The 144,179-nt window shown below is 35.2% G+C and overlaps 5 protein-coding genes across 9 annotated transcripts in view; 2 read left to right on the plus strand and 3 right to left on the minus strand.

Annotated features, from left to right (window-relative positions):
- Positions 1-22,764: 22,764 nt before the first annotated feature.
- On the plus strand, positions 22,765-28,394 carry Fam162b (family with sequence similarity 162 member B). The gene is made up of 4 exons (XM_026394097.1): positions 22,765-23,029; positions 23,185-23,293; positions 26,242-26,350; positions 28,240-28,394. Exons 1-4 carry the CDS (start codon positions 22,858-22,860, stop codon positions 28,336-28,338), a joined length of 489 nt encoding a protein of 162 aa, XP_026249882.1. The 5' UTR covers positions 22,765-22,857; the 3' UTR covers positions 28,339-28,394.
- A 2,424-nt stretch (positions 28,395-30,818) lies between these two features.
- Positions 30,819-70,087, minus strand: Kpna5 (karyopherin subunit alpha 5). Of its 2 annotated transcripts, XM_026394072.2 has the most exons (14): positions 69,924-70,087; positions 64,103-64,236; positions 62,835-62,936; positions 62,614-62,713; positions 58,199-58,293; positions 54,644-54,775; positions 52,458-52,546; positions 47,793-47,892; positions 44,223-44,386; positions 41,969-42,047; positions 39,961-40,086; positions 39,093-39,220; positions 35,786-35,964; positions 30,819-34,342 (listed from the first exon to the last, which is right to left on the minus strand). In XM_026394072.2, exons 1-14 carry the CDS (start codon positions 69,925-69,927, stop codon positions 34,155-34,157), a joined length of 1,620 nt encoding a protein of 539 aa, XP_026249857.1. In that variant the 5' UTR covers positions 69,928-70,087; the 3' UTR covers positions 30,819-34,154. The 2 variants fall into 2 exon arrangements, with proteins under 2 accessions (XP_026249857.1, XP_026249859.1); XM_026394074.1 differs by lacking the exons at positions 30,819-34,342; positions 35,786-35,964 and adding an exon at positions 37,515-37,855.
- A 4,131-nt stretch (positions 70,088-74,218) lies between these two features.
- Positions 74,219-95,177, plus strand: Zup1 (zinc finger containing ubiquitin peptidase 1). 3 transcript variants are annotated; one of them, XM_077801841.1, is made up of 11 exons: positions 74,219-74,508; positions 75,116-75,255; positions 76,400-76,974; positions 83,477-83,587; positions 86,473-86,594; positions 87,778-87,946; positions 90,204-90,392; positions 90,683-90,848; positions 92,228-92,379; positions 93,485-93,705; positions 94,992-95,177. In XM_077801841.1, the coding sequence occupies exons 2-11, from the start codon at positions 75,248-75,250 to the stop codon at positions 95,037-95,039; spliced, it is 1,761 nt and encodes a 586-aa protein (XP_077657967.1). In that variant the 5' UTR covers positions 74,219-74,508; positions 75,116-75,247; the 3' UTR covers positions 95,040-95,177. The 3 variants fall into 3 exon arrangements, with proteins under 3 accessions (XP_077657967.1, XP_077657968.1, XP_077657969.1); XM_077801842.1 differs by lacking the exon at positions 75,116-75,255 and having other exon boundaries at positions 74,219-74,512; XM_077801843.1 differs by lacking the exon at positions 75,116-75,255.
- A 2,930-nt stretch (positions 95,178-98,107) lies between these two features.
- Positions 98,108-110,902, minus strand: Rsph4a (radial spoke head component 4A). 2 transcript variants are annotated; one of them, XM_077801969.1, is made up of 6 exons: positions 110,195-110,902; positions 105,512-105,746; positions 101,833-102,570; positions 100,539-100,686; positions 99,744-99,861; positions 98,108-98,333 (listed from the first exon to the last, which is right to left on the minus strand). In XM_077801969.1, exons 1-6 carry the CDS (start codon positions 110,869-110,871, stop codon positions 98,108-98,110), a joined length of 2,142 nt encoding a protein of 713 aa, XP_077658095.1. In that variant the 5' UTR covers positions 110,872-110,902. The 2 variants fall into 2 exon arrangements, with proteins under 2 accessions (XP_077658095.1, XP_077658096.1); XM_077801970.1 differs by lacking the exon at positions 100,539-100,686 and having other exon boundaries at positions 98,245-98,333.
- A 26,822-nt stretch (positions 110,903-137,724) lies between these two features.
- LOC144256419 (amine sulfotransferase-like) overlaps positions 137,725-144,179 on the minus strand; it is a 17,175-nt gene continuing 10,720 nt past the window's right edge. The window contains exon 4 of the mRNA XM_077801481.1: positions 137,725-137,846. Coding sequence (XP_077657607.1) covers positions 137,725-137,846 — 122 coding nt within the window. The remainder of the gene's footprint in view (positions 137,847-144,179) is intronic.

Below are 144,179 nucleotides of genomic sequence, written 5' to 3' on the forward strand. Positions count from 1 at the left end.
CTCTCCCTGTCATCACTTCCCTCATCCAGGCCTTCATCTCCTGGTTTATGGACTGTTGCAACAGCCTCTGATTTTGACTCTGCTCTCAAATATTTTGCTCTAAATGTAAAGGAGCTCCTGGTAAGCTTTCCACTCATTCCCACTAACTCAATTGCTATAGTTTAAAAAAAAAAAAAACTCATGTTACCCAATTATTTTAACACCTGCAATAAGTCAAAAGTCCTTATCCTGATGTTCAGGCTCTTCAAGTTCGGCGTAATTCGTACTCATTTCAACCTGGTGGGGTATCATTCAGAAATTGCAAATTGCTGGTGGTTGTTCCCATATCTTGCTTTTTCATGCCTCAAAGCCCAGGCTCTTCTCTCTGTCTTCATGTTCTTGTCAGGGCCCTCCTGAAACTAGCTAAATCCACTGGACATAATTCAAGTACCTCCTCTGCTAGGCAGCTTTCCTTTCTGCCTTTGCCCATAGCACCCATTGCATTTATGTGCTTTTGTCTTAATTTATTCAGCTAACACCTATGGAGTGCCTATATGTACAAGGCATCATTCTATGTGCAAGGAACATGCAAAAGATAAAACACAGGCAGGTTTTCTGCTTTCCAGGAGTTTACATTCCAGGGTTCTCAACATCTTGTAGTAGTCAATTCTTTAGTTCCACCTCTCTCAACTGCTCCTCCTCTCTACTAACAGTACTAACCCCACCACTGACACCTCTTAGTGTGTCTTAGGACTTCACATCTCTGCTGTTGAGTTTCCATGCTAGCTGCCTACCTCAGCATTCTCACCCTAACACACAGAATACATCATCATGCATCAATCCTTCATGAAGTAGTCCCAATACTACCATTCTCCTATTCAGGAAAATTTGATAACCTCCCATTTCCTTCAAAATTAAGTTAAATTCTCCTACCTATCTAAGCAAGATCTTCCACTGTCTTACTCAATATTGACTTTTTTTTAACTCAAAAAAACTATGAGAGGAATTCTAAACTTATTCACATAAATATAGTGATAATATCTCATAAAAACTTTAGGAGGATGAAATATTCTGATCCACATGAAAATATAAGAAATGAGTATTATTTTTTGTGTGTGTGACTTCAGTGATTCATTGCTCTGTTGATATGAAAACAGTCTCCAATTGACAGGAGAGCAAAGCTGCAGGAGAGCTTCCAGATTCTTGAATATGGTCACACAAAACAAAAACCCCAGCGTTGTTGTGCCAATAGAATAACAAAAGAAACATTGTTTCATGAGGGTTGTGAGTTTTACTACAATTACATAGCCTTCCACCATTATTCCAGAGGCAAAAAATGCTGTTCACTGTAAGAAATTAAGTTCTAAATTCTTCAAAGCCACAACTACATCCTTGCCATTATGTAAAACAAGCAAGTAAGATAATAATTATTTTACTTTTCTTATTTCTTTTTAACTTTTGAACCTCTTTAATTCAATTGGGTATAAGATAATTTTTTGTTACTCTTTTTGGAATAAAAAGTTTCTTTTTTATTAAAAAGGCAGTTCATGAATATTCTTTTTAAAATAAGAAAAAATAAAGATAAGAAAAATTAACATAAAAAAGTATCCAATATTCCAAACAACCAGCAATCCTTCACTATGAAGTAATCAAATATTTACAGGTTGTTGTTATGAAGTTCAAAGCATTATTGAGACAGAAACTTTCCTATTAGTCAAGAAAAACTAATTGAGGGGGAAAAGCATTTAATTCAGTGTCAGATAAACTCATATGTTTATCCCCTTGCCCTGACCACAGAGACATACATTTAAAATATTTAATTGCTAAAATGGGGGCGGGGAGAGAATACATAATGCACCCACAGCTTTATATTGGCAGAATGAATTGAAAGCTGGTCAATTTAGGTTGTAAAGATCTCAGTAGGAAGGTTGAAGTGTAAGAATCTTCTGTGTGCCTGGGTTTTGTACAAGAACACCCTAAAATTGATATTCAGTAAATGATGAATGAGCAACTAACATTCTCGGGAATCTTCTTAAAACTTTGGTCAACATTATAACTCAATGACTTTTTTCCAAACTTCCCGAATGATATTAAAGTCTCCATATAAGACTTCCAGAAAGTGAGAGTGGAAAACAATCATTTGTACAAATTTAAAACTTGGATGAAAGAAGGGTGGACAATATGAAGAAAAAAGAGAAAAAGAGAGAAAGAAAATACTGAAAGTTTGCAATCCAATCTGCAATTAACCAGTGGGTCTATATTGGAACATTTCATCCATTATACATATACAGACAAACAGAGAATGTGGGAACCAAATTTTGGGAATTCCAGTATAAAATCAATGGAATCCAAGGGACAAAGTTCAGGTAACTGATTATCAAAGAAAAGGAAATGTTAGTGGTTGCTAAGAGCTAACCACTGGATTGCACTCCCCACCTCACTCCAACTGCTAACACCTGAAGTAGGGGAAAAATTTGCACTTTTCAACACTCTTTCCTTCCTTTATGCATACAATAAATAAATAAATACAAAATATACCCACTCTTATGGGCTCTAGGTCCTGCTCCTCTCTAGAGAAGTCTACTATTTATCTTTTGTCTCTTAAATAAAACTTATTTTCTATGCTTGCCTTGGTGTTTCTCAGGTGTTTACTCTTCAACATGGGCGAGGGGCAGGGGGCAGGTGATGAGGACCAGATACTGTTTTCCAAGATGGGAATCATCAGTATGGGAATAGCTCAGAAAATTTTGAATGGAACCACCATTTGACCCCGTTATCCCACTCAGTGGCATATATCCAAAGGACTTAAAATCAGCAACAACATCAATGTATATAGCAGCTCAATTCACAATAGGTAAGCTATGGAACAACATAGGTGCCCTTCAACAGATGAATGGATAAAGAAAATGTGGAAAATATACACAATGAAATATTACTCAGTCATATGAAGAATGAAATTATGGCATTTTCCAATAAATGGATGGAACTGAGACTATCATGCTGAATGAAATAAACCAATCCCAAAAAACCAAAGGCCAAATGTTTTCTCTGATATGCAGATGCTAACACACAATGAGGGGGGTGGGGGGGGATAGAAGTTGATTGGATTAGATAAAAGGGAAAGAAGGGAAGGGAGCGGGAGATGGGAATAGGAAAGCCAGTAGTATGAACTGGACATAACTTTCCTATGTTCGTATATGAATACAGGAACAATGAAATTCCACATCATATATAATCACAAGAATGCTAACCAGCATGAGTTGTACTCAATGTATGTATATTATGTCAAAATAAACTCTACAGTCATATATCTAAAAAGAACAACAACAACAACAAAATGAAGTGAGAGCAACTAGTAAGAGATCGCTCTGTTGGCAAACACCAAAGGAAAAGTGAAATGTTGATGTGTAGAACTTTCTACATTTACAACAATCGATTTCAAGAAAGATTTGAAATGAATTTTATAAAGAACATATTTAATAAAATTCTTAGAGTAAATATATACATATTGCAAAGTATGTATGGATATATATATATATATATATATATATATATATATATATATATATACATGTATATTATAAAGCAGGTTATTTTAAAAGGATAACATAGATTTCTCCTGGGAGGGAGAAGGGTGTCATAGCTGGTATCCTGGTATCCCAAGATGTGGTGGCATTCTACCTTAAAGTAAATATTTAAAAAGTCAAATATACAATGGAACAAGGCAGACAACAATTGAAATCTAGTCTAGGAATAGGAGTTGATCTTATACTAAACTTAGCTGAGGGCATCATAGAAGACAAGGAAAGTGGACACCATATCCCTCAATAGCAAAGCCTACACTGATGCAGAAAATCTTATTGTCTAAGAGACTGGTTTTCTGGTCCCAGTAACTCCATATATTGTAACCTTCCAAGTCTCCATCCCACTTGACAATCCTGTGAGGAATCTCCCCATTCCATGTGCCACTGAAAAGTCTTCAAACCAGAGTGGTGAGAAAGAGGCTCACCACTGGGCCCTGGTGCTTTGGGGATTTTTCTGCCCTTGGAGGCTAGCAGAAAAACTCCCCTTGATCTTGGTTGGTAAACTGTAGTGCCCTTGACTATCATCTTTCCTTCACATGAAAGGAATCTGTTGGAAGCAGGAGATAATGAAGTCAAAAAGAAAAGTGAGGCAGAGGCAAGTGATGAGTGGAGGGTAGAGTGGGATCAATCACTTAACCACTTATATGCAGCTGTGCCTGAAGATCTGCTTTCAGCTCCATCCCACCATTCCCAACCTTCCAAGATTTCTAGGATTTGAAACTAAAAAATCATGACAAAAATATTTATGCTCCACATGACTGGCTATATTTTTCCATTTAGAAAATGACAGGCATATACTAAATTATTTCAAATTTCCTTCCAAGTATAACATTCTATAGTTCTAGATTAATTGTGTCAGAGGCATAATCTCACCTATTTTGATATCCTGAAGTTCTGGCAATTAGTAAACTCTCAATAGTTATTTCTTGTATTATAATGACAAAAAAACTCTCTAAATCTATCCCTTTATAAATTGATCACAGAAGTGATCTCATCCCCTCCTCCCCTGTATCCCCCAGTAAAGCACACTGTTAGACACATATTCCCAGGTTTCCCATTCTTGGGAAGATAATTAAATAATGTTGATTAAGTTAACAAATATGATTATTCCTCAAGTGAGAAGGAATGCATGTTGTACTCTTGATCCAATACCATGGAAAATATGATAATCCAAAGGAGTTACTATTGATATAACCTAAGGCAGAGAGAAAAATTATTAATCATTCCACTCATAATGAACCTTAAGATTTTAATTTTTTTGCTTTCTGTTTGTGGAAAATAGGAAAAATAGAAGAACATGTTCTGATTCAGTAGCTAAAAGAAGCATAAGCTAAAGTTCGGAACTTAAGCTCATGCTTCCATTAATATTGGGATTTTCTTTTCTTCTGAGCATCCTTCTTCCAAAAAATGAACACGTGCATGCACACACACACACACATACACACACACACACACACACACACACACACACTCCCTTTGTCATTTGTCCCCTGAGGATGTGGGAAAAGATAAGTAAGTCACTCTAAGACACACAAGAGACCGTTCTTTCCTGTTCTTCTCTAAGACACAGTATGCCCTGTGTTAGGGTTAACCCTCACAGGACAGAGTTTGACTCACCCAGAAAGGGCTTTTTTCAAGATTTCAAATTGGCTTTTATAATGAAGCTCTAGGAGAAGTTGAGAAAACAGAAGTTGGAAGCTAGATACATAGCCAAAGGGTACAGAGGCAACAGGGGCAAGCAAAGTCTGTTATACTGTCAGTGGACCCCAGGGTGGAATGAATTGCTATATAAAGGCAGTGAATTCTCAGTATTTATATATAATTCTCAGCATGACATATGCTGTATATGCTTCCACAGGTCTACTATTTTCTGTTGATTAAAATTTTCTCTATAACCATATAAAAAAAACTATCATGGGAAAGTGAGAGAAAGAGTTGGTCACAGAACTATCTTCTCACAGTAAATGTCCTAAGAAATAGTGTAGAAATGCTGTTCACACCCATTATTACCTAAACTTCCTGGCTAGGCAAACATGAACTTCTTGTCCTTGGTATTATATTTGTGCATTATTTCCAACTTCTCAAAGAATCTTTTTTTGATGTTGCTACCAGAACTTAATAGTGTTTTGTTTTGTTTTGTTTTGTTAACATTAAAAATGCTCGCCCAGTCTACCGTGTGAGGTAATTATAACGATCAAGAGAGATATTGCACATTAAAGTACATTGAAAGCTATAAATCACAATTCAAAATATTATTACTCTCCCCAGCACTGTTAGTATTTGCTTTCACAACAATCTTGTGAGGTATATTAATAAGCATTACTAAGGAGGAAATTAAGGAATGATAACACAGACTGTCCTACTTAAAGTTGTACATCTATTTAGTGGCCAAGCTAAAATAAATTCAGCACTCCAGCTTGCCACTAGAACATGCCAGATCATATGTAATGAAATGAAAATCAGGAAAAGAAGAGATTTCAGGATTTTATATCAACACTTTTCTTCATATCCCTGACCTACATTGTTTAAACTTGTGATAGAGACAGAGACAGAGAGGGATTAAATTATCTTACAGACATCCAAGTCAAAAGATCAGATTAGAATTGTAAACCTGTTTCTCCAGTGAATCAATCAAAACAAAGATATGAAAAAAGAGAAAAGGGTAGATTCCAGAGAATGTTTACTCAACTGTAGAGAGACAGCTGCTCTGACCTTCCAAGTAAGTTAAATTTGCTATCTTGAAAATAGGAATTCTCATATATTAGAGGTGCAAGGATAAGTCAGAACAATGTTTTTGGAGGCAACTTTATCAATAGCTATTATGAAGGAACACATAATCTCTGACTCAGCAATTCCACTGCTAAGAATTTAGATCTCAGAAATAAATTCTCTATTTTTTAAACATATATATTTTTATTTGTTGGTGGACACAATACTTTATTTTATTTTTATGTGATACTGAGGATCAAACCCACTGAGGATCAAACCCACTGCCCCACGCATGCTACGTGAGAGCTCTACCATTTGAACCACAACCCAAGCCCCTAAATTCTCTATTATACAGATATATATTTATTTACAAGATATTCTTTGTAATATCCTCAAAATAATGAAAATGTTAAAACTTCAGACAATCAAATACCCATTAACAAATAAAATAAATTATGATAACACTTTTTTTTAATGAAAGAGTGTTCAACCATTTTAAAAAGTAAAGTAAGTTAATATGAATAGGTATTAAAAACCCTGAATTATGAGTAGAAAAAAAAACAGTTGCAGAATAGCATAATTTTTGTACATATAATATATATAAAGATTGGAAAGACATGTATCTAAGGGATAATATTGATTTTCCCCAAAGATCAAATGATTGAATAGACTTACTTTCTATATTTTAGTAGTATTTCAATTTTCATTACAAAAAGCATATTCTATTTCAGAATATAAATGTAAATAAAATGTAATTTCTCAGCCTGCCCATCTACTAACAGTGCACTCATGATGAAATCCATAAAATGGCATTTATATAATAAAAATAGAAAAATAAATGCTAAGGAATATTCTAAAATAATAATAATAAAGGTGACAGAATTCCCCTGTGGGACTGTTTGTTCAGATAAAATAACAATAATTAAATGATGCAGTATTGATGTAAAAATAACCATAAAGTATAATTTTTTAAAAAATCAAGCTCTTTTAAATACTTTATATAAATGTTTGATGAAATAATAATCAAATAATTTCAGGGAAATTAACACTTGTTGATCAATAGTGTAAGACATTACAGTGCAATATAGAGGAAATTGATTTTGATTTAAAACTTGTACACCAAATGAATGCTATGTCTACTTTTTGGACATAGAAATGTTAAGGGGGAAAAAAAGCAAAGTTACAAAAAATGAAGAAATGCAAATATTTCTAGAAATTATGTGAGGTATGAGGAAACATCAGATTATTCATTGTTTCTCTTTTGAACTATTTTGTTCAGTCAATTTTCCAGAGTAAAACTGTTGGTTCCCTTCCACTGTCCCCTTCCCCCAACATACATGGTTCTTGGCAGTTGTTGCGAATCACACTCAAAACATCTATATTGGAAAATATGAGTATTGATACACAGAATTAAACAAAATATCTAAACTCAACCTATCTAGAACATCCTGTAATTAATTAGAATAGATAAAGTTAGAAATATCCTAAGTGTCCACCTTAGTAATACAATAAATTAAAATTTACCTTTTTGACTTAATATTAAGATGCTATATAAAAAAGATGAACATGAAGATTATGCTGTAAAATGGGGATGGTTTATGAAAGAATAAATAAAACAAAAAATTTAAACATGAATAGACACTTCAATTAAATAAATCTCCAAAAAAAAAAAGCATAGAAAACATTTTGTTTGCAGATGTGGGAATAGATGAGAATTTTATGTTACCTTTAATGTTATTTACATATATTTAAATAACCTGGTGGTTCATATTAAAATGTAAATGATAAGAGTAAGACTCCCATCAACTTGTAGCTTGATTGCCACCAATTGGTAAGAAAACAGACTATAATATAAATATGGTAGATGTGAATTAGATGACCTAGAAACACAATTTACTTTTCTTTCTTTCCCTCTTTCTTTCATTCTTTCTAGATTATCATGATAATAGAGTGTATTTTGACATATTATACATATATAGAATAATTATAACTTGTTCCAGTTAGGATCTAATTTTTGCCATTGAATATGATGTGGAGTTACACTGGTCCTGTATTCATATATGAGCACAGGCAAGTTATGTCCAATTCATACTACTGTCTTTCCTATTCTCATCTCCCCTCCCTTCCTTTCATTCCCCTTTGTTGAATCCAATGAATTTCTAATCTTTCCCTCCCTTTTTGTGGGTTAGCATCCATATATCAGAGAGAACATTCTGCTTTTGGCTTTTGGGGACTGACTTATTTCACTTAGCATGATATTTTGTTCCATTCATTTACTGGCAAATGCCATAATTTCATTCTCTTTTTATGGCTGAGTAATATTCAATTGTGTATATTTACCACATTTTCTTTATCCATTCATCTATTGAAGGGCACTTAGGTTGTTCCATAGCTTACCTATTGTGAATTGAACTGCTATAAACATTGAAGTTGCTGCATCACTATAGTATGTTGATTTTAATGCCTTTGGGGAGAAATTGAGGAGCAGGATAACTGGGTGAAATGGTGAATCATAAAACTTAACACCAATCTGGGCACAGTGGTGCATGTCTATAACCCCAGTGACACAGGAGGCTGAGACAGGAGGATCTCGAGTTCAAAGCCAGCCTCAGCCAAAGCAAGGCACTAAGCGACTCAGTGAGACCCTGTCTCTAAATAAAATTCAAAACAGGGCTGGGGATGTGGCTGAGTGGTCGAGTTTCCCTGAATTCAATACCTAGTAACACCACCACCCCTCTAAAAAAACAACTTAACATCAAAAACAACCAAAAAACTCTACACATAACCCAATCAATAAGTCTGCTGAGAAACGGAACCAGCACTTCACAGAAGAAGAAATGTGAATGGTCAACAAATATATGAAAAAATGTTCAACATCTCTAGCAATTCAAGAAATGCAAATCAAAACTATACTGAGATTCCATCTTACTCCAGTCAGAATGTCAACTATCAAGAATACAAGTAACAATAAATGTTGGGAAGGATGTTGGGGAAAAGGTTCACTTACACATTGCTGGTGGGACTGCAAATTGGTGCAACCACTCTGTAAAGCAGTATGGAGATTCCTTAGAAAACTTGGACTGGAACCACCATTTGACCCAGTTAGCACAATCACTTTTTAATTTAAAAAATAAAAAGCAGCTTCAATTTCTGGAGCTGAAAACCATTATGCAAAACCACATACTCAAAACCATACATATTTTTAGTAGAAACACTACTTCTGAATGCCTACTAGATTGACTATTTCTGTGGTGGAAGGTGCCATTAAACTCATAACTCAATTCCAGGCACATCTCCAATGGCAAAACAGCTAAAGTAAGCTTCACTTTTCTTTCTTTCTTTTTCTAAGAATAGTCCTCGTTAAGATTTTTTAAATAACAACAACAACAACAACAAAAAGATAAAATACATGTTCAGGAGCTACAGAACACAGACTGGGAGTAATTTGAAGGCAGAGAGAAAACTCCTCACATTCCAATAAAATGCCCCTTGTCTGTAGTTTGTAAAGCAAGTTGAAGATACTACTGCCACCTGGTGGACAGTTTTATTCTTGCTTAATATTTATAGACGATACAACTGGAAGACCCTCATGAATTACTTCTAGAATAATTTCATAATAAACACTAAAAATGATGTTTAAGTTTACTGCAATATCTATAAATACAAATCATAAATCTAAAAATATATTTATTTGCTTTTAGATCTTTTGGATAGAAAACACAGGACAATAATATTTCTTTATTTTAAATTTTAATACATTTTGCTTCCTTAGGGAAAAGTAATTATAGAAATCATAATTTCTTCCAAATCTAATTATAATATAATCTTCATTAAGTATTTTTTTTTTAACTTTTTCACCATTTTATCATTCATTCAACATTTTACAATGCTTACAGTATTCATCCCCTGGTGGGCAGCACTATTCAATAGGTTGTGGGCCTGGGCCGAACTCAAAGGTGAAAGAAGGGGGAAGCTCACTTGTGCCACAGACACTTGACTTTTCCTAAGCTCTGTGGTTTTTGGCTGTTGCTTGCTGTTCCAATTGATATCAGACTCCAGATTCTTCAGATTTTTGAAGCCAGATTTAAAGTCAGGTAGTGTAGCTAGGTAAATTGGGCCTGATATTGAGACTAATAAAGAAAATGGAGTCCAATCAGAGCCAGGGAATCAGAACTACACCTGGGAGATTGAAGTGTTAATGTCCCCATGACCCACGCCCATCCTAAAAAAACAGAATGTAGCAGCTCCCAGCAAATAGGGAGGTACTAATCAAAACACCCTAGGCCCTTGTGCCCAGATCACTCCTCCCCTGACCCATAGGGCCACCTGTTTTCCATCTTTTGGCCTTCCCACCTGCATCCCCCATCACATGCAGGATAGAGGGAGACAAGCAAGATAAAGGACAGAAATGTAGGAGGACAAAAGAAGACCTTAGATATAAAAGGGATAAGATCTCCCGGTCCCACAGATTCCACCTTTCCGGTCCCCTTCTTCCTCTGCGGTCCTTTAATAAACCTTCTACTTTCCACTCTACACTTGCTTTGCATGCTTCTCTGGTGTTATACTTCAGCATTCAGTGAAGCAAGGACTCCTCACTGTTACCGACGGTATCACTTTGAGCACAAACTTGCACCAGTGGCTCTCCAAAGGGTCTTAAGCCCTGAAGGCTCAGACCAGGGTGCACTGTTGGTCCCTCTAGCTCTGGAGCTCCAACTCCTTGGACTGAGCAGCTACTGTCTGCCCTGGCTGTTTTGTTGTTGTTGTTATTGTTTTTGCGGAGGGGGTGATACCGGGAATTGAACTCAGGAGCACCCAATCACTGAGCCACATCTCCAGCCCTATTTTGTATTTTATTTAGAGACAGGTCTCACGGTGTTGCTTAGTGCCTCACTTTTGCTGAGGCTGGCTTTGAATTCGGGATCCTCCTTCCTCAGCCTCCTGAACCACTGGAATTACAGGTGTTCACACCGTGCCCAACTGCCCTGGCTCTTTCCCTGGCCTCTCCATCCATTGTAGGACCACTCAACATTTACTCATGTAAACCAATTTAATAAACACTCTTATAATCATATGTATCCTATTGTTTCTGTTCCTCTAGAGAAGCCTAACACAAATATTTTCTGTAATTTGTATCTTGCTCACTGATGATAACAAAAATATCGAGTATCACCTGTCATTCCTAGCTTAACTCTGTGCTAAACTAGTGGGGAATGGGAGAGGGTTTGACGCTAACAGAGCATTTGTGTTGTAAACATAAATGAAATAAAAATTTAAATTGTAAAGTTTTTAAAAATCTTTGTTGAAAATGTATGCATCTTGTAAATTTGATTTTCTGGGGCAAAGCCTTAATTGCCACATGCTGACCATAGCTATCTCTGGCTTTCATAGTTTCTAGAAAATCACATGAACTGCTAGGACTTCAGAGACAAATCACATCTAGTCTTTCAGAAGAGTTAGATGGAAAAGAGACTTACTTAATATCAAGTCAGAAATATGCTACAGAGGCTAGGCTAAGTCATTGAATCTGAGTATGGCTCTCCTTGTAAGTTTTGAACAGGAAAGCGGAAGATGCTGTGGGCACAGGGTAGATTCCATTTCCCCAAATGCAAACTCCACCCTTTCTGGGGTATTAAAAGATGAGAAAGACAGGAGTATGGGACATAAACAAATGGAAAAACAGAGGTGTTTGAAGTATATATTCTCAACTGATTTATAGCTGGGTTCTCAACGAACAAATAAATATACCTTAGAATTTTTCTCAGGCTAAAAAAGAGAAGGAAAAAAAACTAAACCAAGCATCCACTTCTTGTTATGTACTAAAGTTTAAAATTAAAAATTGGCAGTTGTTTCTTTAATATTTAAAGAACTTTCTGCCTTGTCCCCTGTTTTTCAAATTTCCTCTAAAGAGACATTTATCAGGACTGGGGTTGTAGCTCAGTGGTAGAGTGTTAACCTAGCATGTGTTAGGCACTGGGTTCAATCCTCAGCACCACACAAAAATAAATAAATAAAATAAAGGTATTTTGTCTAATTAAAACTAAAAAAATCAAAGAGAGAGAGAGAGAGAGAGAGAGAGAGAGAGAGAGAGAGAGAGACATCTATCTTTTCTGTCTCCAGTTCCCGTCCTTTGGATAAACACATTTTGTATCATCCAAACAGGAAATTTTTGAGAGCAAGAGTGCTCTCAAAACAATAAGTTATTATTATATCACCACTCTATTACAGTAGTATCACTATTATATAATAATATAACTATAAGGATAGTCAGCATATTAAGCCTTTGGGAATTCTAGGACTCTCACCTTCCTCCCCTTTTCTCTGGACCCACTTCAGGATAAAACAGCTAGGTTTTATCCTCTAACACTGCACCAAAAATATTCTTGCTAAGATATTGTTAAACCACAATGCAAAGAAAAGACCACCAACTCCAATTTTAAGCAAAATTAAAGCAAGCTTATACTGTGTACACAATGAGAGCTGGCCAGCAGCTGTCTCACCCAAAGCCAGGCCAGAGAACAGCCCAGCTCTCAAGGAAGAAAAGGTTTGTATAGAACAAAAGTTACAAAGGGGGGTGTCTTGGGAACTTACAGCTAGCAGGGTTCTGGAAAAGATAATACAAGGGAAGTTAGCAGATTTATGATCTATATAACTTGATATTTCAAGATAGGGAGTAAGTTCAGATCCCAACATCAGAATTTATGAGGTGCTGCTGAGGTCTCAGAGAGGTTTGTTATCTGGTCATGGACAGCCAGGATTTATGAGGTGCCACTAAGGTTCTAGGGAGGGTTGTGATCTGGTCAAGGAGAGCCAGGCATGGGTGAGCTCAGAGCACAGGCAGGAATTCCAAACAAGTTTAGAAATCTCAGTATTTTATAGTAAAAATGGAAATGAATTTTTCATGACTTTGTGAAGAGATGGCTCCCAATCTTAAGATGGAATTAGGCTAGGTTCACATTGTTAAATACAGTCATCAATATCTTGTCTTAATTTTATCTGACCTACAGCAGTATTGAATATAGTTGATCACCTTCCTGAAGATACTTTCTAAAGAAAGTTGACTAAAACATCACACTCCCTTTCCCTCTTCCCACAGTTGAAATAGGTATTTGTTTCCTCTCCTTTGCTGGTTCCTCCTCTAATCCTTGAGCTCAGGACTCAGTCTTTGGTCCTCTTCTTTATCTGTATTCACTCCTTTGGTGATCTCATAGAACCGTTGAATTTGATACCATTCGTGGATGAAAGTTCTCTCCCTCATCTCCTAAATTCCATGCTTTATATTCAAAACCTACTTCACATCTTGGATGTCCAATAGACATCTGTCATGGTTAATGCTTTTTATCAATATGGTGCTATGGACTAAATCATATAATGTCCACTCAAAGTTTATATGTTACATTCCTAATCCCCATTGTGACTGTATTTTGAGATATAGGTCTTTGAGAGATAATTAAGATCAAATGGTCAAATGAGCTGGCGTGGTGGTGCGCACCTGTATTCCCAGAGGATCCGGAGGCTGAGGCAGGAAGATCTCAAGTTCAAAGGCAGCTTCAGCAAAAGTGAGTCACTAAGCAACTCAGGGAGACCCTTTCTCTAAATAAAATATAAAATAGGGCTGGGGATGTGGCTCAGTGGTAGAGTGCTCCTGAGTTGAACCCCTGGTACCCGCCCTCCAAAAAAGATCAAATTAGATAATAAAGCTGGGTGCTAATCCTGTGGTGCTGGTTGCCTTATAAGAAGAGGAAAAGACACTAGAATTCTATCCACCATAAGAAGAAGCAGCAAGAAGACAGCCATCTGCAGAACTGGAAGAGAGTTTTCACAGGAGATGAATCAGCTGGCACTTTGGTCATGGTCTTCTCAGCCTCCAGAACTGTGAGATATCAATTTCTGAGATTTAAACCATGCAATTTTTGGTATTTTGCTATAGCAAAACACTATTAGCTAGGCTATGGTACCCAGATATTTGTCTAAATAGCAGTCTAGATGTTTTTGTGAAGGGATTTTTTAAAAGACAAGATTAACATTTGGATCAGTAGGTTTCAAGTGACGTGATTGTCCTCTGTAATGTGGATGGGCTTCATCTTATCCATTAAACACTGTAAGTGAAAAAACCAAGGTTCCTTGAGAAAAAGGGAGTCAGTCCTACCTGCAGACAGATTTTTCTCTGTGTGTGTCTCTCTTTTTCTCTCCTCAACTCTCTCTCTCTCTCTCTCTCTCTCTCTCTCTCTCTCTCTCTCTCTCTCTCACACACACACACACACACACACACACACACACACCTTTTCTTCTGGAGAACCCAGACAATATCTCAAACTCAAAATACCCCAAACTCAACTATAGTCTTGCAGCCAAAATCCTTTGCATTCTACAGTCTTGCCCAACTCACTTAATGACTTCTATATGAATATTTAAGATGTTGGAAAGGCCGGTAGAGAAGGATGTCTTAAGAGAAACATTTTTGGAAAAAACTACAGAAGCATTTTGAAATGTCTGTCATAGCCATTCTGGGATTTGGGTTGGCTGAGGGAGAAAAAAGATTCTTTTCATTTACCTGGAACCAAAGGAGAGAAGCTTTGAAAGATCTATGTAGAGAATTTGGCACTTTTCCTCAGGAGGTTGACCCCTGACCCAGCAATTTAAAGCCAAAAGACTGTGAACAAAACCAGCCAACCGGCAGCAGAGAATATAAGAAGCTTCAGGAAGGAAGCTCCGAACGCACAAAAAACCCTCAAGAAAGAGTTAGCATCTCGCAACTACCAAAGACAGAGAGGGCAACTCCAGAATACAAAGAAATCAGTCAAGTAAAACTTCTTGCCCTTTTTCTCTTCTCTGGCCCCATCTCTCTTCCTAATTTAAGAGAACCAGAGATGACCTACTGAAGGTGCAGAGGCCAGAGTGAATCAGAGGAGCATAAAGTGGGGAGATGACAGAAAAGAAACTGACCATATATCCACTCTCCCATGTCAAACTTCCACTTTGAAAGAGATTTATGTTCAGAAGAAGCCAAGTTTAGTTTTAAATAAAGCTCATAATATTTATTATTACATTGATCTAGACATTTAATTTCTAAAAGTGGCATTATTTTTAGCAATAAAATGACTAGTCATCTCCAAAAATGTTTCTGTACAAAAAGATTTTATACAAGGGGCAGAGAACAAATAGTCCACAGGTGGCTTTAAAGGAGAGCATAGGGGTCGAATGCAAGGAAAGTAGGAGAATGAACTTAATTTAATATTGGGTTCCATCAAGTTTCATTGTTTACCTAAAATGGATACAGTAAAGATTTACATTCATTTTGATTTGGAAATTCCACTCCTAGATAAATACCTCCAGACAAAATATTGCCCATATACCCAACAAAATATCTCAACAATGTTCAATGAAGCATAACATATAAGAATTAAAATGTGGATAACTATAGAATTGATCAACAATGGATAAAAAAATAAGACTATAGCAAAGGAAAAATGAATGAACTAGTGCAACAGATAGTAACAGAGGCATTTCAAGGACATAGTTGAGTAATGAAAATATCTGTTAGATCATGTACTATGTGATGTCACCTCAGGAGAAACTCCTCAGTTAGTGGGGAGGTTGTCGGGGTAGGGAACTGAATCTGCCCAGTCTTACTCCTTCTTCTATGCATCTTGCTGCCTTCAGTAAACACACTCTGTTTCCCACACCATCCATTTCACAGGCAGGCTGGCACAAGGTGGGACCAGGTGGTTTGGGACTTGATGAGTCTGTTTGTTTAACTTTAGTATTCACTATCAGGAAGCCCACTTGCCTACAGGTGGATGCGACATCCTCCAATCAAATTCATGAATAATATAGGTAAAACCATGTTCTCCTGTCAGCAGGCTTATTTTATTTCTCAATTGATTTAAAAATTGGCAAGAAATAGATATGTAATTTATTATATCTCTTCACATACCCAAATCCTACACAGTTGATAGTAGTTAGCCATAAACATGTTTTTAGGAATCTGCTACTGACTTTAACATTTTCCTTTTACATATTTTATTCTTGATTTAAAGTTTCATATTATTCTTCTTTGTGTACTTTTTTGTGCCGTTTATACATTGTAATAAATATTCATGTTGTGCTTAATTGTAGTCAATTACTATATGAGGCAGGATATTTTTCACTTATATGTAACTAAACATCAATACAATTATTATTTTAAATTTTTTTGTAGTTGTAGATGGGCATAATGGCTTTATTTTATTTGTTTATTTTTATGTGATGCTGAGGATTGAACCCAGTGCCTCACACATGCTAGGCAAGCACTCTACCATTGAGCTGTAGCCCCAGCCCTCAATGCAATTATAACATATATTAAAGGGACCTTACAATTCAATTTTTAAATGAAACACTTATACAAATAGCAACCTCTCCAAGCACTTCTTTAATGCTCTTTTAGAATAATCCAGCTTTTTATGAACCATCTTTGAGCATTATAGATGAGTACCAGAGGAAGCTAGGAAACACTTGAAATTCATAACATAACCTTCATAACAGAAGTAAAGAGACTATTACATAGACATGCATAAGTCTCCATCCCTATTTTTGGTGAGTGTGTATGTGTGTGTGAGAGATCTCAACAGAACCTTGTTATTAAACCTATACATCACATCCTGTTCTTTTTAGAGTTAGTATTTAATCAAAGTAACAATTAAGTATATGTTTAAGGAGACAGATGTTTTCTAGAGTTTTAAGATTTGAATTTTGGATAGCATAATATGGATAGTCCTTAAAGATCTAATTATGCTGTGCCTCTGTGTATAAATGCTTATTCAATGCTTTTCAAGTGAATGAAAGAGAAAATAAGTGAAAAAATGAAATAACTGATTTTTAACTTTGATAACATTCTATACCATAGGTTATCCAGTTTCAACCCTAAAAATCTTCCCTAGATTTTGATTTGTTAGCTCAACCTAGGCCTCTTATTTGAGAGCACCCATGATTAGATGATTTTTGCAAACAGTGCTCTGTCAATTATCTTTAATAAATTTTGTTATAAATCTTCATTGTTGTGATAATAAGTAATGATAAGGTTTCTGTTTTGTAGATAGTGGTGTAATGGTAACATGCAAAGACAAAAAAGAAACAAATAAAAAACTTTAGTCTCTGCCCTTTTAATCAGCTATGCCTAGACATTATTACACTTCATACTGGAAATTGGAACCATAAAATGCCAACTTGGTCATACAAGGTTGTTACTAAGAGCTTTGGGGCTTAAAATCAATCATCAGGGATAGAAACTGCTTCATCATAGTAATTAGATGATTGTATACAATCTGACATGTAAAGAGTGTCCATAACCATTAGCAGAATAAAATAGACTTTACTATTGCTGTGTGTATATACATGACTGCATGACCAATGTGATTCTGCAACCTATACACTCAGAAAAATGAGAAATTATACCCCATCTGATTCACATGTACGATATGTCAAGATCATTGTACTGTCATGTGTAACTAATTAAAACAAATTAAAAAATAAAAAAATTTATAAAAGAGTGTCCATAACCATCAAACCAGACTACAAACACAATCATTCGGCTAGAAGGTGAGGGTTCTTCACCTAATGAAGGTGAAGAACATGGTCATTGCAGATGGATGTATGACTTTTTGCTGTCTGGTGGCCTGTGTGCATAGGTTGTATTTCATAAATGTGCAATAATTTCACGTTTTCTATTTCTAGAACAAATAAAAACTACATATTACAGAAAATATAAAAGACTTGGAACAGTTTTTATCTGCAGAAGCAGATAATCCAATCTGTTTTCTTCGGAATGTACTTGTCAGACTGATATTTGGACCTCCTCCTCCTCCTCCTCCTCCTCCTCCTCCTCCTCCTCCTCCTCCTTCTCCTCCTCCTTCTCCTCCTCCTCCTCCTTCTCCTCCTCCTTCTCCTCCTCCTCCTTCTCCTCCTCCTTGAGAATCTTTTTTTTTTTTTAACTATTTTAGTTGTAGGCCACAATACCTTTATCTTATCTAGTTATTTATGTGGTGCTGAGGATCAAACCCAGGGAGTCACACATGTAGGCGAGCGCTCTACTGCTGAGCCACGACCCTAGCACTCTTTTGAGAATTTTTTTTTTTTTTTAGTTGTAGATGGACCCAATATCTTTATTTTATTTATTTATTTTTATGTGGTGCTGAGTACCAAACCCAGTGCCTTTCATATACAAGGCAAGTGCTCTACCACTGAGGCACAGCCCCAGTCCCTCTTTTGAGAATCTTAATGGAATGAGATTAAGCAGCAGCGGGTGTCATTCATGTATGCATTCCTTGGGGCTGTGGCTATGGCATTCCTTTATCCAATGTGTATCTGAGAACCTCCAGATGTGGTAGGCACTATGCTATATCACTATGCTAGTCATGGAGATAGCCTTCTGGTAGCAGACAGATAATACACAGTAAGGTACAAAGAATGGCAGCTCCCACACAGAAACAAGGTAATGCAATAGAGAACAACTCTGAGCTCTATGAAAGGGAGGTGGGGAGGGGAGCTACGTTTGTAAGGAAAGGCCTCTATGAAGTAGTGACAGCTGCACTGAGACCTAAAAATTGACAAGGAGGCAAACACATGAGGCAAAAGCAAAGGCCCTGAGATGCAAGTTAGTTAGTCCTGTTTGTGAAACTCTGGTGTGTTGGGCCTAGTGTGACTGGAACAGGTGGAAAATGGAGACAGTGGTCAGAACTGAACTTGGAGAGGTCATTTAGATGTTAATAAAGAGTTCTAATTTTGTCCTAAGTATGATATGGAACCACTGGAAGGTTTTACCTGGATAGATTTGGATTTTTCAAAAGATCATAATCAGGTTTTGATGTTATCAGCTTTGGTCAAATTAAGACCTTTGGCATCCTCAGGTGCTGCAATGGTAAGGTCTTCCCCAATTTGTAAGCTAATATATATTTAAGATGTAAGTATAAGGACCTTCAAGAAACTTCTGATATTTCCTTAAAGATTTTTTAAAAAAAGAATAATTCCATAATTTTTTTAAAAAGAATAATTTAAATTTCAGAATAATTCCAAAATTTTCCCTCTTTTTCTTTTCTTCTTTTTTTCTCTCTTCTTCCCTCCTCACCCATCTTTCTCTCTCCCTTATTCATTCATTCATTCATTCCTTCCCTCCTTTCTTTCTCCTTCTGTTGCTAGTACACACTTGGTGCCTAGTGGGTTATCAGGCCCAAACTTGACAAGGATGTCCAAAGCACTGGGGACCACTGTAAGCTGGCTCTGCAGATAAACTGTCTCTCTAGAACCTTCTCCAATGAAAGGACCAGTAGAAAATAGGAAAACAAGTTATTTAAGGTTCCTTCTAAATCCCCTGTTGGCAGTAGAACATTTGCTGATGAGGGAACATCATTCTAGCCAGACTGACAGCTCCTTAGGGGCAGCTGGGCCCCTCACTCTTTGCATTCCCTACCTTAGCCCAGCACAGATTACACCAGCTTTTTTTTTTTTTTCAAAATAGAATTCACTTTCATACTATGAATATGAAATGGGAAATTGTTCTGTGCTCTTCCTTGAAAACTGTGGGAAAAAAATACATGGCAGCTTAGGTGTTTAATATTAAAAAGTAACATGACAATGAAGACAACTATACCCACTGCACACAAAGGAGCCTCCTTACAATAAATGCTCCAGAGCATTGCAATTCTCTTATGACTGCCTTTGGTGTAGTATGGGATGCTCATGAATTCATAAATTAATTTTTAACATCAACTACAGACTAACAAATGACAATTAGATACAGTAAGTTAGATACTCAAATCAGAAGCAAAGAATACACCAGCTTTTGAATAATAATTTTAAAAGAAAAAAAAAGTAAAAACTATTCTCATCAAATCTATTCCTAGTTAGGAAAGTGTATCTTAAAAGTAACTACAGTAGCTGAAGGAATTGGAAATATAAACCATACCAAAAAGCAGGTCTTGAAGGAACAATACTAAAAATAGTATATTCAAACAAATTGCATGGAGATTTGGATTGAAAAAGAACACAGAACACTATGAGCAAACTGAAACTGCCTTGGATTAATCAGAAGCTCTTGGAGGGGCAGAGAATTTCCTTTGATTATCTGCTCCAACCTCACAGTCTGCAACATTGTCCAGAACATAAATACTTATTAAATGAATAAATGTGCTGTCCTGTTAGAAAAAGAAATAAAAGAATACAATTATCTTTTTCTTCTATTAGAAGTTGATTTGAGTTCTTTTTAACTTGTTCTAATTGTAGCACTAAAGAAAACATCTCTTATGCAGCTGTAAGTAATTTATTTTATGCAGAGCACTGCCAAAACATGATATTTTAATCCCATTAGGGATAGAGAACAGAATGCAAATAGTTCTCTTTCTCATGACTTGAGGCCTTGTTCACTAGCCCTGTAGGTCTCTGGTGCTAGAGATGCCTGGATGTATCCACATGACATCTGGCTGTCTCCACAGAAACAAATTTATTTTGCTAATTTAATACTTCTTGGTGAACTATTAATAACTAGTTGTTTCTCAGAGATAGTTTTCTCTAACTCTATGAATATTCCCAGTGATGTAAAGACAAGTAAAATATCAAAAAGAAAAAGACCCATATTTGAATAGTAAGTTAGCATAATGGTGGAACAATCAGATATCACTGATGGCAACATACTTTCTAAAACAGAAATTGATTCAGTTCTGTTCCATAAATATTTATTTAGAGACTGCTATGTGCTAAGCAACATAATAGTCACTGGAGATACAAAGTTGAAAGGGACATAGATTGTCAAGTACTTCAGTCTTTGCTTAAAGTGTGGATGGAGTCAGTTTGTGAAGATTGCATTTATCTCATCATTACTTAAATAATTATTAAATAGTTACTAAGTGTCAATTTTTCAGATATATTCTGAGAATATAATAAATAACACTTCCTTCAGGTCAGAGAATTAAAATGCCCTTGAGTTCTGGGACTATGTGAAGGAAAGAAACGAAATGTTTTTGTTTTGTACCAGAGATTGAACCCAGGGGTGCTTAACCACAGAGCCACATGCCCAGTCTCTTTTTTCTCTTTTATTTAGAGACAGGGTCTCACTGAATTACTTAGGGCCTTGCTAAATTGCTGAGGCTGTCTTTGAACTTGAGATCCTCCTGCCTCAGTCTTAGCCTCTGGGATTATAGGCATGTGCCACCATGCCCTGAGAAACTATGTATTTTGACGAGTTATTATGTGCCAGACACATTTAGAAGGGCATCCCTATCTATTCTTTCTAAATAGCATCCACTCCTACCCCTTATCACACCCTTGCTCACTTTTCCTCCCCCATCATGCTTCATTTTTCTTAATTCCCTAAGCCCCACCTGACATTATCATTGCTCTAGCCCCAGTTCTGAATAGTAGCAGGCACATAGTAGGTTTGGAGTAGTCATTGCATGAATGAATGACAGGTGGGAATTCTGATTTTACTAAATGAGACCAAGATTTATAACTTAAAGAATTTGTCCATGATTTTGTAACTCTTAAGCCACAAATATGAGATTTAAATTTAGGTGTGACAGCAATGTTGAAGTTTTTTCTACAGGCAGTCCTATAGATGCATATATCTTTACAGAGTTACTAATTAGTCTTTCTAGATAAACACTGATAGTGAAAGTCATTCAGCTCAGAGTTACAGAGAAGTTCTTACCCTCAAGAGCCTGATCTATTTAGGAAGAAAATTTCTGGAAATCCAGTGACAAGCACCAAGCAGCATCTAAGTGTGGAAAGAAACTCAGGGGCAATAAGTGGGAAGAAGGGAATGCTGAGGAAAGCTTTCTCTTGGCGGAGTCTGTTGTTTGAGGAATACAATAAATATTTCTTCAAAGTATAGGACTATCTACATCCCTCTCTCCAGACTTTGAGTCGGAGTCCCTCTTCCCATTTAGTGCTAAAGTAGAGTAATTCTCCCCACTTTGAGCAGAGGGGAGATAGTGGAAAGTAACAGAAGAAAGGCACGTTAGGGAGGGAGTTAGAAGGTTTATGGGCTTACCAAGAAGTGAAAACATAGAGAAAAACTGTTGTAGGAACTGAGATAGTTTTGCCCAAAAAAGAGAAAAAACGTGGAGGTCGGGGTGGGAAGTTCTAATTTCAAACAGCTTCCCTATGGGAAAAGTTTGGTGAGTGCCCCTACTCTTCCTTGGTAAATATTTCAACTTTCCTGCACTTGAAGAACTGACTTCTTTTCCTTGAGGACAGGGTTTAGATGGATTTAAGCTTTTTGCATAAACGGTGGAAGCAAAAACCAAAAACCTGAAACACAAATCTTGATACGAAGAGATATTTAATAAATGAACAGCACAAGCTGTCTCAGGAGGTTGTGAGCCTGCACACTTCAGAGTTTTCAAACCCAACCAGGCCACTCCCTGGGGAATCAGTTCCCCTGGCCCCCTGGTCCTGGGTCACCCGCGGGGCGGGGACAGCAAGCCAGAGGGAGCTCAAGTCGTCAGTCCCAGCTGCAGATCCCGGGTTCCCCAGGTCGGGGTGGGCTGGAGGGAGATCGCTCTGGTGAATCAGTGGGTGCGGGTGCGGCTGGCGGTACGGTACGGGAAAAGCACGCAGCATGCTCTCCGCTGTCGGGAGCCTTCTGCGCTTGGGCTCCGGGTGCGCGGTCCGCTGCGTCCCAGGGGCGTCTCCAGCAGCCTCTCGGCTGCGGGTAACCACTCTCCAGCTCTGTGGTCTCCCTCGCTACTTCAGTGGTGAGACTCGCAGCGATCCTGATGCCCAAAGTCATGGTGAGCCAGTGAAAAGGAGGGACTGTCCTGGGAAAAGGGGGACTAAGGGAGGCTGGGCGAGGGGCCCAGGGCTGAGGGTCGAGGCTTGATGGCGCTTATCCTCGGTGCCTTGGGGCCCTCATTACCTCTGTCCTTCTTTGTCGCTTTTGCTGCAGGGAAGGTTCACAGGGTCCTCGCCCAGCACAAGCCCACACAATTCGACAAGAAAATCCTGGTGTGGACCGGCCGTTTCAAATCGATAGAGGAGATCCCGCCTCGGGTTCCGTAAGTGTGGCGGGTGTCGCGGCCCAGGTTTCGGGAGGCCATACCCTGGGGCCAAGGAGCAGGGCCAGTTTTTCACACTCACACCCGCCACCTTAAGAAAATTACTACCCCCACCTCCGATGCATCAAATCCCTTGACTGGACAGTGGGCAGCTAAATTTATAGGGAGATTGCAGAAGTTGCAGATTTCGGAAAACCACTGGACACTTCTATTATGCCCACGTACCCAGAGCTCCCAGATCATTTAAGCCAAACACAAGGCACGGTTCTCGCCAGCACCCTGGTGACTTCGGGGGGCGCCAGAGAGCGAGAAGGGGCCCTGAGCTTGAGGAGTCGCCGCTAAATCAAGGAAAAAGTTCCCTGATCATAGCTTATGGGGTTGCTGGAGGGTCTCTGGGAAGAATCCTCATCCAGGCAGCCTCCTCCTCTGCGGAGGGAGACTGCCTGTGGTGAACGTGATTCTGCAGCCCTCTGGGTACCAGGTTTACTGGAGTTGCAACACATAGAAGTATCCTCATTGTCCTAAGCCCATCAAGACGGTGGCTAAATGATAAAACTCAAAACTAGCAACTTCCCAGCCAGGGTAATGTAACCTCTAAAAAATAAGTACATGTAACTTGCAAAAAACCATCATTACATCATTTCAGTTAATGCCACCACCACTCCACGCTACCCCCACCAAATTTACAGGACTTTTACAAGAGAAGGTTTTGTACAAAAGAGAAGGAAACTAAGAATAAAATCAATCTGCTAGTTTTAAAACTGATCATTAAAAAATAGGAAATCTGAAACGACAATGCTGAAAAGAATTAGAGGTATTCTATATATTGTATTTTACTCATTAGAATGCTCATTAGAATACATAGATGATGAAAACGGGGTCTGTGTCTTGTTCTTCACACATCGCTTTTAGTTTTGTTGCTCCTTAGTTTACCAGTTACTCAAAGCACCTCAAATAAATGGGGGAGAAAAAAAACATGTGGTGGAAAAATGTATTCTCAACAATGAATTCTGAAGCATTTTTATTCCTTTTTGGATTCAGAGTTTTTAAAATAGGAAATGAACATGAAATTGAAATAACATGGCTTTTGGAGCCTATTTCTGTATTTATTCAACAGTAGAGACATTTGCTGTTATTATAAAACAAATCTTGTTTTGCTTGGTATGAAGATTGTAAAAAAGCAGCCCACTGTAAATTAATGCTTATTAAGAGATCCTATGCTTAATTCAGTATTAACATAGCTAAATGTGGGAAGAGAACCATTTTACCAAAATAATTTAATTTCCTAAGGATTACAGTCAAAAGACATATTATGAACAGGAGCATTTAACAATGAACAAGGTGCCATGTTTGTAGTTGTAGATGTTTGTAGTTTTAGACAAATTTTTAGTCTTGCTATTTAGGAGGGATATTCCTGCTGTTAGTTCTGAAATATAAACAACTTTCCCCTTTTTATGCTCTTAATGGACATGTAATTAAGTGACCTATAATTTTTGTACCATACACTAATTCTATTTAATAACCATGCTATTTTTTAAGTTTTTGCTGTGTTAAACTAATTTGATAAAATAGTTCAAAGCCAGATGGATAGGTCAAAAAGATAAGATCTTTTAAGTTCCATCTGGAACAAAAGGTAGCAGGAAATAAAATCTAATAATGTCTCCATGGACACTAATTGAACCTGTTCACAACTAACATCTTAAAATTTATGTTATTCTGCCCAGAAATCTAAGGAAAATAAGCTTTATATTGCTTTCTGTAACCTTTCAATTAGTAGAAAAGTTAGTTTTTCATTTTTAAGAGGAATTGTAACTTGTCTTCCTGGAGAAATTTTAATGTAACTGCCCTGTATTTAAATTTGACATTAGGTAGAAAAGAATGTCATTGAACATATTCTCAAGAATCAAGTACTTTGATTATGCATATTTATAAACTGCCACTTCATATTATTGCAAATTTCAAAGTTTACAGTTAATTTCAATATAAAAGTTCTCTATCCATGATTCTTCTTGTAACATTACTTTGTAATTAGTGTTGCTAAAATCCTGGACAACTAGAATGTATCTATTAATAAGATAGCCCAGTACTTTAATGACTATATCAAACTTCAGAATAATAAAAAATGAAGGTGCCTTTGTTTTTTTCTTTAACAAATTATTATAATTTGGGTCACTTCTTTTAAACTTTCTGCAAAAGTCATGAAGGAAACATCCTTTTTCTAATAGTCATTCATAATATAATAGTGTCTTTGGGTAATAGGATAGGAGGGGCAGGAAGAGATTGGAGCTGGGTACTATGGTGGTGGTGCACACTTGTAATCCCAGTGACTAGGGAGGATGAGGCAGAAGGATCATAAATTCAAAGTAAGCCTAGGCAACTTAACAAGACCCTGTATGCACATAAAATATAAGAAGGGTTGGGGATGTAGCTTAGAGGTTAAGCATCCCTGGGTTCAATCCCCAGTACAGAGAGAGAGAGAGAGAGAGAGAGAGAAAGAGAGAGAGAGATTTTGATTGGAAGGCTAGTGAAAAAAGCAAAGTGTTGAAAGTGAGTTTTAAAGACTAACCCATTTAAATGAAAACCCAAGGCCTATTTAACATATAAGCTAAATTAATATGAATCATAGACATACACAGGCTGTAACCCTTATTCCTTTTGGTGAACAAAAACCACAGTTGGACCATAATCTCTTGTATTTATATTTTGAGCAATTAGAAACTAAATATACTAGACAGTGATCTCATAGTGGTTAATTATTCTAAGATATGAATAAATAACTGCTAATTTAAAATTGGTAATACTAATGGACTAGCATTTGAAAGATTTTCATGTCTGTTTTGCATTCAGGGATATTTTTTGAATATCCCTTTAACAAATAATTATTTATCATGACTATCAGAAAACTGTATTACTTTAACATAATTAACAAAATTCATATCTTGGTTTAGGCCTGAAATGATAGATGCTGCAAGAAACAAAGCCCGAGTGAAAGCTTGTTACATAATGATAGGACTCACAATTATTGCCTGCTTTGCAGTGATAGCATCAGCCAAAAGGGTGAGTGCCTGCTTAAAGACAGATCTGTTGTGCGCTGGGATGTGGCTCAGTGGTCGAATGTATGCTAGGCAAATGTGAGGCCCTGGTTCAACTCCTGCACTACAGAAAAAGAAAAAAGACTGAATTTTAAGGAATGTTATGACATATTTTCAATTCCAGGATTATGGCCATTCATTACTGTAAGACAAATTTGTCTTTTGAAATCTGGTGCCATCCACTTGTATCTATCATACTAGGAACATATTTATGCATAGAAATTTGGGCCAGTAATTTAACTATATGGCCAAGACAGGGGTGGGGACTTTTTTTCCACTTGTAAAATAAGCAGAAACAAAACCAGGACCGTTTATAACCTAGTTGAAAATCTGCACAAGAACTTTGTCGTGTGAAAATTATGCAGACTAGATAAATGGTTTCTTACATTATGAACTCAATTAGCTATTGCATAGAATTAAGAAAAGGAACTATACAAGTCGAAGTGATTGCCAAGGTCATCTAGATTGTGTCCTGTTTGTGAGTGCCTGCTTGCCAACTTCAATGTATGGTGTATGTTTGATACGGTTAGAGAGAAGTTAGGAACTGACAACTTTAGAATTTTGTTCTCTGCCTTCCCAAATCTTTCCATCTGCTGGTCACTTTTTACCATCAAGAGTAGTCCCCAAAATATTGGGAGATGTGTAACACTGCTGGGTCTCCCTTCTCCAGTCTTAACTTCTCTCTTTGCCAGTCTCCATGTAGGAGCTCTCTTTGGACTCTAACTTACCATCCTAGAATCCCTTTGCATTGTCACCTGAAACTGAACCCAGGGGACAGATGATGGCTCCACCAGTTATGCACACTGCATTTCAGTCATGCAGCCACACCACAAGGAATAGCTTTCCTGGATACCTAAATCTGTGTATACTTAGCCAATCTTACTATTACTATTCCCTATGTGTACTCTGGATACATTTAGCCAATCTGCCCAGTCCTATGGTTCCATCCTTTACCTTTCAAGTTCTCAAGTGAATCTGAGCCCACACTTCATATAGGAACTAGGGCCCATAAACATACTTTTATGTAACTATCCAGTCATTCCTACTAGCTTAGAAAAAAACATATTTCTTTCTTATCAAATGGGAAACTTTAAAAAACACTTTGGACTGAACACTAATACAAAGAAATGCAACTATCTCTTGTTTTCAACCTACTCTTCATAAATGACAGCCTGCTAAATTGATTTTCTAGTTTCCACAAATCTTTACATTGTTAGAACACTGAGACTTCTATAATGAAAAGACAAACACTGCTTTCATTTTTTACTCCCTTCACATAAATGCTTACTTTTCCTGCCTGTTCCTGGGATAGTGAAAGGAGTTTTAGTCATATCTTCCCTCTTCCTGATTTCTTCAGCTTTGTAGAAGTAGCTCAGCTCCATGCTCAGAATCCAAATCCTGGATTAAATTTCCAGCCCACAGTTGTCAAGGCCAATATTTTCCCCCAATGCCTGATTAAAACCATTTCCTTCCATTGTGGTTTCAGCCTCTCCCATTCCCCACCAATTCATCCTTTGAGTTACTTTCATTTCTGATACCTGAGGAATTCCCTTTACTGATTTGGAGGTTAATTATTTGAAAATGTCTTTGTTATATTTTATCCAACAAATCTGTCTGTGTGTAGTGAGAGGATGGGGAAAGATTTCTGACATCAGCTCTTCTGTCCACTACAAGTTTAGTAACTTGTTTTTTTTTTTTTTTCATACCAAAGAAACAGTGTTCCTGAATATTATTCGTGACAGACATTCTAGGTTATTTTCCTCTTTTTTCTTTTTACAAAGTCTCTTCTATATGTTTTACTAAAACACAAGGTACTCCAGAGAGTGACAATGCTTTGTTTTGGTTTTTGTGCAGGCTGCAGAACGGCATGAATCCTTAACAAGTTGGAACCTGGCAAAGAAAGCAAAGTGGCGTGAAGAAGCTGCATTGGCTGCACAGGATAAAGCTAAATGACATTCTGACAGAGCGTTCACTTGAATACCATCATTATTATCAGAAACAATAAAAGATAGGTCAAATAGAACATGTTAAAAATATGTCATGGGTTTTATTTTTGCAGCAAGAAACACAAAGTCTTTTTTATTCATATTTTAAAGTAAATTTTATTGAAAAAATAGTGCACAAAAAACTATATATAGTTTGATAAAAGTCTCAGAGAACACACTTGTATAATCACTGCCCAGGTCAAAAAGTAGAATATTAATAGTTCCTCTGAAGGCTCTGTGCTCTTTCTCAAGTTGTCACTCCCAAAGGTAACAACGATTTTCACCACCATACATTGGTTTTGCCTGTTTTTGAACTTTATATAGATGGAGTCACAAAGTATACACCTTTGTGGATTCTTAACATTATGTTGTGTTCATACACAAATAGTATATAGTTCATTCCTGTTATTTGCTTTATACTCTTCCACTATATGAATATGCCAGTTTACCTGGATACTTGGTCCAGTTTTTGGTTACCAGAGAATGTTAAAATGATCACTTTGTGTCATTAAAATTAGCTTTAAACTAAACCATTAAGGGCTCTCTAAAATCAAAATGTCAGTGATCTTTTAAACTTGTTTGAATAACACTAATTTAACTTTTTTTCTAATATTTTTATTAGTTATAGATGGACACAATGCCTTTATTTTGTTTATTTTTTATGTGGTGCTGAGAATCGAACCCAGTGCCTCACAAATGCTAGGCAAGTGTTCTACCACTAAGCCACAACCTCAGCCCATTAACTTTTTAAATTATATATATCATCCCTATACTTTCTTAATTTGGCATCTACATTTTAAAATCATGAATATAAATTTTTATCCTCACAAGGTACTTTTCTTAGAAAATATTTAGAATGAAGGTCTTAAATATCCTAAAGAAAAAAAAACTATAAAAAATTCAAAAGGGGGCTGGGGTTGTGGCTCAGTGGTAGAGTGCTCACCTGACACGTGTGAGGCCCTGGGTTCAATCCATAGCACCACAAAAAAATAAATAAAAATACAGGTATTGTGTCCAACTGCAACTAAAAAGTAAATATTTAAAAAAATCCAAAGGGAATAAAGATTGATAATTATAAAATTAAGGGCAGAAACTAATGAAATAAGTTAAAGTTTACAGAAGAACAATGTAACTAAATCTGGCAAATTATTTAGATACAAAAACCCCATAATAATATTAGAAATGAAATGATAAAAGGGATTAAAGCCCACTTTTCTTTTTAAAAAAGAACATTATGCATTACTATGCTATTATGTGTTTTGGGCCAAAATGGAGTAATAAGGACTAGATTTACCTCTAGCCTGAAAACAACTAAAACATGAGACAAAAATATGAAACCAAGAGCAGATATCAGATAGTGAGCAGTGAGTGAAATAAAGAAAAATTAGCTGAGTTCTTTTTACTTGCCATTTTACTTCTAAGAGGAGACTGCAGGACATGGAAGGGAGACCCAGGATGAGCTTTGGGCAGAGTTGGGAGGCCAGGACAAACAGAGTTCTCAGAATGCTATCCCTAAGGTGACAGAGCTACACAGACTAGTGGAGATATGCAGAGGGTCCTTGAGTGTTTGTTTAGTTGATCACATGTGACCACTACCTACCCAAGACCATCAAAATAACCATCTGAAAGGATATGGAGAAACAAATTACCTGTAATTCATGGAGTATCACAGTATTCAGAATGCAATGCTTCAAAAGTAAAATAAAGGCGGTCCTGTGTCTGCCTCACAAAGTTTAAAAGGAAACCTATAAAAAATCAAGTATTTCCTAAGTGACTTAACTGTATCCCATAAAAAAGTTCAAGAACAAAACAACTAGGCTGATTCTGTACCTTAGCTATTATGAACAGTACTGCAAAACATGGTTGTGTAGGTAATCTCTTTGGTATGACTTCATTTCTCTTGGATATGTAACTAGAAATGGGCTCAGTATCATTAGCCATCAGGGAAATGGAAATCAAAATCACAATGAGATACCATTTTACCCCAGTTATAATGGCTATTATCAAAAAGACAAAAAAAAATCACAAATGCTATTAGGGATGTGGAGAAGACAATACGGAAGTTTCTCAAAAAACTGAAAAAAAATTTACCACATGGCTCTTACTATTTTATTCTGACAATCTTTGCTCTTTAACTGAAATCTTTAAATCATTTAAAAAATCACTGTGATTATTGATGTAACTGAATTTAGATCTACCATCTTGATAATTTTTCTTGGTCTCCTTTTTCCTCTTCTTCCGCCTAATTTTGGATTAATCAAGAATGTTTTTTATTCCATTTTATCTTCTTTGATGGTTGTATAAAGCAGATGGAATATTAACCAATAATGGCATCTGGTTTTGTTCCCTATTAGGAATAAACAATCATGAGAACAAATAATTGAGACACATTTACATAAATGCAATTGTAAAATAGCATTTTATTATTTTTAATATAGTGTTGTAACATTTCATAATATTGCATACTGCTCATATGTTGGTTTATTTATTTAAGTAAGAATATCCTCCCCCTCAACTGACCCCCAATCAGAATTTAAAGATATATTATTCTTTTAGAATCCTATTATATTGGCTCCTAACATGTCCACATTTCATAAAACAATACTATTAATTAAAATAAATAAAAGTTAGCAAGAATTTGATTTCAGTTTCACAATTAAGCAACCAATAGATTGCCGAATTTAGAATACCAACAAAAAATCCAATAATGCTTTTTTATATTTACTTTTTTCTATAATGCTCCCTCTTAAGAAAAAAATACAAAGGCAAAGATAATAAATTCTTCTTTTACCCAGTAAATCAAGCTTTAACTGCAGACAGGTTTTACAGTTACTAAATTACATGTTTATTTCTGTGCCAGCAGGTTTTATTCCTTTTCCCCCACTTTCTTTCTTGTTCTGGTACTACCAATAATTGAACAAATGACATTGAAATTAAGGACACTAAAAGTTAGAATAACCTTTCAGAATAAAACTGGTCAGTGAGTCAAATACTTACAAAATAAGTAAGCATGATTGCATAGATTAACTAGTAGAAATTTAAATTCAGACAAAATAAAAGACCATATTTAATTCAAATTTAATAAAATGAACTCCTTCAAAAGTATCTTCTTGATATATGTGCTAATGTTGTATACATTCCCTTAAAACACATTTTTATTTCATTGAATTTCATTTGGCACAGTTTCTCTGGGATGTAAATGTAATGAATCTTACAAAAGCAAATTTAAATTTTTTTTTCACAAGGGAGAGTGAAAATTAATGGAAATACATTTTGGAGCATTTTAAATGATACACTTGAAAAGAGTGGTCCTATTTTTTTCACATTTTTTTGGTCTTTTTTCTTTTGGACTTAACCCAGGAGTACTTTACCACTGAGCTACATCTCCAGCCCTTTTTATGTTTTATTTTAAGACAGTCTGAGTGGTAATATTTTTAACAAATTTTAAAAACAAAACTCTTGTTCAGTTTTGATCTAATAAACTCACCACCAGGCCTAAATTTAGTTAAATGTCTTTGCATTCAAATATAAACAAATTACTAGCCAAGTAACATATCCAAGAAACTAAATATGTTTGTATTTAAATGGTTAACATATGTCATATTCTGTTCCTAGAGATATAACATTTGTTTTATTGGCAAAACATTTTAAATCTCCCTTGATAGGTCATTCAATGTGTGCCTGCATGTGCATACACACACACATATATTATTTTTCTTTCTATAAGGAAAAAAGTGTTTTTGGAAGATTTAGCTCAGAGATTTATTATATTGACTATGGGGTCCTCAAAAGCAGGCACAGCTGGTTAGTTTATAAATTATGCTGCATTATCAAGTTCAATTGAATAGAAAGAGCAGAATACCCTGTCACCTGATGCTTAGAACCATTGGCACCACAAAACAGTTTTTATCTAATAAATTCATTATCAATTTGGCAATATCTAATATAACTACCCTGTTTTTGAATACGCATAATGCAAAAGAAACTTTATATGCAACTACATAACATCCACCATAATAAAAATGGCACAGATACAACCTACTTAACAGTATAAAACAGGATTTGCAGATGAAGTTAGCATTATGGACACCATTTAAACCTGGATTTTTATAGCTGTAGGTTTTAAGTATCTTTGCCAAAAGCTTAGTTTCATGATATATAATTTACAAAGTATTATACTACTTAAAAGTACTCCTATATACACCTTCCTTTTGTAACATGCCTCTGATTTCCAGCAGAAACATTATAAATGCTCTCATAAATGAAATCTTTCTCTTTATAGAATAGACTATGAATCATATCAAAATTGCTTTAGTTCCCATCTTAAAAGAGTTGCAAATTACGTTTTAAATAATTTTTCCAGGTATATAATTGGAAATCTAAATAGACTGGATATAACAATAAATTAAAAGATAATTCAACAGTACCACAACTGCTTAGAAAATTCTTCCATGCACTGGACTGGGAGAGTAATAGACACACGCACATATATATATATATAATAAATATATATGTAATTTTTCTAGTGAAACCTTTCTTTTAAATTTGCAGAGTTTAAAGAGGTTTTTGCTGTTAATTTAGCAAACACACACAGTATAGTGACCAATCTGATACAAATGTAATCTAATACATAATTCATAATAAGCAGCAGTATGACTATTACCAAAACAAAAAAGTTCTAATATAGATTCCAACCATATTAAAGAATCCTTACCAATTTTCCTTAATATCATCACTTACTGCCCAAATATTAAATGCACTTAATATAATGTAATACGTAACAAGGTGATTTCTTCAGGATACTTTTGTCATTCAAGTACTTAAGTTCATCATCACAAAGAGAATAAAACTTTTCAATTACTGCTCTGAAAAGTCAGAGAAATAATACAGTATCATTTTAGGTATGCAGCACAACTTTAGATTCATTTTGGCATCACTGTCATGATGCTCTTTAAAAAGAACAGTGAAAACATAATAAAACACTATTTCAAAAATGGTAGCACATTTGGTTAAAATATAAAATATACTAGTATAATAGCATTTATATGTTAAAAACAAATATTTAAGTGTTCTGTAATCTTTTTAATGTACACAACATGAAGAACTGCTTCTCTCTCCACAATTGTGACATCTTAATTGATTATCAGTACAATATTTCTTCTGTTTTATAAATAAATTTTACAGGTTTTCTGTTGCAATTTATACTTGCGAAGTATAACCTACAGCACAGTGATTAATAACTTAAGGTAAGGTAATAAATATTTTCACATTCTAATTTAGCTTTTACATGATTTCATGCTTCTGAAGCTTTTTTGTTTTTATTTTTGCTTCAAGACAGAGGTAGATTTAGTAGATTGGATGTGTCAGACTTACTGCCAAAATGCAATTATCAATAGCTGTACTGCTATTGTGCAGTTTCCAAGAATACTTGAAAAAATTCAGAATCACTATGTAATACTTCATCAAAGTTCTCCTTTTCAAGCTTCAGTTAAATAATTGCATAATGTATTTAATTGTTCACAGATACAAAAATTCAAATAACAAAAACATATATAGTAATACCAAAACAAACAACAAAAAAATACTTACAACAAAAGACTACATCTGAATAGACATTTTTGTTTCATTTTTCTTTTTAAAAGTGTGTCAAATTCTTACTTTTCTGTTCTATGTAAAAAAGAAACAAACAAACAAACAAACAAGAAACATTCCTCCTGACACTGGCAACAAAGAGGAAATATCTGAAGCTACCCTTCTTGGACATTAATTTTTTTCTCCACCAAGTTAAAGTTGAAACCCTTCCATTGGTGCTTCCTGCTGCTGAAATACAAACTGTTGTTGGTTTTCATCCACCTGAGGTACAATGCTGGGGTCATCTTCTTCTACACCAAAATAATGTTCAATCAGATCAAAGGCCTTTTGGTAAATTTCTTGATTTTCGTGGCTTTGCAGAAACTCAATTTTATCCAGACCTATTATATAAAACACATATATAAAAACAAATCATTTTTAAAGTTTCAGTATATATTTATACAAAACAATAAACCAATAACACACATAACTCCACTGGCAACAGGGCTGCTATTTTTACTTAATTTTTGCACATAATGATAGCCAAAACTTATGCCTATTTTGCACACTCTTTCTAATATCATAATAATACTATTGTAATGGAATAGCCCAAACTCATAACTTAAGGTCAAAATAATGACTATAGTAAGGAAATATTCTTGTAAATCAGTGGTTACTATCTCGTATTGATGTAATGTCTTCACCAGCAACACTATGTAATTTGACATAAAGGCAACGTGACATCTCTAGCTTCATTTAAGAATCCTAAATAAAAACTTGAATCAGCATAAAATAAAGAGACTTAATAAAGGCAAGGGAATATTAATACAAATAATTTTTTAAAAAACAATTTGGATTCATATCTATTATAAAATAAATTCCAATGAGTTAAATATTTTAAGAATTCAATCAAAAAATTTTGGTCAACAAAAAATTAATTTTTAACAATCCTCCAAGAAGGGGCAATAATTTTGTAAACTTAAAAAAAATAGGAGATTAAGTTGAATCATTCATTAAATATAAATCAACACAGTCTGCTTTATTAAAATAAAAAAAAATAAAGACTGGGAGAAAGCCATTTCAAAATAAACAACTATAATATAAAATTAATTCAAAGTTTTACAGAAGAAGAGCCAAATTGGTAAACTGGACAAAGTGCTATAAAGATGCCATTTTGAAAAGAAAATACATATGGACAAGACAACTGATGAAATAGGCCAAGAAATACCAATGAAAACAACTTAGTGATACATTTTGCATCTGTTAAATCAACAAATATATAAAATAAGCATGAGATTAATGAATACATTCACAAAGAGCTAGTGACACTCTCAAGTAATAGGCTTTTGAAAAGCAAAATGAAAAGATATATCAAAGCTAAATCAAAATTTCTATGATTCCATAAATGTACTCCTGAAAATTTATCCCAAGAAACTAATTCAACAGAAGACACAAATTTATATGCAGAAAAATGCTTATATTGGCATAATCAGGAGCAAACTAACGGTCAACTGCAAGAGTATGACCGAAACTGCACACACTGTTCACTCGTATAATGTTATATGGCAATTATAATTGTAAAAATTATGGAGAAGTATAAACTTTCTCTAAAATATTAACAAGTAGAATACAAAACTACACACTGTAATTAAATTGATCTAAAGTATTTGTGCATAGGACAATGTAAAAAAGAGGTACACAGTGAAATAAGTTGTTAGGAAAATAGAATTATGGGTAACATTTTTTAAACATTTTTTAAAATATACTGGTCTTACAACAAAAAACATGTATGCAAGTAGAGGGGAAAATTGCCTATGACAGACAATTTTTAACTAATCGCTTACCGTATGCTTCTTCAATGAGAGCACAGTATGAATTAATGCCTACGCCATTCTGCTTAGATTCTTGTTCTCCAAGACGTAAAATATTTTCAAGTCCATTTAAAGCCACTTGAACTATTTTGGAGTCCATAACAGTCAAAAGGTCACAAAGTGGTTTAATGCAGCCTAAGGCTACCAAATACCTTCAGAATAATTTAAAAAAGAGAAATGGAGGGAAGATTCAAAAGATTTAAATAAACACTGTTTACTGTAATAACACAAAAATATTCTTCATAATGAAATGGTATATAAGCAATTAAGAAACATATTCCTGTGCAAACTCAAATATTACAAACATTTAAATTTTTATCTACAAACGAATCTAAAAACCTTTATTCTTCTAGTCTTTAATTTACTATAATTAGCAATAAATGGTATTGCAAATTACAAAGTATACACATGGGGAAACTGGCACTTACATCTCTTTTTGCATGGCATATGAGCACTAAGAATCATATGTTCAACCTGTTTTTCAAAAGGGCAAGTCTACATATACACATAGGGGTCATTTGGTGAGAGAGACAGATAGGGAGAGGGAGAAGGGTCATCTAAATTAAATTTTAGAAAAATCTTTTCTCACAAAAAGAATCCTAGCTAATCTTCTAAAACACAGTATATATACATAGTATTTATATGTATTCATACTATGTTTCAGAACTATAGAAGACCTCTAGGAATACAAGAAGTCATCGTATAAATAATATTTATAAATAATAGTCAAAAAATATTCCACTCACTTCCTAATGCTTTGATCTTTCCTTGTTGTTAGCTGTTTTTCCATTCTCCAGAATGAAGTAACTGATTTGTTTACTTGGCAAAAACTTCATATTAAGCACAGAAGTTAAAAACAGGCTCTGAAGCCAGACTTCATAAGTTCAAGTCCCAGTTCTATTCTTTATTAACTGTGTGACCTTTAGTTGTTGCTCTATACCTCTGTTTCTCCATCTTAAAATGGGGCTAATAATAGTACCAACCTTAGAAAGTTATGAGAACAGTATGGCATTTAATCAAAGTGCCTGTCTCTTTAAAAAAAAAAAAATGTGTATACCTTCACTGGAGCACTCACTTGCCATAATACTATATTGTAACTTATCAGAAATATTTGTTGAATGAATGATTATCTCACAGTTATGAGGTTAGAAGAGATAACATTATGGGGGGGGGCTGAGGTTGTGGCTCAGTGGTAGAGTGCTCACCTAGCATACATGAGGCACTGGGTTCAAACCTCAGCACTGCATAAAAATGAAATAAAGATATTGAGTCCACCTACAACTAAAAAATAAATATTAAAAAAATGAAGAAGAGAAAGCATTACATAAAAGCACCTAACATTTTGCTGGTAGAGTAACTAAATGACATAGTGCAACAATTGGCAATAGTACGGCACTCAACAAGTGCTAGTGGAACGAATGCATGCTGAACCTAATCTGAGATCCTGAATCTCTTCCCATACATGTAGAGTTAATGAAATGGTGAAATTGGTTAGAGAAATAATGATCTCATTGGGCACTTAAACCATACTAATAAATTTAAGGAATACTATCCAGAATGGATATAATAATGAAAATAAATTGGAAAAAATATATAACTGTTTGGAGATGAACAAACTTTCAGACCAAAGCAGCTAAAAATAACACTAACATTTAAAAAATACAAGATAGAACAATGAAATAATCTTTCTTTACTACTACTGAATACTAAAGCAATGAGGTGTAATGAAATATAAAAAGCAGAGACATGTTATCACTGTACATAGTATGAATCTGAGAGAACAAGACCATAGTATAATGAAAGCACTGAAAGACAAAGATCTCACAATAGGTAGTTTGAAAATCCTCTATTTCATAAAACAGCATCACAATTAACTCCTGTTTTATAAATTTAAAAAAACAAAGCAAACATTCACTAGAAAATATTCCCTAAATAGCCACTTATAAGAAATCTAAGACGTCTTGAATTTCATGAAGGAATCCTCAGAGTAAGCAGATTCTGCAGGAAGGTAGGCTTTTATTAAAGGAACAAAGTGGAGCTTTGCTACAGGAGATAAAAATTGAAAGTACATGATAAAAAGAGATTTAGGAATCAATATTGACAAAACTAATGATTAAATAACAATAGTAGTTTGTTGAGAAGCTGATAATTAGACACTGTGCTGATCACTTTAAATGCATAAATTTAACTTAAGGTACAGTTATTGAATTCATTTTAAAAAAATGAAACTAGATTAAAAAGGCTAAATGACTGTAAAGGTCACATAACTTTTACTGAAGGAGCAGAACTTGAAATCAGACTGACTTAAGAGCCCTTTGTACCAACCATTTTACTGTCAGTAAAATAAATAAAGATCTAGATTTTTAAAAGTGTGCATTTAAAAAAGATAACTGGTGGAGAAAAATAGCTCTACAGTGGTACATGACTGTAATCCCAGTGGCACAGAAAGCTGAGGCAGGAGGATGCCAAGTTCAAACCCAGTCTTAGCAACTTAGTGAGTGAGGCCCTAAGCAACTTAGTGAGTCCCTGTCTCAAAATAAAAAATTTAATATAGGGCTGTGGATGTGACTCAGTGCTTAAGCACCCCTGGATTGAATTCCTGATACCAATAAATAAATAAATAAATAAATAAATAAATAAATAAATAAATAAATAAATAATACTATCTTTTGGCAAGGCAAACAACTGATACAGAATAGAACATCACTAAATAAATGACTCTTTTAATTTTTATTTTACTCTAAATAAGTTGATAACTTAAATTTTTGTGATTTTATGTTTTTCTAATGCCCATGACACTGTATTTTGCAAATTAACGTAAACTGTTCCTGTTCAGATTCTTAATCTCCAGCCTGTCAAGAAATATGGTGTTAATTAAATTAAACAAACAAAACAACCATTGTGCCAGTAACATAGCAACTTAGAGGTTGAGACAGGAGGATCTCAGCAACTTAGGCAGTTTCAGCAACTTAGCAAGATCTGCCTCAGCAACTTAGCAAAACCCTGTTTCAAAATAAAAAATTTTTAAAAAAAGGACTGGAGATGTGACTCAGTGGTAAAAACAAAACAAAACAAAACAAAACACCCTTGGATTCAATCCCTAGTACAAAAAAACCCAAAAAACAAAAAAACAATGTGAATGAAAAGATACAGCAAATGCTGCCATTTCATGTTAACAAACTGACATACTAATAATGTTAGTTTCATCGACAAATAAAAAATGTGTTTTTCGAATTCTGACTTACACTTAAAAAGCAATTTTTAAATATCTGAATCATACCTTATTTGCTCTGGAGTGCCTCCTGATGTTGCATTAGTTATAGCCCAAGCTGCTTCTTTTCTGGTGCGAAACTCTGCTTTCTGAAGAATCTCAATCAAACCAGGAAAAATACTTGCATCTATAACAGCCTGGGAGGAGAAAAAATGATATAGTATAATTAGTGCAAAATACTTTTAAAATATTACCAAGTAGAGGAGTAAAGAAACTCAATGGTCAAAGTTTTGGAAATATTTTGTTTCTCATCTGTCAATAAACTTTCAGGTACTTTCTTCTTCTAGAAGGAAATAAGCTTTTAAAAGAATAGAGAAGCTTTCAGCAGAATATAAATGATAAAGCACTGGCATATGATTCATCAAAATGGATGAATCACTGACTTGAGCTTAATAGAATTCTAATAAACCACTAAAAGCTATAAGAGGAAGATGGATCACTGTCTAACTTATTTAAAACATTAAAAAAAAATCCCTGTTTTAGAAACTAACCACTGTGTGTCAGGCACAATATTAGATATTTTTATGTATACAAATGCACATTTCTCACTAGATAATGAAAAATAAATATTAACATTTTAGAGGAGGACATGTCAAATTCTTTAAACTGCTTTTCAGAAATCTTTTTTTTTTTTTTTAACCTTCTTTTAGTAACTCACTAAAATACATCACTGATGGGCTGGGGATATATCTCAGTTGGTAGAGTGCTTGCCTCACATGCACACAGCCCTAGGTTAAATCCCCAGCAACACACACTCACACACATACACACACACACACACACACACACACACTGTCATCACTGATAAAATGCTGACTTTTGTCAAACTGGTACCTTAGACCTTCTCGCTCTAATCTCAGATCTAGAAAGTATTTACCTGAATCTGAGCTCTGTTTCCAGCAGTGATGTTAGAAATAGTCCAGCAGGCTTCTTTTCTAATTGACTCCTTTGGGCTACTCAATAAGTGTAAGAGACAGGGTAATGCAGAACAATTCAAAATTACCTAAAACAAGTAAGAAATAGAAACAAAAAGTTTCTTAATAATTAACCCATACAAAAATCTAATGGATTACTTTTAAGTATAAAAATCATTCCAATAAACAAAATCAAAACAGTGAATTTCCTCTCAAAGTAAAACTTAGGTACTTGTTATCTTCTTCCTTCCTGCTGTTGCCACAACTTGTCTAAAGCCAGTGTAAGGAAGTGCCATGTTCTCAATCTACAAAAATGCAAATCAGAGGCTCATCCTTCAAGTTTATAAATTAAAGCAAGTTTACAAGTTAAAGCAAGTTAATTTGTAGCATTATCAATGAAAATGCTGTTTTCAAAATATAACCAAGTATAGGAGTCTTCATTCAAACTTAATGTTTTTTTAAAAAGTCACAATTTTGGGGAATATGTTCAGAGTTCAACTGAAATAACTGCTTAAAGATTTAGTGACTGAGGTCAGGATCCAACCTCTAGTTTTCAAAATGAAATTAGTGAAAAAAATATTTACCAGTCTGAAAGCATTTAATTTTATAATAAGAAATCTTAATGTATGGAATAAGCTATTTCATTAAAATTTTTACTGTTCCATTTTTCTTTTGTAAATAAGTATATTCTCTGTATTTCTTTATTCCATGGTAATATTATTTTCCTATATCAAAATCATTCCTAATGATTCACATTAAATTTACTTGAGGAAGAATGTACAAAACAGTGCACTGAAATTTTGGCTAAAAAATACAGTGTATGTTTAGATAGACATTTTCATTTAGAGAGTTACTTTAAATGAACTATCAACTGTTTAATAACTTTTGTAGTTATCTAAATAGACTTGAGAAGAGTAAAATTAAAAAATCCTGTAGGTTAGAAAAAAACCTACTGAAAGGTAGTAAAAGAGGGAGAATCTAATGTGTTAGAGAGTTTTTTTAAAAAAAAAAAACTCCACCCTAAATCTGGAGTCAACCTTGATCTCATACCTTATTTGACATTTCACAATTCTCAAAAAGATACACACGCATATATACAGTTATTCCTTACCATCCTTCCTGTGGTCTCATAATTTGTGTCTGTAATCTAGTATAAAACCCACTCCTATTTATAACCCCATTTCTAACCTATTTAAAATCAATCACCTGTTCACTAAAAGTTTCTATTCAAGTTAAGTTCAATGCCTCTTAAACATATCTCACAGAGGTCTCTATACCTCTATATCTAGGATTACATAGCTCTCTTCTAGTCTCATAAGTACTTCTTTAATTTTTAAGATCCAGCTTTAGTTCTAACGTTCTATGGAAACTAAACAGATTCTTAGCACTCTGATCTCTTTTTCAAACTTTTATAACATTTATTTGCTCATTCGTTTATGGGAGGGTACTGGGGATTGAACTTCGGGACACTCAACCACTGAGTCTCATCCCCAGCCCTATTTTGTATTTTATTTAAAGATAGGGTCTCACTGAGTTGCTTAATGCCTCACTGTGCTAAGGCTGGCTTTAAACCCATGATCCTCCTATCTCAGCCTCCCAAGTGACTGGGGTTACAGATGTGTGCCATCATGCCTGGTTATACCATCTATTATACGACAGTTAATAGCATATATTTACTACCTTAAATAATTTGTTTTAATATTTATTTTCTCCATATTTTTATTATAAATCCCCCAAAAGCAGAATCCACATCATATACTTCTTTGCATTGATACAGGTCTAAGATAATACTTTCCTAAATAGATATCTGAGTTAATTACATGTTATCAGGAATATGCACACTGTCATGGATGCTTGTATAATTATACTAATGCTAAAATTTTGATTAATATGTAATCAAGTGATATGAAACACAATAAACCTATAATCCATTACATTAACAATCTGTCATATTAATAAGTCTGAACTTACCTGTGTTTGAATATCATCACCAGTCACAACATTACCAACTGCTCTTAGTGCAGGTGATACAACTTTATAATCATTGTGCCTAAAAATAAAAATAGGAACTTACATACTAAGAATTTAAAATTTACAGAAAGTTGCAAAAAACAGCACAAAAACCTTCCATTTTTTTAATATACTACACACCACAAATCCCATTATATTTCACTAATTTTCCCAGTAATATATTTATAATGACATCTAGTGTGACCCAGTTGCCATGTGTCTTTGGTCTCTTTCAATCTGGAACAGTTCTTCAGCCTTCCCTTGATGTTCATGATTTTAACATTTTTGAAGATCATTAGCCATTTTTTATTTATCCAGTATTTCCTTGTGATTAAGTCTCAGGTTATATATTTTCAGCTAGATACCACTAATGCTATAATTTTTTCATTATATCCTATGGGGTGGCATATGGTATCTCTCTTGTCCCATTATAGTGGCACTGAATTCTGTAAACAGTATCTACCAGATTTTTCTACTTTACCATTATTGATCCCCCCTTTATAATTAGAATTTCATGAGGAAATACTTTAAGACTCTGTAAAAGTCCTATTTTTTTTTTTTTTGTACCAGGGATTGAACTCAGGGGCACTTGACCACTGAGCCACACCCGAGCCCTATTTTGTATTTTATTTAGAGACAGGGTCTCACTGAGTTGCTTAGCACTTCAGTTCTGCTGAGGCTGGCTTTGAACTTGCATCCACTTGCCTTAGCTCCCCAGCTGCTGGGATTACAGATGTGCGCTACTGTGCATGGCTAAAAATCTTATTCTTAAGATACTTTTACCACTAGTTTTAGCATCTCTTGATGCTTATTGTCTGAAGTAATGAGTAACTATCAGTATTTTTACAGATGGTGATTTTCTACTATTATCCAACTATATGCCTTATCTATATATTAATCTACTTATGTTAGTGTGGACTTGTGGATTTTCTATTTTATTCAATAAGTTATAATACATTACTACTATAATTTATCTTTGAAATTCATACTGTCTCAGTTTTGGACAGTGGGAGCCCCCTTCTAGTGGGATTCTGTATCTTTGAAATTTCTCCATTCTTTGAGCACTAATTACCTTCTGTGTTCACCTTATTTTTTTTTCTCAGTGCCATTTCTGGAACTAATCATTTCTCTAAGAATCCTGATTCCTTGGAATGGAGAGTGTTATTGAGAAACCAAGATCTGACCATTTACTGTGCTCAGTTTATAAGTATAGGAGTGTCATTCCTCCTAGGACCTTTGAGAGAATAGACACACACACACATAATCGTCTTTTTATGTTGAAAGCCATGAGCTTACATTGATAGTTCCAGTTCCAATCTACCACCATAAGGGTTATTCAGACTTTCCCCTGTTTAATTTTTATATCTCCATTCTCTGATAACAAGAAACCAGCTTCTTTGATATTAATTTTCCTATATATGGCCAATCTTCTGACCCAGATAGGCTGCTAACTCATGATGTGTTGGCTCCAAGCCCTGCTTTAGCCTGCTTGCCTTTTCAGTATGGTGAATGCCATTCTCAAACCTAGAACCTGATCTCTTATTAGACTTGCCTGTTCATTCCCCTCTGATGCTGTACTCATGTTGGGGCCTCAACCCCTTATTAGACCTCTATTCTTTGTGGTACCTGTGCCCTGTTTGAGCTTACTATGGCTTTTTTATAAAAGGAAGGAAGGAAGATGACATTTTTTTCAAGGAGGTAGGAGGATGAAGAAGCTATTTCTTTTAAAAGAAAAAGTTTTAACATCTTTGAATGGAAAAGCTGCTCTTTTTAAAGACTGCAATTATAAGAACCCAGCAAAGAGAAACATTATTTTAATACAAGTAAAATAATAAAGGATTTTCACTACGTGGCTTTTTATAACAATTAATTACTATAATGAATAATAAACAAGATTACTGGTTATTTGAAGAGCGGGAACTATGTTCTTAGTTCATTAATAATGTATCATGCACCACCACAGAAGTTAATAGCCATGAGCACTCATTCATAAAAAAATCAGATAAAACAAGAGAAATTCATTTGTGAAATATTTCAGGATATAAGACATGAGTTAAGGATCAATTTTTTAGGACTATTGGTACTTTGTAAAGTATATTGGTAGCTTTTAAATTCTTCCTGAAGACAGTGACTCTTAAGATGTTTACAAGGCCATTATTTCAATTGCTACTCTTAATATATAATCATACAATTCTAAAGCATAAATTATAGTTACATCAAAAGTTCCACCAATCTTCGACAGACTCCAGAATCTATGACTGCTTGAATTTTATCATTGGGTCCATCAGAGAGATAAGAAAGGGCCCAGCACACATCTGCTAACACATCTGGGTCACTGCTAAACAATAATCGTGACAGGACATTTAAGCAAGGTGAAACCTGGAAGGGAAGAAAGAATCAAATTTTAATTTTTTATTTATCTAAACCAAGTTTCTTTTAAATTTATTTTAAAACAAAAAACTAATCCTATAATAATACCAGAGAAATCAAAACATCCTATTGTTTTAAAATTATGATCAGATTTATGAACATGAAACTAATGGTTGCTATTAAACTTATATTCAATAAGAAGTGAAGTTTTTTTAAAAAATAATAAATATGTATTTGGTATCTCCTATCTGTGTAAAACTGAGAGAAGTCTAAACGCTTCAGTTCAGTGTTTGTTATAATGAACATGGAAGATGGTCTAACTTACATGAACTTTGCCTTATTCATTACAGGTGCTTTACTGGTAATAAATCTAATAATCATTTGAAATACAAAGGAGTAGAAAATATAAGTATATATGTGTGTGCTTATATATATGTATATAGACATAAGATCTTCAACTAAGAAAACTAAACTAAACAGACAATAACAGATTATTAATCCCTTTAGCACTAACACTACAATTAGTTGTACAGAGTAGCAAGCTACTTCATCTCTCTGAGATTCAGTTTACAAATCTGTGGGGAAAAGGGTTTAAAAGATTAAATAAATTCTATGGCCCTTCTTCCTCTTTGTCAGACAGATCTGGGGTCAAAACATGGCTTACTAGCTGAATGTCCACGGAAAAAATTACCTGACTTCTCTAAACCTCAAATTCTTTGTAAAACAAGTAAGTGGTACAATTAAATTTTTAAGAATGCATGTAGCATATGAGAACAATACCTTCCATTCAGTAACTGCTTGACTATCAGCTCTTTTTATTCTCTTGATAGGTACTGATTCTATATTCCTTAAGGTTGATTTTTTTTTTTTAAATTGGCAATCTAATGTATCTCTCAGTGTCTTTCCTAAGGACTATAGCAGTCTCCCCCACTCCTTACAGATAGGAGATAAATTCCAAGACTCTCAGTTGAAGCATAAAATCATGTAATAGTACCAAATCTAATATATTCTAAGCTTTTTTTTTCTGTAAAGACACAAATTTAATGTCTTTTTCTACTTAACTAAGCATTCACCAAGCACTGTGCCTGTAACTTTTGTTTTGTAGTTTAAGGCGCATCAGCAAAACTAGCACAAATTTCTTTTTCCTTCTTCATATTCTATGGACAGAAGATCTGTTCTTGTTATAGATCTTTGCAATGTCAAAACACATTTTTTTCCTCTTCCTTATTAAGGTAAACACTTTTCACCTCTTCACTAAAAGAAGCAATTTACAGCTTCTCTTTGGCATATCTGAAGTGCTAGAATTCAAACTGAATTCTGAAGCTATCATTAAGTAAAATAAGGGTTCCGGAATACAAGCACTACAATACCTCAAGCACACAGCATGGATATACTAGACAAAGAAAAGATTCACATCCAGAGAAGTATGATCCAAGATTTCAGGATGGTTCTCAAAAGACATACAATGTAAAACTCATGATTTTTTTTTTATTTCTGGAATAGCTACGAATGTGGCTCAATAGTTGAATGACCATGAGTTCAATCCCCACTACCCACCCTCCTGAAAAAAAAAAAAAAAAGAAAATGATGGGTGGGTAAGAAGACAAGCAAAATTTGTTGAGATGCTACTATAATAACCCAAGTGACAAACAGTAATACAGACTAGGTGGTATCAAGGGAGATGATGTATTTCCTTTTTTAATAAATTATTTTGAAAAACTTCAAGTGTACAGAAAATTGGTTTTAAAAAAAGTACAATTAATACCCACATGTTATTCACCTAGATCTAGCCATTATCAACTTTTTTTTTGAGAGAGAGAGAGAGAGAGAATTTTAATATTTATCTTTTTTTTTTTTTAGTTTTTCGGCGGACACAATATCTTTGTTTGTATGTGGTGCTGAGAATCGAACCCGGGCCACACGCATGCCAGGCGAGCGCACTACCGTTTGAGCCACATCCTCAACTCTCGCCATTATCAACTTTGCACTTTCTCCATATTCATACATGAGCACATGTGTTTTTTCTTGTTTTTTTACTGGATCATGTGAGAACCAATTGCAAACATTATCATGATACGTCACCTCTAAATACTTTAACATGTATCTCCTAAGAAAATGGTCATCCAACATTCTTATATTACAATATGATTATCACACCCAGGTTTTAACATTGTCACAATATCTAAGGTAGGAATCACAAATTTTTTAAGCTAAAAATTTATTGTGATCCATGAATTAATCAGGGATTAAACATTTCATTTATTGTTTCTTTAAGAGATATATTTTTTTAAAAATCTGGTTTATTAAAGTAGTTATATAGAACATAATTACACACTTTTTAGCTATACAATTTCAGTATGTCTTTTTGTAAACTAATATTAACAAATGTATATATCAGTATAACCAATATTCAGTAACAATTCAGAACTTATCATTCTGAAAAGTTCTCTTTTGTCTACTTGTAAAGTCAATTTCCTTTCCTCAGGTAATCACTAGTCTCATTCCACTCCGACCCTCAACATTTTTCCTGGGGATTGAACCCAGTGTATTCTACCACTGATCTGTATGTCCAGCATCTTTTTTTTAATTAATTAATTAATTAATTTATTTATTTACTTTTTAAATTTTTTTTAATTTTTTTTTAATTTTGAGATAGGGTCTCACTAAGTTGTTCAGGCAATTCTCCTGCCTTGGTCTTCTGAGCTGCCTTGATGATTGGTGCCACAATGCCTGGTTACCTATCTGATTTTCATTCATATAGATTCTGTTTCCAAAATACTAAATGTAATCATGCACAGTGCAGCATTTGTGCATGGCTTCCTTCATCTAGCTTAATGCTTTTGAGATTAATCTATGTTGTTGCATGTGTCAGTAGTTTGTTGCTTCTTATTGTTAAGTTGTATTCCATCACATGAATGCATTGTACTATCCATACACCAAATGATATAAACTTAGACCATTTCCAGTTTTTGGTGATCATAAATAAAACTGCATTAAGATTTGCATATAGGACTTTTTTTTAAAAGACATACTATTATGAGAATGCTACTCAATTAATACCAAAGTATTTGTGCTATTTTACATTCTCAATTTCATAACCAATAGTAGGAGAATAACTTTAATCTTTTTTGGAAGCTTCAGCTCCAAAAAGATTTCTAAATTCAACTCCAAGATACCTAAATATCTGGTTATAGTGGTTGCCTATGGGCAAATGAATTAAATGAATGGAAAGAAAAGAAGGGAAATTTCCCTTTTATGGTAAATCTTTTGAATTTTGTGAATGTGAAAATATTGTCTAGTCAATAATGAACATAAATACTAATAAAAATTAGTATTCTAACCTCAAAAAAATCTACCAATAGAAACTTAAAAGTTTATGGAGACAGATTTCTTAATTTGTGTATTTTTTTCATACCTTACTAAAGTTTGGAGGAGGGTTTTTGCCTCTACATAAATTTGAGAGAGCCCATACAGCATTTCTGGTTGTAGTAAGTCTGTTTGAGTTTGTTAATAACCTGTCAAAAAAAGGAAAAAAGGAACTGTCACTTTATCGTCATTTTTTTCACTTTAGCTATTTTCTATCATGATATACAAACTCTTTGCAATATATTTTAAGATATTCATTATATTTTCAAAAACAAAAATAAACAGCTCTATATTTTAAATCTTTTTTTATTTTATTTTATATGACAGTGGAATGCATTATAATTCTTATTACACATAGAGCATAATTTTTCATATCTCATCACATTCCACCATCATTTCTAATTCCATGCCCCCTCCCTTCCCATTCAATCCTTCTGCCCTATCTAGAGTTCCTCTATTCCTCCCATGCTCCCTCTCCCTATCCCACTATGAATCAGCCTCCTTATATCAAAGAAAACATTCGGCATTTGGATTTTTGGGGTTGGCTAACTTCACTTAGCATTATCTTCTCTAACTCCATCCATTTACCTGCAATGCCATGATTTTATTCTCTTTTATTACTGAGTAATATTCCATTGTGTATATATGCCACATTTTCTTTAACCATTCATCTACTGATGCCTATTGAAGGGCATCTAGGTTGGTTTCACAATTTAGCTATTGTGAATTGTGCTGCTATAGACATCGATGTGGCTGTGTCCACTTGGTACGCTGTTTTAAGTCCTTTGGGTACAGACCGAGGAGAGGGACAGCTGGGTCAAATGTGGTTCCATTCCCAATTTTCCAAGGAATCTCCATACTGCTTTCTAGATTGGCTACACCAATTTGCAGTCTCACCAGCAGTATATGAGTGTACCTTTTTCCCCACATCCTCACCAACACTTACTGTTGTTTGTCTTCATAAGAGCTGCCATTCTGACTAGAGGGAGATGATATCTTACATATTTTAAATCTTGACTCTAAGATCTGAACAAATTCTTAAGTCATAAATAACTCTGAAAATAGTAGGTGTTGTGGGAAACTTAATTACTTCTATATATTTTAAAGAGTACTAGATTACTTTTAACCATGAAAATATTACATTATACAAATTCAGGAAGCAGGGAATACAATGTAAAATTAAATGAAGATCATTTATTGATAAGGGGATTCTTTGTTTTGTTTTTAATAGATTACTCTTCTAAATATTTCTTATCTGATTTTCAATGACTAAAGAAACTGAGTGTTTAAAACAAGAATTTTTCCTCTCAGCCTCCCAATAAGTTAGTAACAGAGGCCAGGTGCAGTGGCGCACACTTGTAATCCCAGCAGCTCGGGAGGCAGAGGCAGGAGGATTGAAAGTTCAAAGCCAGCCTCGGCAACTTAGTGAGACCCTGTCTCTAAATAAAATATAAAAAAGGGTTGGGGATGTGGCTGTAGTTGAGCACCCCTGTACCAAAAAAAAAAAAAAAAAAGTCAACAACAGCTCTCCACAAAAACAGAATAAGTTCTTTTTAGTTATTTATATATCCTAGTTATTTATATTTAAATAGGAGATCCCACAAAGTAGTGGTCATTGAAACTTTAGGAAGGTGTAAACTCCAATGCCATGACAGATCCCACAACTTACAAGAAAAGCACACATACCAAAATTTGGATTGCTTTTCCATGAGTCTGTTAACCTCTTGAGGACCTCCACAAACCTGCTACAGAAATATAGAAACTCTAGGGCTAGGGGTATAGCTCAGTTGGTAGAGTGCTTGCCTTGCATGCATAAGACCCTGAGTTCAATCCCCAGCACCACAAAAAAAAAAAAAAAAAAAAAAAGGGAAGGAAAAAAAATATAGAATATAGATTGAAAAAAAAAATCCCCATTTTGGAGTGACATCAGTAAAAACAGTAAAGAAGGGAACTGGTCCTTCATGAGGAATATTGAAAGAGTTGCAAACATGGTCAAAATCAAATTGAACTCTGAAAGATAATCAAAAGAGTATAGTAACTAAAAGAACTTTTATTCAGGAAAGGGCTGAAATATGTTTCACAACAGGAAAGCTTTCTGACATTTTAATTTACCCTAGCTCAAACCCCCTTCAGTTTGACAGCAGAGTTTAACATGGCAGTCTGTTCCCACTGTGAGTTCCTGGTTCCAGAGGGAACAGAGCAGACTAGTTTCCTTGGACTTCTGTATCTGCACTTGGACCTGTGTGAGGATTCCCTGAAATGGGGAATCTTTTGTCTTTGTTTTGCCTACCTGGAAACTGCCAGGGTGGAAAAGCAGTTATGTAAAGAATGTTCCCTGAGGGGCTGGAGTCTTAGTGGTGGAGCCCTTGCCTTGTGAGTGTGGGGCACTGGGTTTGATTCTCAGCACCACATATAAATAAGTAATTAAAATAAAGGTCCATCAACAACTAAAAATTATATATATTAAAAAAAAAAAAAGTTTCCTGAGCCAGGCATGACGGAACAAGCCTGTAATCCTAGTGGCTTGGGTGGCTGAGGCAGTAGGATCACAAGTTCAAAGCCAGCTTCAGCAAAAAGTGAGGCGCTAAGCAACTCAGTGAGACCCTGTCTGTAAATAAAATACAAACTAGGGCTGGGGATGTGGCTCAGTGGTCGAGTACCCAAGTTCAATCCCCAGTACCCACCCTGCAAAGAAACTAGAAAAATTAGAGTCAATAAAATCCAAAATTACTGGGGCTGGGGGGTTGTGGCACAGTGGCAAAGCACTTGCCTCGAACATGTGAGGCACTGGGTTTGATCCTCAGCACCACATAAAAAACCAAATAAACAAAATAAAGATATTGTGTCCATGTATAACTAAAAAAAGGTTTTTTTTTTTTAAAAAAAAAAAAGGACCGACAAATCGATGTGTGGACCAATAAAGAGACTCAAATTACTACAATTAGAAATCAAAGTGAGGATATTACTATTGACCTTTCAGAAATAAAAAGAATTATCTGATTATCTGAGAATATTGTGAACAATCAAAGGCAACAAACTGGGTCATGAAAAAGAAATGAGAAAACGGTTAGAAACAATCAAATGACTCAAGAAAAAATAAAAAATATGAATAGGCCTAAAATAGATAAAGATATTAAATCACTAATTAAAACCTTCCCAATAAAGTTCAGCATTAGAATGGTTTCATTAGTGAATTCTACAAAGAATTAATTCCTTCTCATTCTTCCAAAACATATAACAATTCCTAATTAATTTTAGGAGGACACCATTACCCTGATACCAAAGCCAAAGACAGTACAATAAAAGCACAGACTTTTGAAATTTTTATAAATTTTTAGAATTTTTGAATTCTTTATAAATATACATCCAAAATTCCTCAACAAATTTCTAAGAAATTAAGCTCACTAGCATATTAAAAAGATGAAATACTATATTATCCCATGGGTTTTATCCTAGGAATGCAAGGATGGTTCAATTAATAAGTATCAATTAATACATAAACCCACATTAATAAAATGAAGGCAAACACTTGATCATTTCAAATGACATATTTAGAAGAACTCAGTTTTGTTAAAAAACAACATTAGGAATAGAAGGAAACTACATCAACATGATAAAGGACATTTATGAAAAACCCAGAGCTATTATACTTGATGATAATTAGTGAAAAGTTTTTATTCCAACACAAGAACCAAGACAGTGATAGGGGTTTTTGGAACGTCTTTGCAACATGGTACTAAAAGTTCTAGCCAGAGCAATTACAAAAGAAAAAGAAATTCAAATTGAAAAGCAATAAGTGAAATCTATTCTCAGATGATAAAACCTTATATGAAGAATTCTAAAATATTATACATGAAAAATTATTATTGCCAATAAATGAATTCAACCAAATTGCTAGGCATAAGATAGACACCAAAAATCAGTAGTATTTCTTTACATTACCAAGTGAAAAAAATTAACAATTTTATTTACAATAGCATCAAAACAAATAAAATTCAGATGTTCTTTGACTTATGATGGGGTAACATCCTGATAGATAACCATTAGTTGAAAATATTGTAAGGTGAAAATGCATATAATACACCTAACCTACTGTTAATAGTTCAAACCTTAAATCCTCCCCACATCGCCCACTGAAGTTTGTGTGCTAAAGGTTTGGCTTCTAGCGTGTGGTGCTATTGGGAGGTACTTGGACCTTTAGGAGATGGGGTCTAGTGGATGAAATTAGGTCAGTGGAGGGCATGCCCTTGAAGTGGATCTTGATCTTTTGTTTCCCAATAGCTATAAATTAAGCAGCTTTGCTCCAACATATGCTCCCTGCTATGATGTTCTGTCTTGCCACATGCTCAAAGTAATAGAGCCAAATAACTATGGACTGAAATCTCTGAAACCATGAGTCTAATAAATGTTTCCTCCTTGCAAGTTGATTTAAGAGAACCTAAGATATACAGAAATTATACAATTTGAAATTTTTTTTCTGGTTTTACATACTTTCAAGCCACTGTGGGCATCACTAAACAAAATTAGAAAACACTGCTGAAAAACTTAATTGTATATTGTAAAATATAGTAGAGGAGTCAGTAGAGTGCTTGCATTGTATGCACAAGGCCCTGGTTCAATCCAGCACCCATCCCCACACACACAGAAAGTAGAGGATATAGTTTTCTTAAAGTAGAATTAATTTAATTGGAAAAAGTTTAAACAAAGCACTTACTCTAAAAGAGGTGGAAGTATGTCACAATTCAAAACAAAATCTCTGCATTCCGCATTATCTCCTGCAATATTACCAAGTGCCCAAACAGCCTTAAAAAAAACAAGAAAAAATTATACTCTTAAGATAATACCTTAATTAAAATACACCCTTAAGAATGATAATTTAATACAGAATGAACAAAATCACAATTTTCTACAACATGTGAAAATGAAAAGTAATGTCAGAAAGAAATGAACATTTTAGAAATTCAGGTTTATAATTTTAAACAAATTAATTATAAGATAAAGGAATTTTAAAAGTTCTTGTATGGAAAGACAAAAGATATCTACTCAGGAAATTTTCCAATTATTTATACTAGAGGCTTGTTCCTATGAAAAGAAACCTTCTAACTAGTAGATCTGTAAAACAGGAAAAGAAAGAGACAATGCATAGGGCTGGGGATATAGCTCAGCTGGCAGAGTGCTTGCCTTGCATGCACAAAGCCTTGGGTTCAATCCCCAGCACCACAAAAGGAAAAAAAAAAAAAGAAAGAGACAATGCATAGAAAAATAAAATAGTAACTAACATGAGAATTAGATGAATCACTGAAAATAAACTTAAGATTAGTCAGATTTTATTATCACTGTAAAGATAAATGGCAGCAAATATCAAATTATTCACTCATTAAATTTTAGTTAGAAGAGAAATTATGCAAATACAAATTATTATTTTATTATATTCTCACTTTGAATTTTTCCTATAAACACAAAAGTACACACTATTTTTCAATTGGGAAAATTTTAATTTAACATTTTAAACATGAACTAAGACTTCTGACTTCTAGTTTAGATATACATATTTTTTAAATTTTTGAAAGAAAAACTCTAAAAAATAAACATAAACAGGGCTGGGGCTGAAGCTCAGTGGTAGAGTACTTGCCTAGCACATGCGAAGCACAGGGTTTGATCCTCAGCACCATATAAAAATAGATAAATAATTTTAAAGGTATTGCGTCCATTTACAACTAAAAAAAAATTGTTAAAAAACAAACAAACAAACAAACAAAAAGTCCTTTAAAGTAAAGGTATTTCTCATCCTAGGAAGTATAATATTCTTTCTTTTTTTTTTTTTAAAGAGAGAGAGAACTTTTTAATATTTATTTTTTAGTTTTCGATGGACACAACATCTTTATTTTTTTATTTTTATGTGGTGCTGAGGATCGAACCCAGCGCCCCGCGCATGTCTGGCGTATGCGCTACCATTTGAGCCACATCCCCAGCCCTATTATATTCTCTTGATGTAGATATTATTTTTAGAGACCAACTTTGAAATATGTAAAAAGACCCTTAGCAATTTTAGATCTGTTGATAGAGTAGTCATTTTCTCTAATAAAAAATTGAGAGGTATAAGAAAATTACATATAGTGATGTTCATCACAATAATTTTAATACTGGAAATAAATGTACAATCAAGTAACTGATAGCAAATTATAGAAAATATCTGAGTTTATACTGAGTAATCTGGAAAATTTTCTTGGAAGAATAACTAATGTTATAAGAAAAAACTCTCAATATTCATATTAAGTAGATTTTTTTTTTAAAAAAAGGTGATGAATGGAATGGAATGGTAGAGAGATCTATAGATCAACATGCATAAAAATGATGTGAAACAAAAATACCAAAATAATTTATTTTCTTTGGATGGTACAATTATATTTGATCAAATTTTCCCTCTTACAAGAAAATCTTGAAAATATAGTCATGAAATATATTAAAAATGGTTCTATTCAAAGTAATGTAATAATTAAAACTAGAAAAATATAATAACCACTCCCCCCACACACAAAATAATTAGTTAGACTGACCCAGCTTTAAAACCTACCAGCCATTCATGATTTCAAGTAAACTATTAACTTTTCTGGGTCTCAGTACATTGTTTTGTAAATAAAAAGAGTGCTTCCTATGCTAGCTGATATCACTCTTACTAAGAATCTAGGATTATGCCCCAGACAGTTCATTCTTTTACCCTTCTAATCTGATACTGAAAAGAAATTACTGTTTTTAACAAGTGCAATGTACAAATTAGTCACAAAAAATTACAAATCATAATTACAAATGGCATTTTCAAGATAAAATTAATACCTAACATACATAATAAGTTAGAAACTTAACTTACATAATACATAATAAGTTAGAAACTTAACTTACCTGTTCCTGAACATCTTCATGTTCTGAATTAAGAAGTTTGATAAAAATTGGAACAGCCCCAGTTTCAATCACTACCTTGGTATGCAGAAAAGTTCCAGATGCTATATTAGTTAGTGCCCATGCTGCTTCAAACTAAGGTAAGAGAGTAAAATAAATAAAACCATGAAAAAAATGTCAGAAAGGAGAAAAAAAGGAAGAAGAGAAAGAGTAAAAACATAACTGGACAAGTCTGAGAGAAAGACTGACATGATTAATAAGATCCATTTTGTGAAGTCAGATTTCATAGATGAAAACTCTTAATTAAGAAAAACAAAAGTATTCTTCAATCTGTAAAAACAAGAACTGAGAAGGGATAAATGGCAATTTACAAAACCAACAATATATAACACACTTTAGTTAATAAAATTGCTGATGTTTGAGAAGTATTCTGAAGAAAGTTCAAAAATAAATGAAACACTACTTTATAGAGCAACAAAATCATAAAAGGAACTTGTTTCCGTAGGTAGCAAGTAGCCCCAACCTCCTTATATAAAAAATAAGAAAATGGAATTTTAGGGATTTAGAGGTATTTGTTCAACATCAAGATTTCATTATTAGCAGAGACAGTACTAGGATTTCTGATGAACTTTTAAGCAGGAGAGTTTCAAAGAAGTTATTCACATCAATTCAATTAGAATTTGGATAAATTTATATTATGATAGAATTTAACAGCAGCTACTAAGAAAAATTGAAACCATGGCTCCCAAACAATAAAGCTGTAAATTAAGAAAGCAACATACAAATTCACAGGCAAACTAAGCAATGACTATAGCTTAAAACATTGAAGAGATAGCTTTCATATTACGGTAGATATCATCATTAACAGAAATTGCACACAAAACCATTACTGAAATACTGAAAAGTATAGTTATTGTTATGTGCAAGACTAAGAAAAAATTTATACTAAAAAGTAGTGGAGACCATAGTTGTGACAAATTGTAAATAATGAAATAAATAAAAGACAAAAGACAATTAAGGGGTTGGGGTTGTAGCTCAGTAGTAGAACACTTGCCTGGCACATATGAGGTACTGGGTTTGATCCTCAGCACCACATAAAAATAAATACATAAAATAAAAGTATTGTATCCATCTACTACTAAAAAACTACACATACATTTTAAGAAGACAAAAGATTACTCCACAAAATTCTCCATTCATAAACCTACTGAAGAACTGTGAAAAACTAGAATGCATATGTATGATTAAAGAAAGAAATAGGAACTTTCTAAAAAGGAAAAAAGAACTTCTATTCAGTTCAATTTCACTTTTACTATGTGGCAATAATGCTAACTCTTCTGATTTGTCAAAGAAATAAAAAGAAATCTGGATATTCATTTGAAATTTCCCAATTTTTAAAAAGTCTAATTCACATGTTTTAAAACATGTGTGCAGGCAAACAAAACATGTTTGCAGGTCATTCTGGATTATACACCCCACACAGGTTTTAGACAGACTAAAAGCCTGAACTAATATTCACATACATAGTATGGCGCTATCCCAAGGTTACATTATTGTATTTCATTAGGTATTAATTATAGTAACTAATAAATATCAAGTTCCCTAAGTCTTGAATACACTATGCTATTCTCTCAACCTAAAACTATTTTCCTACTCTCAGTTCACCAAACTCTCCTTTGCCTTCAAGACTATTTTGGGAAGTCTTCCTTGATTCACCCATACAGAATAAGTTGCCAAATTCACAGTGTTTGAGAACTATCATATCATATAATATTTTGGAACTATAATCTCAGATAATATTTGACTCAAACTAGTCATTTTTTTTTTTTTTGATACCAGGGACTAAACTCAGGGTACTTAACCATTGAACCACATCCCAGCATTTTCTATCTTTTATTTTGAGACAGGGTCTCCCTAAGATGCTTAGGGCCTTGCTAAGTTGTTGAAGCTGACTTTGAACGTCTCAGCCTCCCGACCTGTTGGGATTATAGGCGTGTACTACCACACCCAGCACAATCAATGATTTATTCATATCACTCATTTCATTTCACTCCCTTACAATTAAAGAGCTATATAATAAACTAGATATCAGAATACTCAGGTGTCTGGAATCTGGGCTTTTATATAAAGTCATTAGACTAGATCTCATGATTTCTGATAGAAAATAAATGAGAGTAAAAAATCAAACCAGAAAATAAAGTAGCCTTTTCCTCAAAGACCCTTATTATACACATTCTCAACAATTTTTCACATTCACATGTGCTATATATTCCTCTGCTTATGTGAAGGCTTTTCCCAAATTATTCAGGTAGGTAATTATTCAGGTAATTAAGTTGTAAATCCAACAACTGTCAAATAACATTTCCTCATTAGTGACAAAAACAGCTAGGTGCTGAGGCGCTCGGTCACAGAAATGTGGCAGAGCTTTCTCCCTCCTTCTTGGGTTCGAGGGTCAGTGTCTCGTGCATGGGTGTGTCTTACTACAGCCCCATGGGTGAAGCTATGCTCACCTGTTCCTTTGTAATATAACCCCTTGCCCTGTTTAGGATAGAATCTTCCATGGAAGTGCCTTGTGTGTGTCCCCTTCTCTTACTGTGCCCTTGGGTATGGCCTACCCAGGTGTCAGTCAACCTGCTGACACTATACATCATGAAGATAGACTCAGCCCCCTAAAACCTGACCCTTTGCCTCATTTGAATAGCTTCTCCTCAATAAAAGGGGTCAGTGCATGCTCTCGTTCTCCCTTTCTGCGGACCCTTAAGGTCAGAGGAGATGTCACAGTGACTCCAAACAAAAAGGTACTTGTGTCTCTTGTGTGGTTACTTTGCGCACCCAGTCAGCCCTGTTCAACTGGAGTAATCCCTGAGCCATTTGGTCTTAAGAACAGAAACCCGACAGTTAGGTAAAGGTTTAGTGAATTCCTCAAACTGATAGAATTCCACCCTGTACTCTTACTTAAGAATTTACTTAGCAATAAAGTCAGGGAGGATAAACTGTTTGGTTCTTTTAAAAATTAAAATATTTGCAAACTTTGGTAATTTTCCACTAGTAGCAAATTATATAGAAGACATCTTAAATCATACATGGTTGAAAAGTAATGCTCTTTGGGAAAAAACAAACTTTAGTCACATTTTTACTAGATTATACTAATTTATTCTTTGTTTCAAAAAAGGAACTAATTGATTAGTTAAAATGTTTAAAAGGAAAAAATTATAACTGTGGTTAACTAAGAAACAAAATTAACTTAACCATTGGGTTAACATTTTAGTTTGAGGTTTCCTAAAACAAAAAATATTTTTTGAAGGATAACAACCATAGAATTTTTATTAACATTAATTAAATCTTATATATTTTTAAAATATTGCTTAATAAAATAACAATTCCTAGAGGAAACAAGCATTATCATCATGCCCAGGGCAAGACAGATGAGAAGAATGTTTTCCTTTAATTGCCAAGTACTTTCTGAATGCTTATAATATAGTCAGTACTGAAGAATTTTAATATGGAAACTTCAAAGTCATTTCTACAAGAGATTAGGAAAGAAAACTTCAGACTCACTTGTAAGGTACAATTTTCATTTCTTTCAAGGAATTTCACAAATCTCTGTACAACTCCTGGTTTCTGTATAACTTGATCTATTGGTGGATTAGGTTCTAAATATCAAAAAAAAAAGAGAAATCAGTTAATATATAAACACAAGAAGGCACTTATCTGGTCCCTATTTCAATTATCAGGGCACATAAAATAACTTTAACTGGATATAACTGAGGACAAGTTTTCTCATAATTGCAATTTGATTGATTGATTGATTTAGGTGCTGGGGAGTCAGCCAGGCAGCAGTCCACCACTGGGCTATATCTCCAATCCCACTGCAATGTTTTTTGCAAAGCAAAAATTAATTGCAGTGATAGGAGATTTAAAAAATATTTTCTACACAGTTAAGTTGAAAGCTATTAAGGAACTCACCTTTACAACATGGAAATATTTTAATCCAATACTCAAAACACCAACTGAGGGATAAAAGGCCTACTAATTCTTTCCAATATTTCTCTCAATTTTAAGGACATCTTCTTTACTACCAACAATGATTTGCTTAACATATGAGATTCTGTTTTGTATTGATTTTTTACAGAAATGCTGTTGGACTATCTAATAATTTTTCAGGAAATGCAAAAGGTTTTTAGAATCATAAAATCTCTAGGAAATTCATGAAAAATTCAAAGAAAGATATTTCAGGTAGACAACAATTAAAAACAAAAAAATCTTGCTTCTACCTTCGATTTAGTAAAAATACCCTCTGTGGTTGTTCAGTAACTTCTCTGTTGGTGTTCCCTTGGATCCGTCTTACTTCTATTTACTCTCTTCCTAGAAAATCAGTCTATTCTGCTAATTCAATTGCTACTTATCATTATCATTTGTGAAAATTCACGAACCTCCTTAACTGAATTATTCTCTCCTATATTCCAGACCATACTTATAAGTGCCTTTAATGTGAGTTTTTGTTTTCACACCTTCTTTAACAGGTAGCATAACCCAAACCAAATTCATATCACTATGCTTACTTACTCTTGCCCCTTTCCCTTCATCCAACTTTATACTGTGTTATCTACCTACCTAATCACCCAGGAAAAAATTTTCATTTACTCTTCATACTACAGTTAATAAAGCTATAGAATAAGATTTTGTTCAGGTGTTCTAAATCAAAATCCAGGTTCTTCTAATTATTAATTTGAGACCCTTGCTTAAACTGTTTTTATACTTATATCAATAGGATAAAACAATAATATGTATTTTTAATCCTTTTACCCTCCACATTAAAAAAAATCAAAACTAAATTATACAGTTATAGTTTACACCTTCACCTTTCTTGTTTTTTTTTCTTTTTCCAAAAGAAAATTCTAATTTTACTATTCTTTTTTCCCTAAATTTATTAGAAAATTTGCTTTGCTTTTTTTGAGGGTACATGGGAAATGAGATTAGGAGAAAAAAAAGGAATTTTGTGTTTTAAGTTTTTGGTTTGTTTTTTGGTACTAGGGATTGAATTTAGGGGGGCTTTACCTCAGAGCTCCATCCCCAACCCTTTTTATGTTTTATTTTGAGATAGTCTATTAAATTGCTTAGGGCCTTACTAACTAGCTGAACCCTTTCTATGTTTTGAGACAAAGTCTCACTAAGTTGCTTAAGGCCTCATTAAGTTGCTGAAGCTGGCTTTAAACTTGCCATCCTTTTGCCTCCTGAGTTGCTGGGATTTTAGGTGCGAGTCACCAAGCAATAGAAAACAGGATTTTTTGATTAGAGAGTAGAGAGAGGTAGGTACCAGACAATCAGCTATCTCTCTCTCTACAGTTAAATATAGACATAGATATATAACATATACATGGATAAGAACCTAAAGATGGTCTCTTCCTGGAGAATTAAAACCAACACATTTATGGTTACTTCCATCTAAAATAAAACAATTTAAGTGCACTTGGATCAGCAGCTAATCTAACATATTATGAACTGTTACCAGTATTAAATGAATCAACAGAATAATGGTTTCTATACTTGTAAAGGTTAATGAACTCTATAGGACCTTTATTCATTATGGCAATATAAACATAAGCAAAATAGAGGACTTATCTGCTTCTGCAAATTTCTATAAAAATTAATTTGAAAAAAGGATGATTTGTGATTTACATCTACAAGACTGGTCATGCTAGGGGAAAAGGTGATTTTAGCAAAAGATCATTATTATGACTTAAATTAAAGGGGTACAAACTTGAGCTACGGGTAGGCTATGGATTAGCCAGAGACATAACTTAGATGTCTCTAAGATCAAAAGTAAGAATATTCATTATAATAAATAAATGCTTCCAAAAGAGGCAAAGTTTCCGCTTGTTTTTGCCTCTTTTTGTTCTAGTTATTCTGCTTTCCCATTTCTTCTACACTTGGTGGATCAAGTGAAACTGTATTAAATCTAATACTTTAATAGCCCTGACAGAAAATCAGTAAAAGAAAATATCTATAATTCCTGATGTATACCCAATCTGTGCAAGTAAAATCCCACTACCAAGAAGAAACAGTGATTCCCACTAAGGAAAAGATAATACAGATTAACAAAAACAGAACCCTTTGAGTAATTAGAGTGAATGAGGATAGAATCCTCTGACCAAGGTATTCTGAATCCAGACAACTTGCTCAATAACATCAGAAAGGTATTACACAGGCACACAAGGCTTGAAAGAATTTTTTACCAAAGCAAACATGTAGGGAGTGTAGAGAAAAAATCCTTCAAACCACGCCCTGCCTTAATGAATCAAAATATAGAATTCAGTAATGGTGAACTTGTAGCATAAAAATGCTGGTGGCTGACTATAAAAATAAGGTGGTGCCCAGCTGTAATCACAGTGACTCTGGAGGCCAAGACAAGGGAAGTGTAAATTCAAGGCCAGCCTGGGAAATTAGAAGACCTTCTCAAAACATAAAAGGGCTGAAGATGTGGGTCAGTGATACAGTGTCCCTGGATTCAATCCTTAGTACCAAAAACAAACAAAAAGTGGCAAAATATAAAACTATAAAAATTTCATTAATCTGTTATAATATAAGAGTATAAAAAGAAAGGAAGTCAATCTTGATTGTATAAGGATTTCTTAATATCGCTAAGCTAAAGCTTGGAAGAAGAATGGAAAACAAAACTTAAATGTAGAAAACACAAGTAAAAGCCATGGATTCTATGTAGACCTCACCATGAGATTTCTTTTCAATTCTGTCTCTATTAGGAAGATAAAATAGCTGATCCAAGGGCATTTTCAAAATCTTATCAACATATATGGAATTTATAGAACTAGAATTTCTAATTAGAATTACTAATTCTATAAATTCCATATATAAAACAAGAGATTAAGACATATCTTTATTTAATGATGAATTCTTATAAACAATATAAAATTGTACAAATAATATATAGGCTATTGTGAATTATGAAGGGTCAATAAATAAGGCAAAATATTCTATCAGAAAAAGACCATACAAAATGCTATTACATTAACATAACTTTTAAAAAAATAATTGTGTTGGTAAAAGTAAATTAAAAAGAATACATGTACAAACTGAAAACGAGAGTGCAAATTAATAAACTTTATTCCCTTTCATCCACTATTTCACTTTGTAAATATATGTTCAGAAAATTTTAGATCGTACAATGATTTTTATAGCAGTATTTATGATAACCAAAAACTTCGGGAAAATGTAAGGCCTGACTGATTAAATTACTACTTAACATTCACACTCTATAATGTCCTGTTACCATTTTAAAAAATCATGTCTGAAAAACACTTTTACAAGAATATACAACCTTATTTCTTGGTACCAAGACCTTTTTTCTTGTTTTAAAAAATATTTTATTAATTTTTGATGGACCTTTGTTTATATGTGGTGCAGAGAATAGAATCCAGTGCCTCACACATGCTAGGCAAGCATTCTACCATTGAGCCATGACCCCAGCCCCTACCAAGATAATTTTTATATTTGCTTTTATTTGGTGAGGGGGGGGGCGGCTACCAGGGATTGAACTCAGGGGCACTCAACCACTGAGCCACATCCCCAGCCTTATTTTGTATTTTATTTAGAGACAGGGTCTCACTGAGTAGCTAAGTGCCTCACTTTTGCTGAGGCTGGTTTTGAACTCAGGCTCCTCCTGCCTTAGCCTCCCGAGCTGCTGGGATTACAAGTGTGTGTCACTGAACCCAGCTTTATATTTGCTGTTTAAAATTCTTTCATATTTTGCAATTTTTCCACAATCAATGTTACTTTCATAATATTTTTTAAAAATAGATATTATTTTGAAAGATACTTTACAGAGAAATGAAGACCTACTATATATCCAGCAAAGGTATCTTAAAAAAAAAAAAAAAAAAAAAAAAAACCACTAAAACAAAATTCTATCACAAAATCCTATAATATCAAATAAGCATACTGAAAATAATTCTTGCCTTTAGAAAGCAGCTTTCTAAATTTCTGTGTTGCTGTTAGCTGTTGTTCAGCATTATTAGAAAAAATCATTTGAACCATATCTGTGGTAATAACTTCTTCCTAAAACACACAAAAGAAAATTTAATTTTTGCATGACTAGTATCTTTTGCAAACACTGTTTATGAAATATTGTTGAAGTATAATTAAAAATACATTTTTTTTTTTTTTTTGCAAAATATACCTCTGGAATGGGTACAGTAGAACTGATATCTGGATCCTGGATAGGACTTTCTAACATAGAGTCGTCATTTCTGGGCAAAGAGACATTTCTGCGTTTGAACAACTGCAATAAAGAGAAATCAATGTAAAAACAAATCCATTTCATAGGGAGATAACAGATGGCATATTAACTGAGTTAATATACCTATGTTTATTAATTCAGGAATAAAAATGAAGAGGGGGGAGAAAGGAAGAAAGAAACATGGTGAAGCCATGAACGTAGATTTATAGCTACATTTCTTAAATCAAAAATAAGAAAAAAATCTGGCTATAGTCTTTGTGGTTCCTAACTAGAACTGCTGTTCTTCAATCTGTTCACATTTCAACAGGATTTTTTTTAAGTGCCTACTATAAATATTAAGATGTGAAAGACACCACAGAGTGAGAAATCATAGATCATATTATTAATTGATTAACTGATTGTGATATTGGGGATAAAACACAAGGGAGCTCTATCACTAAGTTACATTCCCACTCTTTTTCTCTCTTCTTTTGAGACAGGGTCTTGCTAAGTTGTCCAGGCCATTTTCTAACTTGCATTCTCCAGTCTCAGCCTTCCAAATTGCCTGGATTACAGAGTATATCATCAACTGACATTTTTTTCTACTTTCTTCACCAATCTTTTAAAAAACTAGTTTTAATTTGTAAATATGAGGGCCAGATCCTCCTATTTATTTGTATGTATTTCTAAATCTAAGTAGATCTTGGAATGAAAAATGCTGAGAAGTGCTCTCTAAATGATTTTCTATTCTTTATGTCACATCTGCAAAATATAAACAAAGGAAACTTAAAGAGATCAGGTTGATGAAACTACAGGAGGAACAGAATGAATGAATAATATGGAAGATTACTATAATTAACTTAAAAGATGAAAACCACAAAGCAGTAAATAAACATAATTAACGTTTTCTAGGAAGCACATTTTAAATGAAAAATGGCAGTGATCTAAATGAGTCAAGAGTAAAAATAAAGTGGGGTAGAAATATGATAACATGAAAAGTTTATCCATAAAATGAAAAATCCTTTCTATAAGTGACTAAAAATTGCACAGGGATTTTAATTCATAAATTTGCAAATATTATTCCTGGAATCTAATTAATTAAAAAGTGGATTTACTTATAATCAATTTTTAAGTTTCCGCTTAAAGTTACCTAAAAATCAGCAATAATTAAACTTTTCAACCTCTGTAAAAATTTTCTCAAACAAAAATAAATATTTAAAAATACCGACCTGTTCTTCCCTTTTTTGTTTTCGAAGCTGTATTCCTTCTTCTTCTCTTCTTCTACGCATCTCTTGAGGATTTAGGGCTTTATTCTTATAACTTTTCATTCTATAATTATCTTTCCCTGGACTAGCCATGGAATCTTAAAGAAAGAAAGAAAAAAAAAAACAGACATGGATAACTCTCAAAACAACATAAAACAACATAAGATAATTCCTCTAGAGCAACTAAATTCAGGCTCACGGATTACACAGATCTCAAAGATCATTCTGAAACTCATGTCCAAAGAGCAAAATGAGCAAATATTTTAGGAATTACATGTTTGTCATAAGTTTGTTTTCTGTTACTTTACCAAAACACCTGAAGTCAGAGTAATTTATTTTAAGAGGTTTACTTAGTTCAAAATTATGGAGGCTGGGAAGGTACGGGAATATTCTTGGCTTGTGGATAGGGCAAGAAGTTAGACATGTGCAGAGGGGCAGGGAACAAAGATGTTGACTAGCTCATAAGATCCACATTTGTGAGAACTAATGCATTTCCAAAAAAAGACATTAATCCGTCTTAATGGGCCCAACTCTGAACACTGTTACATTGGCAAATTTCCAAATTGAGTTTTAACAGGGACAAATCATGTACAAATCATAACAGTATTAGACAAATAACAAATTTTAATCTAAATACAAAGTTATTACCCTTATTTCATTAAGATTCAACAACCTTCCTTACTCTCTTACCTCCCATGGTACTTTGACCTTTCTGAAGTAGGATGTATCTTACAATTGCTGTAAGTCAGGAAATAATAATGAACTATTTAGGTAATCAAAAAAGGAAAAAAAACCACTTCTAAATTATAGCTTCTGACAAAATCAAGAAATAGCCAGCACTAAATAGTCTTATTTTCAATGAAATACAGTAGCAGGATTCAATAAGCATACCTCAAATATTTACTGGGGTCTGGCTTCTTTCACTTACTTAAGGTACTGTCTTAAATTAAATACTAAGGCCATAAGCTTCATAACCTGAGTTATAACTACAATGTCAGTTCTCAGTCCTCCAGTAATAATTAGTTCTTTCTCAATATTTATACATTCTATCTTTAAAGTTTTGCTACAATTGTACTTCAAAATATATATACTTAAGTATATATAAAAATATAATATAAAATTTTATATCTGAAGTATATGTACTATTATGAAATGGGCTGGGGCTGTAGCATGCCTAGCATGCATGAGGCACTGGGTTTGATCCTCAGCATCACATAAAAATAAATAAATAAAATTAAGGTATTCTGTCCCTCTCCAACTACAAAACAAATTTTTAAAAAAATTTAAAAAAAGAAATTTCATGTTTGAAGTATATGTACTACTTGTACTTTTAAAAATGAATTGCATAAGTAAACATTACATTGATAGTTTGCTTTATCTTATATGAATACTAAAATAATGATACTGTATCCTATTCTGGATTTACATATGAAGAAAAATCAGTTTAAAGCAGTGTTCTCACTTAAGTTAAATATGAGAGATAGTTACTACCTAGTATGTTACTCTGATGAATTCAGAGGCTAACAACTAAGCCTAACCAGATGATATTATCAATCAGCTTATGAAGTAAACACAAAAGGAGAGGCTGGCTTCTATCTGGCATCCCAGATAGAGTAGACAGACTAATAAAGGGGAAGAGTTTATTGTATAATAAAATACAAAATACATATGCATTAAATCCCATAAGAACATCTTGAGGCACTCTGAATGGCTTCACTGTTATTCTATCTTGATGAGACAAATTCTCCAGGGAAGAGGATAGAAAGGAAAGAGAAGCAACAAGCATTTCAAACAGGACTATACACAAAAGCAATGTTTTCGGAAGAACCCTGGCATAGCCAGGTGCTGTGATGCTTGCCTATAATTCAGGAGGCTGAGACAGAAGGATTACAAGTTTGAGGCCAGCCTGGGCAACTTATCGAGATCCTGTTTCAAAATTTAAAATTAAATAAATACAAATAATAAAATATCCCCAGTACCAATTAATAATAATGATAATAAAAAGAAGCCTTGTACAGTCTCAGAACAGGAAGAAATCCAGTGTACCTGAACAAAAGGATGCAAGAGAAAAGGGACAAGAAACAAAGCTTTAAGGGTAAAACATATGTGGTTCTTGCAACCCAGTTTGGAAATTTAGATTTAATCCTAAAGAATAAAATCAAAGAGATTAAGAAAAAAGTTGTCTCAAATAGTACAGGGAGAGAAAAGAGAGATGCTGAAGACCTAAACTATATTAGTAAAATAAAAATATAGAAGATAAGTTAGATTCCAGAAATATTTCTGAAACAGATTCAGTCAGTAAGATTTAGAAGCCAAATTTAACAGATATGTAGTAAGGACTAAAAGGAATTGGAGTATGACTTCATAGTTTTTAAGCTTGAGCCATTTCAGTATTATGATAAAATAACCCAAAACAGGGAATAAACTTGAAGGATCAAGAGGATCAGAGGAGTGGTTATTTTGTCTGCCTGCTTGTTTCTGAGAGAATAATGATGAATTCAGTTATTTTAAGTTCATTTTTAAAATTACATTCAGTAAAGATCACTTTGGTTTGTAGTTCTTTAAATTGAACAAATGCATAGCCATAAAACCATCATAGTCAAGACACAAAAGAGTTCCTTTACCCCTAAAAAAATTGCCTCATGCCTTTCCTATTAACCCTCTCCCTAGCCCAGCTCCCATGCTTCATATTTGGGAACCACTGATTTGTTCTGAAGCTGTATACTTATACTTTTCCCTGAATTATACATAAATGGAATTGTATAGCATTCAGTCTTCTGAATCCACCTTCTATTTGCGTCATCCCTGCTATTGGCATTATTGTTAGTCCCTTCCTATTGCCAAGGAGCATTTCACTGTTGGGATATATCACATACCTATTTCGTTTTCAGCTGAAGGACATTTGATTTGTTTCCAGTTTTAGGAGGTTATAAATAAATCTGCTACAAAAATTCACATACAAGTGTTTCTGTAAACATAAGTTTTTTGATTCCTCTCAAGTAAATATTTAGGAGTAGAACTAAGGATAATATGGTAAGTGTGTATTTCACTTTATAAGAAACTGCCAAACTGCTTTTCAAAGCTACAATACCATATTGCCTTCTCATTGGCAATATATGAGAAAGAGTTCCAAATGTTCTGCATTCTGTCTCCACTTGGTATTGTTGTTAATTGTAGCCATTGTAATAATTATATACTGACTCTAGTACATAGGTCCTTACTGATCATCTAATATCATGGAGAGTTATAAAAAAATCATCAAAGGAGAACTCTTGAGGAAATTCACATTTTAGCAGAAAAACGGAGAAAACTTGAGGTCATCAGTAAAGTTTGACAAATTTCAGTAGTGATAGAGCTAGAGGTAGAATGGAATGGACTAAAGATTTGAGAATGTGGGCTGTGGGTATAGATCAGTGGTAGAGTGTGTGCGTTAGCATATCCAGTGCCCCGGGTTCAATTCATAGCACCCAAGAAAAGAAGCTAGTTTTTGTCTTTGAAGTTAACCCCTGTGTATTCTGGAAATTAAAATGCATTTATATTTGACCAAAATTCCTTTTTAAAATATTTAACAGATTTTAGCAATATTGCATGCACTTGTAAGTAATCATCATTAGAAACTATTCAATCTTAACTTTTTAAAAACGTTTAGTATTACTCTTATTATTTTATATATAAAGAAATCCTCTATCTCACTAAGAGCTTAAGCTCCAAAAGGAAAAAGAAAGATCAGAGTTTATTACAAAGCAAACTAGGCCTCAACATTAGTTGCTGAAATATAACCAATAAGTGGAAAATATTGTAATGAGAATATTCATGGCAATAAATCTCTCAAGATATTTAGCACCTATATGTATCACATTTTCTAGACAATCTCTAAGCTTTTTTGATCACACATCTTTACATATGTAAAATTTGTGTGTATTCATCCTCAATATTTATTTCTAAACATCTATTACTATGCTAATATGCTACCCCATCATAAAATTACAAAAAATTTTATTTTTTTAAAAAGGACATTTTTAGCTGGGAAACGCCTGCAATCCCAGTGGCTTGGGAGGCTGAGGCAGGAGGAGTTCAAAGCCAGCCCCAGCAACAGTGAGGCGCTAAGCAACTTGGTGAGACCCTGTCTCTAAATAAAATACAAAATAGGGCTGGGGATATGGCTCAGTGGTCGACTGCCCTAAATTTAATCTCCAGTACCGTCCCCCAAAAGGGAAATTTTTAAAAAGATGGTTCTAATGTTTTCTTTCCACATTTAATTGGATCATTTTGTGTCCCCAAACTGGTACTACCACACACATGCAATCTACATGCTACTTCTGAGACCGCTAACCTAGGCAACCAGACTAAAACATTTAACAGAAATGTTTCAATATAAATTTGTTATCCAAATAAAATATAGCCCCCAAATTCATATATCACTTTTCCCTTTTTCTTCTATAGTATGCTTCTTACTTAATGCCTGTGTTTTCCTGTCTTGCTTTAAAGGTGATGTGAAGGCCAAGGAAAATAATCTCTAAAGATGTCCCATTCAATGAAATTGTTTTGTTCACAGGAAAATACAATTTAAAAGCCTGATTCAAAAGCTGGGGGCATTTGAGGATGGGGTTGTGGCTCAGCAATAGAGCACTTGCCTGGCATGTGTGAAGCCCTGGATTGGAATCTCAGCAACACATATAAATAAATAAAATAAAGGTCCATCAACAACTTAAAACAATCATTCTTAAAAAAAAAAAAAAAGCTGGGGCATTATAAGTTACTTTAAATATATAAAAAAAAGCTGTACAATCACGTTAAATTTGCAAAACAAGAGAAATTTTTTTCACTCATAAGCTTAATTTTTTACCCAGTTCTTAGAAAAATCATGTTTAAGTTAAGCAAATAATTAGAATCTGAACTTAGTATTTTCTTTTTTTCTGATATCTGTCAGTTGAATTTTTCCTGCCAGTAAAGACTTCATTTCCACGTATCTGACCTTCTCACTAGAAAAATTACAAAACTGTACCAAGAGCTAAGCACCCACCTGACGCCCCTACAACCAAACAAGCAGTACTTAGTTCTGAAGACAGAGGCGTTCCTTGCTCACCAGGAAATCCTCTTTCCTATAAAACACGAGTCATTACTGAGTACCGAAATTGCGAGACGAAGTCAGAAGTCTTTTATCTTTCTTCGATGTCAAGAGTTAATGTCAGCTCCATATTTTTGAAGTACCACCGGCGTTTTATGCTTTCAAATCCTTACACGCATTATCGATTAAACACTATTAAATTTTTCATCTTGGAATGGAGACGTGTGGAATCCTGGACTGAGCGCTCTCAGGCCAGCAGGTAGAAGAAGGGCAGCTGGAGGAGGTAGAACTGCTTCACGTAGGTAACCCCAGGATCCTGTCTCTTGCACTGTGGCATTTCCATAAACTCCCAGCCACTAGTTACCGGGTGTGAGCAGCAACCTTTGGCAAGACTACGTTCGGAGAAGAACCACCCAGAAACGGTGAGCGATTGAGGTGTGAGGATCAGATCTGCTGCCTAAAGCTCCTTCCAAGGACCAGCCTGGCTGTCAGAAAGAATCTCTCACAGCGCCTTCTTATCTACAACGGAAAGTCGGGCTGCCACGCCCCCACGACTGCTGTCACCCTCTGGAAAATCTGAGAAACACCCTGTTAAGGCCAGGTCGAGAACCCTTCGCAAGGAAACGAGTCAATAAAAACAGTGGCCACAAGAACTAATGGAATTCAAAAGGACCAAGCCTGGATTTCCCCAAACTGGCCTGTGTCACTCCCACTTACCCATTAATGTGATATTCTCCGGTGCCCTGACTCCAGTGCGGGCGGAGATAAGGTCGGCTTCAGGTAACAGAGTGGCGGTCGTTCCTAACCTAGCGCGAGCGTAGCGACCCGGTTCGCATTCCAAGATGGCGGCCACCTGAGCCCCTTCCCCGAGACCCCGAGGCTTGGCTCCCAGAAGCCCTTGCGCTCGGCGGCGGCGGCGGCGGCGGTGGTGGAGGCGTGGCCGCACAGACTAGCAGAGGGGCGGGGTGAAGTGCACGCCTCAGCCACGCCCACTCAAGGAGAAGCAGCCTGACTGAAGCCTAGGGTTCTTCAGGCTTGCAGTGATCAGGTTGTGCGCTATTGTCCATAGCTTAACACGTGTTAAGGAGGCGAGCTCTGATTCATTCATTAATTCATTCATTCACCTATCCATCCTTCAACCTAGTATTGATTGAAAGCCTAATCTGTGCCAGCCACTGTTTTAGGTATTGGGGATCCAGTACTAAAAACAAAACAAAACGGCAAAAATTCCAGCCGCATGAAATTTACACCTTGTCTTTCGCCTTCATGAACTTCTTCCTATATGCTCATTTGTTTCAACCTTCTTAATTGGCCATTCATATATAATCTGGGGTTCTATAATATCTGCAAGGTTTTGACAAATATGTAGTCACTGATGTATGTAATGAATAGTAATTCCAGATCAAATGCTCTAGAAATCTATCCCAAATACACAGCCCTTAAGCCACCCTGTAGATCAAAAACCAGTATTGAAAACAGACTAAATTCTAGATGTGATGCTAGGCACAAAATTCACAAGATACATAGCAATAATTCCTATCCTGAAGACATTTGCAATATTTTAGGAGGGTGAAGGGGAACATGACAAATTGTTAGGTTTACTATGTTCAACAGTTGAAAAATAAGCAAATTATTTAACTGTGCTTATGTGTGGCTGAGAAACAAAGAGAGCTGCTTGATTGACAAATGAAACATGGGCAGGGCTTTTGAAGTATTAATAGGATTATATCTACCTTAATCTCTTAGCAACTCTCCCCCTTTTCTATTTCCTTTTTCTGCTCCCTCCAGAGAAACAAAATACACAGACCTGGTAATTGCCTCATCATAAAACTGTTGTGACTACATTTCACCCAGTAGAATAATCTCCCCACTTTAAGATCCATAACTTAATTATATCTGCAAATTCTTGTCATTTTAGATTTGGAGAGGCAGAGAATTGTAAATGTACATGTTCAATCTACCACATTTACCCACAAAATCCCCAGAATGCTTTTTTAAAAAAGCATCATCAGATCATGCATCCATCCTTAAAGAAAAATGAACAGCACAACACCATGTCCTTGAATGCCCCCCTATCAATTCCCCCAAACCTTCCCAAATTATGGAAACAATGACAGTACCTGGGCTAAATATGTCTAAATGTCTATTATCACACAGAACACTGGCTCACCCTTTCTCTTATACTCTGAGAACTAGGGCAAGTTAATGTTATCTGTATAAAGTTATTTTCTTGTTTTAACATCAGGACTGTTGCTCCTTGGGAAGCTGGTCACGCAAACAAACTAAACAAGCGAATACTGATTATATTACTGCTTCTACAGGGTAACATATAAAACCCCTTTTTCAGTGGTGACTGAGGTAGAACTGAAGGCACTGTGGAAAGGACACATATCATTCGACCTACTGGTCACCGCTGAACAAAAAACTGAGGGAGAAGAGGCACTGCTTGGCAAAGCAACTTCAGGGACAGGTGCTATCTGTTCAGTCTGTCACTTCTGGATCTTCCCCTTAAGCATTTATCAATAAAGCCTTATGCCTGTGTCCTCAGGTATTAGGCTTATCTCTATCAATAGGTGGCCCATTCAGGACGATATTTCTTTTTAAGAGACACTGGTGGTAAGATCAATGTAGTATGGCCCATACTTAAAGGGCCAGTAATAGATACTAGAAAAAGAAACTCAGAAACAGTGAACCAGAGGAACCCTGAAACCATGGCTGACAGACGGGAACCTTTAAAACAGACAGATCTGCTCATACAGAATTTCTTCCACTTACAGTACATCTGACAGCTCAACTCCAACTGCAAGACTGTATAATTTGGAAAGCTATTCAAAGCCAGATTGTTACAGTAAAATATTATCTTTTTCTTAGGCTTATAAGTATAGGTGGCCCTTTCTTCACCTCACTTTACTCTGACAGACCAACTCCAATTGCAAGATTGTACAAAAAAGAAACAGACAACCAGAAAGGATCTGACTGACAGATGGGAACCTTTTAAAGACCAGCCAAGAACTTTCCCAAGAGACTACTCATAAAATCAACATGTCTTAAAAGAGGTAGTAACAGACACAAACAAAAACAGACATATAGAAGGAATTACCAAATTCAAGACCAACAAACCAATGAGAACCTAGAACAGACCTGAAATAAGTAAATATCTCTAGGTTCTCAAGTCCTGCTTGACCATGTCTCCTACACCTGTGGCATCACAGATGTCCCCACAGAGAGGAATCAGATGTTCTCATGAAGAGGAACCAGATGTGTAGAATCGAGGGTCTCAATGCCTGAGGAACTCACCAGTTGGCCAACGATGTGGCTACTTTACTAAGTTCAGTTTCCTTTTTTTCAAAGTGGCCCAAGATGGAGCAACCCTACAATTTAGGAGAGAAGGAAGGCTGGGGTTTCTGATGCAGGAAAAGCTCAGGCAACTGCTGGGAGAGTCTCTCAGTCCCTCCCCTTACTCACAGGAATAGTTCCTCTGATTTCACCTGAAGCAAACTTTCCTAATTCCTGCAATTGGCCCTCAACACGTTCTCCAACCACCTTGCATCCTCAGCACATGAAAGTGAGGCTGCTTGGAGAGTCAGGCCTGCCCAAGAAACAGAGGTTGCTGTTGAGTTCCATCTGGGTTGCCAAATTTTTTACTAAAAGTTCAGTCCTTGTCCTCAATGCCAACCTAACAATGAGGATACAGTTTTGAGAAAAAGGGAAAAGAAGTTTTATTGATTTGGTATCAATGGAGAAACACAGAGGACTCCTGTCCCAGAGGCTATGATTCTGTCCCTCAAGGGGAGCAGGGGACTTTTAAAGAGGTGATTCAAAAACTACATTTCACGCGTTCTGTCCAGAGTTGTAATTCATTTGTTAATTTGGGAGCTCTTTTGGTGCCACCCACAAAAATCTGAATTACTGTATTCCTGAGGTGGTGTATACTCAAGGACAGATGGGAAAGAAAGGTAATCCTATTTCCTCTGAGATTAGGGAGGAGGAAGGGATTGGGGAGGTGTAGAAGAAAGGAAGAGAAACATGTTCTTTTAAAAATAAGTCACAGTGGCAGAGCAATAAGGCTATATTCAAAGCATAAAATGGACCACTGTTACAAACCTATCCTGCTGCACTGGCACAACTAGGCTTTGGATATGACATAATGTATCCACCTATTTAAATATCCCAGTAACTTTTTTAAGGTCCTACAATGATCTGATCACTATCTACCACTCTGGCTTTATCTTGTAATTATTCTTTTCTATAGCACATTTTGCTCTAATTCCAAAGTGTTTTGTTTTGACTGTAGCCTTAAAACTTCATTGTTGTCATTTTATCTGACTGAAATGTTCGCATGTTGTTGATGGGTTTGTTCATCAGCACCCTCCCCTCCTCACAGAGACCTAACATTAATTTCTCTTTAAGCCAATTTTAGTTATCTTCATAGCAGTTGTCAAGATTAGTTTATTACTTATTTATTTTCTATGACTCACCAGAATGTAAACATTAATTGTTCCGGATGTTGTGTATTTTGGTTACTGCTGCAGCTCTACTTTCAAAATGCCTTTCCCCCCATTTTTTAAAATTAGTATAGAATGACTTTTTAAGGTACAGCTTTTTAATATTTGTTGAATATGGTCTGAAAGACAAATATTAGCTATGGGTGATATTTTAACAATGAGGAAAAAACATCTTAGTCCAAAACTGTGGTACACATTTTTTAGCTTGACACCTACACAGACCGTTTATTGATACTAGAATAGAGGACTACTCTAGACAATGAGTAAGTTAGGCTCCTGTTTGCTTTAAGACCCACCCAATATATTTGCTCAAATGTGGTATTAAAATCCTTAGAGTCTTATTTCTCTTCTTAGTGGATCAGGTGTTCAACTCTTAATGACAGGATCAAATCTGCTATAGGGAAAGATGCAAAAAAATCCAAAAACGGAACAGAAAACAAACAAACAAACAAAATCTCCAAAGCCTACAGCTCCCAGAATGCACTGCAACGCAGACCGGCGCGGAGCGGGGCACACTGGGATTCCTTCCGTCCCGGGCAATGAGGAATTGTTTTCTTTTTTTTTTTTTTCTTGAATGCAGTATTGGGGCTAGGATTTTGGGGGTGTCGCTGATTATTTCTGGCTGTGAATGTTTGGTATTTGAAGATTTGGAGAGTCTGGCCGTAGTCTTTCAGGCCGGGAGAGGTAGTGGACTCCCCGCGCTCGCTCCTCTGCCGGCGGGACCGACGGCCGGACTGCAGCGCCGGACCCGAAGAGGAAGCCGAGCGGAGCGCAGTGTGGCACTTGCTGGACCCCGGGTCGGTAAGAACTGACGGCCCCCGTTCTGATTCCTCCGGCTTCAAGTTGTGACCCAGTTAGGGTCTGGATCGGTTTCGTGTTCTAGCTCCGGACCTTGGCGCAGAACTTGGACAGACTCCGCCTTGCGAAAATCCTGCCCCACCCCATCCCTGACCTGGCACCTTGCCCCGCCCCAACCTGACCTGGTACCCTGGGAGACTCCTGCCACTGGCCTTCAGTCTCTCACTTCTGAGCCTTGTTACATCAAGTGTATCCGGTGCCATGTCCTAGCCGCTAGAATAAACTCTAGTGTGGTGTTCCTAGCACTAGAGAACCAAGAGAACTTCCTTCTAAAATCAGAGACTTGTTTTCACTTGCATGTAGAGAAATGAGGAAAAGGAGGACAGGGTAGGGAGGCCTGTAAATATATATAAATGAAGGAAATAATGTCCTTATTTTTCTTTTCCTGTTTGTTATAGAATAGTTCTAAGTTGAACAATGGTCTGTAGTAGCAGGGTGGTGGCCGTGATTGTTTACAAATTACTTATTAACACTACCTGATTCGTTGTCAGTACTTTATTACTTCATAAAATCCAAAAGTAACTGTTAACACAACCCATTTTACAGACCGAACCTCAAGGAGATGACACCACTTAATGGTGAAACCCGAAGCTGTAAGACAGTTTTCTAGACTTGGAAATAAGTTTCTATTAGAACTTCTTGGCTTTTCTCCTTTGGGTTGAATACAGGCTGTGGCGCATGACCAGGTTAGCATTTTGGCTTCCACCTTTTCCTGGCTACCTTGTCCTATCGTGGGTTTCTTTATGTGTAGAAAGATATTAAATAATACTTCAATTAGTGTGATATATCTAAAGTTGTTGAAATGCCATTAAGATATGTTTAGTTCTCCTTCCCATTATAACCTACCTTAAAGTTCTATATTTAGGTCAATCATTCAATAAATAGGTGACTTCCCCTCCCTCCTCCTTGCAAGCCCTCTGCCACTGGGCTAAATCCACAGCCCGTAGGTTACTTCTCTTTGTTGTCTTTTACCTGACTTGTTTTACCTGGAAATTAAATTTATTTTTAATTGAAATTTTTTTTTGTTGTTGTTTATGCTGAGGCTTCACACATGCTAGGCAAAGGCTTTACTACTGAGCCTTTCCCCCAGACAATTTCTTAAACATATTTTTTTTTACTGCCTTGGACCAGATATACCTTTTGAAATATTTTATTTTTAAAATTATTTGATTTCATTGTTATTACCTTTGACAGCTTGAAACAGAGTACATATTGAACATCTCCTATCTGAAGTGCTTGGGTCTGGAAATGTTGTAGATTTAGGATTTTTTTAGGATTTTGGACTACTTACAAATGCATAATGAGATTGATATCTTGAGGAAGGAACCAAAATCTAACCATAAAATTCATTTTTGTTTCATGTGTACCTTTGTTTATGTTTCATAAACAACTTATATATATATATATGTATGTGTATACATATGTATGTGTATATATATATATATATATATATATATATATATATACACAGTCTGAAAGGAAACAACTTATATACCTAGTCTGAAAGTTTTTAATGTGCTTGTATTTTAATTGCCACCCATCCTTTGAAGTCAGGTGCAGAATTTTCAACTGAGGCAACATGTCAATGCTCAGAGTTTTCAATTGTGTAGGATTTTGGGGTTTTGAATTAGGGATGCTCAACCTGTAAAGAAATTTTGATTGAGATGTCAATAAGTTTGTGTATTTGAGGAACAGTAAGTACATTGAAAATTTCTTCATCATAATAATACAGCACTAACTACCAGAGAATTGTCCTAAATCATCTTATGAAAGGCATTTTTTTTCAACTCCTACTTTGATACTAAAATAATATTGTGTTCTTTATTCTAGCTACTGTCATACCATGCTTTCCTGTGACATTTGTGGTGAAACAGTAACCTCAGAACCGGATATGAAGGCTCACCTGCTAGTTGTTCACATGGAAAATGAAGTTATATGTCCTTTTTGCAAGTTGTCAGGTGTAAATTATGATGAAATGTGTTTTCATATTGAAACTGCTCATTTTGAGCAGAATACACTAGAGGAAAGAAACTTTGAGAGGATAGATACAATGCAGAATGGAACTTCAAATAATAAGGATAACAGTCTACAGAGTACAGTGGAAGTTAATTCAAGTATTCATTCAGCTAGTGCATCTAATCATCCAAAAGGTTCAGCTCAAAGCTTGCCTGAGGATGATACTTTAAAACGTAAAGAAGTTTATTCAGAGAACTTAAGTGAATCTAGAAAATTCCAGAAAAGTAGGGGAAAACAGTCTGGCTTATCTGAAATAAAAGAACCAATTTATGAAACAATGTATAGTCCTCCTGAATGTCCATTTTGTGGAAAAATAGAGGAATGTGGTCAAGATATGGAAACTCATGTGAAAACAAAGCATGCCAGTCTTTTAGACACTCCATTAGAAGGTAAAGTGTTCATTTTATTATAAATTATTATAAGTAACAGTAGTCTCAGTTTAATATGAAGGGTCTTAAAGTTGGTTTGTGAGATGACTACTTTTAAAACAATCAGGTTTATGTGTATAAAATTATGTGTATTGCCATTATTGCAATACAAAAATACAGTTATGAAAAAGGATTTTGATGCAGATTTATATATAACGTTCCATTGAGATTAGTTTTGGAACTTGTGTTTTACTTCCCCCAGCCCATTGGCATCTAGACTGTCTTAGATTCTGATTTTGTATTAATTTCTTCTTTGACTACATTATCATCAGGGAATACATTATGATATCAGCTCTTTTGAAGTTTTTGAGGCTTATTTTATGGCTCATGTTTCATGGGTGGTTGAGGAAAAAAGTATATTCTGCTTTCTTGGGTAGAGGGTACTTACTATGCATGTTACTTAAGATCCTATTGTTTGTGTTTAGATTATCTATTTTCTTGCTGATTTCCTGTCTAGTATTGTCTACCAAATTTTTGAGAAGGAATTGTTGAAATCCACATTTATAATTGTAAATTTGCTTATTTTTCCTTTCAGCTCTGTCAGGTTTTACTTATGTATTTTGAGGCTTTATCATTGGTGCATATACAGTTAGGATCTTTTGTCTTTTTTCCCCATATATTTTTATTGATGCATTATAGTTGTACATACTGATTTATGCATTTTTCTTATTGTCAAGTTTTAGGATTTCTTTGTGTATTTGGATACAGGTCCTTTATATGTATTTTTCGATTATTTCTCCCAGTGTGATGCTTTTGATTTTAATAGTTTGTTTTTCACAGAAGGAAGTGTTAAGCAGAACTTAACATTTGTTTATGACACATGCTTGTGATGCTATATCTAACAACACAATGCCAGTTTCTAAATGTTTTAGAGTTTTTGCATTTTACAGTTAGATTGCTGATCCATTTGAATTAGTTTTGTAAATGGCATAGTCAGTGTCTAGATTCTCTTTTACGTGTTCCCTAATTGTCAGTGAAATTAATCTTTTTCACATATATATTTTAATTTTCTCTGTTACAAGGTACATGTTACATTTTTTGTATACTTTTCAATTGAGTTAAGTGCATTCTCCAACTGTTGTTATATTCTTGTCCAATTATCTGTTGTCTTTTTTAGTTGCTTTTAAAATATATTCTTAGTACTAGTTCTTTACTGCAGCTGTATTCAATAGGCTATTGGTTATGATTTAATTTTGCTCAGAATTTAACTTTTATTTATGTACACTTTACATGTATTGTCTAAAAACATGCTCTTGACTTGAGTTTGTAAATATATTCTGTATATTTTCTCCTAAAACTCTTAATTCTTTGTTCTTTTTTCCCACCTTTTTAAAACATCTGGATTGTGTATGTAGGTATCAAGTGTACTGTATATGCTGTGAGAATTTGGGATCTAAGTTTTAAGTTTTTCCTTTTATAGAAACCAGGTTTAACACTGATTTTATCTTGTCTTTTTTATTAAATTTTCATATATGTATGGCTCAGTATCTGTTCTTTTAGTGCTATTTTATTTATTTGCTTAACTGTTATGACCTCACTTTCTCACTGTTTTCATAACTATGGCTTTATAACATGTTATTGAGATCAGATAAGATAGTTCTTCTCTTTCTTTTCATTTTTAACTTAGACATTCTCATTACTTTTGAGTTTTAGAATCTTTTTGTCAAATTCTTTGAAAATTCTGTTGAAATATTTGAAATTATATCAAAGTACATTTCCACATGAATTTAGGTCATCTTATATCCCTTAATAAAGTTTTTTGTTTGTTTTTTCATTGCATATTTGTGCTAGCTTTATCCTGTAGTAGTTCAATTTCCTTTGCTTTTGTAAATTGGAGTTTTTCTCTTATCTAATTAACTCTTGCCCATTTATAGAAGCACCATCAGTTTCTAAGGTATCTAGTCTTGTTCAAATCTTACTAATTTTGATAGTTGTCTGTTGATTCCTGCCAGTGTTCTAAGTAAATGCTTTTATTATCTACTAATGAAAGAATTAAGGACTAGGACAAGGACTTCACTGATGATAAGTGCCTGATACTACTCTGTTGTATACTGTTTCCTACAAGTTTCTCAGCAAGCTAGTGCCAAGTGTGTTTTATGGTAGCCTTATGAGTTTGAATGTGTAGTTGAGTGAAAAACAAGCTGATTGTCATTAAAGGTACAAAAATTGCAAAATTAGGTAGTTGGATTTAACTAATATTCAGGTACAATAAATGAAACAAGGGAATTTGATATTGGTTTAAAGGAGCAATAGTCATATAAGGAGGCATGGAATCTAGGCTAAAAAATAAAAAGTCAAGAGAGAGGTGATGAGTGATAAAAACATAGGGCCTGCATGTAACTTCTTTTTAGCAGTTTTAATTAAGCCAAAGACTTTAGACTGGTAGAACTAAAAAAGAAAAAAAAAGGTGGGAGGATGAGAGGAGAAATATTTAGAATAGAGATTTCAAAGGTGGGTCAGTTATTGGAGATACAGATGAAGTGTCTATTCTTATTAATCAATGGCTCAGTCAGGGTAAAGAAAAAGATTATTGGGAATGAAGGTAAAGAACTATTCCTATGGATTTTGAAGTTGCTAAGAATAATCACAATATAGGAGCTAGAAAAAGATGATTGTCATTCAAGGGCTGAAATCTTTAACTAAAAGACATGTCTAAAATTTTAGAAAATATTAACTACTAAGAAGGGGTATGGAATTCTATATTCTAGTGACACGAGTTAGTGAAAGATGGAGATTTTGAAGAAACAAGGAAGAAAACTGGGTTGAAAATAATGAAAGGGAACAAAAGAGACACTGTTTCTACTTCTGGGACCCTGAATTGTGAAAGAAAAATTGCTTATGTGTGTGTTCAGGAGCTGTCAGGGAAATGAACCAACTAGATTTCAGTTAATGCAAGAAGGTAAAATGAATATTCAGAGAAAAATTGTGGATATAAGAGGTTGACTGATGACAGAATGTGATTTCTGGAGGGTATAATAGGAAACTTTGAGGGAATAAAAATGATAATAGTTCAGTAAAATGAGTGGATGTACTAAGAATGGTTAAAGCCTTAAGGCACAGCCTCTGACTAATTTGAATGATTAATTGTTAGAACAGTGACAGAGGTATTATCAGCCCTGGATGGCAATGACAGCTAACCTGTGGGACATGGACTTTTAGTGGTTTAGTATACAGGGATATGAAGTGTAGTGCTTGCACATTGAGGGAAATTCATGATGAGTTCAAACTAGAAGAAATGGAGAGATTGGCTTGCCATAGTGAGTGTGATGCCCAAAAAATGAGCAAAAGCTTCCTTTGGGCATTGGTTCTGAGACATTTTATCATAGAGAACTGACTGAAAGAAAAATTTTTTTATGTCCTAGCTACAACCTTTTTAATGTCCTTTATGGAAACTGTATACTTTTATTTCTTAGTGCTGTTTTGGAGAATATTTTCAAAGATTGACTTTCCTCCTGTTAAACATACTTATATTAGATTTTTGCTCTGTAGATGACTTTTATCTCCATTTCTTCACAGATGATTTCTTGAATTTGTGGATCTCCAAATTGTTTTTCATGGCATTTGTGTTAGTGATCTTTTCATCACTGAGACCAAAGTACCTGATCAACAGCTTAAAGAAGGGAAAGTTTATTTCGCCTCACAGTTTCAGAGGTCTTAGTCCATAAACAGCTGACTCCATTGTTTTACACTCTGAGGCAGAACATTATGGCCAAATGGCATGGCAGAGGAAAACCACTTACCTATGGCAGCAAGGAAGCAGACAGAGAGAGACTCACCCCACAGGGAAGATGTACCCTTCTTTTAGTGAATAACCACAGTATCACACCTCTTAATAGTGCCCCACCTGCCTAGAGTTACCATGCAGTTCATTCAAAATAGGATGGACTAATTAGGCTATAGCTCTCACAGTCCAATCATTTCACCTGTGGACATTACAGCATTAACACAAGCTTTTGGTGGACACCACATATCCAACCTATAACATTACTCCCCTGGACTCCAAAAGCTTATGAACATCTCACAATGCAAAATATATTTAGTTTATCTCCAAGAAGTTCGTAGTCTTTACAGTTCCAGCATTGCCCCAAAGTCCAAGTCCAGAGTCTCATCTGAGACTCAAGGTAAACTCTTGGCTATGAGCCCCTGTAAAAATCAAAAGAAAGTTACATATATTGAATATACAGTGACACAGTAAATATTCTCATTTCAAAAGGCATAGAAAGGAATATGGACAATCCAGAATGCAAACCCAACCAGGCAAATATCCCAGAACTTCTGGCATAGCATGTAGGACACATGACAATGTAATGTGCTCTTCAGAGGGCTTGGGCAGTCTTGCCTCTTTGACCTTTGGTTTTTTTAGTGACCATAGTCTCTCTTTTAGCCTGGATGTCACCTCAACTGCAGCTTTTCTCTGCAGATAAAAGCATCTCCTAATTCTCAGGGTCTCTATAATGGTTTTGGCTTCACCTTCAGACTTTCACATTATCATCCCCAGGGGCAGTCCATGAGATACCAACCCTACTACACTTTGCCTGGCTCCCAGGTGGTTGAACACAGTGCAGCAACTTCCTAGGCCCCCCTGTAAAGCAGAGCATTCCTGTGATTCTTCTCAAAGGATTAGTCCCTTTTATATCCTCGAGCTTCCAGTACAAATTTCTGAAGTGCCCCTCAAGCCATTTTTCCTTCTGTTTTTGTGCAAAGTGATTAGCATCTCTTAGTGGTTGTAATTTCTATAAGCATCACACCTTCTTTGGCCCCAGTTTTACATGCACTTTTCTAGCTGAACTGCAAGTTTTAAAAATCATTTAGCTCTGCTTTCTGTTCCCAATTTTCACAGTAAACCAGGCTAAAAGTTGTCAGCAATATCTATATCGTGGCCTGAATGTGGTGCTGCATTGAAATTTTCTGTGGCCATTACAGTATTAATTAGGCTGTCACCTTTAAATTCAGTCTTACTCAAAGTGTCAGGACATGGCAAGATGTAGACAAGTTCTTTGCCAGAATATAATATGAATGATTTCTAGTCTAGTTCCCAAAAGAGTCCTCACTTTTCTTTGAAATCTCATGGACATAGTCTACATTCCTATGGGCATTCTGGTGGTGTTAGCTCCTACCAGAATTAGTCATTAAGCTCTGCTTACAAATTCTAAGGCTTCTCTCTTCAGCCTGCATCTCTAAACTTTTCCAAATTTCTTCTGCAAACCAGCTCCAAAGGCTTCTAAATCACATTTTCTGGGGAGTCAACAGCAAAAGCCCCACTTCTTGATATCAATATCTGTGTGTGTTATCTTTTTACTGTCTACTTAAATATCTGATAGGAATAACATAGAGGAGGGAGTTTATATTGACTTTCAGTTTCAGAGGTCTCAGATGGCTGATTCCATTGAGCTGGGCCTATCAGGAGGCAGAATATCATGGCCAAAGAGGATGGCAGAGAAAGTCTGCTCACCTCTTGACAAGCAGGAAGGGGGCAGGGGTAAGGGGCCACAAAGAAGATGAACTCTTCAAGGATCACCTCCTCTAGCCACATCCTACTAGACTATAGTTACTGACTAGTCCATTCAAATTAGGATGGATTAATTAGACTATGGCTCTCACCATTCAATCATTTCCCCTCTGAACATTTCTGCATTATCACAGGAGCTTTTGGGGGACACTTCATATCCAAACCTTAATAACGTTGGACCTATGAATATATTTTGTAATTCACATTTAATTATTCAACTTAATGAGGGTTTTCCCTCATGTGATCCCCTCCCCATGAAGCAGCTTCATGGTTCTTTCACCTTGGTATTTCACAATCACCACTTTCAAACCAGGCCTTATATTTATGGATTGCCTAGTGATTTCTTTCTATATATACACAAATCCATCTCCTCTTTTGTGCCCATTATACTCTAGGTCTGAGTCTTACAGAGGTACTTCTTCTACATCTCTTCTGGGCAAGCTAGACCTATCTATCTCCAGTGCTGTCAGGTGGATCCTTTTCTTTAATCTCCTCCAAAGTAGACAGTATGATCCCATTTTCCAGCCTTCTGCTGGATGCTTGAGTTCAGCATCTTACCTTTTGGTGCTGAGAATTTATCCCCAAATTCCATGTCTAGACTGGCCCTACTTTAAGCTTTGGTTTTCCTTTCAGTGTTTCTTCTTTTGACTAAAGATCTTAGAGCTAATTACTATTTTTCTTTTCTTTTCTTTTCTTTTTTTTTTTAGAGTGATAAAAGGTTTGTACTATGCTCAGTTCTTCATCTTGACCCTGCGAGCGGAAAAATAACTTTTAAATCCAATCACAAATGGTTTTTATTTATACAATGAGAGTAGTAGGGAATAGACTTAAACATGTTTAACCTAACCACAAAGTGCTTTTATTTATATGGTTAGTAAGTGGTATATAGTCTTTAACATGGAATGAAAAATCTTGAAGTTTTAAAAAGGAAACTGGATTATGTCTCTCATACAGACTGTGTTCAGCCAATCTATGACTGCCCTATGTGTGGGCTCATTTGTACAAATTACGATATTCTCCAGGAACATGTTGACCTGCATTTAGAAGAAAGCAGCATTCGACAAGGTATGTTTATGTGCTAACAATAAAAATGTCTTGATTTAACTTTTGCCTCCTGGGACACATCTAATTTTCATATTAGTTATATGGGGTGAGGGGAAATCATAGTATTTAAAAATAAATTTGTTCCTTTATTATAATTTTTTCTATCTGTAACTTTTTCCTTAGAAATATGTCACAAAATGTTGTAAAGGGTGAATGAACCATGGTGACCAACATCCAAACTAGGATTGTGCATCCTGGATTTTGCTCAGGGCCAATAATATTTAGAAGGTGCAGACATTTGAGAGAATGAATATTAAACTTTGTTATTTAGAAAGTGTTTCATTTACAAGTTGATGGCATTCTTTTATCAGCTAGAAGTAATAAACTTAGCATTTGGCCACCAGAAATTGTCAACTAGGAAGCTGCCACATGGCACATAATAATTTTCAACATGTTTATGAACTGCGTAACCTGAAAGTCATTTTCAGTACATTTACAGCTGCTCACCCCAGCTTCTAAAATTATTTAGTGGTTAATAATGACTCTATAAAAGTTTTCTTCTGTTCTCTGTCAATTTTAATTGTGACATTAAGTAATTATTATGGTGCCTTAGACATGAAGGTATCTTATATAAGTTTCTCAAACCTGCTGAAGGAAAACATAAAGTAGACCCTGGAAGAAATCAATTGTATTCTACTCTGTTTCTGTTTCTAAAGGATTATAGATAATTCCCAGTAATGGGAAGATTTCTTAGTAACCAGTATCATGAGCCTAGTACCAGAATCAATGATTTCCATGCACAGCAAAATCTGTTCAGTCAGCCCAGCCCCCAGGTGCAAGTTAGTTGAGTACAGATAGAATAGTCTTCTATCCTGATGGTTCTGTACCACTCATTTCAGTTGGTGATCTATATTCCCTTTGACAAGATTGTAAGGGAATACTGGGAAAAAAATACCCTTTTGAAGTTGACTATCTGGTAATTCTTATTGAGTTTATGATAGGCTTTCTATGATTATGTATATTATGTAAGCCTGTTGTGGGTAATAAAATAAAGATATGATTCAAGCAAATCACTTTATCTTTTGTTAAGGTAGACTAAAAATTAATCACCAAGTGCATATTCCAAGAATGGAAAGAGGAACCAAATAGGAAGATATAGCAGTGGCTGAGAGGTTTGAAAAGAAAGAATTTTTCAGCTACATAATTAAACCATCGAGTTGGGAGATGGTAACTTATCTGGATTGAGGAATGCACAGACAAGTGGTGAAGCATTTCTTCTGGTGTGTCTGTGAGAATATTTCCAGAGGAGATCGGCATGTGTCAATGAATTGAGTGGGGAACACCTGCCTTCTAAGTGGGCAAGCACCATCCAATTGACCATGGGCCTGGATGGACCAGGAAAGCTGAAGAAGGGGAATTTTCTGCCTTTTTCTTCTTCATTGGAGCCAGTTGTCCATCTGCTGCCCTGTTCATCATATTTCAGATTTGCACCAGTGGCCTTTCTAGAGTTCTTGAGCCTTTGGCCTTGAACTTGACCTTGCACCCTTAGTCTCCCAGGTTTGATGGTGGGTTACTTGGCTTTCCGTCACTGTGACAAAATACCTAATAAAGTCAACTTAAAGGAGGAAAGATTTATTTTGGCTCAGTGTTAGATGTTCCAGTTTATGGTCACTTGGCTTTATTGTTCAGATGAGGCAGAACATCATAGTGGGGAGCACAAGGTAAAGCAGAACTGCTCACCTCCTGGCTGCCAGGAAGTGGAAAGAAAGAAAGCATGAAAGGAAGGGCCAGAGACAAAAACATACCCTTCAAAGCCCCCCCTCCATTGACCTCCTTACTGTTCCAACTGGGACATGCTCTACCTCCAAATATCATAATTAATATTACCAAGTCTTTAGCCCATGGCCTTTGGAGGACATTTCAGATCTGAACCATAACAGGTGGCCTCTTGGCTTCTTAGACTGAACCACACTACTGGATTTTCTAGTTTTCCAGATTACAGACTATTGTGGAACTTTTCAGTTTCTGTGATCATATGAATTAATCCTGTAATCAATCCCTTCATGTACACGTACACATACATATTCTCATTCTGTCTGTCTCCCTTTCCCTCCCTCCCCTCTCAGTTACATTTCTCTCAAGAACCCTGACTAAAAACATGGGTCAGGGTGACAAGGTACTGGCTCCAAGGCATCTGAAGGAAACTAGGAGAGAGGAAGGCAGGGCAAGATGTTGAAAAGTTATATAATTTGTTTGAGGCCAAACTGTAAGTTATTATTTAGCACTTACACTTTGAAAATGTAAATTTTTATGCTCTTTATTACTGCCTCTCTCCCTATCCTTACTATTTCTTTGAAAAATCAATCTGCCTTATTTATGTTAAGGAGCATTAATCAAGAGTATTACTTCTTCAAATTTTGGTTTCCTCAGTAGATAATAACCTACTTCATAAGGTTGTCATAAAGATAATGAAAAACACCTGTTACAGCTTAAATAGTCAATGAGTATTAGATATTGATGAAATAGAGGTTATTTCCTTAGCAAAAGCAGTTCTGAGTTCTGCCAGAATTGTACTCCATGGTTCAATATCACAGTCATGAATAAATGATAAACAATATCAGTAACTTTTTAAAAAATATTTAATTGATAGTAAGCTTTGATTTTGGCAATTTATTATTTATTTTTATTTTTGGGGGGAGTACTGGAGATTGAACTCAAGGGCAATTGACCACTGAGCCACATCCTCAGCCCTGTATTGTATTTTAATATAGTGAGACCCTGTCTCACTGAGTTGCTTAGTTCCTCACTTTTGCTGAGGCTAGCTTTGAACTCGTAATCCTCCTGCCACAGCCTTCCGAGCTGCCAGTTATTTTATTCTTAACATTATTTTACTAAATATCTAATAGGCATGGATAGAGTCCAGTGTTCTGGTGATCTAGAATTGGCTCACCAACTTCAACGAGAAGAAGACAGTAAGAGGAGATCTGAAGAATCAAGACAAGAAATGGAAGAATTTCAGAGACTGCAGGTGCAAAGATTAATAACAATTATAATATTTTGGTTTGGTAGAGTTCTTATTTCTAAAATATGCTTTCAACACTTCATTCTATTATTTTTGTCCTTATTAAAAACATTTTTTGGGCTGGGATTGTGGCTCAGTGGTAGAGTGCTTGCCCAGCATGTGGGAGGCACTGGATTCAATTCTCAGTACCACAATTTTCTTTCCAGATTAAAAAAAAAATGGAAATAGAGTGATTGAGTAATTTGCCCAGAGTTAGACAGTTATTAGGAGGTAAAGTCTTGATTCAAACCTGTGTAGGTCAATAGAGAAATTATGAGACTTGAGACTTAGAATTTAAATACTTATATAAATACTTAGACATGAATGGTAACTTAGAAAAAATGCCTCTTGAGTTCTAGATTTTTTTTTATAGGTTGCAATTTTAGGCATTTAGAAAGAACCATTTGTAATACAAAGTGCAGTTTAATGATATTGAAACTGTTTACCTTAGGTGAATTTAACATTTGTTGAGCTAGACTGTTACATTTTTAATGGATTTATATTTTTCATAGTTTTTTTTAATTTCTAATTTGTGAACCATAGTTTTATTTGGGCTAATAATGCTCACAGAGTTTTTTTTCCTGTGTATTATAGAATAATGTATAAATAATAAGTGTTTATAATCAAATAGTTTTGAAAGTATTCAATTAAACTAGTTTGACTACACCTCTTAAAGCCTTTAATATACCAGTATGCATTATAAATATCATTTTCCCAGATTTGTTGACCTCTTGTCTTTTTTCTGCAATATCTCATGCATGGCTATTTTTCCATGAATTGTGCTTTGGAAAAATCTAATTTCAGATTTTGTTTCTACTAGTGATTCATTTATTCACAAAACATTTTCCCACCAGGATTTGGAGGAGGAAAGAAAATGGCTTTTCCTAAGTCTTTTGGGGATAATATAAAATGCAAAATGCCTTTTCAACATTATTAGTACAAAAAACTTCCAGTATTTATGGAGGTTTCTTATATAACTACTATGTAACATGATATATAGTTCTCATAAAAATCTTTAAGTTGATTTATGTAAAAACCTGTAAACCAGAATGTTTTGATATATATTTCCAAATAAATAAAACTGACAAGTTTCCATCTCATTAATGTACAGGAACATAAAAATTATGCCCTTTGTTTTTATGTTTAATAGCGACAATACGGTTTAGATAATTCTGGAGGATACAAACAACAGCAATTACGAAATATGGAGATTGAAGTAAATAAGGGTAGGATGCTTCCATCTGAATTTCATAGAAGAAGAGCTGAAATGATGGAATCGCTAGCTCTTGGTACTGATGATGGAAAAACAAAAACTTCTGGTGGGTACTTTTACATCAAAATCATAGTTTTAATATTGCATATACCACTGAGGTAATAAAATCATTTAATTTTGTTTGATTTTCACAATCCAAGGTTTATATGGTATGAGGTAAGAATAAGTTCAAATAGTGTGCTAATCATCTAGTAGACTAATGCTAATAGTAGACCAATATATGGCTAGTAGGAGCCATATACAGAGTTAAATATTTCAGAGCCACGTTAAAAAAAAGTAAAAAGACAAAGGTAAAATTATAGAAGCCCAGGTTCCTAGACCTGCAGTGGGGTTATGGCCTGACAAACTAATTGTAAGTTGAAAATATCTTTATGTTGAAAATGCATTTTATACACCTAAGTTGCCGAACATTATAGCTTAGCAATACAGTACCCTGTAGGATGTCAGTAGTTTATCTTTGTAATGTCATGACTGACTATGAACTGTAGCTCACAGCTGTTACCCAGCATCTGGAGAGAATATCTTACTCCACATCCACAGCTCAGGGAAAGACCAAAATTTAAAGTACACTATGTAAAATTCAAAGTGTACTATGGTAGTCAAAAAGTTGTGTTGCACCATCATAATTCTATCATTTTAAGAGTTTAAACCCAGTGTATCAAAAATATTATTGTAACATGCAATAATATTAAGAACTATTAATGAGATATTTAACATTCTTTTTACATTCTTTTGAATCCAGTATGTGTTTTTTATTTTATAGCACACCTGTATTAGAAGAGCCACATTTCAAATGCTTAGTAGTCACATGTAGCTAATAGCTAGTCTATGTTCAGTACATTTTTTTTGGATTCTAAAAGTTTTTTATACATTATGTCACTTACCTTGAAACAAACATCCTCTTGTGTATTGTTACATATTCTGCATGAGATTATTTTGCTTAGGTTAAATAATTTTCTGAAGGCAAGGTTATATAGTTGTTATTGGCCCAGCCAGTATTCATAATTAGGTCAGCCTTATTCCAAAGCATGTCTTTCTCCTGACAAGTGGTTATTTAAATTGCTTTTTTGTATGTATGTTAGGGTAGTAAAAAATTTATATAAAAATATATTTATATGAACTATTCCCCTCAGTGTTTTTTTTTTTAATCTTAATGTTTTGTCACATTCTTTAACATTTTTAAAGCTGTTAAATCTTTCATTGTATTTTAAATCCTGGTGTATCCCTCACTGATTTTAATTCCTACTCCCAACAAAAGGAATCATTATCATTAATTTTGTGCTTGTTAATCTGATGGATGTTTTACTACTCTTACTAAATATGTACTTCCCCATAAATGTTACATACTATTTTACATGCATTTAATCTTCGTAATAATGGGATATAAAATGCATGCTCCAAATTGCTTTAATCAAGTATATTGATTCTTATAGCTGTACTCCATTAATTTTAGCAGCAGTATAGTATTCCTTATATGAATTCTATACCACTTAAACCTTTGATCTGCCTTCTTAAAGACAAAAGTCCATCTTCTTTCAGGATATCCATCGTTCAAATAAAAAGCATTTGGCTATTGTCATTTTGGTGCCACATGTTATAAGAAAGTATGGGGAAAAAAACAAGAAAGTATAGGCTATGTAAGTAAGATATCCCTGCCCATAAACTTTATAGAGTCCTTACAGTATGTAAAATATATGCACAGAACTGTAGTATTCTGTGACAAAATGTGACTAGTACCTAGAGGGCACAAAAAATAAATGCAGTGATTATTCAGAAAAACAAGACAGAAAAAGGATCCTTGAGAACAGTACTATTTGATCCTTGAAGGATCTGTGTGATTCTAAACACAAGGAGAATATACTGAAATAAAGGTAAATTTAAGGATTGCTTGCAGTAGGCTTCATGTACCATCTACTAATACTATTTTGTAGGTTATAGAGAGGTATTATTTTTGATTGGGAGCAAATTGTTGAGAACCGAATGGTCTCCAACAGTATATATTATAAAATGAAGAGGCAAGGAAAGCTTTCATACAACGGTTCTACTTTTATGTGTTGAGTCCTGCAGATGTGGAGGTATGAAATATAAACAACTTTAGTTCAGTGTAACAAATAATTTTCTAGTGTCAGGAAACTTGGATTGTAGTAATAAGCAAGGTCATGAACTAAAGTTGTAGCCCTAATTAAGGCTACAAAGAAAGAGATGGAATGGTTAGGATTTAGCTATGTAGTTTGAGGATGGGGTTGGTATAGAGCCATATAATGATGGAAACAAATCCTTCTGCATCTTCTCTCTTTTCTTAGGAATTATTGAAGCCCTTCATAGATATTATCAGAATGTTGCCACAGATGTGAGGCATGTGTGGCTTTCTTCTGCAGTGGATCACTTTCATTCATCTTTAGGAGACAAAGGTTGGGGTTGTGGTTACAGAAATTTCCAAATGCTACTTTCATCATTATTACAAAACGATGCCTATGATGAATGCTTGAAAGGTATGAAAATACTGAACTCTGAGCTTGTCTCTGATATAATACACATATGAAATGGACTGAATTAAAATGTAACATACATAATTAATAGCTTTAACAAAGAAGTACTTTAGTGGATATTACATAAGAAACTTGAAATCTGATTGGAGGGAGAGAATTATGTAGTGGATATTAGGAATAACTGTCTTAAAATCCATATTGTGGACTCCTTCACAGTATATGACATACTGCCAAGTGATATTGCTCAGTACTTTATTAACTGTCATGTACTTTATTTGCTAAAATAATTTTAGGTATGTCAGTTCCTTGCATTCCAAAAATTCAGTCTATGATTGAAGATGCATGGAAGGAAGGTTTTGATCCTCATGGGGCCTCTCAACTTAATAACAAGTTACAGGGAACAAAGGCCTGGATTGGAGCATGTGAAGTATATACACTCCTGACCTCCCTGAGGGTAAAGTATGTATCTGAAAATTTCAGTTTAAAGCCATTGCTATATCTTTTAGTTTTTTGGTAGTTTGTTTTTTGTTTTGTTTTTTCCCCAAATTTTGTTTTTATCCAAGAGATATATATAGGTAGGGAAAACCAGCACCTTATTTCAGGTCTCATGCTCTCTGTATTCTCAAGTCCAATTTTTCACAGGCAATTTTTACTCCCATTGTTTTTAAATAACATGAATTTGTAGCTGTTTCCTGGTTTATCAGTTGTAGACAGTATCGATTGCTTTTTTAAAAATTGTTCTACCTGCTCACCCTCAGTCTAACATGACTTAGTCAGTTTCTATTAAAGACAGAGTTTACATTATAATTGCATAAATATTACTGATTGCTGATTTTCTTCCCTTCCTGAAAAGATTTCTGAAATTTTTCTTAATCATTGCCTTTCCTTTTCCCTTTTACTATTTGAGTTAAATATTCCTTTTTATTAATATATTCTGAATTTCTGTTTAAATGTCTTCTTCTGTATAAAATTATACTCTGTAGGGTACTATTCACTATTTTAAATCTAAACATGAAATCAGACTGCTGACCCTAAAGCACTGTTCTTACATCTAAACAGTTTATCCAGAAGTTTATTTGAGCACCTGAAACTCAGTAATTAGCTAGCTGCAAGTTCTTAGCATTAAATTTAATGTGACAGAGGTTAGCAACCAGTACAATTTGGATATTTTGGAAATTTATTACCTAGAGAGACAAGAACAGGCTGTCTTGTGCTGTGGTTTGAAGTGATATTCTGTTAATGCTTTGGGTTATACTTGATCTCTGTAAAATAGTTGTTGAATATTATAACCAGTATTTACTCAAGAGTGACTTTTCTTGAAGGAGGCACACCACCATTAACTGGTGCCAAGTAGGAGATAGATAAAAGGACAGATGTGGGTTCACACACAGGTTCCTATGATCTTTACGTATATTCTTGTCTGTTATTAGAATTTGAGAAAATTAAAAGTATTCTGTATATTTTTAGTGTATACAAATGGCTATTGAGTAAGTAAAGTCAGAAGTCAGCTTTAAACTGATCATCAGGGTTAAAGAATTTAGAATAAAAATTGTGTCCTGATTATGTGTTGATTACTTAAAAATCAAGCATGATATTCATTTACTATTCAAGGAGATTTTATATGTCAGCAAATATTGTAACCTTTAGGTCAGACATAATCTTGTTGTGAATAGTTATTTAAATAATTGTTTCTCCCACAAAGATAATAATTTTCAAGTTAAATAATAAAAATTTATCATCTTCTTTCTTCCTTCCTAGAAAGAATTAGCAGATCTAAAAATTTTTTTGTATTTGATAATTACATCAGTGAAAGTCCATTTTGTCAATTTTTTTATTAGGTGCCGTATTATTGATTTTCACAAGTCAACTGGTCCTTCAGGTACACACCCTCGTTTATTTGAATGGATCCTAAACTATTATTCTTTAGAGAGGGAAGGGAATTCCAAGGTAGTATGGACATCTAAACCTCCTATCTATCTCCAGCATCAAGGTTAGTATGACTCATAAAACAATGTTCTTTGGAAGACAACACATTGTCTATCACTTTTGGACAATTTAAGTTTCCGATAATAGGGAGGAGGGGGAATATTGTGACAATACTCTCGTTTTCAGAGCTACTGGGTCATTACAGTACATTTTTGGGTAATGAAGGATCATATTCCTGGCATTTTAAGGGTCTTTTGAACTCATTATTTCTTGGGTTTTGTTTCTTTTCTTTCCTTTCTTTTTTCTTTTTGTTGTTATTGTTGTTTGGTATCATTGGTAGAAACCAAGGCCTGGTGCATGCTAAGCAAGTACTCTACCACTGAGCCATATTCTCAGCTCATCATTTTCTTTGCTTCACTCTTCTTTGATTGTTCATCACTTATGTCACTTAAGTGAAGCATTTTCTTACCACCTTATTTAAAACTGCAACTCCTTTTCCCAGCTACCCACTACTGGTATTTCCTTCGCTTCTTTACCTTGTTTACAGTGTCTATTATTATGTAAGACATTTTTGTCAGTTTTGTTTGCTCTTATGTTCTTTGCTGCTGAAATAGTGCCTGGCATAGAGATACTTGATCAAGTTTGTTAAATGGATGATTTGAATTGACAGAATAAAGAGACATAATCATTGAATAGGAATACAAACCATAGGAGATTAAGCCCTCTCCATTGATATCTCGTATATATAAATTTACTTCTGTTTCCCTTTAGGAACTATATTTTTGTTCTGGGAGAGTCAATTTCAAGCCATTTTATTTAAGATAATTTGATTAAAGAAGAGGGAAAGAAAAGGGGATCAAAAGACTAGGAAAGGGAAAGGAAAATTGGTGGAGTGGAAGCACAATTTTTTTGTAATGAAGCCTTTAGAAAACTAAAATTGAACAAAAAACCCCTAAAGAACAAGCAAGTTGAACTAATTACTTTGTGCATTAGGAGAGGTCTCAGGTATAGACACATTAATGACTGACCGTATTTATATTCTAAACACACACATATATGTCCATATAATATTCATATATACAGAGAACAGGAATATATATACATTAATATCTGTGTGTGTATAGCAGAAAGTGGATGTGACATATATTGGTTACTTTATATTTTAATAGGTCATAGTCGGACAATTGTTGGAATTGAAGAGAGAAAAAACAGAACATTATGTTTATTGATATTTGATCCTGGATGTCCTTCTCGAGAAATGCAGAAATTATTACAGCAAGACATAGAGGCTAGCAGTCTCAAGCAACTTCGGAAATTTGTGGGAAATTTAAAGCATAAGCAATACCAGATAGTGGCAGTAGAGGGTACTCTTACTTCAGAGGAGAAAGTTGTAAGTATGATGCTTGAATGGGCAAAACTTTAAAATTTCTAGTTAAAATTAGTATTATCCCTTTGTATCTCCTAACATTTCATTCTGTTTCATTAAGTAGACAAAGCATTTGTTTCTATATCACTGAGTTTCTGGAATGGATATCTTTTAAACTTTGTTGTTGTTGTAGATAAACATATAGTATTCTTATTTATTTTTATGTGGTGCTGAGGATCGAACCCAGTGCCCCACATATGAAAGGCATATGCTCCAGCACTGCGCTATAACCTCAGTCCCTCTTTTAAACTTAAAAGCAACTTTCAATTGCTTTATACAACTTCATAAAAATATTTAATTTCATAATATTTAGCTTAATTTTTAATATATGAGTTATGAACATAACAATAAATATGGTAAAAATATATCTTAATCTGTAGACCTAACTCATAGTGGTTTTATAATTCTTCTTTAGTAAAATATGACTTGCAGGATTCCTGAGGCTCTGTTTTATGCACTTGAGCTTGTTGTTGATACACAGTTCTAGAATTTAGACTTGCCACATCTTAACAAAGGTGCACCTATTTGGTACTTTACGTTGTTTTACTTCACTTTAAAGGCAAAGGAGACAGAGAACTAGAGAAGAACATAACCTCCTTGTATTTCCTATTTTACTATATTTGTATATATATATGTATATATATATATATATATATATATATATATATATATATATATATATTTTTTTTTTACTGGGGGGTTGAACTCAGGGGGCTCAACCACCAAGCTACAACCCTAACCCTTTGTATTTTTTATTTTGAGACAAGGTCTCACTAAGTTGCCTAGGGTATCATTGAATTTGTACTCCTTCTTCCTCAGTCTCCCAAGTAGCTGGAATTACAGACCTATACTAGTTTTCATCTACCCCTGGTAGAGGGAGATGGTTTTCTTAAAGTTTCTTGGTTCTATAACTCCCTATTGCTCTCCTCTTTTGTTGTTCTCTTCCCCTCTCCCCATCCAGTTTTTTTCACAGCACTTTTACTTTTAACTCATTATGCCTTAAATAATTACATTTTCTTTTTATTTCATTCTGTTTTGTCTTTATTTGAATGTTCTTTAATTCCTTTATGGCTTGGCTTTTTAAAAAACTGTTGATTATTAATTTTATAAGTTCGAGGCTGGAATTTTCCTTCAGGAATTTTCATTACTTGAAAAAGATTCAGATTTTATTTTTATCTTAGAATAATACTTAATATATAATATAATTATTTCTAGCTTACAATTAATACATTTTAAAATTCCCTTTCAAGGCCAGGAGACAAGCTTCTCAAGTCTTCACAGCAGAGAAGATTCCTTGAAGAATTGAGTATTTTAATGATTGTGGAATTATACTTTGTTTTCCTAATTCAGATATTGAACTCCTTAATAAAATTTAAGAATCTGAATTCTCTAAGTACTCAACATATAATTTAATTTCCAAAATGCCTTTATTAAATTATACCTGTAGTACTTTCTTATTTAGTAATTATTTCAATAAAATGTCTCATTTGCATTATGAGTTTTGTTTTTCTTATGTATGTTTCAGAAATCTACTTTGTATTATCGTTATAAGCTAATATGTATTAGGTCTTTACTTCTGTTAGGCGCTCTTAGTATTTGAATCTGTTAATTAGTTAGTCTTCAGAATAGTTCTTTGAGACAGTACTATTATTATGCCCACAATGAAGCTGAAGCTCAGAGAGGTTAGTAGTTTGCCCAAGAAAATTATCGTGTTCCAAGATATAAACACAGGTTGTCTCTAAGTCCTGTGTTTAATGTGTCCTATAGGAAAGGGACTTCCAAATTCTGGTTGAATGTCTTGTATGATTCCAAGCAAGAATGCTGCATTGGTCAACATCAGCAGAAGGGAATTATCAAGAGATTAATCATAAGTTCTCAGAATCCATGGTTAACTAGAGAACTGGGCTGGAATCAGTCAATTGAAGGCTAACATGGTGAAATTTATAGCAGGAACAATCTGATGAGGAGCCACAGTACATTGCTCGGAATTCAGATTCTAGACAGGACTGATTTGATTGACAGGAGACTATCTAACAGGACAGAGGTCCTCAGAACGAAATGAAGGTGGATGAAGAAATGGAGATTAAGCAGCAACAACAACAATGCAAATGTGTACCATACAATGAACAGAAATCTACTGAATAAAGATTTATGAATTTTAGGTATTCCAGCAAAGACTGAAATTTGTGCTCTAACGATGAAATAGTATTGACAATTAGAGAATTCTGGAGCCACCCTTTCTAATGTTCTGTCCTGCAGACTAGTAACCAGTTTTCTATTTTACATCCTCTTGCAGTTGTCCTGGTTCATGCCACCATTTTTTCTAACCAAGGTAATCTGATAACCTCCTAGTTTCCCTGTATGCATTTTTTATTATTTGTTTTCCAAACTGAAGCTAAAGTGTTCTAAAATACAAATGAGTTATATGACTTTCTAGTTTAATCCTCCCCATTGTTCATGGGTAAAAATCCATCCTTTCTACCCTCTGGCCTCAGCTTACCTCTCCAGGTTCCTCTCTCATCCCTTCAAGGCAAGTTCACTCAGACTCAAGACTATTGCCAAAATCCAGCTCTTTCTGCCTAGAACCCTTCGCCCACACTGCTCTACCTGGTGGCTCTTAATGGTACTTCTTAATCTGCTCAAATCTAGAGTAAGTACACTTTCTAGGTCCTCGAAGCAGTGTAACTTAGTGTAGATGAGTGATCCACAAACTTCCAGTCTATGACAAGTTAAATTTAGAAATTAAGGATTGCTGTGATTTTTTTTTAAATTTTACAAACATCAGCATTAATAGTGGAATTAATTTTTTAATTGGTCCTTTACCACAATTTGACAGATACTATTTTATGGGACCCTGTAATGGTCACATTATACTACTTGCTAAATTACAGTCTATTCTAACTTTATATTTACCTTTTCATAAGCCATGATTTCAGGAGTAGCACCTAGTTCTTATTCATAATTCAGGGTGACTTATACAGCTGGACTTAAAAAATCCCCCCTTTTTAATTGATTTATAATATTTTAGAAATGTAGGGGTAGAGAATGTAAGTTTGAAATGTCTGGATCTGCCAGTTTACCATATTTTCAAATCATATTTTCCAAATTTAAATCAATTTCTATAGGATGAACAAGGACTACAATTGAGGAAATTGAGAAGTTCAAAAGGGACTTGCTGAGCTTGGTAGGTAGCACATACCTACATTCCTAGAGACTTGGGAGACGGATGCAGGAGGATCACAAGTTTGAGGTTGGCTTTGACAACTTAGACTTCATTTCCAAATTAAAAAAAAAAAAAGAAAGAAAGAAAAAAAAAAGGCTGGGGTTTGGTAATGTAGCTCAGTGGTGAAGTGTCTGAGTTCAATCACCAGTAGCAAAAAACGGGGTGGAGAGGGGCAATTGCATGAGCACTCCAATAGTCTTTTTTGTTTGTTCTTTTCAATTATATATTGTATGACAGTATTATACAGTATTTTGACATATTTATACGAACATGAAGCATATCTTATTCTAATTAGGATCCCAGTCTTGTGGATATACGCATTATTGAGATTGACTGTGGTGTATTCATATATGTACGTAGGAAAGTTATGTCAAATTTATTTCACTGTCTTTCCTATTCCTACCACTCCTTCCCTTCATTCTCCTTTATCTAATCCACTGAACTTTTATTCTCCACCCCCTTTGTTGTGTGTTAGCATTCACATATCAGAGAGAACATTTGACCTTTGGATTTTGAGGATTGACTCATTAATTTCCAGAATATACAAAGAACTCAAAATGTTCCAATAGTCTTTGAGCAGGTCATGAAATTATGAACATTCCCCTACAAAAAGAAAATGAACATAAATGGTATTTGTACTCAATATCACAGGCTCGACCACCAGCAATTACAAATGTTTAAGAATACATGCCCTGAGTCAGTTTTTACAAAGGTTAGAAATACATGCTCAAATTTACTGATTACTAGTGCTTTTGTTCTCCTTACTCCTTGACACTCAAAAATATAGAAGTTTCCAAGGAACCTGGTGGATTAGACTTTTAATATTTATCGTATTAGAAATTAAATCAGACCTTTTAAAAACAAGAATACATAAGCATATATTCTATTAGCCAGGGTCGTCAGAAGAGTAATATGATCACATTATTTAGCTTCTGGAAGATCCATTGAGTATCTTTTTATATACCCATTAATAGTTCTACACATGAAATGTCAAGTTTCCTATTTCTAAAGAATAACATGCACACGGATAATAGCCAATTTATATATATGTTTGTATATATGTGCATACATGTATATAATCAGTCTCACATAAGGGGTTTGTCTATATTCATGAAACATAGGTGTCAGCTAATTTTATTCTTACTAGTCTTCATCTTCATCTTCCTCAGTTTCTTCATTTTCCTCAGTTGCAAATACAGTTGCTTCTTGTGCAGCCCTGAAAGCCTGCTCCTCTTCCACACCAGGGTCATCCATTTCTGTAATTTCTGGTCCACTAGGGTATTCTTGATAGACTGGTGGTGGAACTGGGGGTGTGTAATTGTCCACACTATACTTATGACCCCACCCTATGTAGAGATTCTCAAACTTTCTGTAAGTAAAAAAATATATAAATAAGTCTGTATATTCTGTTCAGTAAGAAAATGACCATTCTATAGCAATGAAGTGCTATTATTGTATCATGGTCCCATAATTTTAAAAAAACAATACATTTTAAATGCTAGAATTAAAATATCCTTCAGTAATTCTACTACAAGGAATTGTTTTGATCCAACTGCTTAAGCTGGTTAAGGAAACCCTGGGGCCAGACCCTGTCAAAATGTACACTATACCCAGACCCCAAGTAAAGGCCTTATTTAATTATTCAGAAAAACACTTAATACCCTGCATAAAGTTAAAGAAGTTCAAAACATTGCTAACCCAGCAAGCTCATGGCTTGTGCAAGGAGTCAGCCTTGTCATTAAAAACTCATGTGTCACGTTTTTAGGTTTCACCATAGGCAATTGCAAAAGCTTCACCTGGTTGCCCTCCTGGACATCTGCCCTTCCCACAGCAGATAGGGGCTCAACCAATGTGTTGCCTTGTCTAAGGGAGTTGTGGCCTAGGACTCTGGCCCCTCTGGCTGGTCTTGCTCTTCACATGTTCACATTCCTAGCCCAGGTTGCTTGTTTCTAGGATTTGAGCTGAGTCCTGAAGGCATCCTTTTCCATCCCCTCCTAGTTCCCCCACCCCGCCTTCCTTCCATATTGCAGAAGCCTTTTCTTCAGAGACTCCCTTGTCAATGAGATGATGCCAGAACCCCACATCTGTGGCACCTTCCTATCTGACTCTCCACTGGCGGCCATCACATGGGAGAAAATGGAACAGGGAGAAGACAAAACTGACTCTTCCTCATGCTAGCACAGTAATGATGAAAGGCTTAGTCAGCTCTGATGTTGGCTTGCTGCCACAAGAGCTACTCTGACACCTGGCAGCTCAGTGTTCTCCTGCTCTGTTGAGCTTTAAACACTAGGTTATTAGGAAAAAAGTGGAAGTGTGAGACAAATGGAGGTGTACGTGTTGGTGAGGGATTAAAGGATTTTTAGTATCCTCTATATCTTAATTTCCTTGAGAGTGACAGCCTACATAAAACATATTTAAAATTATCTTTTACTGAGATGTTCAATAAAAATGATCTGAGTCTTAAACTAATTTAAACACTGCTTACAATTATCTCCATTTATCTAAGTGAATGTATAAGTAAATTACCCCAGTAATCATAGATGAAAAAAACATATTTTAATTCAATTAATTAGATAACTAAGATAAAAGGGCAAAAGCCTGAATTGTTCTAATATCTTTTACTGTTTAATAGAGATGCTATTTGAATAAATCTTAGGCCACACGTACCTGATACGTCAAAGTTGAGTTAAAGCAATAGTAGATTAATATGCTAGTGAGAATATAATTTCCAGAGTTAAACACTCACAACAATGAGTTTGTAAAGTGGTCAGATACTTACTTGCCATTGGAAAAGGCATATGCTCCAGGCCAGAGGTTGGATCGGAGGACTGCGATAGCATATTGTGGGATGAGATTTGAGGACAGCCGTGTTGTCCAAGCAGGCATATTCTGAATCTCTGGAACCCAAGGAGAGATTTGAAAACTTAACTCCTAAACAGACAAGAAGATACTATATAACCAAAGTCATTTTTATAAATCTTATACACATAGATACAGGCACACTTGATAGAGAAGTAAAAGTTAAGACAGCAGCTTAACAAAATCAGGAGAGAATTTATGAATGTTTTGGAATAATAAATTTTCAAATATATGTACATATATGCACACACATATTCATTTTTGCAACACAGGCTTTATTAACGGAGAAGGGATTTCTGTGGTAGAGGGAGTACTATTCATAACCAAATGAAAGGTCAAATTGTTACTGTGGAAGAGACTAAGGGTTGCAAGCACAAGCAAAGCAGATGAGAAAAACAAGAACATGGGACAAGAGTGATTGTAAAGACAGCAGCACCGGTGTTCAAGTTTGCAGAAAGCAAGACAAGAATGAAGCATAAGACCCTGTGAACATTTTTAGCAAGAGCTATGGCCCACTGTGTTCCCTCCCTGCATCATTCTTTCAGCTTCTGTCAGAGCACATTGGCATGGTCAACGGCATTCTTCTCTCCTACCATTCTGGAACACATGAAGGGGAAGGGGAGGAAACCATGGCTCCAGTTCACTTTTAGAGGTTTGCCACAGAATGCACACATTATGCAGTTTATATGACTGGGTTAACAGTCATCTAAATTACCTAAATCTTCAGAGATTGGTGTCAAAAGAGGGGGCCCCACTTCCTGTTCTATGTAGTCAGGATCTTCACCTTTTTCTTCTTTTTCCTCATCTTCTTCCTCTTCTTCTTCCTCATCTTTTTGCACAGGATTGAACCAATTACAGCGACCCTGGAAATGAACTTTGCATTATTTAATAGTCTCATGAGGACCTTAACATTTCAGAATATTTGTTCCTATTAAAGCAATTATCAGAATGAGTTTTCATTGTGTGGGACATCAGTCGATTATCCATTCATTCATTCTATAGTTATTTATCAAAGGCTATTTCCATTTAGGTAATTTCAAGAATAAAATGTATTATTTATTCTAGTAATTTGTCCACTTCTTGAAGTTGCAGAACTTGAAGGTTTATGTATGCTTTAAAACTATCAGTGAAAAGGTAATAATGTTTTTTGTTGGTTTGTCATATGTGATTTATATAAGTGAAGTAAAGCTAATATGGTATGATTATTAAACAACAAAATTTTAAGTGAGGTAATAAGGTAGGTAGGCAGTTATAATTTCTCAATTTATCTAGAGCTCTCTACGTGTATCTCTTATCTAGTTAAAAGTATAATGAAGATTTTTGTACCCACAAACAAGGAAGTATAGCAGAGTAATTAAGAAGGGGGACTCTGGGTCTATTCTGCACAGCTTCATGTCTATCTGACTGTTATGTATTAGCTATATTACTTTGTCATGTTTCCTAAACCCTCTGCTTCAATTTCCTCATCTATAAAATAAAGATAGTAATATTCAATCTTTCATAGAGTTTTTATGAAGATTAAATTATGTATGTAGATGAAATTTTATATAGCCCCTTAATTATATTTTATTATATATAAAATGCTTTTGGAGCAGGTATTGGGGATTGAATACAGGGTCACTCAACCACTGAGCCACAACCCCAGCCCTATTTTGTATTTTATTTAGAGACAGGGTCTCACTAAGTTGCTTAGCCCCTTGCTGTTGCTTAGGCTGGCTTTGAACTCATGATCCTCCTGCCTCAGCTTCCCAAGCTGCTGGGATGTTGGGATCACAGGTGTGTTCCACCATACTTGGCAGATATATTTCTCTTAGTAGCACCTGGCACAATAGGTTCTATGTAATAGTGTCCTATATCACTGTTTGCTTCCCCTCCCCATTTTTGTTATAATCCTATAGTGTTCTTGGGATAAAGATTCAAGTTTTTTGGAGATAGAGTAAAAGAACTGTTTTTAAAATGAATGCACATAGCTATATTGAATTTGTACATCACCTGGCAAATACCCCTACCTGTGGAAGAATATGCTGTACATGATGAACCCAATTGGAGAGAGATTCCACTAGATCCATCACTTGAATGCCTTCAAAATCAGGATTTTCCTCAAAGCTATCTCTCCCACCCACTTCTTCCTCCTCCTCTCCTTCCTCTTCACCAAACTGGAAGAATCCTAGAGGGCTGACATGAGTTCCTGCTGAAATTCTGGCAATTTGTGCTCGCAAGTAATTGCTCTCATTTCCTGGGAAAGGCGGGTAGCTTAGGATGGGAGCATCTAATCTCCCAGTGAAAAATTTCTTGATTTTTCTTGCAATCACAATTTGTGCAGGCATAACTGATGGTAACTTCACCCAAGGTCTTCCTGGTTCGTTGCAAACAAAATAGACATATTTGTTGGCGCCTGTTCTATTTTCTTCTTTGGGTATAGTTGGTGGGGGCTTGTAAAAGGCCTTTGGTAATTCATCTTCCTCCTCTTCATCAGCTTCAATTGCTCCATTGTCCCTTTCTTCAGCTATGTCTTCCTCCTCCACCTCCTCTTCATCTTCCCCCTCACGAAATTCCACTTCAGCTACAATATAATTTCTTTCTATACCCAGGATCTTGCCCCAGAAACGGCATCTTTGGATTGGGTGGGTTTCAATAAGTTGTTTGAGGGCAAGAAAGATGCGGTAAGTCTCATCAGTGCCGAGACCAACTCCGGCTTGTTCAAAATAAAAAGCTGACTCCATTACATTTGGAAGAGAGCTTTCTGCCTGGGAAACAAATGCTGGGGTTAAAATTTTATCCATAAGGGAATGTTCACTTCTCTTTCCTCCTTATACATCTTGATATTAGTGCTACTTTATGTCTCCACCACTTCTTCAACATTTCTTCAAATACTTAACTCAAACTATAATAATTCTGAATTTAAATTATTTTCTCCTTACTTGTAAGTGTAACCTCTTACATTCATTGTGTCTTATACTCACTAATATATTACAGTGGCCCTGTTTTGTGTGTGCTTTTAGGCAGAAAATATTAATAACTACTATCAATGATAAAAATTCAACACCCTTGTTTTATGAAACATATTTAAGCAACTCTTACTACCCTAAAATAAGGTATATATATACATATATATATATATATATGTATATATATAAATAACTTATGTGCCCATGTGTTTAGAAAGAACATAGTTTTATATATATACATATATGCTTATATTGCCATAAAAATACTTGTTAAATACATGGTTTTACATATGTGTGTGTTAAATAAAAATCAATACATTAACCTATTTAGGGTAACAATCAGGATAAATAAAAAGAAAACATCATAAGTGCTCAGACATTGCCTATACTTAAAGATATAATATAGTCAGATGCTTGCCCCTACGTATGACACATAGTTTTGGACTTAAGTAATAAAGATAACATAAATAAATAATTCTATTATAGAAATTCAGAAAAATGAACAAGCAGAATATCAAGTATAGTAAAACATTTATGAAAATTTAGGAAAGTTAGAAAGAGCATTTTCTGAGATCAATATAACTTGTAAGACAAAATGTTGACTCATAAGATAGAGAAATGGAGAGCACTTGCTGTTCTTACAAATGATCTACTTTCGTTTGTATTATTACTCTATGCCAAAATAGAATTTCTTCTTAGCCTATTGCCACGGTTCTCATTTTCTTTATTGAGCCCTACATTTATTATTCTCAAAATCTCCTTTTAGTCATTTTGTGTCACTCATTGCCTTTTGCTTGCAGGAGTTCGTCCATCTAACTCAAGTGATATTTGGCTGTTTGAAATGTGAATAATGTTTTAGTCAGCTTCTCATTGCTGTGATCAAAATACTGGACAAGAACAGATGAGAGGAGGAAAAGTTTATTTGGGCTTATGGTTTTATAGGGAGTTGATGTATGGTTGACTCCAAAGCTCTGGGCTCCAGGTGAAGCTGAAAGGTGTGACAGGAAAGCTGCTCAGGACATGACAGCCAGGAAACAGAGAGAGAACTCCTCTTGCCAGGGACAAAACATAACCCCAAAGACACGGTCCCAGTGATCTACTCACACTCAACCTGCAAACAGTTACCACCACGTACAGTAGTTCTTTCAAATTATTAATACATCAAGCAGATTAATCCACTGATTAGGCTATAGCTATATAATCTAATCATATAACCTCTGAACATTTCCGCATTGTCTCATACATGAGCTTTTTCGAGACACTGCATATCTTTTCCCCTCAGAATTTTATTTCTTTTGGTCTTCACTTTGGTGATCTTCTACTTATCCTTCATGTTACAAATGAAATATCACCTGCGCTACAAAGCCTTGCCTAATTTCCAACACCAGAGTTAGTTGTTCCATTCTGTCTGACCCTGTAGCAAGCTGTCAAAACAATATAATAATAACTGCTATAATACATTTCTAGTATATGCCAAACTTTATACCTATTTTATACCTTTTGACTACCTCTACTGCTGAGTGATTATCCCCGACACTTAGAAGTTTAGTTACTTGCCCGAAGTCACACAACTACGAAAGTGAATGATATAGCATTGCTACCCAGATGGAACTCCAAAGCCCAAGTTTTTCCATCATATTAAACTATCTACTGCGCTCATCCAGTTTTTGTTGTCTCCTTCACTAAACTTTAAGCAACTCAAAATCAGAAGTCTTTTTCACATGTATATCTCTGGACCTGGAAGGCAATAGACAGTCACAGAGTTTTGTAAGTGAATCAGTGAATGAACAAATCAAAGTGAGAACTAAGAACAGGAATCATGGTGTGGTCCCAAACAGGAATAAAACCGTGAGCACTGTAACATTCATGTGGGACAGAGTTGCTCAGATTTCATTGCTTCAGAGACTTTCCTCCGGGAGTCTTGGGAGTCTTTCCACTCTGTGATGGAGCTTTTCATCTGCACCTGATGATTTAACTCTTCCAGGTTTTAAAACTAATCCTACCTCAGGGTCTCAGGCTTATTTGTGTTTCTCCCCAACCCCTATAATGAGATTATGCATCTCATTATAATTTTAAAGGACCAGTGTCATATATGTAGCCTGTTATTTTCTGAAATGTCATTACCTGGTGCATAACTCTATCTGAAATTGATTATTATTCAACAAATATTTAATAAGAAACAGCAACTTGGAGAACAAAAGATAGGAGGAAACCATTTTATACTCTGCTTTCCAGAAACGTATCCCACAAACATTTAGCAAAATGTGAAGATTGAAAAGCACTGAAACATGATATGAAACTGTAAAAAATGACTCAGTTAGGAAGAACATGGTGAGAAATGTGGTTGATTGGAGAAAGCTTGAAGAGATTTAAGAAAAAATAATGTGTGAATACTATAAAATAGACAATTAGTAAAAAAAAAACTTGAAACCATACCGCACTCAATCCAAATAAGTATCAAAAGTTATAATAGTAGAAAGGATAGTAGAATGAATCAGACATTGTTACCCTTGTGTGTGTGTGTGTGTGTGTGTGTATATAATATATATATATATATATATATATATATATATATATATATATATACTATATGACCATATGACCAGAGGGATTCTACATCATGTACAACCAGAAGAATGAGAAATTATACTCCATATGTGAATGATGTATCAAAGTGCATTCTACTGTCATGTATAACTAATTAGAACAAGTTTTTTTAAAAATTATAATAGTGACTCACTATTTCATCTTCTAATTCCTGATCAGCTCCTTCTAAATTTCCCTGGAGAAAAAGAGTCTTCTGCATCTCAGCTATTTCATACATTGGGAGCAGCTCATTCTCATTTTGGAGTGTATCTAATTTTTTACTAAAATGAGCCATTTTCACATCTTGGCTAATATTTTCAATGATGTCAACAGCATTTTCGGGACGCTCATCTAATATCTTGGTCAGCACATTAGAAAGATGATCGTATCTGCCCAAAGAGAGAAGATTCCAAATTACACACATTCACACATACACAAACACACACACACACACACACACACACACACACACACACACACCAAGAGCATTTAAACAAGCATTTGATACAGTCTCAGTAGCATTATTTTAGGGAATTTCAACAACTTGAAGTCTTCAAAGATTTTTCAGTGAAGATAATTTATACCATGAAAGAACCTATCCTACAACTTTCTTAGAAAATGCTTCTGATACAATTTGGATGTTTAAGTTATTAAAGAAAAACATTGTAACAAGATACATATTCTATATCAGGTACATTTTTTACATTTCATTCCTGAAATTGAAATCTCTTGGTTACATACTTTGAAGTGATAAATATTTTTCACTGATTTACCTTAAATTATTTTCCATGCCCCCTTCCTCTGCCCTCACCAAATCCAATTTTTAAATCCTATTGATTCTACCTTGTTTTTAAAGCCAATTATCTACTTCAGTGTTTTCAGACCTACAAGAAATGCATTTCATATTGCAATCTCCATTCAGACACAACTAAAAGACAACTGTCATCAAGTATTACCCCTTAATTCAAAAGTGACATATCTAATATCTTGTTGTATCAAAAACCCTGCTTTTTATTTCACAACCAAATTAATGAAGCTATCCCTACCCTCTCAGGAATTCTTTGCATTTTATTCATACTGTTAGGTATGATTTTCCAATAGCAGATTTGCAGTGTGGATTTATTTTTAGGAAGACAAAAACTGATCAAAACTGCTTTCATATTGGAAAGAAAATTTCCTGTTCAATGTGGAAAGGTGCATAAATTGCCTCTCTGCTGGATGCATCTCTCAAATTTTGTTTCTAATTACTTGACCCTCTGTCCAGTGAGCTAAATCTAACAAAAATCACTTTCATACTTGGTTAAGTCCCAGCTGAGAGCCTTTGTTTGTCCCCAGTACATCATTCCTCTTAAAAAATAATATAAAATCCCCTTCATGCTCAAGGACACACCACTTTAAGACATTTCTCCAAACAATACTGAGCCCTTTCTGAGAACACTGACATGCTGCTATGAAATATTGTACATTATATATTTCCTATCTAGAAACTGCATTAGGTTTTTCCATGGCCAAGATTGGAGTTTTATTTTTTATTTATTTCCTCCCTTGCTAGAAAGAAACACAATAAATCGATAAGTGTATAGTTCCTATTAATTGATATATTATTTTTGAGCTTTCTTTGTTAATGTATTTATCTTAGACCTTAAGAATGTCACAAGAAAACATGTAGATGCTATGCACAACCAATGTGAAAGGCCATTCACAAATATTATGTTTGGAGAATATGTTATTCTGTGCCCAAATGTTGCTGTTCTTGTAAGTGAACAAGATTGTTTTGACTAGGAGTTTCTTTAAAACTTCATCAAGCTTGCCTAATTTCCATTTAGTCTTGAAACTCATGGAGAACTCTCTAGACTAAAAAGATGGTTGTTACCGGGCAATAGCAGGTTTTTAACTAGAGTGTTTGATTTGCTCCAGTAGGGGCTAGGGAAATCAGAATCCAAGTCAAAATTTTCATTTTATTTTTCAATATAATGTTTTAAGTTTTAATATAATGTCCATAAGTGTTTTATTCATATTTCCCCAGTCAGGTATTACAACAAAGAATTTTTAAGTACATATCTGATGTACTTTTATTAGATCTCAGTGGTGCTTAACCATGAGCCATATGCCTGAACCCAGGGGCACTAATCACTGAGCCTTTTTCATGTTTTATTTTGAAACAGGGTCTTCCTAAGTTGCTGAGGCTGGCTTTGAACTTGTAGTCCTCCTGCCTCAGCCTCCCAAGTCACTGGGATTACAGTGAGCACCACCATGCCCAGCTTTTATTAAATCTAAATACATAATAAATATATATTTTTGAACTGAGAATTGAACTAGGGGAGTATTTACCACTGAGCTACATCCCCAGTCTTTTTATTTTTATTTATTTTTTGAGACAGAGTCTCACTAAATTGTTTAGGGTATTGCTAAATTGCTGAAGCTGCCTTCAAACTTGTGATCCTCCTGCCTCAGCTTCCTGAGTTGCTGAGATTACAGGCATGTGTCAGCATTTTTTCAATTAAGCAGTATTAATAATTTGTTTTGATAGAATGATTGAAAAAGAGGAAATAATTTTTCCTCTAGGCTTTTTATTCAATAGCAAAAAAATTATTAGATTCTGTATTTAATAACGGATTTTCATTGCTACAAAAACAGTTTTTATGATTGCCAAATTGGATCTGCATATGAAAGGTGGGGATTAAAGGCATCTTTACTAATAATATCATTCCCTGATACAAAAAAAAAAAAAGAAAAGCATCTTTACTAAGTATTTTTTCTTTTTTTTTTTTGTATCAGGGGATGAACTCAGGGACACTCAACCACTCACCCACATCTTTAGTGCCCTATTTTGTATTTTATTTAGAGGCAAGGCTCACTAAGTTGCTTAGCACCTCACTTTTGCTGAGACTAACTTTCAACTCACGATCCTCCTGTCTCAGCCTCCTGAGTAGCTGGGATAACAGGCATGTGCCACTGCGTCCAGCACTAAGCAGTTTTTAACTGCAGGCTCTAAAGAGGATAATGGTGAATACTTTGGAAAGTATTCATTTATTAACTCAGAAACAGCATTTGAAAATAAGATAAATTTAAATATTAAGTAATATCAGCTAGAAAATAATTCATTAAGAGAATTTTCTTGCTTTACTTTTTGTATTCAATTTTAAATGTTTAGTAAACTCACAAGTATTTTTATGAAGCTCTTTTGTGATTGTAAAATATTAATCAACTCATGCTTGTTATTTAACCTGGCACATTATGACAAATTTATTGTAGGTATTCAAGTATAATCTTCTACTAAATTGCAAAATTACATTCTCTATAAGTAAGTTGTATCTAAAATGATAGATTATAAATAATATTTTAAATTGTTCAATCTCAAGTTTTGTTGAAGATTTCTCATAGCAAATGCTTTTTTCATTAGACTTTAAAATCATATTTTACATTTTCTAAAGCTTAGTAACAGCTGCAAATATTTATCACATTGTATGTTCAGTAAGCACTCAGAATTTACAGGCAAAACAGGAAGCATCTCAACAGATTATGATGAGAACTGAAAATGATTCAAAGGGTGTGGACTGTAGTCCTGAGCTGCCATTCATTCACACATCCTCATTCAATCATCAGTTGACAGCATTGTGCTAGGCACTAAGTACACTGTGGTGTACAAGACTCACATGATCCCTTCACTCTTGGGGTTTCCATTCCAGTAGAAGAGGAAGACATTAAGATGTAAGCCCATGAGGCTGGGGTTATGGCTCTGTGGTGGAGCGCTTGCCTAACACGTGAGAGGCACTGGGTTCAATTCTCAGCACCATATTTAAAAAAAACTAAATAAAATAAAGTCACTGTGTCCATCTACAACTAAAAAAATATCTAAAAAATATAAGCCTATAAATGTGTATGAAATTATAATGGGCATTAAGTCCAATGAAGGAAAATAATAGATTATTATAACAAAGTTGTATGGAAGCTGAATTCTGAAGGGTCAGAGTCTGCCAGAAGACTAAGGGAAGGGAACTTCTGTGCAGAGAGAACAACGTGAAACTCACCAGGCTGTGTGACTGGAGCACAGTGATAGAGAGATAGATATGAGAGATGTGAGCCAGTGGAAACGAGAAAATTCTGTTCTCTCACAGTCATTTCCTCCACTTAAAAACAGATAAGTTCATTTTATGTTTTTCTAAACTCCTTTTTAACCATAAAATTCAGCTATTATTCTGTAACTCTGGAGGCAAGATCCTCTACAGAGCTTTGCTGTCATAAATTCTGAAATTCAAACTACAGTGGGATTCCCAGAACTTATTTGACCATCACATTTTAAGAGAAAAGTGGATAAATAGCATGTGCCCTAAAGGCCTCCTATGGTGACCAATTTTCCTAGTTGGCCCAGGATTGAGCAGTTTCTTAGGATGAAGAACTTTCAGTGTTCAAATCAGGACAGTCCCAGGAAAACTGTGTTGGGAAGGAACTAAAAGCCAAGTCATGCAAGCACTGGAATGCTTAGATTGCAGACATGTTCTCTCTGTATATCTGCAGGCACTTATTTATTACAATAATCTTGGAAAGATGCTTAGACTTCACTATATTGCTTTTTTGTTTGTTTGTTTCTGACAAAGCCCATGACCAACAATCCTACATTTTATTTCTGTGTGCCTAGGTTCTTCAAAGAAATTTGAAGAATCCTGACAGGTGACCTGTTCTGAGTCCTGTGATACAAAGCTATGTCACTAACTCCCTTTTAGTATAAAATCTTCTCAAGTATATTTCCATTCACACTCAGAAACACACTCTCACACAGAGATACTCACACCCCCTTTTGCTTTGACAAACTTTTTTTTTCCTCTTGGAAACTTACAGATTGAGGCCCGACTTGCTACTGGTCCTCAGTAGGTAAGCCTTAGCATTCTGAATGGCGATCTCAAGCATGCTGGGGGCCTCTTCTGAGGCCCCAGGCTCCAGCTGCAGAAGATCACAATTACTGTTTGAATCTTCTTCCTGAAAAATGTCAAATCTCAGCTCTTTTTGTTTAGAGGTATCATAGCTTGGGTCCTTTGGCCCATACATTTCAGATTTGGACTGCTGAGACTGTGGAAAGGTGTTTTCCTCCAATTGTCTTGTGCCATGAAAAGTTGATTCTCTCTTGTCAGATGGTTGTTCCAAAGGATCAGAAAGAAGTGTCCCAGCATTAGGAATTATACTAGTGGTCCTGTCTGACTGCAGTGGGGTTCCAAGATCCTGCTCCCCCAGAGTCAAGGGAGGAGTGGAAGAAGGCTTCTGAGGAGGGGAATGGGGAGGTAATGCCCCTGGTTCTGTGAGGTCTCCCAGAACCATGCTGGCTCTGGACCGGGGGCTCCAAGGAGGACTTTTGCTGGGCTGAGGTCCAGTTTCTGGTGCCTGCTCTGCCTCCAAAGGCTCCGATGACTGAGGGTCAGGGACTTGGGGAGAAGCTGCTGTCTTTTCTTCCCATGGCCCCTCTACTTCCTTCAATTCGTGGTTTTCTTTTTCTTGCTTCAGGGAAGTCGAGTCTTCCATGGAAGGAGACGAGAAAAAAAGGTTTAGATGAAACGGGTGTGAAGATTTGGAAGAAGGCAATGCAAGGCTGGTGTTTGCTGAGGTCTCTTATGTGATCTCTGGGTCATAGCTGCTGGGTAAGTTGCAGCGTCCTGTCTCCATAGCAACCCCGGGCAGGGTTCCTTAAGAAAAACAATACAAGTCAGTTGCCAGGATTCTAGGGAGGAGCCCAAGAAACATGAAAATCCTAGGTTTGTGATTTGATGGAGTCCCTGCCCCTCTATCTAGCTCAGCCAATCCGACCTGGACTCTGTTTGGAAACCAGAGAACTCCAGCTTCTGTGTCTTGATCATTTAATGAAAGGATTGAAGGTGCCCTGCATGAAGGAGGGTTTTAAGGTCTGATGGTTTGATAGCTGTGAGGAATTAACAGGCTTTAGCGGAGGGACCTTGCATTTCATCAGTGCATACGGATGCGCGAGAGAGACCGAGAACGGAAGAAAGGTAGGAAATTAGGGGGGCAGAGAAGGAGGGAGGAAGGAAAGGAAAGGTAGGAGGATCTTTGGGAATCCTGTAGGTGCAAGTGACAATGAGACTCTGTGGTGTAGACGGAGGGATTCCAAGACGCAGACTGCATGGATGTCTCCTCTGAGACTCACATTTATAACGCATAGAAGATGACTCATTGTGCCAACCGAGCAACTCTGGAGACTTTTGGAGAATAAACAAAGAAGGCTTGAGTTTTGCTCTTTTGTTTTATTAGGAATCTGCCTGTGAGTTCACAGAATGTTATCTTCAAGGAGAAGGCAGTGCAGAAAATCACCCTATAAAATACAGTTTATGGATTACCTATTGCCTAATAATTGAAATTAAAATTAACCCTAAAATCTGTCAACATAATAAATCTTTACTTGATAATATAAATACCAATTCATAATTTTGCAAATGATTTTAGATCATGATTATGACTATTTGTATATAGTCTTCAACATGAAGAAGGTGTACAAGATTGGACCATATCTTGTCCTGTCTTGACTATTAACCATACATTAATTTAATAGTTTTAATTCTACATTGCTCTTTTTTATAAACCAAACAGTACTTGGTGTTTAATGTTTTACAATGACATGACTCTTATTTCACAATGATGATAAATTCTACCTTCATGTAAGAACATAATATTTATTCCTCCACCCCCAGTTTAGAGGGGGAATCAAAAATCCTTCAATAATTTGATATATCTGTGGATCTTTTCCCCTGTGGATCTGCACTGCCTTCAAAATACACAATAAAGCACACTTAAAAAAATGTTCCGTATAATTCTTGCTGATTCAGGGACTCCTTAAAGTTAGATACTCTAGATTTAGAACATTTAGAATTTTAAAAATGAAACCAAAGGTTAAGATAATTTAGAACTATAAACCAGTTTCTATGTAACTGGTGCAAGGTTTGGAGTAAGTCTTTTCTCCTGCATGGATCTTTTTTCTTGTCCCTTAGAGCTGGCAAGATATGATGAAGGTTTTTTTCTTTGAAAAACAAGACAGAGCAGGATGGTAAAGTCAGGAGAAAGGAAACATGAAGGAACACTTAGATCTTGCTTATCATTCCACTTGAGGAGAAAAGAGCAAATGAAAGGAACAATCTAAGAAAATGTCCATTATTATTCTTGCTTCAGTCCCAAATTCTATCTAGACTTTAAATAATCCCAAAGTTGTTTCTCATCATTCTTAGAATAAAGTTCAAAGTTCTTAGCCTGTTTACCTTCCCAGCTTCATCTTGAGCAATTCTCATAGATTCTGGACTCGTAAAATGAATGGAGAACCACTCCCTCCCATTCTCTGAAGTGGATTGTGTAGGGGCACCATTTCTTTAAATGTTTAATAAAATTTATAGGGAAACTCTGTGTTTGGAGATTTCTATTGCAGATGGATTCCTTTATTTCCTTTTTTTTTTTTTTTTTTTTTTTTTTTTGGTACCAGGGATTGAACTCAGAAGCACTCAACCACTGAGCCACATCCCCAGCCCTTTTTTGTATTTTATTTAGAGACAAGGTCTCACTGATTTTCTTAGTGCCTCATTTTGAGGCTGGTTTTGAACTCGTAATCTACCTTAGCCTCCCCACCCACTGCAATTACAGGTGTGGACCACTAGGCCCAGTGTATTTCAGACGGTTTAAAATTGCAAATTAAATTTCTTTTGTAGTATATTTATAGAACTGTTCAAATATCACTTTTATCTTGGATGTATATTGGTAGTTTGGAATTTCAAAAGACATCCCCAGCTCTTTTTATTTTATTTTTTTGACAAGTTCTTGCTAAGTTGATGAGGCTAGCCTTGACCTTCTGATCCTTCTGTTTCAGGCTCCAGAGCAGCTGAGTTTATGGGCATGCACCACTATGCACGTTATTTTGTGTTCTTTGTAGTGCTCTCTTCTTATTCTTTTAAACTTTGTTAAGTCTGCAGTACTATTTCCCTTTTCATTCTTGATAATGACCATTTCTCTACTTTTTTTCTTGGACTTATTGGAAGTTTATCAACTTTACTGCATATTTTATAAACTAGCCTTGTGTTTTATTATTTTCTATTTTTTTTATTGTTTTCTTTTTTTTTATTAGTTGCTCATGACAATACAATTGATTCCTGTTCTTAGTTGTTTCTTTTCTTCTTCTTACTTTAGGTTTATTAGGCTCTCCTTTTGATAGTATCTTGAGATGGAAGATTGGATCATCGGTTGAGGTATTATTTTTTTTGTTGTTTTCTGTTAGCAACATTGTTTTCTCTGTATTTCCATGAACCACTCCATTAGCTGATTTACACAGATTTTGATATATCCTATTTCCTATTGATTCAGTTCAATATATATCTTTGAATTTCTTTTGATATTTTCTCTTTAATCCATAAATTATTTATGAATCTGCTATATTAGATCTTAAATTTCCCCCAAAGGCCCATGTATTGGTTCCCAGGGAGGTGTGGTTGGTAGATGGTGAAAACTTTAAGAGGTAGGACTTAGTGGCAGGTCTTTATGCCACTGGGTTAGTGCCCTCAAAAGGGATTGTGGTACATGAATCCCTTCCTCTTTCTTGCATTTCTTGGTCATGAGGTGAATGGTTTTGCTCTACTATGCACTCTTGACATGATATGCTGCCTCACCATAAACCCAAAAGCAACAGGCCCAACTGATAATGGACCAAAGTCTCCTTTACAGATTGATTACCTCAGTTATTTATTATAGTGACAGAATACTAACAGAAAATTAGTACCAAGAATGGAACTAGCTTTGCCATTATTGTACACATGTTGATATGCAAAGAACCTTTGGAATTTGCTCAAGGGAGAAGTTTGGAAATGTTTGGAGAACCGGGATAGAAACAGTCTAAAGTACATATGGAGAACTTAATAGATAATTCTGGTGAGGGCTCAGAAGACAAGAATGTGGATACTAAAGGCTATGTTGATGAGGTTTCAGATGAAAATGAGGATTGCCTTGAAAATTTGGACTAAAAAGCACTCTTGTTATATGATGCTTTAAAAAAATCTGGAACATTTTGTCCATGTCTTTGTGAGAGACTTTGTGGGAGGTTGAGCTTAAAGATGATGGACTGGTTTATCTGGGAGAGGAAATTTCAAGGCAGCACAGCATTCAGGCTACAGCATGGGTATTGTAGGCTGATTTTAGCTCATGAGAATGGGGAAGAAAAAAAGGAACAAAGCAAAAAAAAAAAATTGAAAAATTTGTAACTTGGCCAGAAAGAAAGAGCACACAGAAAGTTTGGACCAAGAAGGGTATAGATGTTAGCACAACCAAAAAGAAGGCAAATGCTTTGCTCTTGGATGCTTCAAGAATCTAATAAATTGGCAGGACTGCAGCCATCATGGGCTCTGAGAAGTGAAAATGCAAAATTATTTGGAAAACATTCAAGAGAAGAATTATATGAGAAAAGATTCCCAGGGAACACTGTTTTTCCTTGACTGCCAAGGGAATCATTTTCCCATGTTAAGCTGGCATGTTACTCAGAGGCTGCCACAGCTATGGTTGAAGCAAGCCCAGAGACAGCTTCATCCCAAAGGAAAACTTTTGACATTATCCACATGGTGCTGGGTTGGCAAGCACACTGAATGTAAGATGTATAGAATCATGGTGATTTCCACTGATATATCAGAAGAAGTACTGGATGTCATAAAGTGTGCAGCAGGATTGGAATCCTTGCTAGCAGCTCCCAAAAGGGCAATGCACTAAGCTGTAGAAATTAAGCTAGAAATGCAGTAGAGACTCAAGGAAGATAAAGTTATCAGCAACCTCCAATATTCATTAGAGAAAGCTAGAGGAAGCAGGCAGAACTAGCCTGAGAGAATGTCCATGTTCACTACAAAGAGTAAGGCTATAGGGAGGGGCAGGGCTCTACAAGCCCATGGGGGCCTATATTCTACCACAAGTTGCCCCAGATGTTGGACATGGAAATTTAGTAGTGTAGTGTTTCTTCTTCTGGGTTATGGTCTTGCTTTGGGTTGATTCCTTTTCATATCCCTTTTCCTCCCTTTTAGAATAAAATGTTTACTCTCATTATGCCCTACCAATGTATCTTAGAAATATATAGGGTTTTTCTTTTTTCTTTTTTAAGTTATATATATATTTTTTTTCAGGTAAAATTTGCCTTGAGTCTTGAAAGAGACATTGGATTTAGACTTTCAAGCAATGTTGGAACAGTTAGGATTTGGAGACTCTGATGATGGAATGAACGCATTTTGCCTTCATTTAATGGAATATGAATTTTGTAACCCAGAGGTGGAAAACCCCTAAATACTTTCATGTTAAAGGGTTGGTCCTGAGGAATTGTTATTGGGAGGTAGTAGAACCTTTAAGAGTTAGAGCCTAGTGGCAGGTCTTTAAGTCATAGGGGGTATTCTATTTAAGGGGATTTGGGGACCCAGTTTCCTTTCTTTCTTTTATTTCTTGGGAATTTTCTCTGTCACACTCTTCAGTCAAGAAGTGCTGCCTCATAACAGGCCCCCAAAGAGCAGGACCAAACAATGTAAAACTTCTAAAACTGTGAGGAAAAAAAAAACCCTGTGAGCTATTGTTACGTTACTATTAAATTTTAGGTTTTTGAGGATTCATTCATTTAAGAAACATACAGCTTCTTAAATCTGTATGTTTATGCTTTTCAAACATTTGAGAACTTTTCAGCTATTATTTCTTTAAAAAAAATTTCCCCCAAACCTGCACTCATTCTCTTTTTTTGACTACTACAAATGTTACATCTCTTATTATTGTTCCACATATCCTGGAGTTTCTAGTAATTTTCTTTTTCTGGACTATTTTCCTTATATTGTTCAATTATACACCATCTGATATACCTCAATATAATTGTTTATTTCTTCTGTTGTTTCCATTGTGCATTAGCATATCCAGTGAGTTTTTATTTCATTTATTATATTTTCATTTCTAAACTTTCCATTCTGTTCATTTGACATAATTATTTCTTTGCTGAAGATTTCTATTTTTCTTTAATTTTCAGGGGTGTTATCAATTGCTACTTAAAAGCATTTGCATTGGGACTTCTTTAAAATTCTTGTCAGAGAATTCTAACACTGTGCCATCATGTTTTTTGAATCCCATGTTGTCTTTTTGTCATTCAAATTGAGGATTCCTAGTTCTTGAAATGACTAATAATTTTGGATTGTATCCTACAATATGTTTATGTTTTGAGACTCTGGTTCCTATAATAAACTTCTACTTTGGAAGTCAATAAGTCTTCTTTTTTCTTTTTTTCAATATCTTTATTTTTATGTGGTGTTGAGGATCAAACCCAGTGCCTCACATATGGTAGGCGAGCACTCTACCTTTGAGCCACGACCCCTGCCCTCAATAAGCCTTCTTAATTCATAACATATGTATAGATCTGATATGGAAACTCTAGTTTCAAAGTCAACTTATTTTTCAAAACCTATGAGTAAAATTCTGGTCTGCCTTCTATGTTCTCTGAAGAGGTCTATGTAAACTGTGATCAGTATTCACTTATTTCATTGATCACAATTTGACTTTTTTTTTTTATTAATCTTAAACATGGGTACTTGGGTTTTTCTTAGAAACAAATAAAAAATTTAATGAATCCTCCCCATTTTAAGACTCCTTTCCATACTCCACCCTATTCTACAATTGGAAGGGGTCAGATGCCACTCTTTTGTCACTGTTCCCTTAATGCTGGTTTAACATAGTTGACAAAGTTCCACTCTCCTCCTTGCAGTGTTGACAGGAGAGGAGGGAAAGAGGTATTGCCTCTTCTCCTATTAATGTAAGGTGGGGATGATTGACAGAACTCTACCTGCAGTTTCTGCAAATGCAGCACTCAATAGGGCTGGGAATAGATTCCACCTCTGCTTATGCTCATGGGGAAGTTCTAGTTAAGTAGGCTGAAACCCACTGACTCTGCAGAACCCAGCGTGGAGGAGGTAAGTGGCTTTTCCTTAGTATTTGCCTGGAAGAGATTGGGAAAGGGTGAAAAAGGATTCTGTTCTGCAAGATCTCTTTACTGCCATCCACTTGTTGAGAGAACAGACCTGTCTTTGTACTAGGGATTGAACTCAAGGGCACTCAATCACTGAGCTACATCTCCAGCTCCAATTTTTATTTTATTAAGAGACAGAGTCTGACTGAGTTGCTTAGTGCCTTGCTGTTGCTGAGGCTGGCTTTGAATTCATGATCCTCCTGTCTCAGCCTCCTGAGCTGATGGGATTACAGACGCGTGACACTGTGCCAGGCTCAGAAATTTTTAAAGTATGTGTCCATTGAAATTTCTGGGTATATATTGTCCTTGTACCCAGGCTTGGTTATGTAGAAGGGGGAACAGATAGAACTTAACACTGGGTAGCTACTGAAGTCCTTAATCTCTGGGAAATCATCTTTTTTTTTTCTCCATCTTTCAACATCATCTGATAGTTGCTTTGATCAGTTTCTAGTTGTAAATAATAGGAATAACAATTCAGTTATCAAGGAGGTGGAATCGTCAATGAATGAGATAATTGAATCAAGTTGGTTGCTCTCTATAGTAAGAATGGATAATGGGTGATATGTGGACATAATGTAACATTCAACACTGGGTTGAGTCTTTCATGAAGGACAATGGGCTAATTATATGAAGTTAGCAATAAAAAAGAAGGACTGTCAAACACCACTCATGAGACAGAAAATGGCCACAATTGGGAAAAAAAATACTACAAGGGGAGCATTATTTTCATAGGGAAGAGAAATGTTTCCTATAATAAAAAGTTGAAGGACAGGTTCCCAGAAGGTTGCTGATGTTAAAGAGTATTTGGTTGATAGTTGCCCATGATTTCAAAAGGGATAAGAGATAGGGCTTCAGAAGCAGGGGAAGCATAGAAATTTGGCCAAGTTAGAGCAAATAGGTGAAGGACAGGTTCCCAGAGGACATAGATATTATACAATACTTGGTTGATAATTGACTACGGATTTCAAAGGGATAAGAGATAGGATTTCAGAAGCTGGGAAAAGTTGGACTGTTGACTCAGAACGAAAAGGTAAAGGGTGTGTTTCATAAGCATGCAGAGATTTCAGAGTATTTGATTGATAATTAACAGGGACTTCAAAGGCCACAAAAGTTAGGTCTTTAGGAGACAGGGACAGGTAGAATATGCACTCAGGAAAGGTAATTTCCAAAGCTCTGTAGAGCAAAAAAGGAGTGAAGACTTCTGAGAATCTAGGTATCTTCAGGTAACCAACAGGTATGGGATCAAATATGAAGTAGAGGAGAGTGGAGCTGCTGTGAGAACTGAATGAGGAAGGGACTGTGGGAATCTTTCTTGGATCCTATAGCATCCTGTGTTCCCACTGGGGTCCTACCCATTAATGCATATTTGTCTGAAAAAAAACATGGTTATTCTGAGTATAGAGAAATAACAACATCTTATATCGATTTTTTCTGGTCCTAACTTGAGAGAGACCTGCTGGTGAATGGTCTCAATTAAAATGTGCAACTTTTAAGTTTTTACATGTAAGAATGGGAGCAATGAACTAAGCATTTTTCTGAAGAAGCTAGAAAATGGGAAAAGAGGATGATGTTGACAAAGATAAGTACTATTTGAAAATGGTCTAACAATTGGAATGACAATAAATACAAGTGTTCCACATTCTTCTGTTATTTTTTTTCTGAAAATGTGAAGAACAAAACCTGGTAAACTCAATAAAATTAAAAAACACAAACAGGAAATAGTATGCTATATGACCACAGTTACAGAGATGATTAAATGAGACTACCTTTTGTAATACCTGTTTACTGAGCTATAATATACTGATGACATGAACCTTTATTTCTGAGAAAATATGAATGTCCAAAATGGAAGTAAGGATAGAAAAGTAGCAGGAAGTGATTAAAAGCCATGGAAAATATTGAAAATATTTTATCAAAAATATTATTTTCCTTAGATTTCTGTAGCTTAGTACCACAAAACAAGTGGCTAAAAACAGTAGAAATTGGGCTGGGATACAGCTCAGTGGCAAAGCACTTGCCTCACATTCTCAAAGTGCTGGGTTTGATCTCCAGTTCCAAAACAGACAAGGAAAAAAACAGTGACAATTTATCCTTTATACATTTAGAGGCTACAAGTCGAAATTTAGGCGTAGACATGTGGGGCCATGTTCACTCTGCCGCTTCTAGGGGAGAATTCTGCTGTGGTTTGGATATGGATTTTTTCCTCAAAAGTTCATATGCTGACATCTTGATCCTCAGTATGATGGTATTAGGCTTAGTCCCATTTTGTTTAAGAGATAGAGCCTAGTAGAAGGTGTGTTAGTCAGTTTTCTATTGCTATGACAACATACCCAAGAAAAACAATTTAAAAGGAGGAAAGTTTGTTTTGGCTCACAATTTCAGAGGATTTAGTCCATGTTGCTTTGGGTCTGTGACACAACAATGCATCATGGTAGGAATGCATGTTAGAGGAGGACTGTTCACATCACGGTGACAAAGAAACAGAGAGAGAGAGAAAGAGAGAGAGAGAGAGAGGCCAGGGTCTCAATAACTCCTTCAAGAGCATGCCCCAGATCATGTTTTTTTTTTTTTTTCCATTAGGCCTCATCTTCAGAAGATTCACCCCCTCCCAATAGCACCACAGTCTGGAGACCACGTCTTGAATACATGAACCTCCCAGTGGTCATCAAGATCCAAACCACAAAGTCATAGGAGTCCACCATTCATGAAAGGATTGATGCTGCCTCAGGAGGGATGGTTGTCATAACGTGAGGCCAGTCCTTGCGTTGGCCCTTTCTATACACACCTAGGTCCATTTCCCCACTATGTTATGACTCTGCCATAGTCCCCTCACCAGGATGTTGATGACATGATGCTTGCACCGTACATTCACTGTAATTGTGGAGGAAACCAAGTATGAGATACTGCTTTCAAAGATACTTTAGTAAAGTTCCTTTTAAAAAAGTTTTAAATTACTCACATATTCAAAAAGAAATCATAATTTCTTTTCATATGTAGTAGTGAATATATGTCAATAAACTACATGTCAAACTTGCAGCTGCAGCTAATGCTGAACTTAGATATTTATAGCTTTTAAAAAATGTTCATTTAAAAAAGTAAAAACTCTTATAGTAAATGAGTTAAACATCTAATTTTTTAAAAATTAGAGGAATAACAGAATAAAACCAGAGAAATTAGATGAAATAATAAAGAGCAACAATTGATAACATAGATAACAAATATTTAAAATAATCAGAAGTTCCATTTCTGAAAGGTTGAAATAAATTCCTAAGAATTATATGTGACAAAACTGAACAATAAAAAGGTTAAAAGACTCAAGTACATAATACTATGAATAAAAAGGAACCTTCAACTACAGATACGGTAGAAAATAGAACAAAAGAATTTATTGAAAACTTATTTTTAATATGTTTTAAATTTAGTTAAAATTGTTAAATTACTAGGAAAGATTATATTACAAAACTGATTCAAGAAAAAGTAGGAAAAAAGCCCAAGATACTATGGATTGCCAGCTTTAGATTGTCACAAGACCTTTAAAGAAAAAAGAATGCCAACACTCTTCAAGTTATTCCATACAATATAAAAAAATAAAATTTATTCTATGTAGGTAGTATCATCCTAATACCAGAACCAGGTAAGGACATACGAAAGAAAGAAAACTCATAGACCAAAATCACTGATTAAATTATATTTAAAAATCTACAATAAAATATTAGCAAATCATATTCAACAATGTATTGAGAAGATTAGATATCTTGGCCAAGTTGATTTCAACCCAAGGTTACAAGGATGGTTTAACATTTGCAAATCAATTAAATGTAATTCACTTCATAAATAGGATTAAGGATATAAATCACAAAATCATCTCCATAGATGTACACAAATCTTCAACAATGTTCAATTCTCTTTCATGATAAAAACACTAAAGGAAGGAGGGGTAGGAGGAACTTACCATAACATCCTATAGACTATATATGACAAACCCAAAGCCTTATAGTGAATGGGGAAAAGCCAAAATCATTTTCTTTAAAATCCAATATAAGTTAAGGATATCCACTCCTACCACTCCTATTCTATATAGAATTAGAAATTCTAGCCAGAACAATATGGCAAGAGAGGGAAATACAATGGATAACAGGAAAGGCAAAATTTAAATTTCCACTGTTTGCAGATCATGTTGATCCTATACTTAGAAGAACAAAAAAAAAAATAAAAAATAAAAAAAGAAAAGAAAACAGAAAGCTCCACCAGAAGACTTCTGGAGCTAATAAACAAATTCTGCAAATAATAGGTCACAAAATATCAACAGATTTCCTATTCACCAATAATGAATCTGCTGAGAGAGATATTGGGAAAACAATGCCACCCACAACACCCACACAAAATAAAGGAAAAGGCAAAAGAAATCTAGGAATAAATCTAACCAAGGAGGTAAAAGACCTCTTCAATGAAAAATATAGAACAATAAAGAAAAAAGCTACAGAAGATACTGGAAGGTGGAAGGAACTTTCATGGGCAGAATTATTGTTAATATTTCCATATTATCAAAAACAATATACAGATTCAATGAAATTCCCATCAAAATACCAAGGACATTCTTCACAGAATTGCAAAAATAGTCCTAAATTTATTTTGAGAAATAAATGATCCCTAATAGCCCTAGCAGTAGTAATTCAAAAAGCAGCTCTGGATGTATCACAACACCTAATTTCAAATTACACTATAAAGCTCTAGTAACAAAAAACACATAATACTGGCATAAAAACAGACATATAGGCCAATCGTAAAGATAGATGACACAGTGACAAACCCACACAATTACAGTCTTCTGATCCTTGACAAAACATACATTGAAGGCACCAAAAACATACACTGGAGAAAAGATAGCCCCTTCAACAAATGGTACTGGGAAAACTGAAATCCATATGTGACAAAATGAAATTAAACCCCTATCTTTCACCATGCAACTCAACTCAAAGTGGATCAAGGACCTAGGAATTAAACCAGAGACCCTACATCTAATAGAAGAAAAAGTAGGTCCAAACCTCCATCATATTGGATTAGGCTCCTATTTCCTTAATAAGACTCCTATAGTGCAAGAATTAAAATCAAGAATTAATATGTGGGATGTATTCAAACTAAAAAACTTCTTCTTGGCAAAGGAAACAATCAGTGAGGTGAATAGAGAGCCTACAGCTGAGGAGCAAATTTTTATAACTTGCATATCAGATAGAGATATCTCTAGGGTATATAAAGAACTCAAAAAGCTAAACACCAAAAAAAAAAAAAAACACCCAAATAACCCAATCAATAAATGGGACAAGGAACTGCTCTCAGAAGAGGATATACAATCAGTCAACAAATATATGGAAAAATATGTTCAACATCTCTAGCAATTAGAGAAATGCAAATCAAAACTTCTCTAAGATTTCATCTCACTCTAATCAGAATAGCAGCTATTAAGAATAGAAACAACAATAAGTTTTGGTGAGGATGTGGGGGAAAAGGCACACTCATACATTTCTGGTGGGACTGCAAAATGGTGCGGCCAATATAAGAAGCAGTATGGAGATTCCTTGGAAAACTTGGAATGGAACCACATTTGACCCAGCTATCCTACTCCTCAGTCTATACCCAGAGGACTTAAAAACATCATTCTACAGTGACACAGCCACATCAATGTTTATTGCAATATAATTCACAATAGCTAAACTGTGGAACCAACCAAGATGCCCCTCAGTAGATAAATGGACAAGGAAAATGTGATATCTATACACAATGAAATATTACTCAGCAATAAAACAGAATAAAATCATGGCATTTGCAGGTAAATGGATAGAATTGGAGAATGTAACTCTAGGTGAAGTTAGCCAATCAAAAAAAAATGCTGAATGTTTTTTCTGATTTTAAGGAGGCTAATTCATAGTAGGGTTGGGAAGGGGAGCAAGGAAGAATTAAAGGAAGAATTCTAGATAGGGCAAAGGGATGGGAGAGAAAGGGAGAGGACATGGGGATAGAAAAGGCAGTGGAATGAGATGGACACCATTACCCTAAGTACATGTATAAAGACATGAATGGTGTGAATATACTTTGTATACAACCAGAGATATAAAACATTGTGCTCTATATGTATAATATGAACTGTAATGCATTCTGCATTCATAGATAACAAAATTAGAATAAAAAATACATTGAATAAAAGATACCCTTTTAAACAAAAGGTACTGAGAAAACTGGTCATTCATATGTAGAAGAATAGGACTAGATCCTCATCTCCCATCCTTCACAGAAGTGAACCCAAAATGTAATAAAGAACTAAGAATTGACCAGGAACTATGCAACTCATAGAAGAAAACATAGGTTCACTGTTCCAACATATAGGTTCAGGCAACAATTTCTTAAATAGAACTCCTAAAGCTCAAGAAATAATACCAAGGGGCTGGGTTTGTGGCCCAGTGGTAGAGCGCTTGCCTAGCACACGTGAGGCACTGGGTTCAAACCTCAGCACCACATAAAAATGAAATAAAGATATTGTGCCCACCTACAAGTAAAAAAATAAATATTAAAAATAAATAATACCAAGAATTAATAAATGGGATGGCATTGAATAACAAGCTTCTGCATGGCCATAGAAGTAATCACAAATGTGAAGATAGAATGTACAATAATGGGAGAACATCTTTGCTAGCTACTCTTCTGACAGAGGATTAATATCCAGAATATATAAAGAACTTAAAAATCTGAACACAACCACCCACTGAAAACCAAATAACCCAATTAATAAATGGACAAAAATGAACAAAACAGACGTTTCTCAAATGAAAGAAGTAGTTGAAATGACCAACAAATACATGAAAAAATGTTAACATTTTTAGCAACTGGGGAACTGCAAATCAAAGGCAGACCGAGATTTCATCTCTTGTTAGAATGGCAGCCAGAAAGAATACAAGCGATAATAAATGCTTGTGAGAATGTATAGGAAAAGGAACATTTTTACATTGTTGATTGTATAGTATATTAGTATGATCACTATGAAAATTGGTATGGAGTTTCCTGAAACATCTAGGAATGGAACCACCATATGACCCAGCTATACCACCACTTACTATTTACCCTAAATCATTAACGTCTTCATACTATAGTTATACATGCATATCCATGTTTATAGTAGCACAATTCACAATAATCAAACTGTAGAACCAGCCTAAATATCCATCAATGAATGAATGGATAAGGAAAATGTGGTATATATCCCAAATTGAGTTTTATTCAATCCCAAAAAAGTGAAATTATGTCATTTTTAGGAAAATGGATGGAACTTGAGAACATTATGTTAAGTGAAATATGCCAAACTCAGACAGCCAAGGGCCATATGTTTTGTCTCAGATGTGTAAACTAGAGAGGAAGAGGCAAAAGAAAACATAGTGGAGATTTTATGAAAATAGAAGGGAGGCCACTAAGAAGAGAAAAGGGACCAGAGGGAGGGAGAAAGGGAGGGAGAGGGTAAACGGAAATGATATTGAACCAAATGAATTGTTATATCATGTGCATGTACAAATATATAATGAAAAATCCCTTTATTATGTATGATTATAATGTAAGAATAAAAAACAGGAAAGAAAGAAAAAGTGGAATACTTAGATGGTTTGATATTTATAAGCTATTTAAAGCCTTTCCAAACAGAGTTACTGGGAGTTATATTTTACATGTGCTATCAGGGAAATAAGAAACCTAAGAGATATTTAAATTGAGTTCTGAGTTAGGTTATAGAGAAAGAACCACGCACCTATCTAGGAGAATGCCACTTCAAGCAGAGGGAACACCTACTGCCAAAGACATGGATGAAAAATAGCATGGGACACCTGAAGAGAATTAAGTACTAGTATAGCTCATGTGTGGTGAACTTGAAGACAAGTCGGGTAAGACACGGGAGTGTCAGGCACAGCTTTCCTTGCCGTAGTTTACACAAGGATAATGTGGTTTTATTTTGCATGCAGTAAAAAATTCTTCAGAGCGTATTAAGAAAATAAATGATGCAGTTTGACCTATGTTCAGAACACCAGTACCATAGTTTATTTTTTGTATAATCATATATTCTTAATAAAATGGCATTTCTTCTTTCAAGAGCTAATTTTCACTGGAAATTATGGTTACTAAGGATTAAAAATTATATCTGTAATTTAAAGTACTAAGATTATAAGAGAAACAACCATTTATACCAAGGAAAACACATGTATTTTCATGTATTTACAAGAAGAGTTATACGTTATGATGATGTGTTTTTGTTAAGGGGAAAAGAGAGCAATTAATTCGTTTTGTTTTGCATTTTTTATTTGTGGCTTTTAGTTATACATGACAGTAGGGTGTATTTTGACATATTGTACATACATAGGTTGCAACCCATTACAATTTTCATCCCATTCTTGTGGTTGAATAGGATGTGGATTTACACTGGTCGTGTATCCATATATGAATATAGGAAAGTTATGTCTGATTCATTCTACTGTTTTTCCTAGTCCCATCTCTTGTCCCTTCCCTTCATTCCCCTTTATCCAATGAACTTCTATACTTCCCATCATTACCCTCCCTTGTGATGGATTAGCATCCACATATCAAAGAGAACAATTGAACTTTGTTTTTGGGGGACTGGCTTATTTCACTCAGCATGATATTCTCCAGTTCCATCCATTTACCTGCACATACCATAATTTCATTCTTCTTTTATTCCATTGTGTAGACATACCACATTTCTTTACCCATTCATCTATTGAAGGGCATCTAGGTCAGTTCCACAATTTGGCTATTGTAAATTGTGCTGCAATAAACATTGATGTGGCTGTGTCACTGTGGTATGCTGTTTTTAAGTCCTTTGGGTATAAGCTGAGGAGTGGGATAGCTGGGTCAAATGGTGGTTCCATTCCAAGTTTTCCAAGGAATCTTCATACTCCTTTCCATTCTGGCTGCATCAATTTGCAGTCCCACCAGCAGTGTATGTGTGACCCTTTTTCCTCACATCCTCGCCAACATTTATTGTTACTTGTTTTCTTGATAATTGCAATTGTGACTGGAGTGAGATGGAAGCTTGGTATTTTTAATATGCATTTCTTTAATTGTTAGAGATGTGGAGTATTTTTTCATATATTTGTTGACTGATCATATTTCTTTTTCTGTGAACTGCCTGTACAGTTTCTTTGCCCATTTATTGATTGGGTTTGTTTTTGATTGATTGATTTATTGATTTGTTTTCTTGGTGTTAAGTTTTTTGAGTTGTTTGTATATCCAGGAGATTAATGCTCTATCTGAGACACAGGTGGTAAAGATTTTCTGCCCTTCTATAGGCTCTCTTTTCATGTTATTGTTTCTTTCCTTTGCTGTGTAAAGCTTTTTAGTTTGATATCATCCTATTTATTGATTCTTCATTCTACTTCTTGTGCTTTAGGAGTCTTATTGGGGAAGTTTGTTCCTGAACCTATATGATGGAGAGTTGGGCCTACTTTTTCTTCTAGTATGCCCAAAGTCTCTGTTCTAATGCCAAGGTCCTTGATATACTTTGAGTTGAGTTTGTGCAGACTGAGATATAAGGGTTAAATTTTAATCTACTATATATGGATTTCCAATTTTACCAACACCAATTGTTGAAGAGGCACCTCAGATAGAGCATTAAAATGGACCTGGAAGAGAATAAACGAGGTATCAAGAGAGAGTCCAATTAATCAAAAAATATCTAAGATCAGAACTCTGATAAAACAAAATGTTTCGAGACACTGGAATTGGTTAATAGCATGCAGTAAGTGGAATACCTATCATATATGGATTCCTATTTCTTCTTGCTAATGTATTTTAAGTAGAGGTCTTTCTATCTGAGATTTCAATTTTAGTGTATCTTAACCATAAGAAAGTTTATGTGACCAGATATAATGCTATTTGTTTCTTCTCAGTTCTGACTCAAACCTGCCAAGCTTTTTAAGAGAGTAGGTATGCTAGGATCCACCCTCTCCTTGACTGGCAGCTCAGGTAGTGGAGTATTGTCTTCTTCAGAGGAGACTTATCCCTCAGAAAGCTTTGTTATTGTGTCTGTGGTTGGAAGTGCAACTCTGGCAAGGATGCTTGCTGGGCCTCTCACCTACTCCACTTGTAGAAAAACTTGTTTTGTTTTTTTTCACACACCTCATTTCAAAAGCCTCAGTCCATGTGCTGGGGAGATTGTGTAGGATGCATCAGTGTATGCATGAGACCCTTCTGCCTTCAGGGAGGTTATGCAGGGATCAGTGGTTTCCATCTGGTGCTTATAGTGCCAGTTCCCAGATAAGTGTTCCTTATCCCAGATCACAGACTGCCAATTTCAAATGAAAATGCTCTTCACTCTTCTCTGCTCTTCAGACTGCTAGAACAATAGTTACAGCTCCTTTCACCTTCCTCATCATCTCCCCAAACTGTGTCACAGACCCACTCTTGTGCCCAACCTGTCCCAGCATGAACACTCAGACAATCCATTGAAAATTTAAGCCTGTGTCTATTTGTTTTTGAGTATTCAAAAAACTGGTGTCTTAAAAACAAGCCAAATTAAAAAAAAAGGAAAAGAAAAGAAAGAGGGTGGGGGAGGTGAGAAATAAAGTTATGTATGAAAAACAAAAGTAAGCTACAGGAATTCCTAATTCATTAGAAGAATCCAAAAATGTGTCATTTAAAGCTGTCTTTACTTTCTACTTCAACTGCCTCTGATGGAGGATGCCAGGGTTTTTTCCTCTGCTATTTCATCTCTCTGCTTGTGACTCTATTTTCTGCTCAGATTGCAAATTTACTGGACAATGGCATTTGTTTTTCAAAGTGGGAGAATTTCTTTTGTCTCATAGGGGAGTTTCCCATCCACATTGAGCCACCACATGCTGGATGCAGCTACCACCTGATGCTGTCACTAATACTCTATGATAGAAACTGATATTTTTGGTTTTCACCTGGGTGCTAGCTCTGTGGGTTGCCTACAGGCATTTCCCCAATTTTTCTTCTCCAGTTTGCTGCTACAGAAAGTCTGTTTTTATTCACACTCAGAGAGCTGGTATTAAATCATGGGTTCCTCTTATCTGTCATTTTCTCTTTCCCCTCAAGAAAACCTTTTTCCATTTTTTTCTTAAATAAATGTTTGCTTACACAATTTGGTAATATCTACTATAACAGTTTGGATATGACTTGCTCCCAAAGCTCCTGTGTTAATGCTGTCATATTCATAGGTAAATAATTAGGTTATGAAAGCTGCAAACTAATCAGTCCATTCTAGAATTAATGGATTACTTGGAAACTGTATACCAAAGGGTCATTCTGGAAAGGGGTACACCGGAGGCATGCTCTGGTAGAATTAATCTTCCCTGCACTCCATTCTCCTTGCCTTCTCTGCTTACTGACAATCATAAGCAGAATAGAATTACTCCATCACACTTCTGTCCCATCTTGTATCCAGAGCAATGTAGTTAACTGACCGTGAACTAAGACTCTAAAGCTATAAGCCAAAGTAAATGTTCACTCCTTTCAGTTGCTCTCATTAGGTATTTTGGTCACAGCAATGAAAACCTAGCCAACACAGAAATTGGTACTGAGAGTAGTGTCTTTGCTAAATGAACCTGACCATGCGATTCAGAAGCCTTTGGAAATAGTTTGCAGAAGTTTGGAAAAGTTTGAGATACAGGCTACATGAGATTTAGAATGTTGTCAGTGGAGCTAAATGCATAATTATGGTGGAAGCTCAAAAGTCCATAATGTCAATAAGGATGCAGACAGTAAACACTGTGCTTATAAGGTCTCATAGGGAATGAGGATTCTAGTGAGAACTGGACTAGAGGTCACTTGTATTATATTCTTTCAAAAAATGTTTCTACACTTTGACCACATCCTGAGACTTTCTTTCAGACTGAATTTAAATGTGGTGGACTAATTAAACTGATGAAGTAAATTTCAAGGCAGCACAGCTCTCATGCAGTCGAATGAATGTTGATATCAGATTTTAACTAGCTTTACTTTGAGAATTGGAGCAGAAAGTACAGCAAAAAGATTTTAAAAGCCTTCATTTGGAACAGAATAGTGCCTTTAAACTGAGGTCAAGGAAGTTGTGGCTGTTGAAAGATTACAACCACTAAAAAGATGCTAAGCACTTTGCATGGAGACCATAGGAGATAAGTTGAAGCATCACAGGAATTGGCAAAACCATACCCACTGTAAAAGAAAAATGTCCTTTGAAAGAGACATTCTGGCATCCTACTTATACATGGGAGGGGGGCTAGAAGTTGTTCTACTATGATCAGACACTCAGAAGCTACTATAGTCATTATTCTAGGATGCTCATCTATTGCTCAACCTGGCAGTCCATCTTGGTGTCATCCACATTACATCAGTTCTTAAGGAATCCAGATGCTAGAGTTTGGTCCTGTTGGTTTCTGCAGAGAGAGAGCCCTTAAAATCTCCATATGGTCAATGTGACCTTCAATGAGCAGAGTGTCCTGGACATAAGAATGAACCTTCAGCCGGTAAGTGGGGAAATTGGCCTGAATCCCTCACAGCTAGTTGATGTTGCCTTTAAGGTATGGAATGATTGAGAAGAGCAGAAATCAAAACCCATATAGGTTTTTTGTCAACCCTTGAAAAAAGATTCTCAAGAAAGTTAAGGAAAAGATTATAAGGGGCCATTTCCATTAAATAACAAAATCAATAATCTTCTTAAAAAATAAACACCCCACAGAATCCCTGGGGTATAATTGACAGTAGGAACCCAACTAAAAATTAATAACACCATATCGGTCAGTGATAGGAGTGACGACAAGGCTCAGTGACACCCATTGCTATAATCCCTTACATGCAATCAGGAAGAACAAAAACTAAAACAGAGATTTTGGTATATGTCATATTGTTCAACCCTTCTCCTGAGATGAGAATTTTTGTGTAAATTAAATGTACAGATAACCTTCTTGCCCCAAAAGCAATGGCTTCATTTGCAAGTGCCACAAGAAAATGTGCTCTGGTTTCATCTTTTACTTGGCAACTAGGTTGAGAGAGAGAAAGAGAGAGAGAGAGAAGAGAGAGAGAGAGAGAGAGAGAGAGAGAGAGAGAGAGAGAGAGAGAGAGAAAAGAAACTGAATCCATTCTGCTGGAGATCTGTGAAAAAAAATCAGTCAAGCCATTGGATCAAAAGGACCCTGAGAAGGGTTCTCAATGATACCCCAATCTAGATTTTACCCCAAGAGGTGGTAACCTGCCTCATGAAGAAAGAACATCCTCTTAGGAGAGATATTTATATGTTTCCAGCCTCTTCTAGACAAATTTATAAACCACAGATTTAGTTGATTTTGCCAGATTCCCTATAATACCTCTATCCTTCTGCTAGTAAACCCACTTACAATTACCAATTTGTTCAAGACTTGAGAGCTATAAATAATATTGCCCAGAATATTTACACCACAATATCAAATCTCTATTCCTACTGAGTGTGATGTCAGATAACTATGGATAGTTCACAATTTTGGACATAAAGTATACATTCTTCTTCATCTCACTGAAAAGGAAGTCCCAATTATTGCATGCTTTAGAGCAACAGGATCCCAAATTCCAAAGTTACCACCCCAAATTGCTGGACTACTTCTGGGATTTAAAACTCTCCTATTCTATTTAATGTGAGTCTAGCAAAAGACATGCCAGGATTATGGCTGAATCAAGTAATTTTTTTGCAATGTGTGGATGACCTGTTTATAGCTAACCCTGATGGCAAACATTGCTTTCCAAACACCATTACTGTATTAAACTACCTAAATGATAAGTAAACTCTCTGGGATTACAGATTTACTAAGGAACCTGAAGTTTGATATCAGATCATATGCAAGTTATTTTGAGCCTTAGAGAACCCAGGAATGGGAGACAGTATATGGGTTCTAGGAATGACAAAATTCTCATGTTTTTGGATCACTAACTTGACTAATAGCTAACCACCTATATGAGACCTTTATAGGAACAGTAATAGAGTATTTGCTTTGGATCCAAGAGTGCCAATCCACTTTTGAGACATTAAAAAAAAAGCCTCATAACCACCCCTACTTTACACTTGCTTGATTTACAAAAGGATTTTGGATTATATGTGCAAGGAACCACCTGTGGAATTCTCTTACACACATTGAAAGATATACCATGACCATTACCTTATTTGTCAAAGCAGCTTGACCATACAACAAAAAGATTGTTCTTTTTCCTGCAATCAGACAATTGAGTGGCACTTATGAATCACTACAAGAGGTTGAGAAGTTCATTCTAGAATAGTTCAGTGCTGTTTGTTCCTCACCAAGTCCTGGATTTACTAAAACAAAGGGTGGCTACTGACTGACTGATGGAGAAATACTAGGCCATTCCACTAGAGAACCCAAATGTCAACCTTAAATCCATGTCACCTTAAATTCAACAACCCTGAGCAATCTTGAAGATTATTTACTTTAACAGGTTGGATTTGTCAACTCTTGAAAAAGGATTCTCTAAAGAGTTGAGTGCCAGGTTTCTGTTCTTGCGACTAAAAAGCTCAGGGGTCACTCTAGTTAAACTGGGTTAACTAGGCTGTGTAAAATAACTACACAAGAGACACAAATACCTTTTTCTTTGAGGTTACTGTGACGGCTCATCTGACCTTAAGGGTCTGCAGAAAGAGAGAGAGAGCGAGAACACGCGCTAACCCCTTTTATTGAGGAGAAGCTATTGAAATGAGGCAAGGGCTCAGGTTTCAGGGGACTGAGTATCTTCATGAAGTCCACTGTCAGCAGATTGACTGACACCTGTGTAGGCCACATCCAAGGACACAGTAAGAGAAGGGGACACACACAAGGCACTTCCATGGAAAATTCTATCTTAAACAGGGCAAAGGTTTAGATTACGAAGGAACAGGTGAGCATAGCTTCACCCATGGAGCGGTAGCAAGACACACCCATGCATGAGACACTGACCCTTGAGCCCACATTTCTGGGACTGAGTGCCTCAGCACCCAGCCAGGGAGTGTAACTCAGTCACATGTAAGGTTGGCCTCCCACAGTTAAGGAAAGAATATAAAGGGCTACTTCCATTAAAAAACTAAACAAATAAGCTCACAGAAAGAGAAATACGCCACAGAACCAGACTGGAACTTCTTTATCAATTGGAGCAGCTTCATGTACAATGACCAGTGGATGACTAGATACAGTGATCACAGAGCAATAGGCATTGGAAGCTGAGGCATTTCCACTGGGAACTTCAGTCTAGAAAGTCAAGCTAATTGTCCACCAAGAGCTCTCAGACTGGGACTGAGGAGGTAGCTCAGTGGTAAATTGTTTACCTGGTGCTTATGAGTCATTGGGTTCAATTCCCAGAACTGCCAGAACAAAAATGATTAAGAATTCTCAGACTTTCCAAGAAAAGAAGGTTAACATTTACACTCAAATATTTACACTCACAATATGTTGTCATGATAGTATAAGCCAATAGTGCTATCTGGAAAGAAAGAGGGTTCCTCATTACCTAAAAGAAAAATAAACATGCTCTTGAAATATTGACATTAATGTAGACTGAGGCCAAACCAATCATGATCTGATTTGACCATCAGAAGATTGACACTTATATAGCTCATGTAAAGCAAACTGTGCATTGGAGCCCTAATTCTGTGGCTTGAGTTACATCAATTCAAACCTCTTTGTACTGAGATGAATGAGAAACAGGCCAAAAAGTGGAGTTTTGACTCCTGGAGTAGCTCAAGATGAAATTCCCATGGGTTCATCCTCCTGCCTGAAGTAGTGGTCTGGCCCTACCTGAGAGTACTCACTATGGGAGGTATGTCTTGATAAGTTTCATCAAGCCCCATTTTGTAAGGGCCAATACACAAGGAAAGCAAAAGCTGAAAACTATGTGAATCACTGATTGTTTCTTACTGCCTGGTTCTGGTTCTTCATACTTTCAAGAAAAACCCTTTTCTAATATTATATAAATCATTTTAATGAGCTACCATGTTTTTACATAAGCTAGTTAGAAATAAATTATTCTTTTTTAAACAAAGTATTTGACTAACAAAGCTGCACTAAGAGTTTCAAAAATGAAAGATTTATGTTCCCTGTAGCGAGCCATCCATGGACTGTGTGTGTGAGCTATGTGCATTTGAGCCTATGAGGGGACTGGACAGGCGTTCTGTGCTTCTTGGGCTGTGCCATGGCATGCATGACTTTCCTCTTGCTCTGCCTGTGATCCAACACTGCACCTGAGATGGGTGTGGCTTCCCAAGATGTCACTCAACCTGCTGGACCACAAGACATCACCACTCAAGCCTCCACCCAATCCCTGGTCTTATTTGGGTGGAATATTCTATGAACGGCTTTTCCTCAATAAATAGGGGGGTTTCAGGTGTGCTCTATGTCTTGCCTCTTGCCTTTCTTTCACCCATTGCCCTCCAACATAGGAGCTGAAGTCTCAGAGCTGCCTCTGACCCCCCAAAAATGTACTTCTGTGTTTGTGTGTTTTTTTGTTGCCAGCCTGGCCAGCTGGTGACAGTTCTCCACGGAGATATAAGTAGATGTTTTATCTCCAAATTAAAAGTAATCCAATTGTATTGGATATGTAAAAGTATTCTATAGCTGAAACAATAAAAAATGTAGTGAAAGAAACATTATTATTACAGAAAATTGAGTTAATGAAATAGTAGTTTAGAAGTTTCTGTGAAATGAAATCACAGGATCATAGAATATGGTTATTTGATACTTTTGCTTTTGTTCTAAAGTAATGAAGTGATTTTCATATCCACAAAAATATATGAGATTATTTATTTCCCTCCACTCTCTTCAACATTGAATATTCCATTTTTTAAACTTTACCAACTATGAATTAATGTTTTGACCACTTAATAATTGCAAAGTTTTTTCCTGTTCTTTAGAAATTTTTCATAATTATGAATTATTTTGTAAATGTTATAAAAGTATTACAAAAATACAGAAAAACACACAAATCATACCTATGAAGTTAGATGAATAATCATAAAATGTCTAGCACTGAGCAGGGAAAAGAATATTCCTAACATTTCAGGAGTTCTCTTATTTAAATGTCTAGTTACCACCCTGTCCCCAAAGGTAAATATTCTCCTGACTTCTGAAACCATAGATTAGTTTCATGTGTTTTTGAGTCTTATGTAATGAAACTTGAAATTTGTGTCAGGGTTTTCTTCTACTGAATATGTTTCTGTAATTCTTTAATGTCTTCCAAGTATTTGTAATTCACTCATCATTACCGATATTTAGTTTCATCATTTGAAATGTGATAATTTACTTTTTTGGAGTATACACAGATGTTGCATTGTTTAATGACTTTGATAAGTGTCCACCAGGGACTAATGTTTCAAAGCTTATTCCCCAGCCCTTAATGATATTCAGAGAAAGTGACACTTTTAAGATGTAGGGCCTAGTGCACTAAAGTTAGGTCCTGGTGGCTTGTACTTGAGGGGAATATTAGGACCCTGGCCTCTTCCTTTTCTTCTCTGTATACTTTCCAACTGCCTTCAGGATGAACAACTTTGCTCTACATGTTCCCCACCATAATGTAATGCCTCGCTACAGGTCCATAAGCCCTGGGCTAAGAAATCATGACTGAAACCATTGAAATCATAAACTAAAATAAAACTTTCCTCTTTATGGGTTGATTATCTAAGGTGGTTTTTTTTCAATATCATAAAGCTGAGTAATGTCAGAGTGCAGCTCCAACAGGGGGGTCTCAGGAGACAAACGAATGGTGAGAAGTCAGCGAAAGGGGCGTGGAGAAATAACAGACACAAAAGTGAAGTTGCTGAATCCCAGTCTTTACTTGTGAAGTTAATCATACATACTTTTCATTTTGGAAGGGTCACAGTACTTTGTGGTTACAAAACAGGAGTCATTATTCAAAGAAACAAAATATTGCATAGCTACAATTAGATAAGAAGAATATATCTTGGCTTAGGCATAAGCAAGCATTTTTACTTTCAGTTAGCGTTTTGCTTTGAGCTGTTTCTGCTTAGTTAGCTTTTAATAATAGTTAGAAATATCCCAGAATATTGGCCTATACCTTGACTATTCTTTCTAGACTTACTGACTAGAATTGGTGCCACAGTTATGGCAAGTGGTTAACTTGAAAAGAGAGACTACTAATTTTAATCAAACAAGAGCAAGAACACAAACCATTGTGCACAGGAACAAGAACAAGTTGCCCAGTACTAAGCACTAATCTGTCTTCTTAACATTAATTCTTCTTCTCTAGATTTTAATTTAATTTCTCAAAAACTTCCTTGACTGTTTTTCCTAAAGGGGGCTTTTCATTGAACATTAATAATTTACTTTCCACAGATGAATCATTGCACTTAGAGCAAACAGATTTATTCTTTAGAAGTAGTTGCATTAATTGAGAAAGTCATGTTTTTTCCTTCATACTTAATGGTCATATGAGAAGTCTCAACTATACTTATTAAAGGAATACAAAAACATACCAGCCCATTCCCAGAAACATACTGTGCTCCTCCAGAGGATGGACGCCTTGCACCATCCACCTCAGTAGGGCCTTGCCATTGCCTGAGTCAGGGGAGGGGTGCAGCAGATTAATATAGTTTGTTCCCATTTGGTGTCCATTATGAATGGTGCTATTCTTAAATGTTTATGATTTTAAATTCATTAAACTTTTCCTTTTTGGTTTCTTTTACTGCTTTTATGCTTTATGTTTTTCTCATTTTGAGAATTATAAACATACTCACCAGTAGTTTTCTAGGTATTTAAAATAATTTTATCTTAAATATTTATTAAATTTTATGTTGCATAGATTTAATGAATGACACACTATGGTTATAACCTTTGTTTTCATCCAAATACATAATGGCTGAAGCAGTAAATAACTAGTCCACTTTGAGGAGTGGATGAGCCCTGGTTATTGGCTGTTCCTGTGGCAAAAGTCAGAGCTGGGAAACATTCCTTGCCAAAAGGCAAGGATGTGCACGGCCTTGATATCTGGCTCTGACACTAATAGTTATCAGATGTTCCAGTGAAATAGGTATTCTGGGTACAGCAGGATAGTTACAAAAATGTTTCTCTGTGATGTTTTAGTGCACACAGAAGCCATTTAATAACTCAAAAGCCTTGAACAATTACAGAACTTCTATGGTTTGACTTCCTGATAATGAGACCTGAAAAAATAAACATGCTGAGCTAGTTCTGAGCTAGTTCCTCCATCAGAGGGCAGTGTCCCACCTGGCCCCAGCTTTGCTTAAAAAAGTCTTTGTGTTTTTCTTTGTCTCCCATTGCCCCTACTTGACAACTTTGTTGTTGCTGCATGAATTGCAGCATGACTTCTTCAAATATTCTGCTTACTATTACATTTCAATATTCACAAATTTTTTTTAAAAAACAAATATTTTTAGATGAAGGTGGACACAATACCTTTATTTTTATGTGGTGCTGAGGATCAAATCTAGTGCCTCACATGTGAGAGACAAGTGCTCTACCACTGAGCCACAACCCTAGACCCCAACAAAACTTTGAAACCAAAGAATTGCAAGAACAATAGATGCAGGAAGCCACCCATGAATTATTTGCAGGTCTTCACTCAGTATGAAAGCCAGGGAGATTTAGGTTTTTCCTTGGGAACTATCTGTGGCTCCTCCAACCTATAGATTGCCCAAGGCACATGATCTTTATCTCCAGTCTACTAGGAAGATCCCTCAGTAGCTCTGCAAATGAGCATAATCCTTTGGAAACTGTATAGCCCACCTTCTATTTTTTTCAGCAAAGAACATTCCATGGAAAGCCTTTGAAGTTGAATGATATAAATAAAGCAATCACAGGTTCCATTTGCTCTTTTTAGTGTGGAAGCTCGAAGGGTATGATGGGCTAGCCCATCCTGTCCTTGCTCTTTAAAAAATATTTCCTGTGTTCTGTGTTTTTTTCATCAATCTATTTTCCTTAGCCTTAATTCCAGAGCCAGCCCACTGAGGAAACCCATTTCTACTGCCTACGTGGGATGTGGATGGGAGATAGACTTGTTAATGTTTGTTGATCCTTAACTTATTTATAGATAAATAAAAAATACACACTATCAAATACTCCCTGAAGACTTTCAGAAACAAGTCACGTTTTATGCTTTCTATTTTCCTGTTTTCAAGCAGGTGATCCAGGTAGCCAACTCCCAAATCAATTTAAGCTTTGATATGTCAAAGAATTCATCAAATTAATGGCAACTAATCTAAGCATAGTTTACTCATTCTATTCAATAGCTTTATAATTAATAATTAAATGATAGGTAGAAAGTTAGTATATAAGTTAAATTTCACCCTCTCATTAATACATTTTTATATAATTATTTTACACTTCGTTACAATTCTACTCCTCATTTATACCCCAGATGAACTTCAGTGGAAAGTCTCTCATGTTCCTCTTGAATACTCTATCAAATCTTTCATTCTGTGCCACAGTCAAATGATGTTTCCAATCTCCAATGGTACCTAATGGAATAAACACATAAAGAGAACACGTATGAATAAGGAACACTCTCATGGCAAAGGTCATCCTAATCCATCTTAATCTCTTTTCCAATCCAAGACAAATTTTTAACTTCTCCATGGGTTTGGATACCTTACCTTTCCTTAGGAATGAATTTTAAAAGACCCTTAGGAACACAACAGTTCAGTAAATTTAAATTTCAGTTCCCCACCACTTAATCTTATCCATTCTTTAGGAAGAAAAAATCTAAAAGATATGAGTATATTAGGATTTTAAAAAATATTTTGACTATATGACAGACATCATACTTAGCAAGTTACAATTATGTAATTTAATATGATTCTCAATGAAAACCTAGAAGATACATATTTCTTCATTTTTCGTTATAAAAATGGAAACCCAATGATCATCAACTAAAGAAGTCAATGTCACTTAGGCTATAGACTTACCACTGTTGCAGTTTAGCTTGATAGAAAATGAAAACCAATATTATGTCAGGAATGGTGAATGATTACAGGTTTCTTTGACATATCCCAAGGCAGAGGTATGCCTTTCTGAGAACTCTTGGTGGGAAGGCACCAATAGAGATTGCTTAGTCACTGGTGATGCTCTGTTCAAAGGGGGATTCTGTGCAGCTCACAGCATTTATTGGTTCCTGGCTTTGAGTTCAAACGTCAGGTGCCCAGAGATAGAAGAGATATGGGCACAAGTTGATAAACCTCAATTAGGCTGTTGTGCTCACAAACTTTCATTTTTGTTTATCGTGAAGAAACTTTATTGATTTCTTCCTTCCCCTCCCCGTGCCTTTCTTCCCAAGCATTATGACTTCTATTATGTGTAATTTACTAAATGCAAATAGGTGAATGTTCCAAGGCTGTCTATAGTGCTCCTAAATCCCTAGATACCCACAAATACTCCTGTCTATTCTCCTGTTAATATCCCCCTTCAGTAGAGCAATCTTCCAAGGTAGCTAAGATATACTAACCTCCATACCATCACATCATCCGGCCTAAACATAAAGTCTAAGACCAAACCTCAGTTCTCTATAAGCCATCAGAATCCATATGCCTTTTATGAAACTAATGAATTTACTTTAAATTTCAAATAAACCCAACATCTCTAGACATTGTCTCTCATCACAAAGGAGAGATCGTGGAGCTATACAAAACCAAAACAAATTTATAGGAGAAAATAGTAACACATCAGTCAAACAGAGCTGGAAACAAACTCGAGCATCATAAAAAGGAAGGAAGAAAAGGAACACAAACAATACAGGAGAACTTAAATTTACAGGAGATGCTAGGGGCATCAGAGAAATAGTCAAATAAAGAACTCAAGGCATACTTGATTCAGATGGAATGGAATCTTAAAGAGGTCATTAGACAGCAAATGCAAACAATGAAATATAACTTTGACAAAGAATTACATAAACAAATTCAAGAAGCAAAAGAACAACTTTACAGGGAGATAGAGGTTATAAAACAAACAAACAGAAATCCTAGAAATGAAGGAAATTATAAACCAAATTAAAAACTCAAATGAGAGTATCACCAGTAGAGTACACCAAGTAGAAGTCAGAACATCAGACAAAAATATATCATCTCGAAAAGAGTCTAGTCAACTCAGAAAGGCTGGTAAGAAACCATGAGCAAAACATCCAAGAGATATGGTATATCATGAAAAAAACCAAACTTAAGAGTCATTGGGATATAGGAAGGTATAGAGGTCCAAACCAAAGGAATGAGCAATTTGATAAATGAAAAAATTTTAGAAAACTTTCCAGACATGAAAAATGAAATGAATGTCCAAATCCTAGAAGCCTACAGGATACCGAATATACAAAATCAAAACAGACCAACAACAAGACACATTATTATAAAGATATCCAACATACAGAACAAGGAGAGAATATTAAAAGCTACAACAGAAAGGAGGCAGATTACATTTAGGGGTAAACCAATTAGGTTAACAGCTGATTTTTCATAACAGATGCTGAAAGCGAGAAGATCCTACAACAAAATATTTCAAACGATGAAAGATAATGGGTGCCAACCAAGAATATTGTATCCAGCAAAATTAAGCATCAGATTTGACAAAATAAAAACCTTCCATGATAAACAAAAGTTAAAAGAATTTGCAGCCAGAAAAACAGCACTGCAAAGCATTTTGGGCAAAACACTACATGAAGAGGAAATGAAAAACAACAACCAAAACCAACAGTGAGAAGTACCTCAGCAAAGGGGGAAAAAACTAATCAAAGAGGAAAAACAAACCAAATTTAAAAAATAAATAAATAAGTAAATAAACAAACATGACTGGAAGTAAAAACCATATATCAAGAGTAACCCTAAACATTAATGGCTTAAACTCACCAATTCAGAGACATAGGCTAGGAACCTGGATTTAAAAAACAGATCCAACAATATGCTGCCTTCAGGAGATTCATCTGATAGGAAAAGACATAAACACGCTGAAGGTGAAAGGTTGGGAAAAATCATACCACTCACTTGGACCTCGGAAGCAAGCAGGGGTGGCCATACTCTTATCAAATAAAATAGACTTCAAGCCTAAGTTAATCAAAAGGGATAAAGAAGGACACTATATACTGTTAATGGGAACCATTCACCAACAAGACATAACAGTCATCAATAAATATGCCCCAAATAATGGTGCTGCTACGTTCATAAAACAAACTCTCCTCAAGTTCAAGAGACAAATAGACAACAACACAATAATTATGGGTGACTTCCCCACACCTCTCTCACCATTGGACAGATCTTCAAACAAAAGTTGAATAAAGAAACTATAGAACTCAATAACACAATTAATAACCTAGACTTAACCGACATATATAGAATATATCAACCATCATCAAGCAGATATACTTTTTTTCTCAGCAGCACATGGATCCTTCTAAAAAATAGACCATATATTATGCCATAGGGCAAATCTCATCAATTATAAAGGAGTAGAGATAATACTATGCATCTTATTTGATCATAATGGAATGAAACTCGAAATCAATGATAAAAGAAAAAGAAAAATCTTACATCACTTGGAGAATGAACAATATGTTACAGAATGATCAATGGCTTACAGAAGACATCAAGGAGGAAATTAAAAAAATCTTAGAGATAAATGAAAAAACAGGCACAACATATCGGAATCTATGGGAAACAGTTCTAAGAGGAAAATTCATTGCTTGGAATTCATTCCTCAAAAAAAGAAAGAGCCAACAAATAAATGATCTCATACTTCATTTCAAAGCCCTAGAAAAAGAAGAGCAAAACAACAGCAAATGTAATAGAAAGCAAGAAATAATTAAAATCAGAGCTGAAATTAATGAAATTGAAACAAAAGAAACAATTGAAAAAATTGACAAAACTAAAAGTTGGTTCTTTGAAAAAATAAATAAGATTGACAGACCCTTAGCCATGCTAACAAAGAGAAGAAGAGAGGGAACTCAAATTACTAGCATACAGGATGAAAAAGGCAATATCACAATAGACACTAGAGAAATACAGAATATAATTAGAAATTATTTTGAAACTCTATACTTCAATAAAATAGAAGATAGTGAAGGCATTGATAAATTTCTTAAGTCATATTATCTGCTCAGATTGAGTCAGGAGGATATACACAACTTAAAGAGACCAATATCAATTCAGGAAATATAAGAAGCCATCAAAAGACTACCAACCAAGAAAAGCTCAGGACCGGATGGGTATACAGCAGAGTTTTACAAAACTTTTAAAGAAGAACTAATACCAGTACTTCTCAAGCTATTTCAGGAAAAAGAAAAAGAGGGAGTACTTCCAAATTCATTCTACAAGGCCAAAATCACCTTGATTCCTAAATCAGACAAAGATACTTCAAAGAAAGAAAACTACAGACCAATATCTCTAATGAACATAGATGCAAAAATCCTCAATAAAATTCTGGCAAATAGGATACAAAAACATATCAAAAAGATCGTGCATCATGATCAAGCAGGATTCATACCTGGGATGCAAGGCTGGTTCAATATACGGAAATCAATAAATGTAATTCACCACATCAATAGACTTAAAGACAAGAACCATATGATCATCTTGATAGATGCAGAAAAAGCATTTGAGAAAATACAGCATCCCTTTATGTTCAAAACACTAGAAAAACTAGGGATAACAGGAACTTACCTCAACATTGTAAAAGCTATTTATGCTAAGCCTTGGGCAAGCATTATTCTAAATGGAGAAAAATTGAAGGCATTCCCTCTAAAATCTGGAACAAGACAGGGATGCCCTCTCTCACTACTTCTAATCAATAAATGTCTTGAAACACTGGCCAGAGAAATTAGATGAAAAAAATTAAAGGCATAAATATAGGAAAAGATGAACTTAAATTATTACTCTTTGCAGATGACATGATCCTATAGCTAGACGACCCAAAAGGTTCTACTAGGAAACTTCTAGAACTAGTAAATGAATTCAGCAAAGTGGCAGGATATAAAATCAACATGCATAAATCAAAGGCATTCCTGTATATCAGTGACAAATCCTCTGAAATGGAAATGAGGACAACCACTCCATTCACAATATCCTCAAAAAAAAAAAAAAAAAAAAAACTTGGGAATCAACCTAACAAAAGAAGTGAAAGACCTATACAATGAAAACTACAGAACCCTAAAGAGAGAAACAGAAGACCTTAGAAGATGGAAAGATATACCTTATTCATGGATAGGAAGAATTAATATCATTAAAATGGCCATATTTCCAAAAGTACTCTATAGGTTTTATGCAATGCCAATCAAAATCCCAACGACATTCCTCGCAGAAATAGAAAAAGCAATCATGAAATTCATTTGGAAAATAAAAGACCCAGAATAGCTAAAGCAATTCCAAGTAGGAAGAGTAAAACAGGTGGTATAGGGATACCAGATTTTAAACTACACTACAGAGCAATAGTAACAAAAACAGCATGGTATCAAACCAGGCAGGTAGACCAATGGTACAGAATAGAGGATGAAGAGACGAATCCACAAAACTACAACTACCTTATATTAGAAAAAGGTGCTAAAAGCATGCAATGTAGAAAGGATAGCATCTTCAACAAATGGTGCTGGGAAAACAGGAAATACATATGCAACAAAATGAAATTGAATCCCTTTCTCTCACCATGAACAAAAGTTAACTCAAAATGGATCAAGGATCTAGGAATCAAACCAGATACTCTGCGTCTAATAGAAGCAAAAGTTGGCCCTAATCTCCATCTCTTGGTGTCGGGCTCCAAACTCCTTAATAGGACACCTATAGCACAAGAATTAAAATCAAGAATCAACAAATGGGACTTATCCAAACTAAAAAGTATTTTTCTCAGCAAGAGAAATAATAAGTGAGGTAAATAGGGAGCCTACATCCTAGGAACAAATTTTTACCCCTCACACTTCAAATGGAGCTCTAATCTCCAGAGTATACAAAGAACTCAAAAAAATTAAATAACAAGAAAACAAATAACCCAATCAACAAATGGGCTAAGCATCTGAACAGACACTTCTCAGAGGAGGACATACAATCAATCAACAAATACACGAAAAAATGCTCACCATCTCTAGTGATCAGAGAAATGCAAATTAAGACTATCCTAAGATACCATCTCACTCCAGTAAGAATGGCAGCCATTATGAAGTCAAACAATAACAAGTGCTGGTGAGGATGTGGGGAAAATGGTACACTTGCACATTGCTGGTGGGACTGCAAATTGGTTCAGCCAATTTGGAGAGCAGTATGGAGATTCCTTGGAAAGCTTGGAATGGAACCACCATTTGACCCAGCTATTCCTCTTCTTGGACTATACCCAAAAGACCTTAAAAGAGCATACTACAGGGACACAGCTACATCAGTGTTCATAGCAGCACAATTCACAATAGCTAGACTGTGGAACCAACCTAGATGTCCTTCAATAGATGAATGGATAAAAAAATGTGGCATTTATACACAATGGAATATTACTCAGCACTAAAAAATAACAAAATCATGGCATTTGCAGGGAAATGGATGGCATTAGAGCAGATTATGCTAAGGGAAGTTAGCCAATGCCTAAAAAAGAAGAATGTCTTCTTTGATATACGGGGACTGACTCAAAACAGAGTAGGGAGGAAGAGCATGAAGAAAATTACCACTACACAGGGTAATGGGACGGAGATGGAGGGAATGGGACGGAGAAGGGGAATTACATGGAAGATGGAAGGAGGCCCTCATTGTTATACAAAATACATGTATGATGGTGTGAGAGGAAAGAAAAAAGAAAGAGAGAGAAATATGTCACAGTAGATGGGGTAGAGAGAGGTGATGGGA

Source organism: Urocitellus parryii, chromosome 8, assembly GCF_045843805.1.
Source record: "Urocitellus parryii isolate mUroPar1 chromosome 8, mUroPar1.hap1, whole genome shotgun sequence".
Lineage (NCBI taxonomy): Eukaryota > Metazoa > Chordata > Mammalia > Rodentia > Sciuridae > Urocitellus > Urocitellus parryii.

Bases quoted from the DNA above. Each gene is read 5' to 3' on its own strand.
- Rsph4a (XM_077801969.1), bottom strand. From the start codon at position 110,871: ATGGAAGACTCGACTTCCCTGAAGCAAGAAAAAGAAAACCACGAATTG. The intron at 105,747-110,194 runs GTAAGTTTCCAA...CTCTTTGGGCAG, and splicing joins AGCAAGTCGGGCCTCAATCT to ATACGATCATCTTTCTAATG. The intron at 98,334-99,743 runs GTAAGTATCTGA...TTTTACTTACAG, and splicing joins TATGCCTTTTCCAATGGCAA to AAAGTTTGAGAATCTCTACA.
- Fam162b (XM_026394097.1), top strand. From the start codon at position 22,858: ATGCTCTCCGCTGTCGGGAGCCTTCTGCGCTTGGGCTCCGGGTGCGCG. The intron at 23,294-26,241 runs GTAAGTGTGGCG...ATCTTGGTTTAG, and splicing joins GAGATCCCGCCTCGGGTTCC to GCCTGAAATGATAGATGCTG. The intron at 26,351-28,239 runs GTGAGTGCCTGC...GTTTTTGTGCAG, and splicing joins TGATAGCATCAGCCAAAAGG to GCTGCAGAACGGCATGAATC.
- Zup1 (XM_077801841.1), top strand. The intron at 87,947-90,203 runs GTGGGTACTTTT...CTCTTTTCTTAG, and splicing joins TGGAAAAACAAAAACTTCTG to GAATTATTGAAGCCCTTCAT. The intron at 92,380-93,484 runs GTTAGTATGACT...ATATTTTAATAG, and splicing joins TATCTATCTCCAGCATCAAG to GTCATAGTCGGACAATTGTT.
- Kpna5 (XM_026394072.2), bottom strand. The intron at 42,048-44,222 runs GTAACTATAATT...TTTTATTTTTAG, and splicing joins AGATTGGTGGAACTTTTGAT to GCACAATGATTATAAAGTTG. The intron at 35,965-39,092 runs GTATGATTCAGA...ATTATTCTGAAG, and splicing joins GGCACTCCAGAGCAAATAAG to GTATTTGGTAGCCTTAGGCT.